Source organism: Copadichromis virginalis, linkage group LG22, assembly GCF_057382275.1.
Source record: "Copadichromis virginalis isolate Kocher_CV1m ecotype Utaka linkage group LG22, C_Virginalis_male_GT1.1, whole genome shotgun sequence".
Lineage (NCBI taxonomy): Eukaryota > Metazoa > Chordata > Actinopteri > Cichliformes > Cichlidae > Copadichromis > Copadichromis virginalis.
Genome location: NC_140638.1, coordinates 25,117,656 through 25,251,351, shown reverse-complemented (window position 1 = coordinate 25,251,351; position 133,696 = coordinate 25,117,656). Strand labels below are relative to the sequence as shown.

At 42.3% G+C, this 133,696-nt stretch overlaps 3 protein-coding genes across 9 annotated transcripts; 1 reads left to right on the top strand and 2 right to left on the bottom strand.

The window, feature by feature from the left end:
* The first annotated feature begins 18,117 nt into the window (after window positions 1-18,117).
* Window positions 18,118-56,989, top strand: fam49al (family with sequence similarity 49 member A, like). Of its 4 annotated transcripts, none has more exons than XM_085445177.1 (12): window positions 18,118-18,542; window positions 36,584-36,674; window positions 43,215-43,294; window positions 46,955-47,076; window positions 48,696-48,801; window positions 51,521-51,657; window positions 51,789-51,866; window positions 52,156-52,272; window positions 53,779-53,858; window positions 54,153-54,279; window positions 56,334-56,404; window positions 56,505-56,989. In XM_085445177.1, the coding sequence occupies exons 3-12, from the start codon at window positions 43,222-43,224 to the stop codon at window positions 56,566-56,568; spliced, it is 975 nt and encodes a 324-aa protein (XP_085301303.1). In that variant the 5' UTR covers window positions 18,118-18,542; window positions 36,584-36,674; window positions 43,215-43,221; the 3' UTR covers window positions 56,569-56,989. The 4 variants fall into 4 exon arrangements, with proteins under 4 accessions (XP_085301303.1, XP_085301307.1, XP_085301304.1 ...); XM_085445181.1 differs by lacking the exon at window positions 43,215-43,294 and adding an exon at window positions 41,162-41,241 and having other exon boundaries at window positions 18,124-18,542; XM_085445178.1 differs by lacking the exons at window positions 18,118-18,542; window positions 36,584-36,674 and adding an exon at window positions 37,254-38,025.
* Window positions 56,990-75,397: 18,408 nt separating this feature from the next.
* On the bottom strand, window positions 75,398-124,194 carry trit1 (tRNA isopentenyltransferase 1). Of its 3 annotated transcripts, none has more exons than XM_085446074.1 (11): window positions 123,713-124,194; window positions 100,276-100,416; window positions 94,518-94,616; window positions 93,974-94,128; window positions 93,316-93,458; window positions 93,084-93,195; window positions 87,315-87,427; window positions 87,074-87,151; window positions 77,408-77,517; window positions 76,404-76,521; window positions 75,398-76,062 (listed from the first exon to the last, which is right to left on the bottom strand). In XM_085446074.1, the coding sequence occupies exons 1-11, from the start codon at window positions 123,869-123,871 to the stop codon at window positions 75,857-75,859; spliced, it is 1,434 nt and encodes a 477-aa protein (XP_085302200.1). In that variant the 5' UTR covers window positions 123,872-124,194; the 3' UTR covers window positions 75,398-75,856. The 3 variants fall into 3 exon arrangements, with proteins under 3 accessions (XP_085302200.1, XP_085302199.1, XP_085302201.1); XM_085446073.1 differs by having other exon boundaries at window positions 93,974-94,131; window positions 123,713-124,193; XM_085446075.1 differs by lacking the exons at window positions 94,518-94,616; window positions 100,276-100,416 and having other exon boundaries at window positions 93,974-94,131; window positions 123,713-124,193.
* Window positions 124,195-126,951: 2,757 nt separating this feature from the next.
* Window positions 126,952-131,655, bottom strand: myclb (MYCL proto-oncogene, bHLH transcription factor b). 2 transcript variants are annotated; one of them, XM_085446449.1, is made up of 3 exons: window positions 131,413-131,655; window positions 129,828-130,512; window positions 126,952-128,016 (listed from the first exon to the last, which is right to left on the bottom strand). In XM_085446449.1, the coding sequence occupies exons 2-3, from the start codon at window positions 130,462-130,464 to the stop codon at window positions 127,235-127,237; spliced, it is 1,419 nt and encodes a 472-aa protein (XP_085302575.1). In that variant the 5' UTR covers window positions 130,465-130,512; window positions 131,413-131,655; the 3' UTR covers window positions 126,952-127,234. The 2 variants fall into 2 exon arrangements, with proteins under 2 accessions (XP_085302575.1, XP_085302574.1); XM_085446448.1 differs by having other exon boundaries at window positions 129,828-130,509.
* Window positions 131,656-133,696: the final 2,041 nt, after the last annotated feature.

Sequence of the window (133,696 nt, the reverse complement as noted above, 5' to 3'; positions counted from 1 at the left end):
GTTGAATATCTAACTATTTTAATTCAAACAATTAAAATATAAAGTGCAGATTTTCAATTTTAACACAGTGTTTGACAGATAAGCTGAGCTGAAGATCCAACCTATAGACCTAAAATACAATTCCCTGATGTCTCCACTAGATGGAGCCAGAGCTATTTGGAAGAAGACTGCATCGTTATAACGTTACAGGTTCCAGCCTTACTGCTGAACATTGGTCAAGTGTGCTGTCACAATGACCTAATTCCAATTGTCCCGGCACCCTCCCATTCAGTAACTAGTGTAACTCCGTGTGGATGCCCACTTGGAGCTGCAGTAGTGCCTCGTTTAAGGGATAAGGGTTTAAATGCAAGCTCTGGGACCGCTTTGTCCTCACACAGGAACAGGAGCTTCCACTCAGCACCTGCAGCTAATTCTACTGCTGTCAGATGGATGTGTTAACATAGTCCTTCATCTGCTGTGCTTCACTTTCATTCATCATTTACAAAAATCCGACTTGTCTTTAATCTTTCTTGTTATTAGTATTTATAACAACAATAAGGCAAATAAGAGATTAATTTTTTAGCACAATACAGAATTTCACTAAGTATTCCTCTTATTACTGAAATAGATCATTTGAAATAATCATAACTCAAACGAATGGGGCCAACATCCAGGCATACAAACTTAAATAAAAGATAAGACTTTTTGCTCACTTTCACAGTTTAAATGATTAAAATTTAACTACTTAACTAAAATATTACCAGACAGCAGCACGGCAAACAAGTGCTCCGTGTGTACACGTCACAAGGATAAAAACTAAATTATGCACATTTTACAAACACTAAACAGGATAAATCAAATTATCAAGCCACATGTAAAAATACATAAATAAAAAATAAACACTATTGCTTACACGAGCTAGAAAGATTACAATATACAGGAAATCGCTGTAGTTTCTGTCAGTTTGATCACATTTTTTCCATTTTGCTTCACATCTGTAGAAAAGTTGGTTTGATGTAATAAAAAAAACAAAGAGACGAAACTATAATAACCCTGGGACATGTTCACACACTGAACTGTTTATGAGTGTGATGTCCTGTGGGAAGAAGCATTTCTTGTGTCAGCCTGTTTCGGAGCTCTTTAGCGCTTGCCAGACGGGAGAAATTCACATAAGTTCTGGACAGAGTGTGAAGTGTCTGGGATGGAAAAATAACCCTCAGAGGAGTCCTGGTTACTGTTATATCTCTGCATTTACATTTTAAACCAAAGTATATACATTTTAACACAATTAAAGCTTAGATGGATAATACTTCTGTTAGAAAAACAACAACACTTATAGGTCTTCATAGTTGCAAACTCCCGAAACATCAAGGGTAAGAAAATGAAACCAGGGTTTGAATCTTCCACAGTCTTTGGTTTTAATCTCTATGCAGCATTTAAAGAAAAGGGGGGAAAGAGAGCGGTGAGGAGTTTGAGAATAAGAGAATCTCATTAGTATCCTTCAGCTGTCAGCTCCATGTTTTACAGCTCCTTCCGGTTGGACACCGCACACCAAACGGGAGTCCAATTTGCCGAGTGACAGACGAGGTGAAAGGAGACAAACTCCGTCTCTCTCCGTCTGTTTCGTTTTACGTGAGCGTGTTTGGACCGGAGACACAAAGAACAATCCAGAGAAAACAGCCTGACCTCTTCACCTTTAATCTCACAATCAGGGTGTGTGTTCGCTTCCAGTTCACTGCACTGTATATTTCTGCCCAGTGTGTTGGGCACAGAGAGTAGACAGCTGGCCACTGAAAGGAGATGAGTGAGGACCGAAAAGGGCCAATAACTGCTTTGGCTGCTGCCAAAACCAAACACTCTGACCACACTGACATAACATGTGAAATATCTGTTTTTCAGGAAACAGAAAAATGCAGTGTTTTTAAAGCTGCTGTTGATTTTTTAAGCTTAACATTATGAAAGCTAAAGCCAAGAAGTAACCTCACTGCCTTAATTTGTGTACAGTGGCAGGCCTGAGAATATTTGCAGTTCAAAATAAACTAATATCCTCATACTAGTCTGTGTTTATAGACCATGTTGGGAATCTATACACACACCCTTAAGGCCTTGCATGTTCTTTCCACTTAGATTAGCCTGGCATGGCTTTGTCTTTGTCTGGCCTGTCCCTGCAGGGCACGCACACCATTACTGTGCCACTGTCCTCATATGGAGCACGGGGCCAAAGGCCAACTCCATCGGTCCATTATAATTCACATTATCATGCGTTGTGTTGTTCCCTGTAACTGTTAATCAGCTCAGCCTCCGGGGAAAGTGGAGGGAAACTCCAGTCTAGACGCACACAGTGAAGAGCATGTAGTGGAGTCGTTGCTCTTATGCACTATACAGGGAACGTGCACGCACTAAAGCTGCATTAATCCAGGATCTGTTTTCAGCTGATAGTGTTTAAAGTGGATCTGCACAAAGAAGGGTGCAGCATGCAGACCACGAGGATCATCTGGGTGCCAAGGGGGAAGACACGCTGGCATCTCTCCATCCCTTTCTCTGCTCCCTTTCTCGTCTGACACTAACCATGTGGATGGAGAGGAGGGGGGCAATTGCCAATTTCTGGGACACCCCATCCCCCTAGCCCTGCAGCTTCCCCTGTTGGCACTGATTCAGATGCACACTCATACACAAATATTGTATTTACCCATTTCTCTTACCCGGTGACAGTTTGGTCACAGCCTAACCCAAATGTGTGCCACATGACGATCTGAGCCACTGCTCTCAAAGTTAGCATCAACTGTCATCCTGGGTAAAGCACTGCTGACCCCTAAAGCTAAACAAAGATCTTTTAACAATTTGGTCCACAGAATGAGTCAACATGGCCTTTTCAACCAGATTCAGACTCATTAGATTTTACAAGCCTAAATTAGATTCTTTCTCTATAAATTTAAAGTGAATTTTGTTTTACTTTAGAATTATCTGTTGTATTATGTCACGTTAGCTATGTTTGCTGTGCACACTTACAGTTATGGCAGTTTTGTTTTCACCATACAATAACTCAAAAAATTGTACATAACCTTAAAATCACTGAATTTCCCAGAGGAACCCAGCATAGGGATTAATAAAGTTTTATCTAATCTATCTAATGTAATCTAAAATCAAAATCAACACCTCTACTATGCTGCTAGGTAAAGAGCCAAGCTAGCTAATGAGACAGGCTAGCGGCAAACAGTTCAGAAGAATTTTAAACAGATGAGATTGGCAAATTACAAAAATTAGTTTTTGTTTTGTCCCCCACCCCCACCCCCACCCACAACAAACAAAAACAAATAAGAAAAGCTAAAATATGTTATCAACAAGCTAGCATTTTAGGTAATATCTTAGCTTAACTTTAGCTTAGCTTAAATAGAGTGTTATAAAATGCACACACTTATAAACCAGTAAAAGGTAGAAAATGGTAGAAGTATTATTTGATTTTCTACTTTCCACAAGGTTGTGAACCCCTTAATTTTTTTTATTAGCTTTAACTGGAATGATTTAATCAGGTCAAACAAGAAGGAAATACAATAAATCCAGATTGCATTTGAAAAGATGTGAATTTAATCCTATAGCTGTAACATTAAAACCATTGAATCTTAAAGTGGACATTGTAGACCCAGTATACTGGTTCCTGTTATTCATGTATGTGTTTTGACATATGCCACCAACCCAAATGTCGTTGCAGACCAAATCAATACATGTATGGAAAGTTAATTAGCCATACACTTTTTGTTTATGGTTATTAAGACACATGGAAGATATCCATCCATGGTATGTCAAATAAAGTTATTTAAAACTAATATATATATATACATATATATATATATTTTAGGGGTGCAACGATACACAAAATTCACGGTTCGGTTCGATACTTTGGTGTCACGGTTTGATATTTTTTCGATACAAAAAAATGTTCATGCCTTTTTAATTTGTCATTTATTAAAATTATAAATATATATTTTAACTCAAAAGTACAGTTTTTAAATTTAATGTTGCTGAAACAACAAAATTTTAAACAATTAAATAAATCTATCTGCTCAAGAAATCACTCATCTTTGGAAAAGAGAGTTTATTGCAGAGAAATGGCTCTTTCCAAAATAAAAGCTATACTATACGCTTCTTCTGGGCTATATTCTCAGCAGCATATTAAACATATCAGGTCCCCATAAGGAGAATCATGTGCTAACGGCTGTCTAAATGACTCGGGTAAAGTTTGTAGCATGCATGCTTGTTGTTTTTGTCTGCTTCCACTTGTCTTTGCACTAGGATGATGTTGGCGTAAATGTGCAGTCATATTCGTTGTGTTCCCACTAGTGCTGTCAGCGTTAATCTCGTTAAAATGACATTAACGCCATGACGCCGCAAATCTCTGTTAACGAGTTACCGCGGATCGCCCCGTGCGTGGGGCTGGGCGGCGTCAACACGTTAACAAGCTAACTGCGCTAACACACTAGTTCCCGCCAATGTAATTGAGCATTGCGTGGCACATCCAACATACTGTTTTACTTTTGTCCATGACGCGCTTACCTTCAGGGTCATACGTCACATGAAAACCAAAATAGTTCCAAAAGCCAGATCTGAATGAGGGTGGGGGAGGTTCAATTTGCCATGTTGCAACGAGCTTAACTTCTATCGCTCAGTGGATCTGCGCTTGACAGTGCAGCCTAGGCGGAGTAGTCGAACGCAGATCCACTGAGCGCTCAACACAGACAGTATCGTCAGAAGAAAAGTTGATAAAATAAATTAAAAATTTTGTATTGTTCGATACATATGCGTACCGAACCGAAAGCACTGTATCGAACGGTTCAATACCAATACGAGTATTGTTGCACCCCTAATATATATATATATATATATATATATATATATATATATATATAATGTACATATGAAACATATTAAATAAATAAATAGTATTTGTGGAACTTCACTTCTTTTTGGTCCATATTTAAAAAAAATTTCTTGCTTTTTGTTTGTCAGCTCTCCTATGAACTATGTTCTTAATTACAAATATTTTGTGACTGTGCTGCTGCTGCCACTCGCAGTCTGTGTTTATATATCTGTACATAATCATCCCGTCATCAAGCCTCCATCACTGCAAACCCGCGATCTCGTTCTTGCTTGTCCTTCAGTTCACTCTCTCCCCGATCTCCACCTCTCCTCTTGGGTTATATCACGGGCTCTTTTTACATAACTGACACAGCAGGGAGAGTTATCAAGTCTCATCTCCTCCTCGATAGCTTTAGTTCTCTAATTTCTTCAAGGGAAATATCAATTCAGAGACCTGATGGAGAGATAGGACTGTTAGATTTTCTGAGAGAAGAGATGATGAGCACTGGCTTATCTCCAAACTCTGAATCAAGATACTGTTTATTCATCTGATATTTTCTCCTCTTCTAAGATCGACTTATTTGTGTGGGCTTTAGGGTGGGTTTGAGTTTTGGCCCCATTGGGGAATTACTCAGAGTGAATGAACCATTGCCCACAGGTTGCAATAGATTAGCAAGCGGCGATCAGTCATACTGATTATAACCCTAAAGAAACACAAACCTTACGCCATCAGCCAGCTCCTCGCCCGCCTCAGTTCATAAACGCTGACACACTTAGCAGCTGACTGTTGTGTTGGTTTAATTCCTTCCCCCTCCTCTTGTCTGCCTTTTCCTCCACTTAGGGACCTGTGACTAAATGGATTTGCATCTCTTTTTCTGCATCATTCCCAAGGGGGTGCCATCCCTCCATGCGGGACGGTTTACTTAACTCAAGTGAAACAGATACCAGTGTGTACGGGAGAGGAGGTGTGTTTATGCAGTCTGTCGCAATGCTAACACACCTGATGTACTGTACACATGCTGAACCCCCCATCACCCCGGGCTTAATGCACTCACTCCATTCATGGCAGCCACTTCCATTCAGAAGCTTCAGAGCCAATTAGCACCTGCACAGTTCTCACAGGAAGACCAGGCCTCCTGCTACATGGGAAGTGTGATGTTGTGAAATGCCCCAGCTGAACCAACAAAACCAATGCACGTGCTGGTACTCGTGCACAAACGCCCCAACGCACTTGCACAAGTACAAGAGTGGAAAAACTCAATTTCCCCCCATTTTAAGAAGTGGCTCGTGGGTAATGTGTGCAGCAGGATTTGACAAGCAAGAAGCAATCCAGTGATTTTACACATTAAGCTGTGCTCAGGTGTCACTGCTCAGCCTGTAAAATGCTTGTGGCAGCAAGGGAGGAGCTTTGAGAGGTGTCAGGAATTAGTGATGTTGTAGGGGTTAATGTAGCTTTCTAATTTTTATTTATTTTTGTGAACATCTCAGGGTGGATTATGTGAAGAGAAATTTATTTTTCACTGTCCCATAAAAAGGATTACATAATTGTGGAGGAAATAAACGAAACTAAAATACACGTCTGAATATAATGTTTTACATACAAAATTACACTGTTCATAAGTGCTCAGTGTTCTCGCTTTGGACACACAGCATATGTCCCCATACTTTTATGAGCATGTCGGGAGTGACTGCAGTCATGGCTGCTGTTATGCTACCTACCAGCAAACACGTGAAACTCATGATTTCACTCTTTCTAACAGTACACGTTTGGACATCAGATGATTTCTTCTGATGCATGCTGTCCTAGAGGGTCCTAGAGTCCTAGAGGGAGCTACAGTCATGCATCCTTTCAGGCTTCAGAAAATCCATCCATCTTCTGCTTATCCAATTTAGGCTCGAAGGGTAAAATGTGCAGTACACCCTGGAGTATTTACCAGCCTTATATTCTAAGGTAGAAAGAGTTTGAACAAAGTACAACATGGTGTTACATGTGATCTGAATATAACATGCAATCAAGCTGTTAACATGACTGGGCCAAGCAGATAATTAGCACAGAACGAAATAGTGGACGAATTGTAGCCTGTGGTAGTAACATCATACTATCATACTTCACCACACAGTCTGTAAATTCTTTCTTACTATCTTCAAATTCCAGTGATTTTTATTCTAATGGTGAGATAAGTAAGATCTGAGTGGGTTACATATACGAGGACACATACACATGCACTCATAGCTGACGCCCAAGTGTTTTTATCAGCTACTTAGACACACAAGTATAACTTTTCCTCATTTACAAGAAATGAATAAAGTGATCAGACATAGTAAGAACGTGGGCGGAAAGGGATGTTGATTATTAAATGCTGATGACTTGTTAAAGTTCCTAAACAGTGGGTCTGATTACAAGCTCATAAAAGTTTCTGTTGTAGCCCTGTGGGGATAATAAATTACTTCCACTGAAAGGATGTTATCTTGTAGGGTACACATATTTCATGAGCTATGGTAAAATATGAAAGTTTGGAATTAAAGACTCGTATTCACACAATATGACTGTTTTGTCACGCACTCAGAAATAGGATTAAGTGTCCCTACAGGTACATGCTACACCTAGGGATAAATACAGAACTGGAAGGCAATTATGTGTACTCTTTCAAGTATAAACACTTAAATTCTAGGACCAAAAAACAATTTCTAGTTTAAAATTTCTTTTTGTATTTGGGTATCTCCTGGTAGGGTGGCTTGGTGGAACAGTGGTTTTCACCGTCGCCTCACAGCAAAAGGTCCTGCGATTCAATTCTTCCTGTGCCTGTGTGGGTTCTCTCTCAGTTCTCCACAGACATGCATGTTAGTTATTAGCTTTACAAATTTGCAAATCCAATTTACATCACTAGTGACAGAATTTGGCTAACTTAATACTCAGACAACAGCACTGGCCAGCTCATGATGATTACATCATCATCTTTAAATCTAATGGAAAAAATACAATTATATACATTCCACTCTTGCTGGGAAACATGTACCTTTTTTAAAAAAAAAAATTTCCTTTGAAAATCAGACTAGAAAAGCTCTGTACACTTGCCAGTCCATTTCTAAAGGAATAAATGAGTAAAAATATATAAAACAGATTCACAGACACCGCTTAATACTACTTTGTACCTTTTTTTTAAGCATCTGATTTTGGATATCAAGGTACAAAATTGTCACTACAATACACAAAACTGCAGTAACAGGGTACAATAAGATGAATAAAGAGTGGACAGTAATGTGTAGGGCCGCCTCCTGTAATAATTCACACATGTGAAGCAAATATTAGCATGCTGTAAATGTTCCACTGTTTTAGTACATTAGAAACACATTGATGCGTAGAGGTATTAAAGGAGTCTTTGGGTAAATGTTTGCATTGGCGGTTTTTCAGAAGCTGCTTTTAGAAATCTAAAGGCAGGCTAATATAGAAATATTTAATTCTCAGGAATTATTAGCTATTAGCCATCTTCAGTGAGTCTAAACTGTGATGTTTTTTCCTGTTGCGCAGTGGGACAAAGGCAGAAAAACCTGCACAAGCCTGAAAATTGATTGACAGCTATACCCTCCTTTTAAAAATGCTGCTGTTTGCTTTCAAAAGCTCTGAAAGCTTCGGGTTAAGCCCTGTTCTTATCAAACAATCGCCCGTCACCCTCGTTCTCTGGCCATTTTCATCACTCCTTCTCCTTGTTCACTGTTTCCTAATCTCTGCTTCTCTGCCTTTACATCATCTCTCTCTCTCTCTGCCTCTTTTTTTCTCTCTTTTCCTCCGTTTGAGCCGCTGTCCCCCTATCTGCCAGCCTGTGCTGGTACATCCCCTTCTCTCTGCCTTTGTCAATGTATTTTGCCCTTATAAGGAGAGAGCACAGGCAGACTGTACTAACCGCATGAGCTTAGCGGGGGTGTTGCAGGGGCAGGAGGACCACGGCAACTGTAACGGCAGGGTGAGATGGGAGGAGGATGGAGGAGAATGGATGGATAGCTGGGGACGGGGGGGTGAAGCCACCAAACTTCTATCAATGACCACCCCTTCACCCCCACCCACCCCCCAAGTGAGATGACAGAAATAGGCACAAGAGAGGAGGAGGAAGGATGAGAAAGAAGAGGATAGAGGCTGTAGAGAGATGATGGTGAGGAAAGGCAGGTGAACGAATGTGGGAGTCGGGAGGCTTGCACGTCAGGTCGAGGCTTTAAGAGGCAAAGAGCTTCACAACATCGTTTACCTCTCATTTTAAAAGCCAAAAGTTGGTCCACGCTGATTATATACGTTCACAAAGCTTCCATTTTCTGCTCTAAGCAGTATCTGCATGATGCCAGCTCACCAGCTGCCCACATACTCATCGATACAGAAGTCTAAAATTCAGCTGGTGAGAGTCATGGAGGGAGAGTGTGGGCTTCAGTGTGGTGCATGTCAGTATGGTGCAACGTGACTGGTCCAGGACTCAGATTTTGATGAGAGGAATAAGGCGCCCTTTGACTGGGTGAACCTGATCACACAACACAATTGAGTATGATTACATAACCTAATTATTCAATCTCACCCCAAATGAAGGCAATATATTACAGGCTGTCATATGTAAAATGTAAATGAACAGCATGTTAAACAACTTTCCTGTTACTGCTGTATTTAATTTTAGTTGGGGTTTTTTTGGGGGGGGTGGCTGTAGCTCAGGTGGCAGAGCAGGTCAGCCACTAATCAGAAGGTCGGTGGTTCGATCCCAGGCTGCTTCCTGGCTGCATGCCAAATATCCTTGGGCAAGATACTAACCCCGTGTTTGCCTACTGGTGGTGGTCAGAGGGCCCGGTGGCGCCTGTGTCCGGCAGCCTCGCCTCTGTCAGTGCGCCCCAGGGCAGCTGTGGCTACAATGTAGCTTGCCATTGCCAGTGTGTGAATGGGTGAATGACTGAATGTAGCGTAAAGCGCCTTGGGGTCCTATGGACTAGAAAAGCGCTATACAAATGCAGACCATTTACCATTTAAGCACGGATGTTTCTTCTTCCTCTTGCAAGTGATTAGAAATAAAGTAAACCCTTCCTTAATTCAGTAGACTTACAGTCTTTGTTGGTAAACCTGTCCTATTCTCATATGACCAGAAGTTTACGGTGGCTTAAATTAGTGTTGCTATTGCTGTGTCATTGATCTTGCTGAGGGACTTCTTTGGGGTTAACAACTCATTTTTTTTCTACTTAAAGTGGACATGAAACGCTACATGTACAAAAGCTAATTTACAGTACGGAGCCCTGCTCTCAAAAAACGTTTTTCCTGGTGTTGCCTCTCTACCATAGGGATGAGGAGGGATATGAATAATATGGTCATCTCAGCCATCTCAGGTCTGGCTACAAGCATAACAGCCTCTCCCACCTTGGTAAAAGGTAAAAACAGTACATTTCCCAACACTGCACAGCTATCACTTCTCATTGCACATGTAGCAAAGAGGCTACTCTTTGGAAGCATCAACCACTGCTTTTACCACCAAAGGGTTGTGCAGAATTCATCAGTCCATCAGTCTGTCTGTCCTCTTAACTACTTTTCTAGTTTGTTTGTTTGTTTGTTTGTTTGTTTGTTTGTTTGTTTGTTTGTTTGTTTTTTATTTAAAATTAACCTAAATAAAATAATAGTGTAGGGCAGCACGGTGGTGCAGTGATTAGCCTTCCGTGACCGCAAGAAGGTCCGGACTTTGACTCCACCATCTGGCCGGGGCTTTTCTGTGTGGAGTTTGCATGTTCTCCCCATGTTTGCATTGGTTCTCTCTGGGTTCTCTGGCTTCCTCCGTACCCTTTTTTGAGTTGGACAAGGCAATCAGCTATGTCCCTTGGATTGTCCTCTGGGGTTTGAATTGGGAGTATGGGGTGTCTGGTTCCTGTAAAACCATTCCAGGGGCTTTGTCCGCACAAAAAGTCGGACTTTTTTCCTGGTGGATATTGGACTCTGCCAGGGCTGCCCTTATACATCTATTCTGTTCATAGGGTCTATGGACCAGATTTCTAGGTGTAGCCAGGTGACGAAAGGCTTCCACTTTGGTGGTCTCAGAATCTCATCTCTGCTTTTTGCAGATGATATGGTGCTGTTGGCTTCATCAGGTGGTGGCCTCCAGCTGCCTCTGGGGTGGTTTGAAGCTGAGAATCAGGACCTCCAAATCTGGGGCCAAATCATGGTTCTTAGTGAAGTGGAGTCCCCACTCAGAGTCAGGTATGAGTTAATGCTCAAGTGGGGGTGTTTGAGTATCTCGTGGTATTGTTCACGACTGAAGGGAGAGAGGAGCTGGAAACGGACAGATGGATTGGGGTCACAGTTGCAGTGATGTGGATGTTGGATTGGTCTCAGAGCTGAGAATAAAAATTAAGCTCTTGATCTACATCCCTACCTTCACCTGAGGTCACGAGCTCTATGTAGTAACCAAAACAACGAGTCAACAATACAACTTGGAGAAATTAGCTTTTTCCGTAGGATGGCTGGTTTCTCCCTTTGAGATAAGATTAGGAGTTCAGACCTCTGAGAGAGGCTGAGAGTGGAGCTGCTGCTCCTCCACATCAAAAGGAGCCAGTTCAGGTAGTTCAGGCATCTGACTAGGATACCTCCTGGGTGTCTCCACGGTGAGGTGTTCCAGATGTAGGACAAATTAGAGCTAGATCCCTCCTCATAGGCTCCTTCATTTCATTTCAATTCAATTCAATTTTATTTATATAGTGCCAAGTCACAACAACAGTTGCCTCAAGGTGCTTAAAAAGAATCTAAACAACTCAACCTTTCTGGTGAAATGTGTGCATGTTGTGACATTTCTGTATTAAAGTCTCCTCAGCTCATATTTCCTCACCACAAGCATCACCCCACATTTTACACCTAATGTGAGTTGTGCACTTTACATCTCCTTATAATTCATGAAGCAAGCCTTTATGGACACTTAACTCAGACACCACAGGCAGTCTGTGTCATTCATGCAGTGGCAAGCAAGACAGGTCGACTGACCTAAAAAAAAAAAATCAGACACTGTATAAATAATCCAAGCTGTTCCACCTTGTGTCGGTTGGCAGTTATGCTACGGTATAAATATTTCACCTCCGTATCTCTCTCTGTGCATCGTGGACTGGTCTTCCCATATGGAAAAGATGTATATAAATATTATAAAGTTTGTATCTGTCTTGTGTGAAACTTGTTTGAAAACCAAACAAGAGTGAAAACAGATATAAGATCCCGAGAAAAATTATATAAATGAAACTTGTATGTTTTGGATACTTACAAAAACAATATATGAAAGTGGCCACTTTGATGAGTAAATCATATAAGTCTTAAATGATTCACTATATGAAGTAGGCCACATTTGATGCAAGTCTTTTATAAGTTTTTTCTATTTCTTTTCCATATGGGAAAGGCCCTTTTTTGCCTTCCAATCAATGTAGGAAAACAGACTGCGAAGGCTTTCGATTCCACGGATGAACTGAAAGGAGTTAAACATGGTGATTACCAGATGCAGAGCTTCAAATACCTCTGGGCAGCTTAGCAAACTAAGAGACTGTATACAGTAGGTATCTTTGGAAGCAAACTTTCCCCAGAAGCTTATGCAAATTGACTTACTCATCATCCTCCCTCGGTATCCTTGGATACGAGTTATTTATTCATTTTGGTCTCCTTCACTGCAGAGCCGCTGCCTCTTGGAGCAACGCATGCAGATCAGGTGATGATCATGTGTCTCAGCCGGGGTCTACACTCTCTGCTGTTCACACACACACACACACACACACACACACACACACACACACACACACACACACACACACACACACACACACACACACAGAAAGACACTGATCTGAGTGAGCCCTTTTTCACAGTGTGCTGAGATTTGAATTGATCTTTTAGCCGGTGAGTTCAGCTGGTTGTGAGGGATCAGTAGGAAGCCTCCCATCAAAGACAATGTTTATTAACAGACAACAGGCAAAACTGACTCTCCAATCCTCTCTGGTTTCAAAGAGAACATCTGCTCCTGTGCATATTTGAGTCATTAGGCCAGAGGGTGGTGGTGGTCGGGCTTGTTACAACTGTGAAACTGGAGTGTTTCACTGTTTGAAAGCCTTCCAGATCCTGTTAATGAATGATCAGAGTCTTTTCTGAGATGAGAAATTAAAAGCGGTGGTGCTGGTTGTAATAAGGGAAGAAGAAAATTCAGAAAAACCAGTGTCATCACGCTGACACTGCTACACACCGCCATCAACAGATGCTATTTTTGAAGCTTCATTTTCGAGTGTAATTCCCGAGGATACTTAGGTTTTTGCATTTGGGTCTTTTATTGCGACGCTGGATTGAATTTACTGCACAGCTCATTAACATTGGAGTAAATTTCATTTACCTGAGTAAGGAGGGGAACCAGACACTGTTACTAAATAAATCATAACTGACCAAGGTGCATCATCATAATAAGTCTCACACCAGGTTTATAATAACCTCCCACTCAATGAGCTCGAGTGACTCATGAAGACTCTCTGACGTTGATTCTTTTTTCTTAAGCCTCACAGGAGACAAACTCTCCTACCAGCATTGTGCTGTCAAGCTGAAGAACTTGCTCACTACTGATGAAAAAAATGGTGATGGAGATGGTTCTTCAGCTAACAGGAAGCACTGCAGCCCTACGTCCATGATGAGCTTTTTACTCTGTGGTGGACAACACGTGGCACAGGTGTATCCTGATATATGCACTTCTGCCATGACTTTCTTTGGGTGTCTGCCTGGAGACTTTAATGCTCATAGTCAATACGCTTTAGATTTTCACATAAACCGATGAGCAAAAACATGTTGAAAAGTCAACTAAATAAGTTTCACGATGATGTAAAAGATGTTTCACGTCTTTTCAGATCATTTAAGGGGCCAATACATCTAAACTGTCTAAAGTTTATGCAAATAAATGATCTTGCAACACATACTGAGACATATATAGATGATATAAATGTCTTTTTTACAGTATTGTCCAAAAATCCTGCAACACACCTCATTGCTTTATATTTTGCTTGGGAACAAAAAGGAGAAATGGGTGCAAACATACATGGAAATACAGTATACAAGACAAAAATGACAGCCACTCTTCCACTGAGACCTTTCTGGTGAGGCCTTGGTGAGCAGATGACAAACTGAAGGACCAGATACATCTCTCAGATCCTTTGTCAGGTCTTTGCTTTTTTTCCCTTCTTGTTTCTTACAGACACGACTTTCTGACACTGTTCATTGTTCTCATCCATTGAGTTATGACTCCTTTTTTTGCTTGAATGAAATAGGTCAGTGTTAAATGACCTATTTCCTCACCCCCCAACCCCCCCCCCCCCCCCCCCCCAAAAAAAAACCAAAAACATTTTTCTAAAATTGGTCAGATAGAAAGATGAAGCTAATTGCTAAAAACTGCTGCTCAAGCCCTGTTTAAAAAATATACTAGAAAGTCTGGCTAGTGTACTTCTGTTACTGGTCCCAAGCCCAGATCAATGGAACAGCTGCACCAGGAAAGGCAGCTGGGAATTGTAAAACCAGTATCAAACAGCAGATCTATTTAATTTGGCTGTCTCGTGGGAAATAATGAAGGGGCTGAAAGTGCCTCGTGTATACTGTTAAGATGTATTTTAGCTCTACAATAAAGAGAAAATTTACCAGAAATTATTTTATTTTTGAAATTAGGTTGAGCTCAAGCCAGCGTTAATGTGATTATGGTGTTAACATCATTGTAACGAGATTAACGCTGACAGCACTAATATGCACACACACACACACACACACACACACACACACACACACACACACACACACACACACACACACACACACACATATATAGATATAGATATATAGATATTTTAACCTTTCAACCAATTTCAGACATAAACTGACGACTTTTATACGTCATGACTGACCGAGCAGACGGAGCCCAGAAAACAACCTCTGTAGATGTCTAATGCTTGGTGGCAACATTTTTTGGGGCCTGCTAACCTTCATATCTGGTATGACTATGCAATACTATATATGATGTTATAAATGTGTGAATGTATTGTGAAAGAGAAGGTGTGCAAGCTGCCAGCTCTTGAGTGTGTTTAAGTAATGATGGAGAATATTTGCAAATGTGAAAGTAGAAGAAAGAAGAAGACCTTCTCAGGCAGAACCACACAACAGGAAGACCCCCTGTGTACTTGTTAGAGGTTCAACTCTGGTTTACATTTAGGCATGCAGAGGTGTGAGGAGTACAGCTTTGGTGTATCTTTACTGGACTGACTCACAAAGATCCTTTCCTATCAATAATGTACAAAACATTAAAGGTTTGAAAATGTGCAGAAAGACAGCACTGTTATTTGCTGCTCTCTTTGCTATGCTAGAAGATGGTATTATTAGCTACTACAATGCTAGCATGCTACTTAAGATGAAAGAAATGATCACACAGATAGCTGTGCTGCGTAGACCTCCACCAGAAATGAGTGAGGCAAGTTTTTTTTTTATAGTTACCTCAAATGTCAAATGCTATTTTGACATCTTCCATCTGATTGGCCAAGTCAAAGTTTGGCTCACATTTCTAGGGTTTCGCTTCAACGTTTGCTTTAACCTCTTCAATGCTTGGGGCACCTGTAACAGATACAATGCGTGCAGTCCCATTTTTTTAAGGTTGCCAATTCTGTCACATTGGTCACCTACAATACCAGTAAGGTAAGGTCTATTTTTAATACCGACACAACAACACATTGCAAAACTGTCATCAAGGTTCAAGTGGTCTACATAAGTTACACATCACAAAAACAAGTTAACAGCGTCAATATTATTAGCCCCCTGAAAAATGGATCTTTTTATTGAGCCATAGCACAAACCACTGCTGTGTAGTGATGTGCTTTAATTTTGTGATGCTCAAAACTTTTAAAAGTTAAAAGCAAGGGTTATCTTCCAATTTACACACAGTACAAAACTTCAGCACGGGTTTGAGCTGTCACTTGAGAAAGCATCATGTCAGAAACAAAATAAATCAGTTTAGACTTGAGAAAAAGAATAATTGATGCTTACAAAGCAGGATATGGATATAAGAAAGTTATCTAAGTATTTCCAAGTGTCAAGAACTGGAGTGAAAATATCATCAAGAAATCAAACAGAGCCACGCTGTGGAGAACGCGCCTGGCAGAGAAAGGAACTGGAAGGTTTAATAGACCCAGAAAAGAAAACTAGTTGGAGATGTGCCTAAAAACCTCAGAACAACTGCCAAGACAGTATAAAAACAACCTAACCAAGTCAGTTGTCTCAAAGAAGCGAATCACTGGAACTCTACACAAGAATGGACTGTGAGGTTGCAGAACAAGGAAAGCCCCACTTTTACAGAAGAGACACCTTCAAGTCAGACTGAAGTATGCTAAAGACAACCTGGGGAATGATTATGCAATACTGGAATACACTTGAAGTCCGTCGTTTGATCAGATGACTTCAGAGCCACAGAGTGCTGCTTATGTTTGGAGAAAGAAGCCGGGCAACCCAAAGAATACCATCCCCACAGTGAAACACGGTGGTGGGAGTATTATGTTGTGGGGACGCTTCAGAGTTTCTGAAAAGGGAATCTCGTGGAAAGAAGGATATGTGAAGATTTCCAAAGGAAACATCAAGCAATCCGCAGCAAAACTGGTTCAGGGTCATTACTTTGTCTTCCAACATGATGAACCATAATATACATCGCTTTTCCAACACCAAAGAGAAAATTATTGATGGGCCTGCACAAAGTCCATGACTTGAATCATTAAAAATCTGCAGGATGAACTGAAGACTAAGGTCAATTCCAGAAGACCATCTTATCTGGAGGAGCTTGAGATATTCACCAAAGACGAATGGGCTGGGATTTTGAGACTTGTTAAAAACTACAACAAACAACTGCAGGACGTTATCCAGCTAAAAGGATGCACAACTGACTGTTAGCATCAGGGCAGCTAATAATTCTGACCCCGGTAGTTTCAGTTTATTTGTGACATTATTTTCCTTCTGTGTGAAAAAACCCCAGGATGTTTGGAACAGGTGTGTTAAAAATTACTTGTTCTGTTTAACAGGTCTTGGAAAATCCATGGGGAGGCTAATAATTATGTCCTCATCTGTACATACTAGGACTTAAAATTGTTTCATGATTTTCAAAAGGGCTGCCAAATGTTCATGACCAGTCCAGGGTGTACTTCACCACTCGCTGGCATAGACTTCAGTTCCCCTGTGACCCTGAATTGGATAAGCAGAAGAAAATGGATGGATGGATGGATGGATGGATGGGTGGGCTTTCAAAAGGGGTGAATAAACTCATTATGAAGCACTTTTAAGTCTCTGTATGCGAGTGTAAGCTTCTCATTCTCAGAGAACAAGTGTCCTTATATGACCCATGAGGCTTTTAACTGCAGCCATGGTCAGAACATCAATAATGGCCACTGGTCAAGTCAGATTTCCTCACATAACCTGACTGTAAGAGGGCAGCAGGTCATTGTAGCCTCACTCTGCATCGCAGCATCACGCCTTTAAATTTTTGTACAGAAAAAACAGAATAAAACAAACAAAAAAAAGGGGGATGCCACAAGCACTGATCTGGGTACAAGACCACCAGATAATAGGCATTCTCTCCACTCTCACACACACACCCACAAGGACAAGCACACTGAGTGACAATTTAGCCACGGCTCATTTAACCTACAGGCTGTGACCCCGAAGTAAGGTTCCCTACTGGGAGTTTTCACCAGGCCAAATTCTTGCTGAAGGACGAGAGCACAGAGGAAAGTGACGACGCACACAGTCAACCACATACTTCGTAGGCGTTCTAGCGAAAGAGGTGCCCATGATGCTCAAAGTTTCATAAATAGGAGCTCATTTTGTTCACACTTATGTACACTTCGGCCTAGCTGTAAATAAATACACCCTCGTGCTCCCGCTACCCATAACCACAAATAATGCGAATTTCCTTCCCTTTCTGCAACGTGGCAGCGAGTGATGCTCAGCAGTCACCCACACAGTTTGCAAAAAATACCCCCGATGCACATCCCTGCTCATCGCGGTGCATTTTCTCACCGTGCGGACAGAATAAGTCACTCTGCCACTAGAACAATGTCAAACACAATGCAACTCTGCACTCTCTGTGTCTCACACACACTCACACAGCAGTGCCCCCTCCTCTTGTTGCCAGCAGGCTAGTGGGAGATGTTAGTCAAAGGGGGAGGGGGTGTTGTGAGGATATGCTGAGTGTGAGTGTGGTGGGGGTCTTTGTGAGCGACAGAGGTAGGAGGAGAAGGACAGAGGGAGGGGGACATAGCGTTCTATTTCTCATAGACCAGCAGCTGCTGTCTATAGTGGAGAGAGAGAGAGAGAGAGAGAGAGGAAGAGGGAGGGCTGTGTGGCGTGAGGCAGTGCGTGTGCTCAGTGTTTAGGTGAATCCACAACCCTCTGGCTCACGAGGATAAAGGATCCACACAGAAAACAAGAGAGAGAGAGAGAGAGGGAGAGAAAAGCAGCGCGGGGACTTTGTCTTCTTCTTCCTCTTCTGGCATCCTCTGCGCTCTTTCTCCTCGCTTCATTTTCCCGCAAGCCGACAGCGGCTGTTTTTGCTTCTTTTTTCCCTCCCATCCTTCCCTTTTGTTCTCTGCATCCATCTCCGTTTCACCTCGGTCCAGCAGAGGAGGCAGGAAGAGCATAGTCAGAGGCATCATCCTCCCTCCTGCACGCCGAGCCGGTAAGCTGAGCTCTTTTTTTTTTTCCCCTCTCCCTTCGTTTCACCTCTCACCAACGTTCTGTCCACTCAGCACAGGAAGGGGATCGGATAGTCCCACCCTTCACCTTAAAGAGAGGCTGGAGAAGGAGGATGGAGGAGGCATGTGGGTCAGGTTTTGGAGTGAGGCTGGTGGGTGACTTGGGTGGTTAGTTTTAGCAGGGTAGATGGACCGGATGGGAAAGACTAGCCTGGGTCAGAACCCCCCTGTGGAGTAAGGCGGGACTGGGACTTGTCCTCTTTCACTGCAGTGCTTAGCCAGAGCGCCACAGTCACTGCCACAGTCATATACACATCTCTACACACACACACACACACACACACCATCAGGGATCTGCTCTGCATGTTGGAAACCATCAGGAGAGCTCATGTGTGCAAATTTCCTGTGAAGGTTGGTGGCTCGGTCATAGGACATATGTGACCTAGAACCATTGCAGCACATGCATTGTATATTACACTGAAACTGTGGGAACAATGTGGATAAATTGCATGCCAGGCATGGCCTCTCGCACATTGAGATCCATTCACCGCACACGCGTTATATCATCTAATTGTCGACGCGTACAAAAGGCGCCTGGCTTTATGCAGCGAGATGAGGTGTTTGAGGTTCAAGCTCAGGCCGGTCATTTCTGCAAACAGACCTGCTAAAAACAATAGCCTCAGAATTGCAACGCTGATCAGAAGGGGTGGGTGCATGCGACTGGAGTGGATAACAGGGAGGAGGGAAGGAAAGGATGGATGGAGGGGAAAAAAACTGAATGGAAAGATGAATGAATGAGGGCTAAGGATGTTTGGACTTTTCAAATGTAGGAAAACAACTGGTGAATGAGAAAGGTGTGCATTTGGAGCAGAAAGAGTGAAGCTACCATGTGACTCTGCAGGTCTTCTTTTTGTGTGTGTGTGTGTGTGTGTGTGGGAGGGAGGGGTGATGTGTGGATGGACAGATGCATTTGAAGCAAGGTAGAAAGAGAAAGCATGTGTGTAAGAGTGGACTGAGATGAAAGGTGTGTAATTCCAAGTATGAGGCTGAATCCATGCCTGCTGCAGCCGCTAGGAATGTGGTTATGATTATGATAATGAATGACTCACTGTAATTTAAGTTTGCATGCATAAATTGGTTTGCATACCAATGTATGTATACCAATCATACAAATGACACACATGAATGCGTATGTGTGCGTGGCCAGTGTTCTATAATATATCTATATGTAGGACTTTATTATACTGTACAGGTGCATGCATACATATTTGAAAGTATGACATGTACAATATGTGATGTATTTATTAACAATTATTATATTTATCACTGTAGCACATGTAGTGACTGAGGTAAAACTGTATAAACAAATATATTTAACTAAAACATGTCTTTAACATTAGACAAAAACTGCTCAATGCGAATCAGTTTATTTATATCTATATATAAAGCATACCAATGTGTTAATCAAATTGTGTGTGTGTGTGTGTGTGTTTGCGTGCATGCAGGATTTTTCAGTCTGAGGTGGAATGGTGGCTGCTATGGTATTTACTCCGCTGTTGCTAGGACACTCCCTTTGAACATTTTAACGGAGCCTTTTCATTGGCTCGCCACGATGATGCAAGAATCCCTCACCCCAAATCTTTCCTGAGCGCCCATAGAAACATGCCCGTTTGCATTTCCCCCTGCTCTCCTCTCGCTCCTTCTCTGTCACTCTTTTGTCTCCCCCCCCCACTTTCCCCCATATCTCTCCCCCATTCTCTCCCATATCTTTTTCTCTTTGTCTTCTTCTCTCTTCTTCATTATTGCTTAATTTATTAATTCCTTGCTCTCAGTAAGTCACTCCTCCCATCAGTCTTCATCAGCTTGCCACTTTCTGACACTTCCTTCTCTCTCATCCAGTCAAAATGCTCGCTGCAAAATGGTGTTGACAGTGTGCGGTGGTGGCTTCCAGCGCTGCACGATCACTCTCTCCTGCTGTCTTGCGGAGGATTAGCACTGTGTGTGTGTGTGTGTGTGTGTGTGTGTGTGTGTCTCACACTGTCCTGTTTCGTCTGTCCATGCGAGGTGAGGCATCATCAGGCTGTTTTCCATGTGTCAGGATTATTAGCCTCGACAAGGCAGAAGACAGGAATAGGGGCTTGGGTGTCACGGCGGAGGAGGTTCTCGTAATAGACATCACCTTATCTATTTTTGTCCTTTCTCCTCCACAATATGTGCAGTTATTGGTGTTCACCTTATCACTGCAATAACCTCAGGTTCACAGCCATACATTATTTCCTGTCATGTATTTCACTGTGGAGTCATGCAACCTTAACAGCTCCAGTCTGTTTGTTAGCACATGTTAAGGGAGTGGGGGTAGAAGATTAGGTTATTTAAGGTTAGGAGGAAGGAAAAAGGGGAAAGTACGAGTAATTGTAGTCTTGTTTTCTGATCTTCTCACTTTTGTAAAGTGTGAACAGAGTTTCTGCCTGAAAGAGTGTTTCGTCAAAACATTTTTGCACAGAATAGTGGCTAGTTAGCTAGTAGTAGCCTAGCCTAAAACAAGTGAAAGTCAGGGAAGTTAGTGATTACATCTCAAACATGCACTCTCTTATTTTGTAAGGTGTCTTCACACAAACATTTGTTTTATTTGTAGCTGTAAACTCAATGCTAGTACTAGCTAGTTAGCTAGCAAGCTTCCCAGAGACCAAGAAGCTCTCATAATAAATCGTCTAAGGGAGCAGTATTAAAAAGGCTTTATGCAGTGTTGATAGTTTTTTACTTCATAACAACTGTACTGGCTGAAACTGGAGGCTCACCACTCTGATTGACAGGTTTATGACATAGGCTACTATAGCATATAATTAAAATAGCTTAACTGGACCTTGCTGCTGTCTATGTGTGTTGGAGCCTTTTTAATGAAATTATCCAACAAATGATAAGGTCTGCAATGAAGTACACATTCATACCCAAATTTCGCACTAAAATCCCTAGTTTAGTCACCGTGTTTGTCAGAATATACTTCTGCTTTGGAAAAGCTAACATGGTGGCAGTCAAAATGCTAATGTTGGGGCTTATAAATGCCATTGACATCTGGCTGCGTCTATCTTCTGGCTGACATCTTCTGTATGTTTGTGGCATTGTTGGAGTTTGTGCATATTAGTGTTGTCTTCAGTGTAGTATTAGTTGTGGCTGCAAAATGCAGCAGCTAGCATTTCAGTGACAGTCAAACTCTGAAACTGTCACTTCCAATAAGTGGACCAGTTGACATATTCAGTTTGACTACAGGACTCTGTTGAACTTCATGCAGTATGAAAGGAAGTACATGATATACATATTGTACTACATGTAAGTTTATTAAGAGAGCTATCCAAATCAAGTCACTGTGAATTTTCTGCTCATCCTCTCATGATGCTTTGAAATGGTTCTTGTCGAAGCCCAAATTGAAGCCCAGAATTAAACACGTGCCCCACCAGTGCCTTTGGAAAGCAAAACAGTGTTTTAAAAGTATATTTTGGCTTTTTGTTTTAAAGCATAGCCTTCTACGATGTCAAACAAACACGTGAAAGTACAACCATTCTCAGTCAATCCTTTTACTAAAGTACACCATCATCCATATGTTTGCCCATGTGGCCACACAAGCTTTCTCAAAATGTGTGACAGCCCACACTTTATCTCACCACTTCTAATCTATTTGACTTCCCTGCCCATCTGTCCAACAGCAACATCTGTCACTTCAACATCTGTCACTTGAGCTCTCATGCTTGCGTTTGAGGTCTTCTTTTGTTATCATTTGAGTTCAGAGGTCAGATTGGTGTCATAGACAGAGCTGAAATAATTGAGGAATTTGAGATTTGAGCTGTCTCTAGCCGCTAATCTTGTAGTATTTAATCCAGTATTGTCAGGAATTATGGATTACTTCCTGCGAGCAGAGATGATCCTGTTAAAGGGGCATTGGGTGGAGGAACAGAGGGTGTGGGACGAGAGGTGTAGGCGTAGGATGCTGGAGGGCAGTATGAAAGAAGAGCGTTTACTAAATCCAGTATTAGTCAGAAAACTCTTGTGAGATAAAAGACAAAATGTAAATACCACCATTATTAATTCAGTCTTAAAGTCTTAGGACTCTTAAGTAGCTTGACAAACTGGAACATATGCATAGTTTCCTTTCTTGCTGAGAGTAATTTGTAAAGATAGACAACACTTTTATGTTTGTAGAGTAAAGTCAGATTCAGGGTCTTGGTCTGGATTCACGCCTAAGACAGGGATTATGTGAATTTAAACAATACAGAGGCTGCACTTTGACACCGTCCTACAAAAAAGTCAGCATAGATTATGCTTAGGTTGAATTCGTCCAAAAGTGCGCACGAACAGGAAAGAGAGCCACAGCAAACATCACCACAAAGAGAAACAAGTGAAAAAAACAAACCAACCCCAAAGCCCATCAAAGATTTAAAAAAGCACAGACGAGAAATACAAACAGTGGCTGCTGTGGGCAGTTATAAATGTTTTCAACACTCTACTGCAAAGAAGTTTTTTGTCTATCATGATTTCTAGATTCTCTGTGGCTAAGCTAGTAGACCACCAACAGCACAAACATCAACACAAGCAGCCGTTGGGCCTGCAAAGGTCCATGTAGCACCTACAGACTATCAAGACACAATAGCTTTGTATTAACAATGAAAACTAGTGGAAACACTAACATGTGTGCCCACATATAACAAAAACTCCTTACCACTCTCTCTTAAGGTTTCGAATGAATACGCCAACAAATTAGTTGATTTCATTCGTATTGGTAGTTCTCAGTCATATTCTGCAAAGTCATTTCCAGAACAGGAAAAAAGATACAGTTTGGGTTTTGAAATCAAAATCAACTCCAAAGCATCAGCAAACTATTGCTTATTTTTCCGATAACGTTCATATTCAATAAACCTAGTCTCGCTCCATATATTGCTCATGGTCGTCCATGTAAACCAACAAGACTAAAAAAAACGTGTCCTCAAAGGACTTGCTAAAGACTTGCTAACAAGATAAGAAATTTTGTTAGTTAAATGAAATCAACGCGTTCAACTTGTTTTAGAGTAATTCAGGTGTTCTTCAGGAATTTTCTCACGACATTTTGAAACGAACAGGAGAAATTATAAGAACTTTAAGGCCCATTAGAGGGTAAAAAATCTCGACTAACAAGTTATCAAAAGGGCTAATGTAACACGTCCTGAATTCATCCACTAAATCAGTAAAAAACTAGATTCAGGAGCCAGTGAGATTTAATTCTTTGTGACTAGGGAGCCGGGATCTGATAGGTCATCGATATTGCTTTATTCTCAATGCTTGATTGCACTTCTGAAAACTGCTGCGAAGTCTTATTAAACTCTGTTATCATCCTTGTTATGGGTGTTCTGCTGAAACTCTTTGAAATTTGTGCTGTTAAATCCGGGAAGACACAGAGACGAGCCACAGTGAATCCTCTCCAGCTTCTAACTTCGACATGACTTGGCTTGTCAAACTCGTTTTCTTCTGTGGTAGCGAAAGATGATGTAATCAGATTACTTTAGTTACGCTCACCTTGGGTTTACAATAACACCGTGGTCTGTTGTCTGTTGATGAGAACAATGAGCCTCCACTAACACCAACGAAAAGTCCAATTGCTCACCCTCTGGTCATATTTAAGGTCAATAAATGAAAGGTGAAATCAATTTATGCTGGTGGGAGGCTAAAGAGAGCAGAGCGAGGGGAGAGGAAGCAATACTGTGTTGCAATTAGTGTGTAAAAAGTGAAAGACAAGTTATCTACTCTGCAATGGCTCTAACTTCCTTTATAAGGTCTGCTATAAGGCTATATCCTAATGTTTGGTTCGAGGCTAAAGGTAAATATACTTACTGTGGAGTGGAACACTTTCCCTGTGAGAGAAGAATGACTCAGTGATTGTGTATTTACTTTAGCAGCCATTATGCGCAGCGTAATCGAGCATGTCTTTGATCGTTGCTTAAACCTCATCCCTTCGTTTACTCTTTCTTAATTGTTAGCATGTAGCCTACAGCTAGAAAGCAAATGGTTCTACTTCCAAAACCAAAAGACCTTTTCAGTACCAAACTACATTGTTGTGTAAGGGTACACGTTATGGTAAAAAGCATTTACTTACAGTTTGGAAATCCTTAGTGAAACTACATTGGAATTTAGGCTAACTTTAGGAGCTCTTTCCTGGGAAGGTTTACACTTCAGCAATGAGACAAGACACCATTACATTGCCACATCCGGCAATTACTTTTGTCAAAGACTTACAGTTTATAGCATAAACATAAAAATAATATAATTTAAAAAAACACAACAACATTAAAACTTGCCCAATATTGCACCAGTTTACCTTGTACTGCCAAAACAACTTTAGATCCATCTAGGCATGGATGTGGGGCCTCGGGGATGTACTAGGATGTAGGCAGCTGGACCTGAAGGTGGTACTGGAATTTGGAGGTCCGGTGAGTGTCCTGGATTCTCTATTGTGTTCCTCAGGCCATAGGACAGTGTTTGCATTGTGGTGTAGAGCATTCGAAAGGCTGTGCCATGACAGGGTTAATGGGTGGAGTTTGACCTAGTCCCAACAAAGCTTTTAATTCAGCTGCACTCAAGGTTCAAACCCCGATGGGAGAGTTAAGGACTTCGTTAGTTTTTTCCAGAAAAAAGAAAGCATTTCCAAACCATGATTAACATTCTGAAAACTTTAACCCAACACATGACCTATCCCTAAACCGAGTACTACTGTTTCATAAAACCAGTAAAAACTGAAGATGAAGAAGAAAAAAAAATCCAGCTAAGCCTGGAAATTCACTTCCAAGGCATGATAAAATTTTGATTAGCAGGCAGCATGAACTAAGCTGGCTGTGACTACTTTTGGTTATGTACAGCATATTTCTGTTTCTTTTAATGCAGTCTTCACTCAGTTGATGATACTGTGTAGCCTCTGTTATCACTGTAAAGCTGGACAGGTGGGCAACAGTAACTATGGCAGATCTTAGTAAATGTCACTGCTGCTTGTGTGTGTGTGTGTGTGTGTCCTTCCATGGGCAAACTAAGATGCTGGCAGCCACACTTTTATACTGTGTTTGATCAGGCTTGCCAGATTGTACACAGAAACTCCCCCCCCCCCCCCCCCCCCGCCCCTCCGCCAATATGCACATAGACACTGAGATATCCTCACTAATTAGTTTAGCAAGGATTTGTACGACTGTATATATCACTCTTTTTTAATACATCAAACAGCACTGAAAGAAGCTTTTAAGTCCAAAATAAATCACCGGACAGAAATAAACCAGGAAAACAGCCAAGAGCTCAAACTTTCACACCAGGGATCCACCAACATGTCCCAAATGTGCTCTCTTTTTTGTCTGTTCTTATCCTCTTCCATCAGTTTCTCTTTTTTTCCATTCTTTGTGTCAGCTTGAGCCCATACCTCAGACTGCAGCCAGTCTCCTACATTTAAGAGCCTCTGCCCCTCCCAGTGGGACGGGGAACGGTGAAACACCCACCGCATCCTCTGCCATGTGAGACACACTGCAGCACGGTGTGCACAGCAGAGGTGTCAAGGTCTGCTGGCAGACTTTGATGCTAAATATAGATTGGCTCTGTGTACATAAAGGTCAAATTGGGGTTAGAGGTCACCTTGTTCATTTATTCTCTGTGGCCATGTTCCAATGGAGTGAGACACATAATATCTCCCAATTCCAAGCATCACTATTACTGTCAGTTTACCATCAGCACGAGCTCTGGCCTCTTCTCACTCTCCTTCTTGGTCTCTGCATTATGCAGTCTGACATCAAGGTGCATTCATGTTAGCTGATTTTTTAGCAATAAGTGATGCATTTGCTACACTAATGTCATTTTCAGTTAACAGAGAATTTATATTTATAGAGAATTTATATCCAGATTTAAAGCCTGCTTAGGGGCTCTGTGTCATTTAGGTTGGAGTTTAAGGAGCTTTTATTTGTAAAGTTTCACTTTCAGGTATGTGCACTGCTCCTTCCATCCGCTTCATGTTGCCTTCATTTGCCATTTGGAGCAATTTTTCTTTCACTATTTTTATGCACTTGCACAGGAGGATGACGTTTCCATTTTTAGGCACCTCTAATGGGCTCAGTCGCTTTTGCAAACGCAGCACAACTGCCAGTAGACACCAGATCTGCTGGAATCTGCTTTGCTGTTTTGTGCTAAGGAAAAATTGGGCAAGATGTGCATCCGTGGAAATCACTTACCCGGAACTCAACATCAAAAATGGCGCTGAACTCTTCTCTAATTTCCTCTACTTAAGCAAACAGCAAAAATTGTGCAATCAGAAGCATTTTTATCAAGCATGCAGACTTCATGAAATTTACTGTACTGTCAATTTCTCAGTATTTATTTGTCAATAGGGCATCCTTCTGCCCATGCCATAGCTTCTGTTTGATGAAGGTGAATAAGACAATAGATACTGCTTATATACTGGAGCTGGATCACAACTAGAGAGTTTGGAGTTTGAGGCTCAAGATAAGGAAGAGTTTTGGTGCTCGAGTGCTACTTGAAAACAATTATTGTTAAAGAACAGAACAGTGGCTAGTGGGTGCAGGCAAAGAGGGAAGTGGACTAAAATATACAGCCAGACGTGGAATGAGTGGAATGAAAGAGTGAAGGAGAGTTGAAGGGGAGGGGAGTATCACAAGACAGCGAGACTCCAGGGACTTGACTTCAAACTGCCTTTACGTACCGTTTTATAGTAGTCCTCGTCCTTGTGACATTCACTCTCTGTGTTTTACACACACTGTGTCTCTCGCTGCCTCTCTCACTTAAATCCCCTGACTTGACTACACAAGTCAACAATGATAAAGAAATTATACAAAAACCAAATAAATATTTAAAAAGAGATTAAGTTATTTAAGGTATTAAGTGGAGAAGATAGTGACAGAATTTTTTTGTGTTAAAAAAGGAAGCTCTGTTAAAAGCTTTGACCAAATCACATTTACGCCCATAAGCAAAGACAGTTTTTGTTTGGCAGGATTTTTGTCTATAGCCAGTCTTGAGCATCAGTATTATGGGATATTTCATTTTAATATTAAACACAAAATCTCTGTGTGTTTGTTTCTTTGTCTACAAACTCCTGCTTGACCACCAGGAGTCCAGTAAACAAACTTTGCACACAGATAGAGCTTAGGCCCCTGAAGGTTCTCATCTACATCACGCATTAGGATGTCAATATGCTGCCTAGCAACCACCTAGTAACAGGCTAAAATAACCCATTTTTAGCATATAAAGAACATCTACTGCTTGTAGTTTTTTATTTTTGTCAGTGAGGCTTAGTATTGTCAGTTTGCCAACTGCACAAACAGGCCTAACAATGGTTGGGTACATTTTTAGAGTCATATTAGAATATTGTATTGATGACTTACAAAAACAGGTTGAAGCATGTGATGATCTCCTTTTTAACTACATTTTAAAACCATGCTCATCTTCTACCCATGCTTCCTTACTGGTCAAAACAATTTTCAAATACAGTCATATTTTAGCACCTGTGAAGCTGAAATTTTTAATCTAGTTATAACAATGCAATTACGATAAAGCACGCCTCATTTGGTCCAGATAGGGTGGACAGAGGTCAGCTGAACAGGTAAAACAAAGCATTCGACTGGTTCTTACAACCAAAATTTTAGGTCCATAAGATACATTATTACTCAGTGTAATTAAAGTCCATCCTGACTGATGTAGATGATGTTGATTCAGCCAAATGCACGCTCACTGCATGTGGAGAAATCTGCTCTAATGCTCACGCTGTTCACGTCTATCCTTGCAGTTATCGTCACATGTAAAAACACAAACATACACACTCTCCTCTGACCTATATAAAACACAGTGCAAGCAGTCCATCAAGAACAAAGAGCGCCAGCATGCACGCACGCATACTCTGTCTGTCTTTGTTTACAGGTAGTGGGTGGTGGGGAGTTCTAGAAAAGGGGGTTCAATGGGAAGGGGGACCACAATAACTAACTACCACACACACACACACACACACACACACACACACACACACACACACACACACACACACACACACGAGCCCCCCTGCGAGTGCATGTAGAACCCTAAAAGCCTATCCTGTTCTCTTTGATGGCAGCTAATTGGCATCCCGCAACACAAATACAGATAACAAGAGCTCGCAGATACATTCCTTTATGTCCTCTGACAGCCGAAGCACAGAGACAAAACCGCTATTAAAACTGATATATAAAGCTGTAATTTTTCCAGATCTGCTTTGCCAAGTTTGAAAATGCCCCGGAGCCAAGTCATGGTATTCAAATATTAATGACCACATTAAATATAAGGCATATATTAATCTGTGCTGAGAAAGAAAAGAGAAAGAAACTACAGAGGAGAACTCAATTTAATTCCCAAGATTTTCCCATGTTCAACGCTTCAGCAAAACGAGCTGCCGCAGCAAAGGCAAATACACATCAGGTGGTTTTTTTATCCACCTCTGAACAAATAAGCTATGAAATCCCCCAGTCGCTGCCCCACTTCTTTATTTCACTTGAGAAAAGATCACACTGAAGGATGTTCCACTGTAGAAACGGATTCAAGTGCAACTTAAACGAGCCGCACATCTGCCTGCCTGCCATTTTTTTCTGCCTCTCATTATATCCTCTTTTCTTTGTCAGCAGCGCAGACTCACAATGCTCATTTGCAATCGGCCTTTCACGAGGCACCGTGCTCTCCTCCGGACTGGTGTGTGTGAAAGAGAGCGAGAGAAGGGGGAGGGGTAGTGGTGGAGAATCGTAACCTCCTCCTTTGATTTCCATCCCTCCTTTGCACTCCATCTTTTGCTCTCACACTCAGCCTCTCTCTTCTTTTCATTCTCCATCCCACCTCACTTCAAGGAGGGGCAGCGGTATCTATTATTGTATATGAATGTGGATGGGGAGGGCCTGAGGCAAATTGGCTGTAACATTCCTTCAGTGGTCAATCTTTGGTGATGGTCTGGCCTTGTCTGACGCTGCTACCTCCCATTCTGCTCCTGGAAAAGTCTCTTTGTCTCCTCTCGTGTCCTCACACACTGCTTGGGCTCTCAGCAGGGTTCAGCGGCCATAGCCAGAGCTGTACCTGTTTCTCTCCAAACCTTAACTTTGAAGCGTTAATAGATCTTTAAAGCTTCATCTAAACACGCTGCCTGACTGTTAAACACACACCTCACTTGTGCACTTGAATGCAAAGTGTTTCCTTACTGAGGCGTGTAAGTTATTTTGAAAGAATTCACACACACAACATCAACTATTCAGCCATTTTTGCCCTTCCTTCCTGCTTGTAGGTGCATGACGGGTTTCTGTGGGCTGTATGAGAAGTTGACATGCCACGCAGTGGTCAAAGTTCAACCAATCTGACAGTGTGAGGAGCTCCCAGAGCACTTCAACATACAAGAGCTCCACGAGGATGATGCAAGCCCAGCATCACTCTGGTTGTCTCAGTAAAATAGCCAGCGGTATTTTTTTGACAGGCTTTTTGGAATCTTGGAGAAAACAGGCGTTTTACTGAGAAAGATAATCTCCATGAAGTGACGCCACTTTTGATCTTCAAAGCTTGAATGCAATCAGCACTGAGACTAACGAACTACTTGAGCGTCATCGTCGCTAAGCTGCTGTGCTCACTGTCACGGTGTTTAATATCGCTTGCGGTCATGTTTAGCCACTTATTAGCAAACTCCTTTCTGGGACACATAACACCTTTGAAATTTACAGGTCAATTATTTACCTACATATTTAATGTTGGAGACGGCAGAGTAGTCTGATATTTGATTAACATGACACTGATTCACGATGAGGCTCATGAAGGGCAAAAAGACGAGTATTCATTGATTTGTTTTGACCGTTTCCAAATGAGGACGGAATGATTAGCACTTCATAAAAATTTGTTCCCAAATTGTGTTAAACAGAAACACAAATTTTTCAAATAGCTTTTCCTAACCTCATTTTTTGGGGGATGCTTACATTATTTTACTTTGAACATAGAAACGAAATTATTTCACAAAAACCAAAATCTACCAGGGTCAAAATTATTAGCTTATTGCTAATATACAGTTGTGTATCCTTTTTGCTGGATAACATCCTGCAGTTGTTTGTTGTAGTTTTTATTTGTAGTCTCACAAATGTTTCCTGAGCAATCCCAGCCCAGTCTTCTTTGGTGAATCTCTCAGGCTCCTCCAGATGTGCTGGTCTTCTGGCATGACCTTGGTCTTCAGTTCACCCCACAGATTTTTAATGATTCAAGTCAGGGACTTTGTGCAGGCCAGTCCAGAACTTTTACTTTAATCTTCTGCAGGTAGCGCTTCACCAATAGCATGTTTTGGGTCATTATCGTGCTGGAAGGCAAAGTGACGACCCAGAACCAGTTTTCCTGCTGACAGCTTGAGGATTTCTTTTAAAATCTTCACGTCCTTTTTTCTTTATGATTCCTTCCACTTTGTCGAGATTTCCAGTTACAGAAATCCTAAAGCGTTTCATTGTAGGGATGCTGCTCTTTAGCTTGTACACCTCTCCCTTCTTTCTCTAAACTTAAGCAGCACCTCCCTGGCAAAAAAAAAAAAAAGCTTTATGAGCATCAACAGTTCTCAATTTTAAACTAATTTATGTTGTTTTTGCCGTGATGCTTTCTCAAGCTTCAGCCCAAACCCTTGCTGAAGTTTTTATACTGTGTGTAAATAGTAGATAACGCTCAGTTTGACCTTGATTTCACGAGCTTTGAGCATTACAAAGTTAAAGCACATCATTGCACAGTGCTGGTTCATGCTATTGCTCAATAAAAAGGTCTGTTTTTTCAGGTGGCTAATTATAATGACCCTGGTAGTTTTTGTTTCTGTGTCCAAATATAAACAAGTTATGCTTTCTAAAGAAAACTAGTACGATTAGAAAACAAATGTGGCCAATAATTTTGTCCTCTGTATATATATTAACACTGTAATAACACAGATCAGATTTGTGTAAGTAAATTCATCCATAAAGTTAATCATATGAATTATTTGCTCAAATCTTGAAACAGTTTTACGAAATTTTGTGCGTGACATGCTAGATAGCATCCTCATCTTACTGAGTCCCTGAGACCATTTTTCCTTCATTTTTACTCATCTGTATAAAAAAATAAACTAAATGTATTTACTTAAATGTTAATCAAGCACATTAGTCATGAGGACCATTTTTACGCCTCCTGTAACACTGCAGTATTACTCACTTAGTGGTGATTGGATTTTGAAATGAAAAGTTGTGCACTATAAAGGTGGATGCATCTTAAACCCTCGAGCTGTAAATATAAACATGTATGCTGGAAGTAGAGATGAAAACTGAAGTTTGTGCATGGTGAGAAAGCAAACAAGTGGCATGTAGCTTTAATGGAAAAGTGGACCATTTGATTAGCAATTAGCAGATTTAAAAAAATAGTTCTCCATCAAAGTGTGTACTTGAGGCCCTCAAACAGGGGTAAAATTAGATATCTATTCTTGTCTGGTAAAGGCTCAAATAGTTACAGCTGCAACAAAAAGGGCTCATGTGAGAGCTCCACAGTTAGGAGCAAGAATAAAGTTCACAATAAGTCTGCAAACTTAAACTGCGCTTGTTAAGTGGATAAATGTGTAAAGGCTACTCACTGAGTTTTCTGTCTGCACCGAGCTGCAAACTCACCAGATGTGACTTTGCATATTAAATTCTTCTACAGTAAAGACGACAGTTTAACACAGATGAACACTAAACACTGCCACAACACATTTAATCTGTGGTTTTTACATATAGCGCCTGTGGATTGGGCTTTAGTCTCTTGGGTTTAGTCTCCTTTGAAAGGCTTGACCTTTGCCCTTTCACTGACAGAATAAACATTAGACTCCTGAATTAGTCCATGACTCCCCGATAAGGTAGAAGACGCGATTCCATGATTGCACAGCACTTTAACACTGCTACAGGAAAGTAAATGCTTTGGTGTCCCCTCGTGCTCCAGATATTGAGCGAAGTCCATCTATCCATCCCACCTCATTGATAACACCAAACTGTGCGTTGCCATGAGAATAAGAGGCTGTGTTTCCCTGGCAACTATTCTGCAAATATCCTGCCTTCCTCCTGTCTGCACTCTCCCCTGATTCAATTCAATTCAATTTTATTTATATAGCTCCAAATCACAATGACAGTCACCTCAAGGCGCTTTATATTGTACAGTAGATTGTACAATAATAGATACAGAGGAAAACCCAACAACCATGTGACCCCCTATGAGCAAGCACTTTGGTGACAGTGGGAAGGAAAAACTCCCTTTTAACAGGAAGAAACCTCCGGCAGAACCAGGGTCAGGAAGGGGCGGGGCCATCTGCTGCGACCGGTTGGGGTGAGAGAAGGAAGACAGGATAAAAGACATGCTGTGGAAGAGAGACAGAGGTTAATAACAGATATGATTCAATGCAGAGAGGTCTATTAACACATAGTGAGTGAGAAAGGTGACTGGAAAGGAAAAACTCAATGCATCATGGGAATCCCCCGGCAGCCTACATCTATTGCAGCATAACTAAGGGAGGATTCAGGGTCACCTGGTCCAGCCCTAACTATATGCTTTAGCAAAAAGGAAAGTTTTAGCCTAATCTTGAAAGTAGAGATAGTGTCTGTCTCCTGAATCCAAACTGGAAGCTGGTTCCACAGAAGAGGGGCCTGAAAACTGAAGGCTCTCCCTCCCATTCTACTTTTAAATACTCTAGGAACAACAAGTAGGCCTGCAGAGCGAGAGCGAAGTGCTCTAATAGGGTGATATGGTACTACAAGGTCAATAAGATAAGATGGGGCCTGATTATTTAAGACCTTGTATGTGAGGAGCAGGATTTTGAATTCAATTCTGGATTTAACAGGAAGCCAATGAAGGGAAGCCAAAACAGGAGAAATATGCTCTCTCTTTCTAGTCCCTGTCAGTACTCTTGCTGCAGCATTTTGGATTAGCTGAAGGCTTTTCATGGAGTTTTTTGGACATCCTGATAATAATGAATTATAGTAGTCCAGCCTGGAAGTAATAAATGCATGAACTAGTTTTTCAGCGTCACTCTGAGACAGGATATTTCTAACTTTAGAGATGTTGCGCAAATGGAAGAACGCATTCTTACATATTTGTTTAATATGTGCGTTGAAGGACATGTCTTGGTCAAAAATGACTCCAAGGTTCCTCACAGCGTTACTGGAGGCCAAGGTAATGCCATCCAGAGTAAGAATCTGGTTAGATACCATATTTCTAGGCTTTTCAGGGCCGAGTACAATAACCTCAGTTTTATCTGAATTAAGAAGCAGAAAGTTAGCGGCCATCCAGGTCTTTATGTCTTTAAGACATTCCTGCAGTTTAACTAATTGGTGTGTGTTATCTGGCTTCATGGACAGATAGAGCTGGGTGTCATCTGCATAGCAGTGAAAATGTATGCTATGTCTTCTAATGATGCTGCCTAGGGGAAGCATGTATAATGTAAACAGAATTGGTCCTAGCACCGAACCCTGTAGAACTCCATAATTAACCTCAGTGTGTGAAGAGGACTCTCCATTTACATGCACAAACTGGAGTCTGTTAGATAGAGATGATACAAACCACGGCAGCGCAGTACCTGTAATACCTGCAGCATGTTCTAATCGCTCTAATAGAATATCATAGTCAACAGTATCGAACGCTGCACTGAGGTCTAGCAGGACAAGCACAGAGACGAGTCCACTGTCAGAGGCCATAAGAAGATCATTTGTAACCTTCACTAAAGCTGTTTCTGTGCTGTGATGAGCTCTGAAACCTGACTGAAACTCTTCAAATAAGCTATTCCTCTGCAGATGATCTGTTAGCTGTTTGACAACTACTCTTTCAAGGATTTTTGATATGAAAGGAAGGTTGGAGATTGGCCTATAATTAGCTAAGACTGCTGGGTCTAGAGATGGCTTTTTAAGTAAAGGTTTAACTACAGCCAGCTTGAAGGCCTGTGGTACAAATCTCTGATGAGATTCGATGATGCAATGGCAGCAGCAGCAGTGTTAATAGTTACACCAGTCAGCGGGTAAGAGTGCTGGAGGTGTGCAAGACGCTCAGTCAGTAAGATGAGCTTAACAAGCTTAAATGAAGACATAAAAATGGAAAGAAGAAAGCAAGAAGCACCATTCACGGGCTCCCAGACTGAACAGATTGTTAAGCGTCTGTATTTTAAATGGTATTACTCCATCAAAACCACCCTGGGACATAGAAAACGTCTATAATCCACAACTGTGGATTACACTGCTTTTAGTGTATGGTCTAAATATGTGAATCAAATATATATAATGCTGTGCAGTTGCTTATGGTAAAAAGAATTGTTACCCGACTCTGCAGATGCTCATTAAGGCAGCTGGAGTAGATTGTCTACCAGTCAGAAGGCTGGTGGTTTGACTCCTCCATGTCTGAATATCCTGAACCCCAAGTTGCCCCTGATGCATCTATTGGAGTGTGAATGTTAGATTAGGTGCTTATGTAACAGAGGTGAAGGTAATTTTTGCACAAGTGTTACTAAAGGAGGGAAACCCTCCTCAAAAACGGACGGTGCAGTGGAGCAGCCAAGGGAATGCACTGAATTAAAGACTGTATAATTAAAATATAATTTATTATATTTAAACAGTTAAAAATGTAAAATGAATTAAAACAACCCTGGCCAGGGAACAACACAATAAACATTAATAAAACACAACCTTAAAAACCCAGTGGCGTCTGCCACGGTATAAAAGTCACTCAAAATTAAAATTCCAGGCAAGCAGTGTGCAAGGGGGAAACCCGGCGGCGTCCTCGCCTTCCTGTCCGTGTTCTCCACTCGGGCCGAGCTCTTAACTCTGCCCGCCGCTTCCTTGTAACACGCCAATCGGCACCGGCCTGTCTCGCCGCGGAAGGTAGAGCATTGTCTCACCGCCTATAGTTCCCCGCAACAGCGTGATCTGGCCTCCAGTTACTCCAGCAGCTGGAGCGCTCTCTCCGATCCCTGCTCGCTGGCGTCGTCTCCTCGTTCACAGCCCACGCCAACCTTTACCAGCCCTCTGGGCTTGCAGGTGCCACCGCCTGACACCATTCACTCCGCCACTGTTGCCTGTCTCTCAAGCCTCCCCTCAAGCCTCCTTCTCTGTGGTCTGCCAGGCCCTCTTATTGACCTCTGGGACCTCCCAGGTGTGATCAGGTTCATAATCAGGTAGGGGCGGAGTCTTTCCAGGACAAGTCACCAATAAATACCATAAAAACATGCAATAAAACTCATAAAAATAAACCAGTGTACAATATTAAAACATTAAAAAGGTAAAACACAGCAAAACATGCATAGTAAAAAACCCTAGATAACTTGTCCCTTTTCCACCCCGTGACACAAAAAGCACTTGTATGAATATGTGTTTGGGTAAAAATCTAGTAAAAAGTGCTGTGAGTGCTCAGTTAATGTAGAAAAGAAATATACAAGGCCAGCTATTTATTCTGCCTTAGCCTGCCAACAGCGGTATGCTCTGCAAGCCATTTTGCAACCCACCCCTAACCGAGCTCCATGTTAATGCTTTATCTGACTCACTCAGGCAGTTTAAATAAATACAGATTAAATTAACAATCTTCTTTGACTGTCGTGGTCTTGACTGACCTGTTTTCAGTTTCTGGTCAAACCAAGGTAGCCTTCATCAGTTAAAAACAACTAGATACAAAGTTACTGGCTATCTAAAGAAACAAGCATGGTTAAGATAAAGAACAGAGCTGAAGGAGAGTGAGTGTGTGGCGAAAAATCTTTTATTTGTAGGTTTAAACAAAGGCTTGAACATTTTTTGGATGACGCCACATGTTCAGTCTGGCCAATTATAATCATATCACAGTCATATTTGTTCCTAATTTGTTGCCGTTACCAACTCTTAACATCTTGATATCCAAATAAACAACACACTACATTCCTGTTTTTCCCCACATTGTCTCCACATGTAGTTGAAATTTACGCCGACTCCCCTCCCTCTGCTTTTTTCTTCTTCTTGTTACCCTCCTTAATCTGTTTCTCTGTCTTTGTCAGGTTGTGGGTGCTGATGCTGTAACCACTGTTTGGAGCTGACAAGCCCTGGTTGATGCAGTGAAGTGTTCCAGTGGGATAAACACAAGCAAAGGTAGGAATGCAAGCAGATAACTCGGAGAAAGAAAAACAGAAGCATACAAAACACCATTCGGGGAAAGAGGAGAGGCAGATTTTCTGAATAAAGATTGGTGAAGATGAGAGCTGAACGAGTGCAGTCGCTGCATCCGTTGCATACAGTACAGCTGCTAAAGGGTTTGATTCACAGACCACTGAATACTCAGTTAGTGACAGAAAGATTGTGGTTAGAGACAGAGAGGGAGAAAGACAGAATAGAAAGGGAATGCGGATGGTATTATTGGTGAGTTAATAGAGGTTAGGCTTGGCAGTGCCATTCCTGTGCTCACTAAATCCACACTGATGAAGCTCCTGGGCTGTAGCAGGAGGAATCTTTCAGTGAGAGCTGAAAGGAGGCTGGGAGGCTTAGCGCTGACGCTTGGCTTCCAGTCTGGACCAGATTTGCTTTCCAGGCCCATGTGGGAGCCGGGCTGCGTCTTTATTAAGGCTCGAGGAGCCCCTTGCTTTGGTGTCTCTTGCCGGACTACAGATGAGAGCTGTGTGTGCTGTGCGGTTGCATAAGAGAGGCACTTTCATCCACTCAAACGCCGGCAGACTGCAAACACTGTGCGTGTGAGAGGAGCTGCAACCGGTGGCCACCAAAGACACACTTCCTAATTCCACAGAGTGCTGCGTCTCAGCGCCCAGAGAGTCCATCTGTGATGCATCCAGTGGCTTCGTGGAAAGTTTTAATAGCAAACGTGTGTTTGCGCTACCCTATCACCATTTCCATTCTGCCACTTGGATTTGTTTGCGCCCGAGGGCCACCAGTGAGGCTGAATGGCACCTTGACAGAGATGTGCTGCGACAAGACAAGGCCAAAGAAGCCGGGAGAGTGCTGCTGAGTGATGAAATAGGGAAGTGAAGCAGAAAGGAGAGCTGAAGGGGATATTTTTGAGGAACCCATTCTGACGTCAGAAACAAAAAAAGAGAGAAGAGACTTTTCTCTATTTGAGTAGAAATGATATAAACGCACACACAAAAAAAGAGAGAGAGAGACATCTTATGTTCTGTAGACTCACAAGCTTACAACAGCAAAAACAAAACAAAAAAAAAGCCCATAGAGCAAATAGAAAAGGAAAAAAACCCACAGGCCTTTAAATAGATGTCTAAAAAAAAGAGAAGTGTGAAGTGGACAGACTGAGGGAGAAAGAGCGAGAGCAGAAGTTTACATCAGTCTCTAAGACAAGCCGAGAGTGGAAACTGGTGGAAACCATCGTGGGACTCCCGTTGTCACTCTGGGATTTACATACAGGAGGCGAGGACGTGCGAGAAGAAGCTGAGGACCAAAGACAAACGAAAAGGCCACACACTCATAGGAAAGCAGGGTAAGAGGAGAGAGGCTGGCTTTAAAGCTTAATGAATCGCGTTTACCATCCGTGCCACAAAATAAAGACCAATCTCATGAGTAGTAACAAGTGAAGCATCGGATCGCTGTTGTGAGCGATTGACCCGGTGTGCGAGTGAGCTGGATGCTGTTTTTTTTTTTTTTTCCTTTTTTCTTCTTCATCTTCAGCTGAGAAGATATTACCAGGCCAACAGTATCCTGGCAACCATCAGCCCAGCTCTGCTCTCGGCACGGACCACATGCTGCTCCAGACTCAGTGTGTGTTAATGTGTGCGTGTGTGGCTGTTGTGAGGCTGACACGCACCAACACTTCAGAGAAATCTTTCTTTGCTTTATGCGAGGTTGTGACGTGGATCTCAGCTTGACTTCGCCTTTGTAGTCACCTTGTCAGGCCGAAGATGAGGATCGGTTATTCATATATTCACGGTGTCGGCTCGGTTTGCATCTCTCGGAGCAGGTGGTGGAAAAGTCAGGTCGGAGACGAGGTGCGTTTTGGGCCAACACTCACAGGTTACAGCCGTGACTCAGCACACAGCCGCGTTTAAGCAATTTACCTGCAGATGGAGCAGACACAGAGTACGGCAGGTAACTCCAGTCCTCGTGTGAAACTGTCTCAGCGACCGGACAGTGTAACCCCATCCCTTCCTCCGTGCTGCAGTGCAACACCCGTTCTTGCTGAGTAACAGGGAAAAGACTGTTGATACATTTAATTTATTTTCTGCAAGATGGCATCTAGAGAACATGCAAATGCCGGCTGTAGCTTATTCTTGAAGCCGGAAACTGATAGACCTCAGCTGTGAGCTAACACAGCACATGCACAAACACAAAGGGCACGGCAGAGGAAGTGAAACTTGGCAGCCGCTTACCTTCTGCTACCAAAGCGAGCAAGAAGCAGGAAGACGATTAAAGGCGACCTGTTATGCTCATTTCCAGCTCCGTGCTTTTACTGTAAGAGCAGATGCATGAGTTAAAAATAATCGTTATTTAACTTATATTGGTTATGAGGACAGATGTCTTGTGATTGGATGCCCCTCCCAGTTAAGGTTTGAACTGGGAGGGGCATCCAATGCTGACATATAAAGGATATCTACTCTCACTCTCAAAGTACTCTCTCGTGCGTTTGGCTAAGTCATGTTTCTTATCAACATTTATGATTTTTAAACTACTCAAAAAATTAAAGGAACACTTTCATTGAAGTGTTGGAATTAAACTTGTGGGATATTGATCTGCTCGGTTTAGTAGCAGAGGGGTTTTAATCAGTTTCAGCTGCTTTGGTGTTGATGAATTTAACAACAGGTGCACTCGAGGGGCAATCATGAGACAACCCCCAAAACCATTCCTGTTTTGGGGGTTGTTCGTAGCTACTTGTAGCATGAGGCATGGTTGGCATCAACATAATACTCCAACTCCTCCAGGATGGCACATCAATACGTGCCATTGCCAAAAGGTTTGTGGTTCCTCCCAGCACAGTCTCAATCAGACCTGATCTGACCAAACAATCATGAGGGTGGCTCCTGAAGCCAGGTTTGCATTTGCCATAGAATACCAGGATTAGCAGGTCCATCACTGGCGCTCTGTGATTTTCACAGATGAGTGCAGGTTCACCCTGAGCACATGAAATAGACATGAAAGGAAGTGGAGAAGCTGTGGAGAACATAATGCTGCCTTTAACATCATTCAGCATGACCGATTAAGTGGTGGGTCAGTGATGGTCTGGGAAAGCATATCCATGGAGGAACACACAGACCTCTACAGGTTAGGCACTCCCATTAGGTATCAGGATGAAACCCTTACTTCCATTCCCAGACTTTATGCTGGTGCAATGGGTGGTGAATGACAATCTCCAACTTCATGTGGCACGAGTATGGAGGCAGTTCTTGGAGAATGAAGGACCTGACACCACTGACTGCCCCCCTTGCTGTTATAGGCAAAATGGAGTAATCTGCTCTATAATTTACTTGGATAATTTACTTTGATTTTCAGGGTGTCTTTGAATTCAGCTCTCTGTAAGATGATCATTTTCATTTCCATCAAACAATGTGGGATGCTTTCATGCCTAACACACTACAGAGTCAACATCAGCATAGAAACATCTGATGTGTTTTTTAAGTGTTCACTTAATTTTCTTGAGCGGTGTATATACAAAAATAAGGAGCTTCCTTAACGGCATAACAGGTCCCCTTTAAGGAGGATGACTTTTTTTGGTGTTTTTTGCTCTAAACTTCCTGTTTAAGCAGTTTTAACATTTTAAAAATCTTCTTGTTCCACAGTATGAAATGTTTTGTGCACGTGTTACTGAAGCTGTGTGTGATTCAGTCAGAGGTAAATCATCAGCATCATTTCAGACACAGAAATAAAATTCAGCTGGCACATCTGATATTTTCATTGAGATGTGGACAACTTAATGCATATGTACTTACTAGTAGTTTGGAGCATAGACGCTCCTGTCAGTGTGATAAGTGGCAGAAAAAGAGCCTCACCAGTTGCCAAATTGATCTTAAATGGGCCAGACCAGTAAAGCCGTTAAACACCTTGAAATTATTATTTTTTAATTCTATGAAATCATTCTGAAAACCTCTGTATTTCATGGAGAAATAAGCTGAAAAGCCCGAGACTTTATAACGTACCTGTCTGACCACAAATTTTATCTCTTGAGCTTGGATCCTTGGGTTCACGCTCTGGCATCTGGCCCTGTGGTCTGAAGAAGTATCTATAGACTGCTGTATATAAAGAGCATTAGAGGGGAGCAGTCTGCACATGGCAGGCTTTTAGTGGGTTACTATAGTAATGTAAATGGATTAAAACCACCGCTCAGCTCGAGCGACTCCCAATGAGTGAGCTAAATGATTCATGGCTGGATTTGGGCCGTGCTGTAATTGAATACAGCATATGCGTATCGGACACAAACTGCGATCGGTGTCATCTGTGACTGGACGTCCGGCTTCGCTCTGCACATATTGCTTAGACAGAAGGATGCAGAGGGGAAAATTAGACAAGTGCAGATGGGTAAGAAACTAAAGTGCGTCTGCTGCGTCCTCCATGTGCCGGTTGTGTATTTTGATGCAGGTTGCCAGATCCAGGGTACTGTATGCATTTTGTTGTTTCCTCCCGTCCAGGTCGCCAGCCATGGGGAACCTCATTAAGGTCCTTGGCAAGGATTTAGAGAACTGTCCACATTTTTTCCTGGACTTTGAAAGTAAGTGGGCGCCAGGGTTGCGTGCGTGTGTCCGTGTGGTTGAATTGTGAGTGTGTGGAGTGGAAGTGTGTGGCGGGGAGGGGGTGGGGCCAGCTGGTGGTGATTTGATGGAGTGTTGTTGAGGGTGTGGTTTGTCATTAACAGACACTCTTTAGTCCCACTCTCCACACGAGGAAACCTTTGTTTCATGAACTTGTCAGCCGTCCACAGAAATCAGATATGATAAGAAGCCAATAAACAGAAACAAACCAAACCAACAACCTCAGAGACTTGACCGTAAAATAGAGAACAGTGACCACAGGTAATTGAAAGTAGCACATGGGGTTTTTGTCTCATAGAAACTCACCTTTTAAAAATAAATCTGTTTCACTGCTCCAGTTTTGAGTCACATACATGACGCGCAGCTTTCATAAAGCGGATGCAAACACTCCGAGCTGCACCAGTGCTACGCAACCAGCTGTACTTTGCATCAAATTATACCAAACTAGAAACAATCTGTTTTTATTACACAGTAAACAAACACAGTCATATCCTAATTACACTGCAGTTATGGGCTAATTAGAACCTGTGCATAATGTTTCTGGATCCAAAAGTATTAAACCTAATTACATCAGGTTTGGCCTTTATTACAATGGGATGAAACACAGAGCAAGACTTTATTCTTTCACTTCATTTTACCGCACGGTTCTCTTGTAATGTGTTTCATTCACACTCTGGATGGGTCCAGTGTTCAGACAACAGAATTATGATAGTTTGGCATTTAAAAAACTGTTGTTTCATTCTCAATTTTCTTTGTATCAGTTTAGTTTTAGTTAGTTTCCAGAGTGGGCAGGGTGAACATTTGTTTTAACACTTTACAAAGGCCCTCGCAGTACTGCAGACATCACAGGCTCAACAAAGCCTCATCAGGCAAGCTGTTAGTGGTTTATCAATGAGTGTATTCCTGTTTTACAGTTTATTTGTATTTTAAAATAACTGATTTTTTTAATCACCTAGTTTTAGCTTTTAGTTTAGTTTTAGTTAACTATAATAACATTGCCTGACTAGTTTTAGGCCAGTGTTAGGCTGTTGGAGGTAATCCTATAACACCAAGGGCAGCATATTTTATACACGAATGTTTGAGATCAATAAATTGCATGTGGAGGCAGAATGCAGGAAAACTGATACGAGCTCACTAACTCAACAGGACTTGAACGCATCAAGATGCATGTGAAGCAGTTATAATGAGCAACAAATGGCCTTGTAATAAAGTAAAAACATGGTCAACAAAGGCCCAGTAAATGTCCTCTGAGTGCAGTGTTTTCAGTGTCAACCAGTAGAACTGGATACTCTGGATCTGACAGTATATGGAGTTTCTAACTAGATCATAATTAAGGTATTGTGTCTAATCAGAACATATTATTCCTAGTGTTTGTCTAATTTGATAAAAGGAAGCACAGCTGATTAAGTGTTATTAATGCAACAAAAATAAAGTGCGCCCCTGAAGTATTTTTTAAGTTGTTATCTTTATATTTCATGACTTTATTGCAACTTTTGATTTAAATTTTCTGCACCAGACTCAGGTAGTTTCTTGTATTTGAGTCTTAATGAGTTTCCTGTCTTCCAAAATAAATAAATTCAAACTGTTCTTGTGACAAACTGTCTTGAGTTTGAGGCTAGTAGCGCATTCCTGCGACCTTTGATCTTTAAGTTTGATTGCTTTTGGAGTCGGCACCTCCTCATGAAGGACTATTTTATCTCAGAGGAAACAGTGAGAGTGGGATTAAAGACGTTCTGCGTCCACGTTGTCACGCTCCACCCAGGACATACTCCCATCATGCCATTCCAACAACGTCCTCTCATCCACCTCGACACCCTCACCTCTCGCACAACGCACACCCACCTACACCTCACAGGCACGCACACGCGCGCACAACCCCTCCCAACACCCATCCCCTCATCACCCACAGACTTCTCCCCTCTCTCTGTTCCAGGGGGCTCATGGGAAACCTCCTGAAAGTGCTGGCTTGCGCCGAACTTGAGCATGGCCCAATAGTTTTCCTTGACTTTGAACGTGAGACCATCCGCTTCTTATTTTTTTGAGTTATCCCTTTCTCTCTGTTGCTTCCCCCCTCCTCCCTTTTATTTTTTGGTCATATCATCCATCTTAGCTGACCATTGTGTCATCTTTAGGTCCTTAGTTATATTTTATTTCCTCCTCAGCTCTCCCCCTCCTCACCCCTCCTCCTTTTCTTTATCTTTTTGATTTCTGCTCTGGGGACCGGCATTTGAAAGGCATCTGGCTTTTTTCTGAAGGGTCTTACTCACGCACGCTGCATCCTATTAGACGCAGACAGATGCACAATAGCAGGGTGGCACTGCAGCAAAAAGAAAATAAATTCATTAATGTTAAAAACTGACAACAATAACACTTTGCTCTCCAAAGCTACAAAGAGCTGAGGAGAAACAAACAGAGAATGCCAGTCCTGTGTGGGTTTCTGTTGCTCGGGGATGACGATGGCTAACAAAAAGTCTATCGTCATCCCTCCACCTCCTCATCTCCTCATCCCCTATTGTACGTCTAATCTATTTGTGAGTGTGAGTGTGCGTTAGGAGAGTGAGACTGATAAAGAGAAGCTGAAGTATGACTGCGAAGAAAGGCTAATGATTTCACCTCTGTCCCCTCTTTTCTAATTTACCCAGTCAGTGAAGTATGAACTTTGCAAAGCATCCATCCTAACAAATCTTTTTTTTTACTTCATTACTCAGTGTTAAAATCTTTTTGTAGTTCATGTCAATTTATAATTTACTTTGTTAGCAGGCTCGGCATTTAACACGAAGTTCAGTAAGCGAGCTGACATGTTTAGAGGTTTTCTTGAATTGTTGGGTATCTTTGAGATTCAGATTTTTTTGTTCCTCTTTTGATGAGTTTAAAAAGCTGTGAAAAAACATCTCCAGTGAAGATCTTAACACTGATTATGAATTTTTAAGATGTAGATGTTTTGCACTGTATCCCCAACATGCTCTGCACCTCCTCAAACATCCCCTTCTCCCTTTTAACAGCTGCCTTCCTCCCCCCTCTTTCTTTACCCGCTGTTACAGTGGGAGTGGGAGAGCTCACTGCTGGCGAGAGACGTCAGCCGTCAAATAGGTTGAATTTCCCCTTCGTGTGTCGGGCCTGTGATTCACTTTACTTCAAAAGCGAGTTGGGATGAGTCAGACTCGGGAATGGCAGCTTTGGGAGCGTCCCTCCCCCTCCTCATCCACCCCCCTGTGCCATCTGTGAGCTCTCCTTCTCCACCTGGAGACACACACTCACCTCTGTCACACAGCTTCAAGTTTGGTTTCTCGTTAAACTATTTATAGCTCGGCGCTGATCGCACCTCCCTAACACCCTTTGAAGGATAAGATGCAATTCTGACCACTGACAAAAAGATTATCAGGATGGATGTCTGGACTGAGCTGCTGTCTGTGAAAATCATCAGTCAGCTTGAAGTCATCCTCAGACTGAATTATAGCAACCTCTGTGTCTTAAAACATCTGAGTGAAATGGTTTGAGAATCAGGGAAGATACTGCTCTCACCGTGAAGCTGTAATCAGCCAACCTCGGAGAGAGAAACAAACTTGCACACATTGTAAAAATCCCCCTGGGAGCACGACTAAATACAAAAATCAACAAGTGAAGCTTGAGGTTTATCAGAGTTGTGTAATACTGTGATAGTTATGGCCAGATTTCCCATATCCATAATGAGACTTCTGTCACAAACAGTGTGTGCGAATCACTCACTGCACTGTGTATTATAGTTAGGGTCGTCCATTTTATTCAATTATCTAAATTTTGTGTCATTAAATTTATATCGACGACTCCCCGCAGTAATTCCATCCACTGCATGAGCTTTATATATGCAAAGTAATAAAATTAAGTAATTTAGCTCAATTCATTTTAATTTTTATGTTGCTAAATTACAACAACGAATGAACCATAAAAGTGAAGTCGAAACCTTAGACCCTATCCCTGGCTTTTTTCGTTATACTAGCGCATGCTAACACATTCTCTGCTCCGGGTTCATATCATTAACTGTATATTAAAAATGGACATCACAACTGTAATGCAACCAATTGTTTTCTGGAAAATAATTTTTTTAACGCCTCTAATTTGGCATTTTGACTGTCAACCTTCTCTGCTGATCAGCTAATACTGACTGCTAGCTAGCTAGCTTAGCTAATGAGGTGCATCTGTTATTTACTTAGCCGTACTTGGGATGCTAATTTGGCTAATTTGGCTAGCAAAAGACAGGGTTAAAACGAAATAAAGAAAACTACACAGCAACGCCTTTTAGTAGAACCAAAAGTGTGGGCTGGATATGAATGAGAAAACTATATGATCACAATGTAGCCTTGCCTGAAGTATACTATGCTGTATTGTTTGAACTACAGCTTACAAAATGAAATCATTCTGTATTAAGGAAGACTTTAAATTTGCAACTCAGACCATAAATAGTTCTTTAGCTAATAAATCAAATTAGCAGCAGGATAATTGTCTGTAAAGATCTATAATTGATTAATTTTTTCCAACCAAAGGCGTCCCCCCTGCTGGCCAGTATAAAGAATGCAGGTTTAAGGCAGTTCAAGACTGATACCTGAATATGTCCATCTTTTATATAGAACTAATTTAGCTTACAAATATGAGGGCGTTATCAATCACAAGATCTTGGCATAATAACTGTATTTAATACAAAGCAATTATGCTATACTTAATTAATACCAAGTAAACATAATGTGTTTTTTACCAGAATAATGAAGGGGGGCATTAGAGAGAATTCACTAATGTTGCACTGCTTGCTGTGCTTATAATGGCAGCTGGTGTGCACGCAGGACAGCAAATATACCTTGATTACTATTTCTCCGCAGGGAAGCAGCGCCTCGGGGTGCAAAAATAATCAGCAGAGCTACCACATGTAGCGAGCTGCCTGGGCACACTCCCACTCTTTATACCTGAGTCAGAGGCAAGAAAAACCAAACACATCGCTGACTCAAGAGAACCCCTCCTAATTGTGTCCCTGTAAGCACTTCATCTGTCCTGCGTGCATACATGAACGAAGCAAAAACTATGACTGGAAAAAAACTGAGATAAAGACTGAGCATGCCCAGAGGTTTCCCTCTCTGCTGCTTATTTTTTCTCACAATTAAACTTAACAGTCATTAAAAAAATCATTTCACAGACGTGTAAAGGGAAAAGCAGAGTGAGAAAAATCTATAAGACTATTACATCAGTCTGATTCTGCTGTTACACCTACCCAGGCTTTGGTACATTTATGCTGAATGGGCAGTGGACATGAATGGTTGCTTTTACAGCGACTGCAGCCCATCAAAATGCAAAACTCTGTTCCCTGACACGAAGCCGACTTGTTATATGAGTAACCACAAACCTCGCTGTGTGACAGAGCGCTCTATGAGTGTCCTGTTATTGTTCTACCTGTAGGTTGTTTATTGGCCAGATTTTAACCTTAGATATTTACACATGCAATGATTACTCGTTGTCTTTCTAATTCTTTGCTAATCTCAGGTTTCTATCTGGCCTTCTAGGACATCATCATCTAAGCTCCTCACTAATACTCGCTCTCCCTTTCCTCCCTCCTCTCTGTATCCCATCACCTCTGCTCTTGATATTTTCATCCCGTCATGACACTTTCACTTCCCACTCCCCGTCCTTCTTCCCTCCCTGCCCTCACAGATGCCCAGCCCACAGAGGCTGAGACGGCCGTGTGGAACCAGGTCAGCGCCGTGCTGGAGGAGGCTCACGGGATCTTGGCCGAGCTGCAGTCCTACAACGGAGCGGGCCAGGAGATACGAGAAGTGAGCATGAATCAGTCGAGCCCCCACTGCAGCATGGGGAAACTAGCGCTCATGTGTGATGCCAGGGTTGGAATTCTGCCGTGCAGCAGGCACCGAATCTAAATCCAAGCAGAAACACCAGAAACATTTCATGCAATATGTCGTTTCCATAAATATAATCAGCTACAAAGCTGGTACACTGGTCCTGATGATCACATGGCACACAATTAACTGTCTTCAGAAACATTAATGAGAACCACTGCTGATAGCTTAGCTGTCAGGATAACTACATTTATAAGTGCTGAATCATTTCCTTTCCTTGCATCCTAACTCTGAGGACACAGATACTGTATGCCGGGGGCTATAGAGAAGATAATGTATTATTAATTCCACAGCAGAGAGAAACTGAGGAGAGTATTATTACCAAACCTGAGTAAAGATAACTAGAAATATATCTTTAGTGATAACATGCAACCAACAGATATCCTGCTCTGCATTTTTTTTACACTGAGGCATTTGTGAAATATTAATCTTGACTAAATATGTGTCAGTTTGCACACTTTTCCAGGACAGAAATGGGAACATTTAGATGATCCGGGTTCAAAAAGTCTTCTTTCATATTGTTGGCAAATTGGAATAAAAGGGTTTTTTTTGCAGGAGGGATTTTGGAAATCTGTGTTTATCACTCCATAACAGCCATTAAAAAGTCAATTTTCACTGTGTTTTAGCAATGAAAGGGGCCATAAATCAGGCTTTGAAGGGCTATATGAACAGCTGATTGTGTAAAAACCATCAGGATAGAGACAGAACAGTAAAGCTGTTCGAGTGGCGCTTTTTGGCTCAGAGAATTAGAAAAACTCATAGTTCTTTCTTTTTTAAAAAAATTGGGGATATCTGCTGGCAAAAGAAAGTGCCGTCACAACAGGATTATATGTCTTATATATTCAATAGAATAATTTACAGGAAAACAAATAATGACAGTCATAAGGGCTTATTATGGAGCTGATATGTATTGATTTGCTGCTGAAAATAGCTCTGAGCAAATGCACCAATTTCCTCTTGTTTAAACAGCTTTAAGCACTGAGTTAGCCTCTGCAAAATGTTTTTGTGCCCTATTTAAAGATTTACACCAAAAGTAGGCGCAAAACGAATATATATATCCACACAATGCTGACTTTGACAAATTTGATTACATGTAAATTTTACCTCTAATTTTTTTTATAGGAGTACAACATAGAAGGCACATTGGCTTTAATGAAACTCGAGGAATGACTAATTAAAAATGAATAATAATTTGAAGAAATAAATGCTTGATTTTATACATTTCAGTTACATTTTACCCAAAATAATTATTTAATGTTTATGAGGGCAAATAATTGTTGTTGTTTTCTTTCAGTGTAAAGAAATTGAGAGTTGGGATTAACATGTTTTGATTTGATTTATTTATTGATTGTTATTTGTTGATGCAAAGAAATATAAACCATTTATACTTTTTCTTATCATATTGATCAGGTGAGATTATTTGAGGCCAATTTGAGTGTGTGATACTGTGTGTGAGATCACTGGTCAGAGGAAAGGACAGGGAACAAAAAAGATGGCAAGGTTTTTAAAAGTAACATCTGTCTGTTACTGGGCTGCAGGCCATCCAGAACCCGGGCGACCTCGCTCTTCAGGAGAAGGCCTGGAACGCAGTGTGCCCTCTGGTGGCCAAGCTGAAGCGGTTCTACGAGTTCTCCCTCCGACTGGGTGAGTGTGGCCGTTGCAGTCTATGAAAGCATTTCAGAGAGTGATGTAACCCCATCTCTGGTGGCCATGTTGGAGCTGAAAGCATCTGTAACATGAACCTAAAATCTAAAGAGACGGCATTTGCTGTCAACTGCTCATTTATGAGCGAAGCAGGGTTGTCAGCTGGGTGGATGTGCTGCAGAGCCAGAAGAAGGCAGGAAAATGAGTGGAGATGAGGTGATGGGTGCACCCCTCAGATTAAAGTCTCTGTCCTCTGTTTATCTCAGTTTGAAACAGCTGTTTTGGTATTTAGCATCTGTGCTTCATTGCACAGGCTAGAGCTGATCGTACTACAGCACTAGCTATTATACTGCTTTTTCTTTTGTTGTTTTTTTAAAATTGGCATCTTTTCAGCAATTTCAGGATGTGATAAATCCTGTTAAGACTGACTGATGAATGCAGTCAAAAGTGTCCACGCCGCATATGTTACCTTAAACAGGAAGGAGGTCCGTTTAAAGTGATAAAAACGGGCCTTGGCATTGCTGAGAGCTCCATCAGCATTGTGCCTTTCCAGGCTTGACAGCATTCCTCAACAAACACACACACACTCACATTCATACTCCATGATGTCCTCTCAGCCATCTCTGCAGCATCCTGACCCAGCAGCAGCCAGGCAGCCGTTGCTACGGAAACAGTGGTCCACAGTGGTCCAGCGCGGAGAGAAAGAGAGAGAGTAGAGAGAGGAGTATGAGCAGAGAAATAGAGTTCAGCTGCCGCCTCTGCGCTGCCTTCCAATAATACTTTCAGTCTCAGGGACATTGTGTTCTCAGATTACCATACAATGGGAGCTGGCCAATAATTGATGATAATGTCTGGCGGCTAATGTAGCTATGAGATTCAGTACAATAGAGATCACATACTTCCATCATGCTGAAGAGAAAGGGTGGCAGTATGTCCCAGCACCACCTTTTGCTTTATAGTTATTTGATCAAAGGGGGAAGTAAGGGGTGGAGAGGTCCAGTTTAACATTAACAGCTGCTGCATCTCTATAAGCTGTCAGAGGATGGAGATCGTGCACTCTGTGCTCTCGGCAGGAGCGAGACTGGGGTATCAGCCCAGGGCCTCAGATGAAACAATTCCATGTTGTATTTATAGAAGGCACTCGTGCATTTTTAATGCAGAGGAAGGGATGGAGCCCCAGGAGCTTTTGCTTCTGAGGCATCAACACCACTGTACGTACAGCCTCTGGAGTCCGGCTATGGAGTGTGATTTGTTGCAGACTTAGTTTAACATCATGGATGACACGGGTGGGATAACCATGGCCACTGCCTCTGCAGTCACAGCCACACTCAGGCTGTGTGAGCAGCTGTAGCTTGATCTGTGAACATGCAACATGCAGTCTTTGTTTTAGCAAGGAGCGCTCTGTTAAGCCTGTGGTCACTGAGGGCAAATAAAATCCTGCTGAGAGCCTTAATGAAAGTGAAACTAGCAAGACAATAGCAAGGAGAGCATGCAAGTGGGTATTTTGGATTTCATGCTAAGCAGAAAAACATTCATCATGTTCACCATCACGACCGATGTCTGTTTACCAGTTCAGGGAGGTACTACTGCATTTGCTTCCAAAAAAATAAATACATAAAATGCTGGACTGATCTGCCTCTAATCATCTCACTCACGACCTACAAACTGAAACTGCTCCCTGAGAGCTCTGCCTCGAAGTGTAGCTAAATATGCAACATTAAAAATGCAACAGACATGCTGTTTCAAATCCCGTGGCTCCACTGACTGTATATAAAAGATGGAAATTGCCACTGTGACGAAATCTGTTGGTTTGTTGAATTCAATTTTGGAACTTTATGCAAAGAGTAAAAGTATGGAACATAAAACTTCTTGCATGTCCTCTTAGGTCACGAGACTGCAAATAGTATAGATCTGTCAAATTGTGTATAGCATATAGTGTTTGTGGGAGCTGCCAGCCACAAGTGGCCTGTCTGCTGAACCGCAGTCTTCAAACGTTCTTTCTGCTGTGATAAAGCCATTTTGGTGTTTATACCGTGATAAACTTGACCCCTTGTCCCAGGTGCCCACGCTGAGCTGTTGCATAAAGAAATAAATAAAGAAATTCTTTCCTTTGCTGTCAAAAATGATTTCAGTGTAGAGGCAGCAGTCCTTTACTAAATTTACACCTTTGTGCATCCTAACGGGACACACATCAGAGAAAGACTTTTAAGGCTCATGCAAAATGTAGAAGACACGCTGGTAATGATTTCCTTTTAGGAAAGCAGCTTTTCCGTTCGCATACTTTCACTTCCTCTCAAGCTTTATTTCTCAGACCAACTGTTTGGCTCCAATTCTAAATTTTTGGACACCTGAATAATACAATAATACAGAGAAAACATCCAACAATCAAACAACCCCCCTTTGAGCAAGCACTTGGCGAAAGTGGGAAGGAAAAACTCCCTTTTAACAGGAAGAAACCTCTAGAAAAACGAGGCTCAGGGAGGGGCGGCCATGTGGTGTGACTGGTTGGGGTTGAGGGGAGGTAGATAAGACAAAAGACACGTTGTGGAAGAGATTGATGACAACGATGATTAATTGTATGTATTTTAGAGAAAGAAAAAAGAAGAAACACTCAGATCCTGGCTAGATTAGAGAGGATTACATAAATCTGACCAAACTAAGATAAAACAGCCAGGTCCTAGCTGGACTGGATGAATTTCTGACTTGGATCCATTTGCAGAGAACGCCTTGCGCAGCCTGCTGGAGGCGCTGACGAGCCCGCCGTATGCTCCCATGCAGCACCTGGAGAGAGAGCAGGCCTTGGCCAAGCAGTTTGCCGAGATCCTCCATTTCACCCTCAGCTTCGATGAACTAAAGGTGAAGGAAATCTTTGTTGTTGTTGTTCTAATTACAGCCCTCAGATGCTGACCTTTACTGTACTGAAACATCAATACGGTCGTTGAGCAGCCTTTGTGAAACTAAATGCCACCTTCTCTCTCGCCGTGCAGATGACAAATCCAGCCATTCAGAATGACTTCAGCTACTACAGGAGGACCATAAGCAGGAACAGGCTGAACAACCAGCAGGTGAGGCAGGCCTGGCTCCGGCTGTTTGCACTGCATACATGATCAAATGGTTCAGCGCGGCTTCAGTTCCCCTCTTTAATCATTAATGAAGTGGGGGTGTCCGTTTCCTTCCAACGACGCAAAGACATGTACAATCAATATTTCATCTAACTTTCGAGTTATACAAATTAACACCAGGGTTGCCTCCATCATTACGCTCTCCTTTCACCAGCTGTGTGACATGATTATCGGATCGTCTGAAAACAAACGTTTGTTTTAAGTGTGACATCTGTTTTGTTTCGGCGCGCAGCTGGAAGCGGAGAACGAGGTTAACAACGAGATGGCAAACAGGATGTCGCTGTTCTACGCCGAAGCAACACCAATGCTGAAGACTCTGAGTAACGCCACCACCAAGTTTGTCTCAGAGGTACACGTCATCCACTCACTGCTTACATGTGTTTATGGCTTAGTCCACATTTCCAAGAACAACATTCCAATCAATAATATTGAATAAAGTAGTGGTGACACAATTCATCCTCAACAATGAGTAAAAGACCGAAAGTATTCAATGCAGACAAGGTTTCTGGTAGTATTACCCCATTTTTTGGATAAAAGTCAAATGTAGCTCTTTGGAGGATAATTCTACCAGCTGTAATTCAGTGAGTGAATCTGATCAGCATCATCCCTTTAAATTTAACTCGATGTCTTTAGTGTAACCTAACACTGACCAGGAACACCACAGTTGCTCTGCACCAGTCAGCCATGTCAACACAGCACTGTAGACCAGGGGTAGGCAACTCCAGGCCTCGAGTGCCGGTGTCCTGCAGATTTTAGATGACTCCTTGATCCAACACAGCTGATTTAAATGGCTAAATTACTTCCTCGACATGTCTTGAAGTTCTCCAGAGGCCTGGTAATCAACTAATCATTTGATTCAGGTGTGTTGACCCAGGGTGAGATCTAAAACCTGCAGGACACCGGCCCTTGAGGCCTGGAGTTGCCCACCCCTGCTGTAGACTAACCACTTTAGCAAGTTTCTTGAATTCTACTGTATTAATTTGCAGTGAAACTTTCATATATGACAGTAAGCAGGCCCCAGCTGATGGGGGATAGAGCTGCTCCAAGTGTGGGGCGACCAAGCAAAAAACAAAAAAATAAAATAATGATTTTTATTTAGAGAAATTAAAGAAACAAGAGTACTAGATGTCTCCTGCTAACCTGAGAGCAAATGAAAGGACTGGGTTGTTAACTGCTTTTGGGTTCTAAAGAGGGGCTAACCCAAGTTACAATGACCAGTATAAAAGGGAGTCCTGTTTCCCTCACTGTGGGGGTCTTAGTCGTAGACGTGGTCATTGTCAAGACATCTGGGTGTAACTAAAGTAGAGTCAGTAGAGTAAAGTAGAGTCTGTCAGCACAGAAGTGAAGCTCAATAAAGCGAATAGAAGAACAGAGCCCTCTATATAGATTAGATCCGAATTACTGTGTGTCTCTATGTACAGTCTGTTTTTGCTGTGCTTGTAAGAAAAAAAACAAAACCATATACTTCCATGGTACACTCGAGTCTTCACCTCAGGCGGCCATGTTGAACTGCTGTGTGAAACATCCGCCTTCTCCTGTCAAAACACAGTTTTACGGGCGAGGCAGCAGCCTTTTGCTAACTTTACACCTCAATGCATCCTGATGGGCCGCACGCCACACGGAGAAAGACTTCAGAGGTTCGTGCCATATGTAGAGGGCGTGCTGGGGATGAACGCCTTCCAGCATAGCAGCTGCACAGTCCTCATGCTTTTTGCCCTGCTTTGTCGCCACCTTGTGGCAGAACATTTTGGCGCAGGCAGTGCAGTAAAGTGTAGAGGACTTTCTCACATTGTCCGCTCATCCAAATGGAAGCCATTTTTACATCTTCTTTCATTTCCCTTTTGTCTTTCATCAGAATAAGACCTTGCCCATAGAGGACACCACAGACTGCCTGAGCACCATGGCCTGCGTGTGTCGCGTCATGCTGGAGACTCCGTAAGTGCTTCTTGTCTCCCCATCTTCTTTCGCTCAGTCCATCTCCTTGAATGTCAGAATCCTAAATTCGAATTAACAGGCTCTTTCACTGTGCCGTATAATATGTCAGTAATTCAATAGATCGACGCTCAGAGTCCTTCATGCTAAATGTGAAATGTTTAATCTTTATTCTGTGTGTCTTTGTGTGAAGAAACTCTCATCTATAACTTGTTCACTGGTATTTGGTGGACACCCCCAACCCCCGCCGTGCCCTCTGTTAAACAGAGCAAATATTAACTCCCGTTTTTGTCCCAGGGAGTACCGCTGTCGGTTCACCAACACAGACACTATGCTGTTCTGCATGAGGGTGATGGTGGGCGTCATCATCCTGTATGACCACGTTCACCCCGTCGGGGCTTTCGCCAAGACCTCCAAAATTGATGTGAGTACAGCAAATACTTGCATACTTTGAAAATAATGGCCCTCTGTTGCATGTGTAAAGCAAAGGAGGTTAATCTAGTGTACCTGAGGGGTCCTGCTAAGCCAACAGTTTGGTTAGGCTGGTCATCAATCACAAAGCTTTAGTTGACCAGTTGCATTCATTTCAATCTCCATATTTTTATTACTGAGCTCCACCAGAGAAGATCTGCACGACTCAAAGCTCAGAATAATCTTTTTATGTCATAACAGCTCAGATTATCTGCTCTCTGGAGCATGTTTGTAAAGAAGTGTGATGAGTGTTGAGTAACAGACCTAGAAAAAAATGAAAATATTTAAATTTTGCATAAGATGGATGGAGTTGTTAATAGCTGGGTATTGTGAGCATGAATGTAATGTGGGCTTTGTTATGATTGATGCAAATCCATTAGCTTCAAATCCCCAAGTTTCATACCAAGATCTCTTAAATGTTTTTGTCTTTTTCTATCCATTTATTACCAGGACAAACTGATAATAAGGAATTACAAATAGACGAGCACAGAACTGATACACGCTGTCCTTTATCAGTGACCCACATCTTCAGCTTCAGTTAATTGACGTTGGTGGGCATTTGTTCATGCACAGCTCTCTTTAACTCCTGTTGCACTTTGATTGCAGCACATTTTCTTTTTCAGACCTTTTGTTGTAGAGTTGCTGCTGTGCTTGGGAACCAGCTGTTTTGACAGATGGCCTCACATTTGACTGTAGAGTACTTCAATATACAGAGGAGCTCATGGTTGACTTAATGACAGCAAGGTGTCATTAAGGGCTGCAAAACAAGCCCAAGTCATCACCCCTCCACCACTGTTCTTGACAGTTGGTTATGGGGTGTTTGTAGTGATATGCAACGTTTGGTTTTCTCCTTTCTGCGCATTACGTAGTGCTCTCCACCAAAGTAGAGATATCAAACATCTCCACTTTGGCCCTGTCTGTCCAAAGGGCATTGTTCCAGAAGTCTTGTGGTTTATTTGGATGCAACTTTGCAAACACAAGACATGCTGAGAGCAGAAGCTTTCTCATGGCAAACCTTCCAGTCAAGCCGTACATGTTTAATCTTTTTCTAACTGTACTGAATTTTAATGAATGCTAAAATTTAACATTCTAGCCGAGGCCTGTAGAGTCTGAGTTGTCAGTCTCAGTTTCATTTATTTGCTGCATTTCATTATAGTTCATCTGAGTGTGTTTACAGTAGATAAAAAAAAACACCAAATCCTGTGTAGGTTTAAGATGAAAATAAAAGCTAACACACACACACTCGTAACTGCAAGCCTGCGAGAACTTAGTCTGTTTTTAAATGCATGCAAGGATTTGACTGACCTCACATCAGCAGGACAAGATGTTCTGGGGAGCTAAAAGGTTCATGAGAAGGAATTCAAAGGTAATTCTGTAGTCAACTGGGAACCCGTGAAGTCACTTCAATAATGGGATAACATGTTCACATTTCTATGTACATGTTAGGAGTCCAGACAAGTTAAAGTTGTCCTACTGATGATTCGGATAATCCCGGTAGTCGAACCTGCTCGTGCTCGATATGAAAGCTTGGATCAGTTTCCCAGAGTTGGTTTGAGAATTTTTAACTTGCGGGATATTAAGTTCCTGAATATGATACAAAAAGCTGTGATCACTGTCCGAAAACGACGCCATGGTTCATGGTTCCTGACCTGCTCACCGAGTTTCAGAGAAAAGGATGATGCATTTAAGACGTAGCTCTTGGGTTTCTGTGCAGTTTCTCTGGGCACAGGATGGTCTGATCTGGGGTGAATTTAGCTTTTATAGAGGTGTTCACACTTCCTGTTGATCAGTTAGTCAAGTGCATTTGATTGGCGGCGCCTGGCTGCTACTTGCCCTCGTAACTCCTAAGAAAGCAGTGAGGGTGTACTGAGACAGGAGGCTCTTGACAACATTTCATAAATGTGTGCACGTGAGTTTGGGTTTTTTGCAGCAGCAGTACCAGGACATGATGTGATGTGAGCCCGCTGACCTTTCTCTAATGCCCTGTGTTGTCTTTGTGGTGGGCAGATGAAGGGCTGCATCAAGGTGCTGAAAGAGCAACCGTCTAACAGTGTGGAGGGACTCCTGAACGCCCTGAGGTGAGTATGAATGTAGAAGAGTAGAAAGGTACAAATCTCCTCCTCCTTCCTCGCTCTGAATAAATGTGAATGTGACATGAATGTGCTTCTGCTTCTTCAGATACACGACACGGCATCTACACGATGACAGCACCTCCAAACAAATCAGGGCCCTCCTGCAATGAAACAAAGAAGAAAAAGAAGCGACCAGGAGGGGAGGAGGAGGGGAAACGAAGGAGCGCACTTGAAGGAGGAGGAAACAAACGCTGATAAACCTGTTTGTTTACAACGAACAAAGAGAAAAATCATCTCCGGGGTTAAGTGCGACCTGATGACAATAAGAAGAGGAAAATAATTATATATATTGTCAGCTGTCCATCATTCTGTCTCTCATTTTGTAAAGTAAGAAAAGAAGAAAAAAAAAGAAGCCAGAAAAGAAGATATAGATATATATTAAGAAAAGTGAAACACTGAGCAGCAGGTGAAGAATAGGTAGGATTAAAGAGGAAGCTATATTGGAAGATTTAAGGTCAGAACCAACTGAAAGTGTACGAAACAAAAAAGGAAGAAAAAAAAAAAAAGAGGGTTAATGTTCCAGAAGTAGTCTGACGAGTATTTTTGCACACACTTTGAAAACATCTCCTTCCCCAATGAAATCTGATCCCAAACTGGTTCCCATTGCTTGAACTGGAGGGGCTCTCCTTCAGCTGCACTGGTCTCCACCGACGGGTGAATCATAAAGCAATGTGATGGATACACTCCGGAGATTTGCTTTTACCCGTTTCACTTTCTTTCTGGTGCAGCTGGAGGAAAGCAGGCAGGCGGAGACGGGACGCCTCTGTTTTTGCCCCGATTTCTTCCTCATCATCCATCTATCAAGTATATGCTTTTTTTCCCTTTAAATTTCTCCTCATCACCAACAAAAATGTAAAAAATAAATAAATAAATAAAGAGCCGCCCGTGTCGTGTGCCCCAATGCCGTTTATGTTCCTGCACACAAAAACCATCTTGCCAGCTGTCTGGCTTTACTTGAACTACGTCCTTCACTCTCTCCATGGTGCTAATGTGGTTTATCGCAGCTTCTTATCTGATATCGTTTGGCTGTGATGTGGGACATACAGTGATTTTGTCATCCTCTTCTTTTGTGCACAAGTTAGCCACGATGGCGAGTGAGCCTTCAGCATCTCAGTGCGTAAAAAAAGGGGGTCAAATCTGAGAGGGCGTTTTTAGGGAAACCGCAGCACACTTTTAGTTCTTCACCCAGTGCCAAAGCTTATTCTGTTATTACATCGCACATGAGTCAGGCTTGAGGGTTTGATGGTATTATTATATCACTCATCTTTCTTTTCTTTTTGTAAAAGAGGATTAAAAAGCCGAGACACACGTGAAAAACAAGTGGGAAGGTGGTCCGCTTTACATACATTTTAAGGGCGATCTGAGTGTTCCGGTGTAAATACGTGAAGCTTTTCACAGCGGGCATCCACATGTTCCCCGTCGGGGAATATGAAAAAACCACCATCACAAACTCACACATAAAAACTCGAGTGCTTTCTTTTAGAGTGAGGTTTAAAAAGTCCATCAATAAGTGGGAAATAAAAATGAAACTAAAAATGATCCAAAAGGAGATTCAAAAGAAGTGCTGTAATGTCTAGAGCCCTTAGTTACTTATTTAATTTGACCTTATAATATATTTTCTATACAGGGGTATGTGCGCGAGCATATTCTGTATAAATACATAGATGGCATGTTGCAAAAGTTCTGACAGAAATGTGTAAATAAGGTGTTTTTATTCATTTTTAATCGTTCAGTGATGCTGAAATTGGGTATGTGTTGTCTCTCAGAATTACCATGCGTTTGGCTTGGACCATCGGACTTGCCGTAGTCATAGGTTTCAGAAATTCAGCTTCATTAATGGCGAATGAACCGGAGGGAGGGGAGGGACGCCAAGTGGGGAGGGGGCCGGGGCTGTCCATTTGCTTGTTATTTTGTATATTTTGTGCAACAATAAACTTGTCATTTATTACATTCAACAACAGCCGTCCTGTGTCTGTTCAGTCATGTGTAGGAGTAATGGTGCTGGGGGTGTGATGTCAAAAACTGCAAGTGAAAATCACATTTTTCTATAACAGGGCTGTCAAACATAAGGCCCGCGGGCCAGAATCAGTCCGGCAAAAGCTCCAATCTGACCCATTAAACAGAAGATTGGAAAATGTAAAGAAGGATGTAAATTCGAAAATTTTTACTATGTTTTTAAGTTTTACGTATTTTCCACTTCCCCCTTGGCTAGTCGTACTGCATCACACCAAACTAAATAAGTAAAAGATAAACAATGAAATGACAGAAAGTTCCTGTTTTTTCACCACTATAGAAATTTAGGATTTTTATCACGAGCTTGCTGTAAAAACAAACAAAAGAATAAGAGGACATCATGTCAATTAACAAAACAAATGTTCAATTTATAATTTAGGTACATCCTGTATGATGAATTAACAGAACTTTTTCTTACAATTTAATCCCAAAGCAGCATGTCTTTCGCATGTAGAAAAACTGAGATATGTTGCTGAAATTGCACTTCTTCTTTTTTTTATATTAAAAATGTGTAGTTAGATTTCTTCACACTGACAGGAAGAGAAGCTTCACTGCTCCAGCCCACTTAAGATCATAGCAGCCTGTACTCTGCACACAATGTAAAATAAACGTGACGTCCCCGCTCTAAGGTAAACTCTCAGTAACAGTGGTGTAGTCTGCGGCTTTAAATTACAGGAAATATTTGACTGGAAAGCAATTAAATGATTATATTCAAAGTCATTACAAATTTGGAATAAATCATAAAGTGTTAGTTACTTTTCAGTGTTTCCTTTGGTTTAACTCAGTCCAATGAAGACACCTAGTTACATGTGTGAGTGTTTAATGTAAAGAAACAGTTTCACAGTGTGTAATATTGCGTAGGTCACAGTGGTTTTGCAATAGTACCCACAGTGGGAGGGCAGGTGACTTTAATGGTGCAGGAATTGGTCTGTAACTGCAGGATGTAAACTCCAAATTTTGCACAAGAATGTAAAACTTTTTTTTTTTTTTTTTAACTAGAATTATTTGCCATCAATCCCCATAAAGTGTGTGAATGTGTGTGTGAATGGGTGGATGACAGGTTGTGTAAAGCGCTTTGGGGTCCTTAGGGACTAGAAAAGCGCTATACAAATACAGGCCATTTACCATTTAAAGCTGTTAAAAAACTCTCAGAGTCAAGCTACTGCTCCTCCCAGTTGAAAGGAGTTGGGTGAGGCGTTTCAGGCATGTCCTACACCGAGGAGGCCCTGCGCCAGACCCAGGACACGCTGGAGGTTACATCTCTTGGTTGGCTTGGAAAAGCCTCGATGTCTCCCTGGAAGAGCAGAAACTGGATGGACTGATAAAGAACACAATCCACTGCATAAAAAATATAAAAATGTTAAAATTGGATTTAAACATTTTAAATAAACCAATAAAAATTTTATTTTCATGACTAAAACAATCCACTGTTGCAGGCTGCAAGAATACAAATGGAAAAATCTAAAGTTTTAAACTTTAATGAACTTCAAATAAAAATAAAATATAATTTACTCGATATGCTGACCAAACCACGGTGCATCCTGAATTTGAAAAAAACAAAAAAACAAACAAGGCAAAGTAATGGAGGCTGAAATGTAACATTTAGACTCAATTCATACACTTAGCCCAACATAACTCAATGCCAAGCAAGAAGGTATCTGATGTAATGTTGCAAATGCAAAATCTTCAATCGGCACATGAATTTTTAGTTTTGCTTTAGCCACGGTCAGCTTGTCAGAAGGAGACACACCTGAGTCCTGAATTAATGATTTGTATTAAGTATTCATTAATGAACATTACTGTGTTGTAGCATATCAGTCTCCCCACCGAGAGCTACTGCAGGATGTATTCCAGTCACTCACCACAAGGGGGCAGCAAACGTCTTTATGAAAGACTACAAACCAACTCAAACTGCGCCTTCTCTGCTTGTTCCCATCAAAACGGCAGAAATGTAATTCACCTCAGCACAAGAGCCCTACCAACACTCACTTTGGCAACGTGATGAACATCAAACAGTTCACGAGGTAATTCATGCGGTGCTCCAAATAAGCAGTGCTGTTGAGCAATTAAACTTCAGGTATGGTGCGGCACCTGTTATGATGAATAAGCTGCAGGAACATTCAGCTGAGAGGTCAGTCTGACTGAGCTGTGCTGTAAGGTGTGATTGTTGGAGGGTGTAAAGTAGGGCAGGAGATAGGAGAGCTTGTCAGAAGTTATATGGAAATGAGAGCAGCGGGCTGCAGACACTGAACCATGTTATGGGATCAAATTCAACAACAGCTTGAACAGAAAAGAAAGCGGCTCTAAGAAAATATTATAGGCTGTAAATATCAAAGTGGGCTTATCAGCTCATCCTACTGTTTTCTAGATCGCACCTTTTGAAGCCTCGGCGTGAGTCGACTGAGTTATAAGAAAAACTCCACAAAGACCAAAACCCACTTTGTGTACTGAACTGTAAACGTGATTATTTCATGGCTGAAGTTGAGCACTTTATCACAGGAGTCTGCAAAGATTTACTCAGTCGTGGAGCATACTTGCCAACCTTGAGACCTCAGAATTACAGAGACATTCAAAAGGGCTGTGGGGGAGGGGTTGTATACATATACATATACATATATATACAAAAAACTTGAATTTTACAATGTTGTTTTTATCGGCTAAAATAAGTTAAATGTCGCAGTTATTATTGTCTGGCCGGAAACAGCGGGGGTGTCCACATTCAGAAGCTGTGTCCACCTGAGGACCTTGCCTTTAAGTGACTTATATATATCATGTTTAACCTGAGTAGCGAAAGACCGTGGGGGTTTGAAAACGATGTGCCAGGAGTTTGCTGTTCCGTCGGCTCAGATATTTGAAGTTTACGCAGCTACATTCTCGCCTGAAAATACACTCAACAAAAATATAAACGCAACACCTTTGTTACTGCTCCCATTCCCCATGGGATGGACGTAGAGACCTAAAATTCATTCCAGATACACAATATAACCATCCCTCCCAAACAGTGGTCACAAATCAGTCCAAATGTGTGGTAGTGGGCACATCTGCCATATTGAGATAATCCATCCCACCTCACAGGTGTGCCACATCAGGATGCTGATCTGACATCATGAGTAGTGCACAGGTGTACCTCAGACTGCCCACAACAAAAGGCCACCCTGGAATGTGCAGTTTTTTGCGCTATTGGGGGTCTGGGGACCCAGAACCGGTCAGTATCTGGTGTGACCACCATTTGCCTCATGCAGTGCAACACATCGTCGCATGGAGTCTATCAGATTGTCAATTGTGGCCTGTGGAATGTTGGTCCACTCCACTTCAATGGCTGTGCGAGGTTGTTGGATATTCGTGGGAACTGGTACACGCTGTCGTATACGCCGGTCAAGCACATCCCGAACATGCTCAATGGGTGACATGTCCGGTGAGTATGCTGGCCATGCAAGAACTGGGACATTCTCAGCTGCCATCTGCCCTGAACAATGTGAACCATGATTCATCCGTGAAGCGCACACCTCTCCAACGTGCCAGACGCCATCGAATGTGAGCATTTGCCCACACAAGTCTGTTACGGCGACGAGCTGGAGTCAGGTCAAGACCCCGATGAGGACGACGGGCATGCAGTTGAGCATCCCTGAGAAGGTTTCTGACAGTTTGTGCAGAAATTGTTTGGTTGTGCAAACCAATTGTTCCAGCAGCTGTCTGGGTGGCTGGTCTCAGACGATCTTGGAGGTGAACCTGCTGGATGTGGAGGTCCTGGGCTGGTGTGGTTACACGAGGTCTGCGGTTGTGAGGCCGGTTGGATGTGCTGCCATATTCTCTGAAACGCCTGTGGAGACGGCTTATGGTTGAGAAATGAACATTCAATGCACGGGCGACAGATCTGGTTGACATTCCTGCTGTCAGCATGCCAATTGCACGCTCCCTCGTTGCTTGTGGCATCTGTGGCATTTTGCTGTGAGACAAAACTGCACATTCCAGGGTGGCCTTTTGTTGTGGGCAGTCTGAGGTACACCTGTGCACTACTCATGATGTCAGATCAGCATCCTGATGTGGCACACCTGTGAGGTGGGATGGATTATCTCAATATAGCAGATGTGCCCACTACCACACATTTGGACTGATTTGTGACCACTGTTTGGGAGGGATGGATATATTGTGTATCTGGAATGAATTTTAGGTCTCTACGTCCATCCCATGGGGAATGGGAGCAGTAACAAAGGTGTTGCGTTTATATTTTTGTTGAGTGTATGTTAAAAGTTTATTTTGCAACCCAGAAAGAGTAATAAGAGTAATATTAAAACTAAGTAGCTGCAGTAGTAGTAGCCATTGTTGGAAACTGGAATTGGATGGGCCAATCTGGGATATGGTTTTTCAATTTTGTTATCCGGGTGGAAAATCGGGAGAAATTCGAGAGAAATCCGGGAGAATGGTGGCTCCGGGAGATTTTCGGGAGGGGCATGGAAAAATTGGGAGGGTTGGCATTTATGCTCGTGGAGTCAGCCTCAAGTGGACATTTCAGGAACTGCAGAATTACAGTTTGTTTAATTTTTCAGCTCTGGCAGCTGCTGCTTAAGAAATACAGACAAAATGATGGAAATGTGTCTCATGCATAGCCATGCATTTCCCTGAGTAAATTCGGCAAATTCTAGGAAGAAATTATTAAACGTCAGATACAAAGTTTTCTTTATTTCTGGTAAATGTACTTTTCTGCTATACGATGGAAATATCAAAACACAAAAACCAGGAACCAAATATACTGGTAGTTCCCAAAAAGTTAAACCCTTTGCTTCTTTCATAGTAGGGGAAATACATTTCTGATCCCCTCCTGAATTCACAAGTTTGCTCACTTACTAAGAAATTGAACAGTCTCTCATTTTTTTGGATGTCAATGGAGAGCAACAGAATATCAACCAAAAATCTAGAAAAAAAACCCCAAAACACAGTACTGGGAAAAACATTGCTCTTCTTCTACCCTGAAATCGATAGCATTTCTCTTCAAACCACACAGTTTGAAGAGAAATGCTGTGTGTGTGTGTGTGTGTGTGTGTGTGTGTGTGTACGTACTTCTATCCATGGGTCTGGCTTTGGCTTCGTGCCCTAACTGCCATGTAATAAATAAAGAACCAGTGTCTCATTTTACTTCCCTAATGTCAAATGTATTCAAATTTAGAGGTTAATGAATCCTTCGCAGCTACTTACTGTCTTTCAACAGACCATGCAAATAACAACAATTTAAGAGAAAGTCACATCAGATACTTGAGTGAGCACCAAACTGTAGTTGTATGTTAATTAATTGCTGTTAGTAGTCTGGGATACACTGGATTCATCCATAAAGACATCTTTGATAACACAATTTATAATAACACAAATTATTAAAACATGTAAATAAATACTTTTCTGGGTTTTTTGCTTATTTATTTAAACGATGTCTCCGTTTGACATAAACCAGCAGAGCTTACAGAGTCATCTCAGATATGGAAATGTCCTTTTCTGTTAGATTCTTTAAACAAAGTTATCTCAGATAACTCAAAAAGTTCCCCTGAAATGTTTTGCAAATTCCCCTATTACTTTGTTGTTTTGCTCTCTTCCCTTCCGCACGACGGCCCGGCCCCCGACAGATCAAGTACTAACCGTTAACTGTCCTCAAGGCGAGAGCACCTTATCAGCATAAATGAGCGCGATACACGTTCAACAGTGGTTTCCCTCCTCTGGGTTCACACGCGGCCTTTCACTGAACTTGGACTCACACACGCACACACACACACACCAGTAAGCATTTTTCCCGCCCACTCTGTCGTTCCCTCTCTAACTAGTCCTGGCATGGCTTACTTCATATCAGCAGACAGTCATTGTCCTCGCGGGCCACAATGTAAATCAGCCTGAGCGGCGTCGGAGTGGTTAGCAACTGCTCTGTTGTACAAATGTGCTGACCAACTGTGCTGAGCAACAGTTCTCTCTGCTCTTTAACAAGCCCGTACATGCCTGAATGTGCAAGCGCGACATGAGGACAACCGTTCTGTGGCAACTTAACATAAAAGATTCAGCGATAATTTAATGCATTCATACTTCAAATTTGCAGCTTTTAGTAAAGCAGGACAAATACATTTAACACAATGTTTGCCCTGCACATGGCAGCCTATAGTCACACAATATCCTTTTGAAGAGGAAGTTAAAACTCCTTTCAAACTTCACTGTACATGTTTAAGCTTGTGATCTTAGCGCAATCTGTAAGAGTAGCTTTGCGTTATTCAAAATTACTACTACTACTTGTACTACTAATGAATCTAATACGTGGCCTTCTGTCTGAAACAACCCATTTAAGCGCTCTTCCATCTCTCCTCAAGCCAGCTTTGTAAAAAACGCTCAGTAAAAGTAAAAAAGCATTACTTGACACCACTTTACTTTGTTCTGATTGGCTGTCCCTTATAAATACAAAGTGGGAGGGGCTATGTACCTAAAATGACTATATTTGGGATATCCACTCTCACTGATGTCATATGGAACCAACACTTGAAAAAAAACTAAATGAAGTGATTAAAGCGGTCTGCTTTTTTGTAGATTACTTTTACATTCACTGACATCATTATTTGCACTGAACAATTGCACCAGTGTACCAAATATAAGATCTAAATAAGGAAAAGTTTAATAGCCTTTTTAAAGAAAACAGCTGTGACAGAGCTCACTGCTGTGCATGTGTGGAGCTGAGCTGCAGTATCGCCATCATCTGGTCTGTATCGACACAAATGCGTGTCTATAGCTAACAATGCTCACGTTATTAAAAGACATTTGAGCACAGAGTATGAAACCACGTGAAAATCTTATACTGCAGAAGAAACAACCCAACAGTGTTCCAAATTGACCGAGATGTCATTTCGATCCAGCGACAGGGTAACGGGCTGTCGAGGATCCCTGATGCACAAGGGGAGCAAAGGCTGGCAGCGGTGGTCCAATCCAACATTTTCAACTGTAGCTGAAATTTTAAAAAAAGACATTTATGCTGGTTCTGATAGAAAGATGTCAGAATACACAGAGCATCACAGTTAGTTGCAAATGGGCCTGCATGTCAGGGTGCCCATTCTGATCCCTGCTGAAACGGTTAAAAGCACCAACAATGGGCACGTGAGCATCAGAACTGGACCTTGGAGCAAAGGAAGAAGGTGGCCTGCTTTGATGAATCAGTGTTTTCTTTTACATTGTTTTTATGGCCATCAGAGGCAGCGTGATGGTTTGGACAATATTCTGCTAGGATCTTGGGTTCTGCCATCCATGTGGATGTTACTTTGACATGTACCACCTACCCTAAACAGTATTGCAGACCAAGTACACCTTTTCATGGAAACAGTATTGCCTGAATGCTTGGGCCTCTTTCAGCAGGATAGCACGTCCTCCTACAAAGTAAACATGATTTAGGGAAGGTTTGAGGAGCACCACAACGTGTTTGAAGTGTTGACTTGGCCTCAACACCTCAAACTCACCTGATTGTTGTAAAACAGAAACATGCATTCAAAATTTATACACCTGGCACATAGAAAACGTTGTAACTGAATCCGTGAGGTACAAAAACTAATGCACAACTGTACTTGTTTATAATCAGCAGGGCACACTGCACAACTTATCTTCCTTGGATCAAATATCACACATTACTGTGTCTACTGTCCTCCGAGTACACAAATATTTCTCAAGCAACAGGCTGACAAATTGCACAACACCAATATCAAAGTCTAATGGGAAGAACAAAACAAAAAACAAAAATCTAAATATTTGTGCCTTGGTATGTCCACTGGAGGAAAAGGTCACTAGAAACCAATACAGAGGTGCTTCAAGTCATCACCTTTATCCTTTAATGAAGGACTCATCTCCTGAGGGGACTGATGTCTGTCAGGATAACACTGTCCCCATCTAAATGTAGAGTGTGCAAACTTTGACCCAGATAGGAGATTTTGGACCAATGTGTAAGTCAGTGCTCTCCACCACTGTCATCAAAAACCTAGAATCAGAGAAAATCTTTAGGAGACTGACCTCTGGAAAACATGCACGTCTTTGTGCTGAATCGCACCAAGAGCAACTCAGAAGCAGTATGCTGAATCTGCACAGGGTCTTTTATTTTGAAAATGCTGCCCTCGTGTCTGATTTTCCACCCTTCCCGCCTGCTCTGTGCAAAGCACACCTTCCAGGGATGCTTATAAAAAATGCGCCGTGGTGCATTTGGTGGAACCAAAAGCAGCTGCAGTGACTGCATCAGGACCAGAATGCAATGCAGCTACGTTCATTGTATTCCTAGACGGATGTTTCATCCTGCCAAGAGACATCCTGAAACTCGGACAATCAATGCCAGGAGACATTTTTAAGCTGCGCTGGCCATGCACAGTCAGGGCGATTGTGCATGGCCAGTGCCTGTAGTCCTAGTAAGGTCCGACTACAGGCTGTATATACGAGTTACACATGGTGGTAGGGCTGCCACAAACGATTATTTTGATAGTCGACTAGTCACCGATTATTTTTGCGATTAGTCGACTAATCAGATCATCATCCATTGGACGTACAGCGTACAGCTTATTGCACCAGCAGCATCTGGTCTTATATAACTATCATTAGCTTACAGCTTGAAGTGTTTGTGCTAAATAAAAATAAAGACAAGATGGTAGTTTATTAATTTTTAATGAAATTTGCAGATTGTTTCGGTGAAGTTTAATAAACTCCTTGCTTTCTAAAATATAACAGGACACCGGAGTATATTATCCAGCGTCTCAAACTTCTGATGATCAGCTGTCTGCTTGAAGTTTATTTAGCTGTGCAAAAACTATAACTTTAATCTTAGCCAAACCGATTTACTCAGGAACAAATAAAATACTAAAGAAAGCCAAACAATAACATTTTAAGTTATCTAAGTGACTTATATATCATGTTTAACCTGAGTAGCGAAAGACAGTGGTGGGTTTGAAAACGATTTGCGGGGAGTCCGGTGTTCTCACGGCTCTAGTTAGCCTTGCCCCCGCCTAGCTAACGAGCTAGTGGGTAACAGACGTCTCCGAAAACGTCGGAGAGCTTTTGAAAATATGTGGTGTCTTGATAAACTGAGCAGAAATTTGAGGTTTACACAGCTACATTCTCGCCTGAAAATATGTTAAACGTTTATTTTGTGACCCAGAAAGAATAATAAGAGTAAAGTTAAAACTAACTAGCTGCCGCCATTGTTGACAACTGCGCTGGGCCGCGCTATGAATTCTGGGACACAGCTTCTTCTTCTTCGGGGTTTAACGGCAGCTGGCATCCTTGTACATGCAGTGCTGCCATCTTCTGTTTCAGTCCGTTATTACACCCTTAAATCCTACTACTCATTCCTGCGTCTTTTGTGATCTTACAAAGCTTCAAACGATGCGTCGACTATTAAATTTGTCGTCGACGATTTTAATAGTCGACATAATCGTGACTAGTCGACTAATTGTGGCAGCCCTACATGGTGGGATGTAAAAGAAGTCAATGTTGAGTTGCATTAATGCTCAACTCTGTCTAACAGGCAGTAGGGGGAATCTAGAGAACTCTATGGGTACAAGACCCCTCTGCTTCGTGCCCCCTGTAAACACTGACTCGATGACTTTATGATGTTAAAAAAAAAAAAAAAAAAAAACTAGATTCAAGTCCCAGTGATTTGTATCGTGCTAAGAAGATCATTTTGCAAATTATGGCTCTCATTAAAGTTAGTAGAGGTATTAGAATATCTGCTTATTGATACAGGTTGTAATGCAGAAACTTATATTTCAATGTACTGAAACAAAATATTTTGGAGTTGTGAAGTATGTGTGTGTTGTGCTTAATATGCTTAATGTCTTCATATAATAGGAACTGCATGAAGTGGCGTGTGAAGGAGCGCACGTTTGTGTGTGTACACGTGTACAACAGCTGTTATTGGCATACACGCCATCTAATGTTACACTGGGTTTTATAACACACTTACATAAAAGAGCCATGTGCTGTTACACACACACGCACACACAGACATACAATAGCACAGTTTTACAACATTTGTAAATTAATACTAGAGTTCCAACTCTTTAACTTATAAATAGCGCAGGTTTAAAAGTTTATATATTATTATTTGTATTTTAAATTTGCACCAATTTCAGATCAACAGCTACATGTTTATCTTTGTGGCCATGAGTGAATATGATCTCACCACTCTGACCACTTCACTGGTAAATCCGAAAGCGTGGCGATGTCAGTAAAATCAAAATAAAAAAGGATTCACACAGGAGTAAGTTGAGTAAATTAAATCATATTTACAAATGAACACAGAACACAAATCTTTAAATAAAGTTGCAAAATCAGAGATTAGACTTTCCAAACTCTAAGATCAACAAGCTTTAGCTGATGCTCCTCTTTGGAAGAGAGAACAATTGGCCTTGAATCCCCAAAAGCTTCGACTACACTGCTTGTCTGCTCATTGATGGTCAAGCTGTGCATGGTTGCAGTTGTACAATTAATGCTGTGTTTATGTCCTCCTAATGAACAACCAGGAAAGTCCACAAGTCCAATAAAGGGGAAAGTTGAGTGTATATAAAGCCAGACAATATTCCAGCACAGAGACCTTTGATCACAATGGGTTAAATAACTTGTTGCATAGTATTCAGACTAAAAGTAAAGACTGTTCATTTAAGATAGTAGGTGCAGCCCTATGCTGTCACAGAGTCCTGGTGAGCAGAATAAGGACGATTTAATACAATGCACCGACTGACCTTCACCCTGGCAGTGAAAGCGTTAAGCTCTGCATTAGGGGAGGCTCCCAGCTCCGCCCACCTCACATCTATTTGCATATCAGGCGGGAAGCGGACGCTCTTTGTTGCTGCTGAGCGCAGCCAAAACCCCTCCCACAAAACACCGCACTGGCGGGAAAAAGCCGGCTACAGCGCTTAACTCACTGACAATGGCAATGTGCGCACACACACACCCTTTGTCTCACACTCTGTACACTGCAGAGAGTACATTGCTCCCAGTGCACAGATACGTCCAATGAAAATAAGCACACAAACACGCATGCTTACACATAACTGAGAATTAGGCTGCTTTGATAGTCCTTTATGAGCCAGCACACCCATTTCCTGCCTAAGAGCAAAGGTGAAAAGTAAGTGGACAGACACACAAAAGAGAGGAAAGATGGACAGCAGTGTGGAGAAGAGTGAGAGAGACACACACACAGACCCAAGAAGTGTGAGGACGGAGACATTTATGAGTCCAGCCAGACACAATACATCAAGTGCAAACAGCTTTATCTAAAAATAAGAGCACCATGCATACAATACGTAACAATAGAAAATGGGCAAGCACTGCCCTGGGAAAAAAAGAAAAGAGTTCACTGGGTTGCTGGAAAAACAGGAAGGCATGTCATGCTCTGCACTGGGGAGGGTAGAAGAAAAAGGAGAAGGAAAAAAGTACAGAGCGGCCCCCGCATTACATAACCAAGGCAGGAAATATGCAGCAGAGAGCGAGAGAGGACAGACAGAGAGACTATAGGGAGCCATGCATAAGCTGCACCTATGACACTTTCCTTAAAGGCTTTTCACCTCTTATCACATCTCCTCCTCTCCCTTTCCTTCTGTCTCTCTTTCGTGTACTGCGACCACTACAGGAACCAGACAGTGTGACACAGAGACGGAGAGAGAGGAGAGAGAGAGAGCTGCATGAACTCAGTGAACCTAGTTCCTCCCTATAGAGACACACACACACACACACACACACACACACACATATAAATAAATGATGTCTGCACTTGGCTCTGGATGCATACATCACATTGAAATGTTATAAAACAGCATCTCAGGATTAGGCTGCAACAACACTCATCCCTCACTGAGTAGCTCTGGCCATGTGTGTGCAATTCATAATGCATACAGGTGCAAACACGCAATTATTACACCTATACTGCAGGAGCTACAAACACATGCAGTAGCCACAGAGGTAAGAAGCGACCGCCTTGCATTTTGTTGTGGTACTTGTAATAGAAAACAAGACTAACACATTCGTGCACGCACGCACACACACAGAACAACACAATACGCTTTTATCTTATCGAGTCACACCTTGCAGTGTTGTGTTTCTCACAGGTTTGTGAAACTCCCTTTGTCCTCATCCTTATATGCATGGAAACAGTGTGGCCCCAGCTCGCAAGCAGGGATTCACAAACACACACATACTGATCTTTATTGAGAAAAAAGATGTCAAAGGCTACAAATGTGAGCTCCTAGCATCTTCTCTGCTCGCACACTGAGCGGCTCACCGCCTGATAGTTGACCTTTTGCTGGTTTTAACCGTCTGCGCTTATAGTGTCAACAAAAGAGATACACATTCTCAGACAAGTCCTTCACACGCCACAAAACGAGATTAAAAAGGCTGTGTGGTATCTATTATTTTGCCCCCCCGGCAAAGACTCGGCCTTCTCTGGTATCTCCAAGAATTCTCCGCACAAGCAGAACTGATATTTCTCTTCATTTCAACAGTGACTTTGGCTACCACCTATCTGATTAGATGCTTGCATGTCTGCCTGTGTAGATACGTGCAAGCATTTTTTTTCGTCTCGCCAGAGCCAGATGGCAGAGAATGTTTAGTCAAATGGGATTAGAGATTAGGATTAGGTGGACTTCAAATTACCTAGATGCACAGTCACTGGGTGACACACTACTACAAGCAGAGCTCTGAGAAGCCCACAAAGCTCAAATACAGACGTCCATTGAGCTCAATTAGAGGACAAACTAGAGAAATTAATGAGGAGAATGATTAAAAATAAAGGTCTGACTGGTTAAAAAGACAGTATCACAGTTACTTTACAAGAAATCATCAAAGGAAAGTTTACTCAATTTCTTTTATTAGGAAGTTCCTTGAGAATAGTCACATAGCTATCTCTATGCTATGCTAATTAAACAGCTACTGCCTCAGCTAATCTTAGCATAAAGACTGAAAACAGGCCGCTTCTATTTATAGGTGAAAAGCACCAACAGAAAGTGCTGCAGGAATGAGCTGGGAAACCAATCTAACTCCAGTTGACCCACTGTTGGTCCTAAGCACTGGGCATTAGGCTAATTAGGTACCTTAGATAAAAGCCTTTACCTCTAAAAGCTTTTAGCTAAGGTACCTAATTAGCCTAATGCCCAATTTCGCCTAGCAACAACCAGCGACCACTCTTAAACCAGTTGGAGAATACTCATTTTTACCTTGTGACTGGAGGTTGCCAGGGGGTCGTGACTAGTCTCAAGGCTTGCGCAAGTGAGGCCTTGATGTTAGCAGTTCATCTACCACCATGTTGGTTTTGTAGAGCTATATTTTGACGTGAGGACCAGTGCTAAATTATCGGCTAATGCTAGCAAACTTGATTAACATCTGCATCCAGAAAGTACTGCAAAACACAGACACCTACTCATAGGGCTGCTCAATTAATTGAATTTTAATCTAAATTACGATCTGGGCTTTCAACGATCATTAAAAATGACTGAGCCGATTATTAGCACCTCCCTCGTGCTTTACTCTCGCACTGCTCCTGTAGCAAATCGAGCGCACCTCTCTGCGTTTCGAACACATGTCACAACAATTAAGAGGACCCGAGGGAAGCTCGGAAAGCTAAGCAGAAGTTATTTGGAGATGAGAGAGTGACTGTCGTTGGTTGAAAAGAGAGGTTAAAAAAAAAAAAACCTTCAGTGGTGTGGAAACATTATGGGTTCGCGGAGTCAGACGTGGATCAAGTACCGTAGACATAGTGTGTAAACGTTGCTACGGTGTCGTAGCTGCACCACAGAGCTACACTGAAAAGTTCACTAAACATAGATGTTTACATTTTTCATTTATTTTTTATATTGCAAACATTTGCACTGTTATCAGTATTTGCACACTATTTTATATTATTTTTGACAATCTTTAAAGCCATTATTCAATACATTGTTATTGTTAAATAAATATTGTCAAATAATCGAGATTTCAATTTCAGTGAAAATAATCGTGATTATCATTTTTGCCATAATCGAGCAGCCCTACCTGCTCATTACTGCTAACAGCCTAATGAAGTACAACATTTTCAGTCATCAAATCTGAAGCAGAATCCTTCTGCCTGTAGCGCTGATAAAGCCGGGTTATTTGTCAGATAATTCCAGTAATAATGCTCTAAAAGGCACTAGCAGCAAAAACACGGTTGAGAAGTCCAGTTCAATGACTTAAATGACTCCAATTAGTGGAGAGAGGCCTTGAAGAAACCCAAACATTGTATTTAAAGTTTCCTAGCCTTGTCTTTCCCTCCTTTAAATGGTCAGCAGCCTCCTTTCAGTGTCTTAACAGTACAGATGGAGTGCACCTTAATCGAAGAGTTTGGTTGGTCTAGAAACTGAAATTAACAGTACCTCAGCGGTAAAAATGCACTTACTGCTTGAAAGAAAAGTAGACCAATCAAAATGTTTTCATGGGTATTATTCGAGGTGGCCAATTGCAGGTGCTTATGAACAACTAGCATGGAAACATACTTAGCCTCCACCTTTGGTAAACTGTTTAGAATCTCTTTCTGTTGAGCTGTCAGGCAGGCTAATATCAGCTCTGCTCTGGAGAGTCAGGCTACCAATGCGTGAGGTTGTGTGAAGTCTGGTTTATACTGTTGATTTACAGCCCACGCAGGAGGCAGTATATGGAGTACTAAAGGCCAAGGCCCCAAGGTGAACAGGCCAGACCAATGGACATCTTTAGGCTACCGCATGTACAGTTCCCCTATACTGGGCCTCATGTATGGGGCGGTATGTGCTCAGAGCATTTAAAAATACTGACTGGCTATGGTGAGGACTGGACAGAGAGAGGGAGAAGCAGAAAAGTGCTGAAACTGGGAGAATCATTGTATGGCTCACTAACTGATGCAGCTATGCATGCAAACACATGCACATGCACATACATAGGGTAGATTTAGAAGAAGGGTGGCAGCTGCAGCTGCAGTACACCACCCCAGCCTGTTTCAAAGCTTTATTCATTCAGTGCGTGCATCGATGACACGTTGCTTCACAGTGTGCACATCGCTAATTAGCCTTGTGACTGTGGATACTGGCATTCCAGTCAAGGTGCTTTATGTCACCGAATTGCGCAAGCTTGGCTCTTAAATGTGAGGTGATTCAGTGGTGCTTGGAGGTGCCAAGCCAGACTCGCTGAGCCACTCAAGATAACTACACACCATGTGTAAAATTACTAAAGAAAATGCGAGGCATTCAACAGCACGTTGGATGCCTGACAGTAACGCTTTTTCCTCATTCAAAGATCCCTCTCGTTGGTTTTTTGTCATTACAGAGATCACCAAGATGAAAAAAGTACTGCAGTGGAAAAAAATAGAGCCGTAGCTGATTCGAAATGGACAACAGAAGGAAAGAAAAACAAACCATCCAAACAGAGGAGTGGTTATAAAAACCAGACACGAGCCGTACAGTGACCTTTGCTATCACTGTGACTCCCGTACTGTATGGTAATACCCCAGTAAGCTGGAGGCCTGACCCAGTTTGGAAAGAGAGAGAATGTGGAACACAACTCACGCAGACAAATGCACACTTCCAGCTATTATGCTGCTGGAAATATTTTTAGCCATGTGGATGAGGTCAACTTCTGGGAGCCTGTGAACTAAACTCTGTAATTCCTCAGACTGTAAGACCGCAACTGAAAACTTAAAGACAGAGAGCGTTAACGCAGGAGCAAGGTGAGGAGACGGAAAAGCACCGAGAAGAAAGCCTCTGGAGCGATGCCAGGTATTGTGGCTTTACAGCGGGGGGAAGACACGCCTCGGGTTGAAAGCGGTACGGCACGCTGCCGGATAAACAAAGACCTGCAATCACCGCTGTGAAAACACACTCCTCTCACAGCCTGACCTGCTGGTGGTTTACACCGTCGTCAGGGCTGAAATGAGCTCGGCTGGGCTCCACTCAGGAGATAAACCACGCCAATCAGGTGACTAGTGAACAAAAGACCAGAAACAACATATTTCATGAGTGTAAAATGAGGTGGCAGCCGGCAAACAAAGGACCAAGCTCAGTGCTGTGTCAGCAGGCCAATGAGAGCTCAATGAGACCAAGGTTAAACTGCTGCTGTCACATCGAGAGACCCCTGAAATCCAATTTTGTGCTTTCTACTTCTCGTTTGAGTGGCATAAAAGCACCGTCACTTGGATAAATACAATTTAGACTTCCTAGGATTATGAAAACAACATAATTGGGATCCAAATGCTTCTTTCCCAAAAGTCCAAACTCGAGCCAAGATGAGAGAAGGAGAGCGTCCGATCACCTAAAGAAGTTATCGTCAGGTAAACCTGGGGAAGGACTCGTTATGTCATCGAGGGTCTCTCACCTGACCACATGGGGTGACGTGTGAGTTGGTTGGCAGTCCATCAGGGTCTCTGCATGGCTGCAGTCTCCTAAAAGACCCGAGTCTGCTGCAGCTTGGCTCTGTCTTCCACAGTGGGTGGAGGCTGGAGGTCCACAGCTGTCTTTACTGTCAATGCTATAGCGTTAAGTCCGTGTCCCCCCGATTTCGCCCCCTAAACGTGTATGTAATTAGTTCTGTTTGTCTGTAACGGTGTAGCATCCACAGTTTTCAAGATATCATCTTCAAGTTTTGCGTGATGGTAGACCCCAAAACCAGCACGAGCTGTTCAGTAAATCAGCAAAAACTTCATATTACCCACAATCTTTTTTATGGATCATTTACCAACTTCACAACAATACACTAGGCCTCAGCAGACAACAGTATCTATGTTGGCTAAGCATTTGACCTTGACCTTCATTGTTAGTGCGCGCTCTGAGTGCTCATTTCATTTGAATTCTCTATAAAGTTTTGGGAAATTCCAAAAAGAGACTTTTTTTTTCCAGTTTAATAAAAATATGTTTAATAATAAAATATTTTATGTCACAAGATTACAGGTTCGGAGCATGAGCTGAGAAAACTTTGGGAGTTTATTTGAAATAAAGGTGACCGGGCCTAATACTAACAATCTGTCCTGAAGCCTGAAATGCTGACAAACTAGAGAGTCCATAGCAGTGGTATATACAGCACAGTCTTAAAAAATAGAAAAATAAACCTCTCTTAAAATTTACATTAGATTTTCAGGCAGTGTTAAAAAATAAATTATGATTTGTTTTTTTTATTCTTTGCCTGCACACGCCATAAATCATGTACTTCATTCACTTCGGTCTGTGTTGCTACTGGAAAGAAAAAGAAAAAAAAATGCTGCAAGAACCTGAAGCTCGAGGGCTTCAGCATCTATGAAGGAGGGATTTTTTGTTGGAATTCAGGAATTAATAAATAAATTCGATCCTATGGAAACCAGGAATTAATCATATAAGTACTGGATGGAGACCTGAGTGAAGATGGTTGTGGATCAGAGTCAGTGCAGGCTTTTTAAAGAGTCACTGGTACTTCCTCATGTGTCGTCCCAGAAGAGTCCTGATCACCGCTGCCCGGAGCAACAGTATCACAAGAGTCTTTTAAAAGAGTCTCTGCTGCAGAGTCGGAAGGTGCGCTGGTCCTCTGCGACTGGTCACAGGATGGATCGCACTTCCTCTTCTTCCTCACATGATAGTGATGCTTCTTGGATTTCAGGTGAGCTGCGGGTACAGAGGATAAACGACACGCCTTGGATATATTTAGCAAGACAGACAGAGAAACAGACCAAGTCACCAAGAGGCCAAGTCACAAGACTTGGTGCAACAGGGCCCAGAGGTGATCAGGTGAGCATGTAGAGAAAAGAAATCTGTTTTTGGCACTGGGCATGAATCTCCACAGAATCTTAAGGCAGCGCTAAACAGTCAAATACATAACATGGTACGACTTCTTTAGTACTTCTCAGTTTGCTTGTCCTCGGTGCTTTGATGAACATGTTAGTATCGTTAGCAAACGTCTATATTCACATTCAGCTTTTTCCCCCCCCCACATGCTTATGCCTCACCTGTCCACTCCAGGTCACCGATGATCACTTTGTCACACAGGTCGCACGTGTGGTGGCTCCGCTTGTTTCTCTGCTCCGCCCCCTGCGCTCTGACTGGTGCAATAGCTGGCTCCTCATGCTGAGAAGTGGAGCGAAAAAAGTCTGGTTTTTTTAAGGTTTTAAATCTGAAAAAAATATTTATGATGTGCTAAAACAAACTTTTAGGGAACAAAAAAGGGAACGGAAGCAGAACATCGGATAGGCAGCAGAGTAAAGCATGATTTATGGTCCCATAAATGTGCCCGATTGTGTGATCCTCCAAGATCTTGTAATGGAGAGACGTATGAGTCTACGGAATGCTGAATGGTTGACAAGTGGAGTTCACTGGGATGGGTGAACCGTGGAAAAACAAGCAGTTTGGTAATGCTAAATATCACAAGCAAACAAGTAACCTAAATTCGGCTAACAGCAAACGTGTTGCAGAAGACAATTTTATACAAACAAAGGCCTTTTTTCCTTTTTCAACCAAAGAACAAACTAGACTTTGACATCGAGGTCACTGAGATTCAAACATTTTTAATAGTTTCATCCGTGATGTCAATTTTAAAATTCTACGTTGCCTCGTTCTCAAATTATATTATTCACAAACTCGGGTGTCCACACCACCCGCCTGGCGGTGTGGCAACAACACGCCATCGCCCTTTGACAACTGAAGGACAAAAAAGAATTAGGAAATCGCAGAAAGGAAAAATTAATAAAAATGGGACAAAAAAAGCCCAAATAAGGCAAATCCAAGGAAGAAGGGCATATGCTCAAAAGGAGGAATAAATAAGAGCAAACAAGGAGAGGAACACACTAATGGCAAAAGGATGAAAGGAAGGAAATGTAAAACCACAAAGTACGCAATGAAAAGATAAAGAATGATAAAGAGTAGCGAAAGGAACTGAAGTAAAAGAGAAAGATTCCACAGCACCAGATGAAAGCAGCCAACAGGAAGCTGCCACTTTAGACTGCTGAGGCCCCACCTTACTGAGGCTGTCCAGTATCTGCAGTGCAGGGTCCAGCACCGTCTCCTCCCACCGTGACACGTCCGTCACATCCAGGCCATACACTGCAGGGATGTTGTCCCCTGGTCCTGTACACACATACACACAGAAAGGTCAAAAACACACACTTATACATTTGACAAGGACAACGAGGACTTGATTTGATATTGGATTCAGTGTTTCCAACGATTTATTTTTAATAAACAGGTGGAGGGGAAAAAAGCCTTGACAAAAAAACTTTCAGACCTCTGACAGTGACAGTGCTCATTGTACACAAATAAATAAATAAATAAATATATAAATAAAACAATGAAGCTCCGGAGGGTCTGTCTGCAAACTACAACGGCTGAGACAGGCCAGTTCAAACTGGGTAACGCACAGGAGCGGCGATGTGCTGGAGCCGCACCCTGAAGCTCCATCAACCTGCTGACTCACACTGGCTCGATAATGTCTCCCCCCTCCTTCCTCCCACCCTCGTGTCTTGTGCGCCGTCTCTCTTTCTCTCCCGCCATCAGTCTCGCTTCAGCTTTCACTCACTGTCTCACCCTCAAACTCTTCCACCCCCGTGTTTCTATTTTGCATCAGTCAGCAGTCTCCGGGCCAGGCCTCGGGAACGCAACGGCAGCACCAGACCTTGCCCCGCTCCTGTCTCTGTCTATCCCAGCGCTCGCCTGCATCCAGAGCCGCTGCCCTTCAAGGCGTACCGTGGAAATTTAGATCGGTGCAACTTGCAGAGAGTGACTTCTAACAGATGCAACTTTTTAATGATTAAATAAATGAGCAGGAAAACAGAAAAAAAGAAAAAGAGTCTGAGCTCCATTTTTTGACTCTTTCAGTGCACACTACGACACATTGTCACACAAGTTGTCTTCACTTTTTCCTTTTATTGTACTAAAGAGTTTTTCCTCCAGATGGTTAGAAAATACAAACAGACAGGGTTTTAAATGACATTCAAAGCTAGCTAGATGGTTATCTTTTCAAGGAATCAAGGTTACGACTGCGGTCTGAATGCACGAGAGAAGCGCAAACTCTGAGGCTGTACTCAGACACGACGCAGCGAAAAGAAACCAACCTGACTCCAGATGAGACAGCAGCAACCATGACTGAACAAACGTGCAGGTGCAGCAGAACCTTATTTCAAACCTTCTTCATGCTAAAAACTGGAGCCTACATTACCCAGAATACAACTCGACAGCTTACAGCTCGGGGATTTGGTTGTGCTTTTGCGCCTTCATGTTCGGTTCGGTTGGCTGAGAGGGAAAATTTGCGAAAATGCCCGGAACGACAAGTCGGAAAGCCGGAGAACATTTTTGTCTATAAGTTGCCAAGCTTACAGAAAAACATGGTGGATGGCGGTAAATGTTAATGAATGGGTCAAATGTACAGTACTGTGCAAAATCCTTCCATTAAAAATAAATAAATAAAAAAAATCTGCTTCCAAGGAGCCAGACATTCGTGTAATTGTTTAAAGTGGTTTCGAGGAAATGGTTCTCCAGGCTTTCTGGAGCTCTCTCTCAACACTTCTTTGGACAATGTTTGCTTTTCACCTCAACCACTAGCAACCTCTGATTTTGCCTCATATACTGCATTACCCTGCATGTTTGCAGGTCACAGTCACTGCAGCCGTTTCCCTTTTTTCCATCAAAACACAACAAAACCACATTGCATACTTCTGCATGCAATGCATATAATTTTTACATTGAATGCAATTTAAAAAAAATAAACGTTAGACTGTCGACACCTTAAACACAAAGGAATAATATATAACACATCATCTCTGTAGCCACTCCATTATGTCCCCAGTTAGTTAGAGGTTAGAAAAACTCATTCTAAATTAGGCAAACTGGACAATCTACAGAACGCGTGAATCTGGGGTTGTTCTGGTTTTCCAACTTTGGTAACTCAAAGTCTGATTAGAATATATGTGTGTTAAGCTCACACTCTCAGGTAAGCGAATCCCATTAACCTATAAAGCGCTGTTTGCCAACTCAATTATGTCTTAATCCTTTCTACACAAAGTCAACTGTGGATTTGAGGGCAGCAGACATCCTATAGACTGAACTCCACTGGGAGCCGTCTGGGCCTCCATTATCACAGAGAGACACAGAGTCCTGACTGTATGACTAACAGTGTTGACTTTGTCAGAGGACTGACTGTGGCGCTGTGTGTGTGTGTGTGTGTGTGTGTGTGTGTGGGAACAATGAGTCCCCATACAGCCACACCCGGCAGCTCTACACTTACAATTCACTCTTGGTACAAACTGCAGTTCAACTGCCACTGGGTGAAATTTGCATATTGTAGGCTTAATCTGCAGTCAGCGATTTAAACACGTGACATATTTTATTCTTTCATGCTGAGACCAGCTGTGCTTAAATTAATCTGACACAAGGTTCAAATGCAAAAACAAACAAAAGGCTCCTTAATAGCAGAATCTCACCCTGCACCTGCATCATTTGGCTTCACAGCATGTGTTTTTTCCCCTCCTCTTATCTGTGTGCACCACTTATCCTCAAAACTTTGTCCTCAACTCAGTCGGGCTTGTCTGTGTGTTGTCAAACAGCAGTTACTGTTAATCAAAGCCTCTGATTCTATTTGCATGGTTCCTGCATGTGAGTGTGGAGGTAAGTCTTTTGTGTTGGCGGCACAATACCAGGCAGGTGGCGGCGGCAGCAAGTGTCACCTGGCGTACCTGCACCAGATGCAGAGTTGGCGATCTCGCCTTCAGGTTCTCTAATATTTACTTCACCTCAGCAGTGGGCATTCTGCGCCCTCCTGTTGACGCTATCTGTTTCCTTACTTTGTGCTTTTATCTCTCTCAGCACCCTCCTACAATTCCCTTCTGCAGTCGCTAACCTCCCCCCTGGGCAGAGTGGAGCGGTGGTAAATAAAAGGGGAGATACTGTACGGTGGGCTGCCAGATGCTCCACAATGATTCTCGTTTGGGATCTGGTGAAATTTAACCCCGCTAATCCGCAACATCTCGAATGAGAGTTGATAAGAAATGCCGAAGGGACAAAGGGCGGGGTGGTCGGTGTGGGCGTGCGCACGCACACTTGGAGAAAACACAAAGCGTGAGCGCTGCCTTTCGAGTGCACAGGGGAGATGGCCTTGCCAACAATAAGGAGCAGAATCTGTCGCTGGGCAGCTGCCTGCCAGCGCCGGGTGTGTGCGCGCGTGTTGAAACAGTCGTCCACCTGTTGCAACAAGCGGGCGAGAAGTCATTTGCTGTGTTATCCTTGTGTTTGCTGAGTGAGGATGTGCGGCTGTGTGTGCTTTGCTATAAAAGCTCCGCTACCAGCCTCAGCGCGATGTCCCCTGGCCCAGCTGTGCTTCTTTGGCTGCCACCCACACTGGAACACCGCAGCTGCCGCTATTGACTCAACAGCCTCCTTCCCCTTTCCTAAAGTTCCTCTTCCACTTCTCGTCTCACTCAGCTCCGTCGTTTAACTGTTGTTTGTGATCGAATTTCTGAAGCAGGTTGAGTACGGCTGGTTCAAGTTTCCTTTGGGAGGTAGGGATCTGTAAAGAGTGGACTTTATTTCTGGGGATTTTTTGTGGAATGAGGGAATCTAAAATCTAAGCTCTTTATACATTAAGCTGCATCCTCACACAGGAAGCATTCACAGTAACCTCAGATCACAGAAAGTAGGAGCAGAACATAATCTATTAGTGATGAGAAGTAAGCAGATTTTGAGAAAAACTTTATCTCAGCCTCAAGGTGAGCAGTTGAAACCGCTACCAATGAGAGCGCAGTATACTGGTGATTAATGCAGCTTATTTGCACACTCTTAAAGAGATAAACATTCTCTAAAGAAGTATTAGGTCCCCACATTTCCGGCTACCACAGACTGACTACAATCATATCGATCAATCGGTTACAAATGATCATGAGAAACATGGTGGATCAGCCCAACACTACACGGGAGAACCTTGTTAATGATCTGCAGGCAGTTGGGACCACAGCACCAAAAACACCAAATACTGAGTCGTGTTTTGCTTGGGGTTTTTTTCCCACTCAGTGACACGCAAATTAATTTATAACTTTTACGTAATGTGTTTTTTTCCCCAGATTTCTGGTTGATATTCTGGCTGTAACTATCATAAGAATTAAAGCCTGCAGCAGGATGAACACGTCATGTAGATTCACAAAGCTGAAACTGATCATCAAACTACACCGAATCATTCAGGCCGTTCACCAACACTGGACACACCTCAGAGTCCAAGTGCAAAGTACAGTAGTGCGTTTCAAAGAGAAGAGAGGAGAAGCGTGGCAAGCAAATCTGTAAATGCAGTTGGATCTTCCTAAAAGTTCTTTGACACATCGCTCAACAGCAAACAGCAGCCTCACACTCCACAGAAATTAAAGTGTGCGAGAGAAGCTGCCGCATTAACCGAAAAGTGCAGCGGAAGTCGCTTTGCTTTAATTAGCTGTGAAGTGTGAAGATGAGCTAAGAGTGCAGGCTAGCAGTTCCTGGACTTTGCATAAACAAGAGATCAACTTCTCGTAAGTGGAAAAAAACAACAAGTGGCACCAATTGTTTATACGGAAGACTTTAGCATCCTTCACCTACTTTTTTTTTTTTTTTTTTAAATGGGCAAACTATTTTGGGTCAGCATTACTGCTCTCACAGTTCATAGACCAGGAGTGGGGAAGTCCAAGCCTCAAGGGCTGGTTACCTGCAGGTTTTCGATATCACCCTGGGTCAGCACACCTGAATCAAATGATCAGTTCATTACCAGGCCTCTGGAGAACTTCAGGACATGTTGAGGAGGTCATTTAGCCATTTAAACCAGCTGTGTTGGATCAAGGACACATCTAAAACCTGCAGGACACCAGCCCTCGAGGCCTGGAGCTGGACACCCCTGACATAGACAGTGAACTGCCCAGATAGTTTTGAGGCTCAGACAATGGGACTGTGAATACAAATGGATGGAATTCATAAACCATTAAACCCCATAAAGGAGGCAAAATTACAAAAAAAACCCCAAAAACCTGGCAATGTCCAAATACTTACAGACACAACTATAAGTCACTCTATGTTTTTCACAATGGCAGATGTGTTTTGTAATGAATGACTGTCTCTCCTGATTGCCCGTCTGCTGAGCGGAGGTCACAGAGAGGTCTCTTTGGCAACAACAACACAGTCTTGTTTTTATCCATGGTATGAGATTGCATTTATTTATTTGTGTGTGTGTGTGTGTGCGCGTGTGTGTGAGAGAGAGAGAGAAAGAGTTCATGAAGGTTTCACACTTGCTAGTGGACAAGGGTGTAAACTCACCCCACACCTGTTGCCTCAGCTGGATCAAATTACTCTCCCTTCTTTAACCAACCCAGCCGTCCATGTGCCATTCCTCTCAGTCGCCCTCCATCCATCCTTCACTCACTCATTTACTCCTGGGACTGAAAGACACCTATCCCCCTGTTACTTAACGCTCACGAGGCCTTGGTCAAACTACACCTGCGTAACCTGGTTACAAGGTGCTGTTTGCACTTGTATGCCTGCCTTGTGGGAGTTTTACTAAACAGAGGGAGCTGCCTCATCTGCATTAGATTCAGCACCTGATAAAAGGAATATAACCTCAGATTACTATGTAGTTTAAGGGTAATTAAATCAACTAATTAACTCCACCCCCCTCGCCACGCACACACTATAGGTGTACACCCACACACAGCCCCAAATAAAGGCAAGTCAAATTAAGCTTGATTTCGTCTAAGCTGGCTGACCTGGTGCTTAAATCCTCACAGCAAGCAACCAGAGCTGAGTCCATCAACAACCACGTATCCTGCTGAGAAGTATTTAAAGCACTGAACGCCCACCAACTCTCGCTCTGACATTTGCTACTAAACGTGAACCGTAAAACTGGGTTAAACTTGTGCCTTCGAGGCATGTGATTCAGCCTACATATAAAGTCAGCATTCAGATTATGTTCTAGCTTCTTTAATCTACTTCATTGTTAGCCTGACTGAGGCTCTGTCGTTTTCAATTTGTCTTTCCCTTTGACCCACTAGTTTCTGCATGCCTGGGTTGGTCTGCGCAGACCCCAGCGACCCTGTTGCCCGTGTTTGTGTGGTCGGGGCACATTCCCAGCAGCTCTGTAACGCTTCAAGAGATTAGCCTGCTCAGCTGAGGCCTGCCGGCATCTGTGCGGGCATGTGTGGGACTCGGGCGAAACAGAAAAGGAGGTCAGCAGTCAGAGCAATACAGAGAGGTCAACGGAGATGATGCAGAACAGAAAGGTGGATGAGAGCAAAACTTTGGTTAGGGGCATCCCCCAACCAGGGGTAGCATTACAGGGCTGTCCTTGGGCAAATCTTTAATTAATCTAATATGTGTGTTTTTACTATCTGAGCAGATGTGACTAACTCAGACCTTCCCCAACTCTCTTGGTTGGCTCCAACAGCCTGTAGATTGATTTATTTTCAAAGGAACTGGGTCAGATTTTACAATAAACGCCCCGCTGCCCTACAGCCAACAGTATTCTGCTAGTTACTGACACTGAGAATTGACTGGATCCCAATGATACAAAAACTCCAGCTGTAAACAAAAGCTGATGCGCGTTACCTTTGTAATGCTCAAAGTGTGTAAAATCAAGTTAAAACTAAGAGTTATTTTACAATTTAAACAGTCTAAAAACTTCAGCATGTCTTTGAACTGTCACTTGGGAAAGCATCGTGCCAAAAATAGAAGTAGGACATATACAAAACATTATTACAGCGTTTCCACGTGTCAGGAACAGGAGTCAAAGTATCATCAAGAAATTCAAAGTGAGCCACACAGGACAGAACAAGCCTAGGAGAGGCAGGAAGTGAAAGATTTCAAAGAATCTGGAAAGGAAACTAGTGAGAGATATGCCTAAAGACTCCAGAACCAATGCCAAACACAAGTGAATGACTTAATCTAGCTGGGAATTGTAGTCTCAAAAAAGACAGTCACTAGAAGCCAGCACAGGAATGGACTGTGAGGCTACAGAAGAAGAAAAACTTCCCTTCTCAGAAGCGACACCTTCAAGCCAGACTGAAATAGCTAAGGCAGCCTGGAGAAAGATTATGCAATACTGGAATATTGCACATCCTTTGGTCAGATGAGACGAAACTAGAACTAGACGCTGCTTATGTTTACAGAAAGAAGGCAATCAACCCAAAGAACACCACCCCCCTTAGTGAAACACGGTGCTGGAAGTATTATGCAGTGAGGACGCTTCAGTGCGTGTGGAACTGTAAATCTCGCCAAATAATTCTGTCCTGATCTGTAACAATGAAACACTTTACCATCTCTGCACAGACACCGACAAAAACAACGTCAATGGAGTCAACAGCAAGAACAACATGTTTCCAGAACCACACAAACAGAGAAGGTCATCCGGCAACACAGTCCCTCATGACTCAGCTTTTGCAGCAAAGCCACCCTACAAGGCTGGTGCATTGGGTAATTAAATATGAGCTTGTACATTCTTATCTAGTAACACGAAGGCCTTCTTCAAGCCATTTATCTGGTGCCTGTCAAAAAGGCTGTCCTTCAAATTCTTCCTTGTGATAACTTAACTGTGCAGTGTTTTGGTATTCGCAGCAAAAATCCTTCAAATGACTGATGTGTTTCTTCAAATGGACTTCCTGGTAAATTTGTGTGTATTACCAGAAGAAACACGACGCCAGGGATGGTTTATCTTCACAACAAAGATACTTTCTTAGTATATCCGTTTGTCTAGTCACCCTTAAAATTGAGACCAATATCTTTATACTTTAAAAACTTTAGAAAGTTCTTGTTATCTGCTGTAACTTGTACACTCAACTCTTTGAAACAAAAAGAATAAATAAATAAAGCAAGCAAAAATGCAGTCCTCAGTAAATGCTACAGTAGACTACTGCTGCACATATTTCCAAGGGACTACTTTTTATAGCTACTCTTGGTCTGACTCAAAGAGATGTTTGCCTGATTGACGCTGTTCTTGCTCTGGTTTATATTTCTCTAATCCAGTGAATAAAAACGATCATGGTCCATAAATTTAAAAAAAAAAAAAATACCAACAAAGTTCTGATCATAACATCCACAAATTTAACAAAGCAAAAGTATTTCCTCTGAGACTTCATTGGATGGGAGGTTGAGGTCTTTGAGGAGAGCTAATCTCCTCTGCTGCCACCTGCATTTTCAGGCCTGATGCAGCAGACAGAGCACAGTCTAAGCAGGGTCTGTGTGTGTGTGTGTGTGTGTGTGTGTGTGTGTGTGTGTGTGTGTGTGTGTGTGTGTGTGTGTGTGTGTGTGTAAGAGGGGGGCAGTGTTATATGGATTGTCTAAAGGCAGGACACACTTAAAAGCACACACGTGAACACAAGTAGACAATCTTAGACAGATTACTGCATGTTTCTATGATTATAGCTGCAACACAGACAGACGCGTGCACACATGTGATGTAGTCCATATGGCGTGTGCAGCGGGTAGGCAGGCGGTCAGAAAGAGGGGTATTGAGGTTTAGGGCCTGGCGTGGCCTTAAGCCACTTGGGCCTAACAGGATTAGGAGGCAGGGTTACTGCAGGGCATGCTGCCGGTGGGACCAGGTTTCCTTTTCAAGGGAAGAGAGACGCACTACACACTCTGCTCTTACGCACTCTCTACACTTTAAACTGACTCACGGTGGCAAATCACCACTTTCCAATCTCAGGTTGATTTTGGCTGCGGTGGGCAGTCTTGTCCGTTCTGCAGTGGCAGCTGCTCTGGCAGGTAACCAAACACTGAAGTTCATTTCTATGCATTTGGAAGCACAGGGGGTTGAAGCTTTCACAGGTCTTATCTGCAGGTGTGCGCTGGGGATGGATCTTGAAACATTATCCAATCACTACGTCACAGTAGTGCGCACATGCTGCATAAAATCAAATCTAACTTTGTCCCAGTGATTAAATGAATGCTGTGGTTTTCCCTGCTGAGCTACACGGGATGTTTTCAAACCGTAAAATCATTTTGCAAAAATAAAACTTGGATTTAGATGTTCACCAAATAAGGAAACTGAAGCCACAGTTTATGGTTTCCATCGAGGCTTTTGTTTTTTAAAACAGAAATCAATGAGTTGATTGTGCTTACATGTGATTTATTTGTGAAAGACGTCAGAGTGGTGTCAGCCTTTCTACAGCTGTTTGAAAGGAACCACAAAACAGCTCCTTGGGGAGGGAAGACTGTGATGAACTGTGATGAACATTAACATTAATTTTGCCTTTTTGCATTAAAATTGTTATGAATATACCAGCATATCAGTCGAATATCCCGATCAGGCAACAATGGCAACTGAGGTGGAATTAATTAACGTTCACTCAGGTTTCTCTGCTGTGTCGCATAAATTTTCAGCTTACTAAACGTTCAAAAACTGTATGATGAGGAGCCGAAAGACTTTAAAACAGGTCGCAAACATGTCTCTGTTTGCCTGGAAGGGGCAATAACAATAACTGAAACAAAAGCTTTAAAAAGGTGGCGCACGCACACGCCATCTCTGTACCCAGGAACACAGTACAGTGGGCTGAGAGGCTTATTGTGTCTCTAATAGAGTGCACGAATCTCATCTTGTTACAGAGTGCTGATTGCTAAGGATCTGTCTGCAGCACCAATACACCCCCCACACCCGACTCACACACTCACTGCATGGGTGAATGGTACTCACGTCTGAGGAAGCGGTTGCGGACCCATTTATTCTGTTTGCGGGCGTAACGCCTTGTAGCTATCTTCAAAGCTTCTATACCTGAGTGAGTGAAAAACAAGCTGGTCGTTAGATGAAGCACAAAATGAAGGGAGGACAAAAAAAACAAACAAAAAACAAAACCTGATTGTTGTGGTTGATCAGCAGTCCACCAGCCAGTGCATCCAACTCCATCTGAGTGACTTTGATCAGGTGTTTCTCTAACCTTTGTCTCGTAGAGAGTCTTTCTCCTGCTGGGTGCTGCTTTCCGGAGCCGTCAGGTAGTCGTGAAACTCCTTAAAACCGATCGACTGGAAAATCCCATGTTGATAGTCTTGACTGAGAGGAGAGGAGAGGAGAGGAGGAAACATTATCCATCAACATAAAAGCTTTCGGCCTTCAACTTGACATTTATACACTCGCTGGTGACTCATTTCATCCTTTCCTCCTCCATCTCTCTGTTGCTTCCTAAACTCTTAGCGAACAGATGTGAAGCCCTTCAAGAGAGAAAGTGACAGAATGACACGAGCAGACGGAGGGACCCATGGCTACTAAAAATCCAGTATGGTGACCAGGGCTGACACAAGGCTGGGGCAGAATCCTCTGGTGAACTTGCCAGACGGAGCATTTTAGTAAATGTCAGAGCACACCACCCCAATTTGAGCACTGCAGCCAGTTCAAGGCTAAATCAGGCTTTTCCAGGTGCTAGCAGTAGCAGAATAACTGCTGTGACAATATCTGTAAAATACATTCTCATCTGATTATTTTCCAGTTTTCCTTTATTTAGACAAGGCAGCCTGAAACTGACCGGAAATACTTTAGCTTTTGTAAAGCAGTACAAAATAGGCCGCCGATTGTAGCGTTTGTAACGCTACAATCTTACTTCTTGTGACTGCAGTCAGCACTAAAAATCGTTCCTCTGTGAGACCGATTCCTGTTAAAAGGGCGTTCTTCATTCCCACCATCGCCAAGTGTGAGGGGATGAATTTGTGCCTGTCTGAACAAAACAGTGACGTGTCAAACTTTTATGACCTTGTTTTTGTGATAATCAGAAATAGGGCTGCTCGATTATGGCAAAAATGATAATCACGATTATTTTCACTGAAATTGAGATCACGATTATTTGACGATATTTATTTAACCCTTTAAGACCTACCATAGAACCAAGTCCACCAGAGCTTATATTATTTTTTTTACATGCTGTAGTGCCATTTGTGGGAGCATTTCAAGTTGCTATACATCAATACAACTGTTATAGCCCATATTTTAATAATATGTATGCATTAAGTCCATAGTAATTACATAAATTGCAAAAAAGTGCAATAAACTACAAAAAAAATTGAAAATCGCTTTTGTTTTGTTTACATATATTTCTACTTGGAGAAATTTAAGAGGCTTATCCCTCAAAACTTTAAATACAATAAAGTTGCAAAAATAGTTTACAACAACAGGAAATTTATTTTGAGTGTCTTCATAGTTTTATTTTGGAGATACAGCAATTTTTATATACTGCAGGAAAAACAAAAAACAATCCTATGATGCAGATTTGCAAAGAAAACAGCAGGTGCATCATTTCACTGTGGGAAGTGTTACGAACAGCTGATAGGAACGGCAAAGCGTGTTTCTGGAATATTATGTTTTTGTTCCTGCAAGCGCTTTTTATGCAATTTTTGCAAAGCTATATGTGGAACGAAACCGTGACCGAGGACAAGCTGATGGCATCAGATGTAAGTACAACTCCTCCGGTTTCATATGCAAAACAAATTATTGCGCTAGCTTACACGGTTCAGGTTCTACATGGATTTAACAATAGTTACTCAAAACGGAGCATGCAGCTCTGACCGGCTTTAAAGGGTTAACAATGACTTTAAAAAAATAATATAAAATAGTGTGCAACACCACTGAAGTTTTTTTTTTTTAAACTCTCTTTTCAACCAACGGCAGTCACTCTCCAAATAACTTCTGCTTAGCTTTCCGAGCTTCCCTCGGGTCCTCTTAATCAGCGGTCTCCAACCTTTTTTGCGCCACGGACCGGTTTATGCCCGACAATATTTTCACGGACCGGCCTTTAAGGTGTCGCGGATAAATGAGGGAGGGGCTAATAATCGGCTCAGTCATTTTTAATGATCGTTGAAAGCCCAGATCGTAATCGTGATTAAAATTCGATTAATTGAGCAGCCCTAATCAGAAATCCTATAGAAAATAGAAAACATTCCCTGAGACATCCCTCCAGCTTCAATACATAATCAAGAAGTGCAAACAAGTGGAGTGGAGCTTTATGCTTCACTGCAGGACAAATTCTTGATACGAAGTGATGACAGAGTTGCCAAGTATGAAACAAATGTCTGATTATTGCTTAGAAATGCTCCATATGTGCAGTCTGGGCTTAGATTCTAGCAAATCCACATAGCGAAAGAGCATCCTACTTTGGCGACTACCTGTTATGGGAATTTTCACCTTCACTAGCTGATGTCTGAAGATGTAAGAAGTGCTTAACTGAGTATCCACCCATATTTGTACCAGATATCAGAACTAATAACTGAATAATAACATTTTGCACTTTGTGTCCTTTTACTTGTTATTTGCAGGTAAGGTTTCTACATTGAAATGCAAATAAGATATCTTTATAATAAAACACACACACACACACACACACACACACACACACACACACACACACAAAATTGCTTTTATCTAATTCTCTTCCTCAAATACACTGCACAGCAAATATTAGAATAAAAAGGATTATTTCAGGTCCCTAATTTCTAGGCTTGTAAGAGAAACAACAAGAGGAAATAACAAAAATAAATCTGGCTAGACAGGCAGAGACAGAAATTTGAGAATAGCGTCTGAGCACAGGAAATGTAGAGTCAATGGAGGGAGGAAAAGAAAGACAGAGGAAGAGAGGGAGGCAGGGAAGGGGGTGGAGATCTGACCTTGATGTCTGGCCACAGCAGCCAGCTGGGGATGGAGACATGAGGGCAAAGCAGAGAAAGACAGACAGAAAGAGAGAGAGAGGGGGGGGGGGGGGGGGGGGTAAAGTGCATGGATGATCAGATTGCTCAGAGGGCAATAGAGGCAGAGATGGAGGGACAGGGAGGAGGACGAGGGAGGTGAGATAGGGTGATGAAATAAACGAAAGGGAGGGGAACCGGAAGGTTCCTGGGCAACGTTCCACCAGTGCATCAACTCCCTGCAGCCACACCCCATCATACACTATCAATATCGACTGCCAACAGAGACACACAGCAGTGTTCACATCTCTCTTTCTTTTTGGTCTTCACATTTCATGTCACACACAGGACATGGAAAGACAAAGTTAACAAAAATGTAATGTAGTGATGTAGATACTAGAGCTGGGCGATATATCAAGTTTTTAAAACATATCGATATTTTTTTTATACGAGATATAAGATGTGACAATATCCTTTATATCGATATAGTCTATGTTACGTTATAATTATAGTTGTGGAGCCGCAAGTTTGCCTCTCTTTCGTCCACTTTTGTCTCTACGCAACGTTACTCCGCCTCGCCTTCACTGAAGACAACTCCCCCTCCTACCCCATCGCTTCACGTGCAGGCAGCGACAAGACGGACACGGCAAATCTCCGTTAACGAGTTACTGCGCATCGCCCCATGCGTGGGGCTGGACGGCGTCAACGTGCTAACGAGCTAAACATGCTAACGAGCTAACCGCGCTAACCCTAAAATCCTTTCATTCTCTCAAAAGTTGACAGTGCGCCTTATGTATGAATTCTGGTTGTGCTTGATGGCCGCGAACCGATTTTATGTGGAACACGGCGCTCAGCAATCTGTCAAAATGTTTGAGTACGACTTTGGTAAGCTACGGAGCTGCACCGCTTGATAGATTGTCGGCGCATTACGGCTACCGAGGAGCCTCGCGGAGTGATACGTACTGTCCATCAACGTAATATTACCGTACTGTGTATAAGGACCATAAATGGCACCTGTAAGAGACGTGGTTGCGAAGCGGATTTCAAACTCCAGGCTGTCAGTCACACAGTACAAGTTGGGAACAGAGCAGCTGTGAAATCTGTCTGTCTTTGTTAATACGCTCAGCGTCTTTTAGTTTACATTTTGACTGCACAATTGTGAGCTCTTTGTTTAGCACAAAAACAACCTTGTTTTCTTTTATTTATGGAGCATTATTATTTAATGAATGCTCATAATTTAATTTTGAGTAATTTTTCATGTACATCTGTGCTGTATGTTAATAAAAGTGCCTGTGTGACATCTGGGACACAGCTTTGACTAAGAACTCTCTTTTTGTTCTTACTTTATGGCTTAAAAAAAAATATATCGAGATATATATCTTATATCTCCATCCAGCTAAAAAATATCGAGATATGAATTTTGGGTCATATCGCCCAGCCCTAGTAGATACAAAATAAAGACAACGAATGTTAAATCTCAGAATAGCATGAATCGTTTTTTACCTGCCTACTTGGAAACAATATATAAAAAATCCGAATACCATATGGAAACTGAATACAATAAATAAAATGCAGGTTATCTTGTGTATTGCAGCATATGGTGAGTAGGTAGCTGCTAGAGCTAAATCTAAAAATGTCCTGGTAGAGATAGTGGGGAATAGTTGCTGCCAAAGAAAGTGTTGCTGAACATAAAAATAAACCCTGAAGAATCTGTCTTGTCAATTAAGCAAGGTTAGTGCTTTTACCTGAGAACACTGCAAGGCAATCCCCCCCAAAAAAGAAACAAACAAAAAAAACAGAAGCACAACTCCAAAGAAAAAAATAAAGCCAAATGTCAAAAACTGCTGTCCTTAGAATCTGATGTTTTTATAACTTGGCCAACTAGTATGCTAATTTTCTATCAGCTCTGACTTATAGCCCGGAGCTAGCCTGGAGCAAGCCATGAGCTACCTAGCTAATACTAGTGTTAGCTAATGATGCACAAGCTGTACTAAACAAAATGGTGAAAACTATGAAAGGCTTAAAAAAATGACAACTCTTAATTTTCAGTTTCATAATTTAATTTCCTTTTTCCCCTCCCAAAATTAACATCTCAATTGATTTAACAGTGCTAGCTGCAAGCTAACTTTTAATTTACAGTATACTGTAAACTAGCAACCCCTTGTAGTGTTGACTCCCATGCGCTACCATTTTACCATCTTTTCCAAATATGGTAACATATTTTGTTTTCTACCTCTTAACAAGCCTCAGCTAAAGTTAGCATCAAATGAGCTTACACTGAAACCTAGCTAACCTGCGCTAATATTAACAGATCGCTCGAGAATTCTACACTCTACTCCACATTAATTTTTGTTTATCAGATGGAAATTATCTTCAGGGTTAATTCGGCATTGTTTCTGACAGAGAATGTTGTTTTAACCTAATTTCAAGAAAACATATTTTTGTATAGGGACGGTTGAGTTTAACTTATTGAAGATGGTTATTGAATTATGATGTCAATGAGAGCACATATCATTAATATAGTCATCTCAGGATTATGGACATCTGTAGCACTAGCTGTGGGAACAGAAGCCCCACCAATCTATAACTTTCTGTTTGTGAGAGGTAGCCAATCACAAAAGGGGAAAAGGGGGCAAGTGAGAAAGGAACCAATCCAAAGCTTGTATAAAAAAAGGATTATTTTGAGCTGTTAATCATAAAAATTCTTCTAGTACAATCCAAGAATACAATTATAGAGTTATCTTCAGCATGGAATTAAAATTCTTGGAGGCACTAAAGTAATTAGCAGAAAATACTAGACTCCCCTGGTAGCGTCAGACATAAATAGGCTTATCCCTTATTATTAATAATTACTGGACATTCTAGAATAATATTAGTCCCACAAGAACAGAAGTCTAAACACTGTGGGCTTTATCTAGAACAGCATATTTCTTTGACAGGAGAAAAAAAACAAACAAATAACCTAAAAAACCATCAGGATGAACAGGATCTGGTTGGTTGCGTTCATTCAGGTGAGCGGACACCTCACCTTATTTCCTTACCTGTTGTCCTGGATTTTCTGTCGATTGTATCGGATGTGGAAGTCTCTAAGCTCCTGTATCACTCCTGCAGACAACATATCTTCTACACGAGCATCCAGCCGCTTGTCTAGAGCTGAAGGACAGAAAGAAGTAGATATGACAAATGTAGCATGGAAATAAAGACACTTTCCACATTTCAAAGCTTGTTTTATTCCCCCACACAAAGAGCACATCTACAAGTCTCCCTCCTTACCCTCCATGTCAGCATGCAGCCAGAAGATGCAGGGGTCTTTGTACCTTAGCGGCCCCCCAAGACCATCACCGCCTTCCTGCCCCCTCTGCTCCTCCAGCAAGCGGCTATGTGGAATCCCCGTCTCTTTGTGGATTTGCAGACTCCTGTGTAAGTTTTAAGTTCAAATCAAACACTTGAAATCCACATGTACTATGAAGTTTTATTGAACTCCTTGTTTATAAGGCCTGGGAGGGTAAACTGAAATTACATAACAATCCGGTCAAATGAAGAATACAATTTAAAAGTGGTGAGAATGTTCATTATTGCTGCACCAGGGGCATATCCTTCAGAAAAATGAAGACATAAAACAAGAAAAAATACAAATAATTATGAAGAACAAACAATCTCTCAATCCTTTTCTCACCAGGATACTTTCAAAGTGAGCTTCAAAAACCAACACACCAAAACTCTCGACCTGTTGAGATTTAAATCGAAACCAAACTTGTGGCTGTGTGCTCAGGTTAAGAGGAAAAGATCATCCTTACCAGCTCATATTAAAGAACTGGGTAACTTAACCTGAGGCCAGAGTGCATGCTACACATCATGGAGCACAACACATGCCCCAACACAACATCCACATCACTAAAACTGACAGATTACCCTTCACCAGCTGTATCACCTGGCTATCTTGCGCTTGTCATTTGGGTGCAACATGGCAGCCATATCGGGGTCCACCTCGGCCAGTCGTTTATGCAACTCAGCTCCTCCCAGTTTCTCGAGCTCGAGCTTCCTGTTCGGAGACCCATCCCCTCCGTCCCCCGGCTCCTCGTTCTCCTGCTGCGAGACAAGTTGTATTTGCAAAACCTGCCCTCGAACACTGCCATTAAGCTCCTGCTTCCAAATCTTTAACACATTACAAGGTCCGTTTAGAGCGGTGCCTAGAGTCAGAAGTAATGTGCAATGAAAACAGAGATTAAGATGAGAAAAAGCACCCGTGGCAGTTTTATTAACAGTAAATGACTATGCAGCATGAAGAAATGAAACTAAAGTGAAATATTACATTATCTTCAAGCTGCGAAAGCTTAAGCACTCTGGCTTAATGTTGTTATCAAAAGTAAAATGGGTAAAGATAATAAGACATTTATACATTTAAGAGATTAACAGTACAAAAGACAGAAAGGACAGAGAGCGGTGTATTCAAGTTGAGCATCTATGACACTTACGCCAGTGTCCAACAGGACTTTCCACAGCAGAGACTCAATGTAATAGTTTGTTCCTCCAACAATGATTGGCAGTTTGTTCCTCTTGTGCATGTCATCTATGTTGGAATGTGTCAAGGAAGAAGTTTATCCCAGCGTATTTTGCATGGCTTAACAATTCCAGGACATTGTTGTGCATTCATGTACAATCTAAAGTAATTAAAAATATCATTATTGTTTAATTGAGGTAGAAAGAGTGAATACATCATATTCCTAATGAAAACTTTATGAACCAGTATTTCAGGAATTCTGGGTTTTCCCTTTATGCTACTGTTGAAGTTAACAGCATCAGTAGTATTTCAAAACACTCAAATATTATTGGACTTAATGGATGGATACATGAAATTTGTTTGTATTTTTATTTGTGCTGCCAAATATTAACGCGTTATCACAGATTACGCCATCATCACGATTAACGTGATTTAAAAAAATAATAATAATAACACAATTAACGCATCTGGAGTGCAGAATGGCTCAAAATCCCTGAAATGTTTCCGTCAACGCATTTCGGGCAGTTTGTCCAAGTAGAGTTACCTTCGAACATGCGCAAATGAGCAGTTGATCTGGTAGTGACGGGCAGCTGAACCAGTCAGCTCAATAGTAGACGTAATTACATATTAAAAGATTTCCAAAGGGAAGAAATTGAAAAAATAAGAACTGATTATATCACCTTCCCTATCCCTTCTAAAGGGAAAGAAGTCCAATTTAAAATTTTGAATAAAATTTACCCGACAAATAGACTCCTTGGTGATAGATTCAAAATAGAAACTGGTAATTGTGTATTTTGTGAAACAGAAGAGGAGGATTTGGACAATCTATTCTTTTTGTGCAATTTCATACAAATATTTTGGTTGGATTTTCATACCTGGCTTTATTCCAGTGGGATTCAAATTACCCCATTTACCTTAAATATGATAATGTTTGGAGTGTTTTTGAAAGAAAAGAAAGCTAATTATGGTGTTAATGTGTTATTAATCTTGTGCAAGCAATTTATAAATAAATGTCATTTTTTTTAAGACCAAACCAACGCTAGCGTACTGGAAAAACGACTTAAACCTGTTGGTTAAATCTTTGACTTTAGTTAAAAAGAAAAAGGCTGCTTTTTTTGTTTTCTTTGTGGAAGATTTTGATTTAGTGAGTTAATATTCTGTTAAATTAAGTGACCCCATCTTTATATTTTCTTTTTCCTATGTATGAAAGTTGCTAATATGTAAGGAATGTTTATTCTCTAAATGTGTAATATATGGTGCATTTTGTCTGTATGTTAATTTTACTAATAAAAAAAAAAAAAGTCAGCTCAATAGACTATGTGCACGTTAGCATATGCTACTTCCGGTGCGGAAACTCCTGTGGGGAGCTTTGTTTCCGGTGTCCTATTCGCGCCTGGTTTACGGTCCAAAACAAGTTTAGCAAATGAATGAATCAAGTGGCGATTTACATTTCTATAGATGTCTTGGGCATTTACCCAATATATCTGTAAATGATGTTCATCGACTTGTCGATATTTTTTCCCCCGCACCTCCGAGCAAAAGAGAAAAGGGATTCAAATGTTATATTTCTCAGTATCTGTAAACAGCTGTCCCTCGTTTATCGCGGGTGTTATGTTCTAAAAATAACCAGCGATAGGTGAAATCAAGTAGCCAATTTTATTTTTTGACGGTGCAAAACGTTTCGTGGACATCGTGGACATACAGCACTGCACTTCAGAGTCACACTGCTAGTGATCGATGCAGCGATTCTGTACTGTACAGGAGAGACGTCACGGAGGAGATCGTCTGCAGCGATCAGGACACAGGACACAGGACACCATGTGACATAAAAAAAAATAAGCATGCAAACTTGCACTAAAAAAAAACCCGCGAAACAGCGAGGTGAAAGGTGAACCGCATTATAGCGAGGGACCACTGTAATTTGGAAGGTAAGTCACAACATACCCTTCGTAAATACTAATGTATAGAAACCCTTACCAGCAATGATTCATTTTTTGTGTGGCTTTTTTTCACGGTTTGTTAACATGTTGTGTAGGTGTGTACTTGACTAGCTGATATCGACTTAACGGGAAACATCTGGTTTGACTATTCTTCACCTGTAGTTTGAATGCTGAACATTTGCCTGTTTAAATCATAAGACCAGTCACTATACAGAGATGTGCTTCTGAATGTGGACGATGTGTCTTCTGCATGCAGTGATGCAGTTCTGCTTGTGTTGAGTGACGTAAACAACTGATCGATCTAAACTCTTTAAACGTCAAAATTGATCATTAGATTTTTTTCATGACACAACAGCAGTGAGTGTTCCCACCTTCTGCTCTTTGTAACTTAACGCGATCTTTCTGTTTTTGAGTTTTGGACATGATTTTGGAGTAAATCTTCGCAGTAGCGATTGACTGCAAAGTAAAGCTACCGGAAATGCACAACCCCACATCCGGTCTCAAACCAGGAAATTAGCATTTTCTCGTGCACAGGGTCTGGTAGATGATAAACGCACACTGGCCCCCTCGATGGGAAATTTGAGTATTAACAGACTAACAAGACGGAACAGTCGACCGACATAAAGTATTATGCACATTGTGCAAGAAGGAATTTTCTTTTTACCGAACACTTCCAGCTTAAAATATCACATTAACGCGAAGCACACGTTAGTCGGGGATGCTGCTAGCACTTTGGCTAACGTGTCACCCAGCTTGCGACAAACCACTCACGGAGCTTCGGGGGCTCATTAGTCTACCTCGGACATATTGACTGACACAGTTACCAAGTGGATTGCACCAAACTGCAGACCTGTTAATGTAGTTAAGAACACGAGCTTTACATAGATTTGGTTCCTTGTTTCAAGGACATGAAGTGCCTCTCCAAGAGTGACGGAGAGAGAGGATAAATGTCTACAGAGTTTTTTGTTAACATGTTTATTGAAAATCTTGAACATTCATGTTAAGTGCGTATATTTTCCCTTTTTTCTCCAGTCTGTTTGCTCATGCAAAATGATTAATGTAGAATAAAAATGAATGATATTTAATCGTGATTAATCAAAATTAATCCACAGTAACCCTGTGATGAATTTGATTAAACATTTTAATTGTTTGAGAGCACTAATATATATTATATATTAGTGAATACTTAAACTTTCTAAAAAGTTGTATTTCAGAGGAGAGAACCTGTGCTAAAAGACTGAAGAAAACTATTGAAATTCTCTTTGAATTTAAGCATACATCCTCTGTGTTGTTTCTGCATTTACTTCATTATATTGCATAAATGTCAGTTACAAGCTTAAATATAAAGTTGAAAAAATGTAATTGCAGTCAGGCTATTGATCAAATAATTGCGATTAATTACAGAAAATTGTGCGATAGTAGTTCATTTTTTTTAATCTATTGACAGCACTGATTTTTATGGTTAATATTGACAACAAATCTGAATAAAAACCTGACTTGTATCTATGTTGCTATTTTGACTCTGAACATTTGTAGCCATTATTCAGAGGAGGTTTATGTGAGAATCAAACAATCTGGTGTCTTAGCTCAACACAAAATACTCTTAAATCAGCCAGCTCCTGAGTACAAAGGTCGTGCCCAATTTGATGTCCAATTGCCCCCATGAAGGAACAGTGCAGGTAATAGTCCAGTAAATTCAGAGAAAGCAACTGGGCTCAGGTTTCCTGTCTCCTGCACGCTCCAGGCCTGGACGATTCTCCTGACATCTGGAGTGTGAAATCTGGCTATGTCAGCTTTAAACTTCTTGTACTGTGTCATTTGAATAAATGTCCTCAGCCTAAAGATGTGGAGCTTTCCAATAAGGAAAAAAAAAAAAAGCAAAAAATATGGTTATGTCTCGGAAAGAATTTAAAATCTGTGTTGCAGAACTTTGATTCTGGTCTTTCTTACCCCAGTAGGCCTCTCATGTCATGACCCATTACACCTCCTGACCCCCGGCTTAAGACTATTTATGGTCTGCCGAATGTATTTCAGACTGTTGTGGAGAAAATATAAGCAATAGAAATGCTTCCACCTGGGCAACCTGAAACTTTTGAAAGACCAAAAAGTAGACAGCTTTGAAACAAATGTCAGAGGTGTAAACTTAATATTAGCAATTTAGTTCAGCTTAATCAGAATTATAGTGTCTCCTTTAATTTCCACCACTTGGGCAACAAAAGGCTGGAGGAATACTTTGGAACGTAAGAGGTTAATTGGCAACAGGTCCGTAACATGATTGGGTGTAAAATGACTGTTTTAGAGAGGCAGAAGTAACAAGATTATTTACAAATTGTGGAATAATTTCAGAATAATAATCCTCAATGTAAAATTGTGACATTGTATATCTCATTTACCTTGCACAAAATCATCAAAACATTATGAGAATCTGGAGAAGTCTCTGTGAGCAAGGGTCAAGGCCAAACTAACTAAATAAATAAATACATTGGATGCCTGTGATCTGCAGGCCTTCAGGTGATGCTGCGTAAAAAAATCGGCATGAATCTGTCCTGGAAATCACTGCATAGGCTCAGTGACTCACTGTCACTGTGAACACAGCTCACTGTGCTATCCACAACTGCAGGTTAAAGCTCCATCGTGCAAAGAAGAAACCGCATGTGAACATGATCCTGCACCATCATCATCTTCTTTGGGGCAAAGCTTGTTTAAAATGGACTGAGGCGAAGAGGATCATTGCATTCTGTTTTTATTTAAATTCGTCCCACCTCTTTTGTAATTGTAATTGTAAAATAGAAAAGCATAACAGGTCCCCTTTCAAAAAAACCTGCAGGTCACACAGACAGAGCCTGTGTGCCACACCTTATTCCTTCTCCCTCTTTTTCTGTCGCATCTTCTCTCATCTTGCACCTTGCCTTCTCTCCCCTCCTCCCTCCCTCTGGTCGCCTACTTTCTCCACTCTGGGATGATTAAATAAATACCCGACCAAACAAGATAAAGGCCCATCAGCCATCGTCACTCATCACTTGCAGAGGAGTGAGGGCGACTGCCGGCAAACAGCGAGGAAAATTAAGGGAGGAGAAAACAGAAAGAGGGATGGAAAACTGAGCAAACAGAGCCACAGAGGAGGAGGTCCAGAAGGAGAGAGTTTATGTGAACGGCATGTAGAGAGAAGGCTTGATGGCTGATGAAGAGTCATTACACCCATTAGGCGTCTTAACCATCTTGCACACTCCTTCCTCTTTTTCCTGATTTTCAGTTAAAATCCTCCACCTCTACTAATCTGTATTCATCTCTTCCCGTTTCTCCCTCTTTCCCACCAGCAGGCTCGCGGTGCACTGAGCCTATTCTTGGAGCTACCGCATCCCCTCGCTGCGCTGGTGAGGGTGAGAGAGAGAAAAGCGAGTGTCTGTGTGTGTGCGTGCACCCCATCCTGATCTATTAATACCCTCTCTCTAGTTATCGCCTCCTCTCTCCACATCTGTGTGACGGCCAGTGTCTGCAGGAGGGTGTGACTGCCCAGACCGTGTGTAGATTTACCACAGAGACTCCTCTATAAATACAGTCTCTAGAGATCTCTCGCTTTTCATCTTCACTGCGACATCTGCAGCAAGACACAATGACAAAACAAGGATGCGTGCACACTTGCAAAAATCAATTACTAAGAGTGAAATCAGTTCTTTCTCTGCAGTTACTACCGGTACTTGATAATTGGGGTGGGGCATTGTTGTAACATGCGGTAAGAGGTGTTATGGAAAACACTGCTCCCATGCTTTCACATGGCTCCAAAAAGGATATCAGTGCCACCGCTTTGTTCCTGAAGTCTACCACCGTGTAGGTGCTCACTAATGGGTCCACAAAGCCGATCATGTGATGTGTGCATTGGTTGCGCTCCTCAGCTGTCACCTTATTAGTGACAATGTCCAGGCCCTGGTACACCTGAAGGCACACAAAGAAAGGAATCAACAGGCAGGAAAAACTACCACATAAAATAAAAATATAAATAATTAGCCATTACAAAAACCATTACAGGAGCTATTACAGGATAATTCAAAAGGGGAAGTTAAAGTTCCTGGGCTCAAACCAGCAACCTTCCGATTACAAGGCGAACTCCCAACTCTTGAGCCACGATTGCCCCTATGAATAAAGCTTCTTTTTTTGGGTACCGGTACTGGTTTTATTTTGTTGTATTTATCAGCGACACCCTAAAGGCCGGTCTGTGAAAATATTGTTGGACATAAACTGGTCCGTGGTGCAAAAAAAGGTTGGGGACCGCTGCTGTAAACCACTTTGCTACCAAGTTTGCTTTCATTGTTGGAGACAACGACTCTATAAAAAGACAAACTTTTCTACATTCATTAGATAGAAAACATACTTTTGTTCTTCATGAAGGTACCCATTTCAGATACTTGCTGTCTAGCTAAGTTACAGCTAGCCAGCTGACAGCATCCTTGTTGAGCAATAAATGTAACTCTGATTTTATATCTGACCTAGTGCAAAAAAGACATTTGAGGGTAGCTTGGGGTGAAAGACTATTTTTGAATATGGTCGAATAGTTTCACGTAATTACAGAGTAGTATTATGTTTAAAAACCCTAGGTAATAACTCCTAATGCTAAGAAATTGCTTGATAACCAATGCAGCAACTAGCTGGCTAACTTTAGCCTGCTTGCCCGCTAACATAATTAGCAAAATAGTACATGACGCATAAGTGTTTGGTGGGGGGGGGTCTTCTCCTAATTTGGAGTTTGTGTTATGGTCTGCATTGGGTACCAGTTGGTAATTAGTGGACTCCATTTCAAAGCTAACATTTGCTAGCATTGGTCACAGCTGACTTAAGGAGCAGGAGAAAGGCAATGAGGCAAAGCACTGAAAAGCACCACATCACCACAGCCAAAGTCTCTCCCACAGAAATTAGTCCACAGGGTGTCAGAAGTCACAGTGAGAGTCTGGAAAGGTTTCTCTTTTTTTTAAAGTTACTTTACAATCTAGTCAGACATTTACAATAAAAGGGTGTGTTATGTAAAAGTTACATAGAGCATGCTGAAAACAGTATTTCAGGCTATATTATGTGCTGTAAGACCGCATGTTTATTGAATGTTCTCAATCTGAGAAATTATAAAACCCAGGGCAACACAGCAAAAATAGCTTCTATAAAACAAATAGGGTCGGGGATTGAAATCTGGGCTAGTATGAGACTGTGCGTGTGTCTTTCAATGTCAGAAGCTGGTCACAGAGCTATTAAGGGAAAGGAAGGATGAGTGCTGTCCGTCTTCCATGTCAAATTGCTCTGGCCATCCCTGCAAATTATGACACGCATCTCCCGTCAGCTTTACATCACCCAGCGATGGAGCTCCCTCTTGGAATGTGACAGCTGGGTGTCACACAGTTGTCCGTTATGATTTTCACACTCGAACAGAGTTGAGAGTTTTAGAAAGGGATATCTTGGGATACAGAGCACATTTCTTGCTAGGCTTCTCTTGTTAGAAGCTGTGTTCAGCCTTTTAAACTTCAAAGTCGTTTTCTCCAGCATTAAAATGTCTGAGATGATCACACACATCAAAAGCTGATGCGCTCCCTTTCGGTGTTCATGTGCACTCCATCTGCAGTTACTTTTTACATGAACTGAGATGTTTTTAATTTGCACTGAATATGTTCACCTTCACATATGTTTGTACAAACCAATTATTTCCCCCCATTTGCAATTACAGTTCAGTTACAGAAGTCATTTGATGACATAATATCTAATATTTTCTGGATCACAGAATAAGGAAACAAAGAAACTTGAATTCATCCATTGCACAAGTGGGAGGGAAATTGGAGTGTATCATTAAGCTCGGTAATAATCAGACACAAAAAAGAGACAAAAGATCAAGAGATCATTACAACCGGATCAAGTCATAAAATGCCCTGAAAGAAAAGTAACTCATGATATTTATCGTTCAGCAGAGTTGGAGCTCCTGAATGATGCAGTTTGGTTTGCTGTTCGTTAGAGAGTTGTCAGGTCTAATAGTATTTAACATTTTAAAGTTTTCTTGGAGAATTACTTTAAGTGAAGAAAATTTGTCCTGTCCTGGCTGACTGTGCTGCAAGCCCAGACACGGTTAAAAATGTCATTTTAATGGGTTTTCAATTGAGCTAATGTCCATTTAGGTTCTCAGTCATCTAGGTCATGGTAGTCTGAGTCCTTGAAAAGAGCAACCTTCAGGTTAGAGAAGATGTTTAACCTCTTATTATCCAAAGAGTTTCTTGAGCTCCAAAACAACTGATGGAACCTGAAGTCCCAGGTACTTAACCCCTAGTGTGGTTGTCTCCTTGGAGGTCGTCCTGGGGGCCAAGGTGTTAAACGCTAACGCTGCCCAACCTCACCATCACACACCCCACCATTATCTTCATGCACCTGGAAAGGAATCTCAAGACTGCGCTATAGGTGGGTGATAGCTGGTGCTCGACAATCTCTGTTGAATGATGGTCATTCACAGTGGGCGTACATGACCTCCTTTACGCTTGAGTAGAATTACGGGGAAGGCATTCGGCATCTACCTGCAGCGAGTATTTGTTGTCAGATTGGGGCAGTGGCAAAAACATCTGACAACCGGTCTAGCTTACAAACAGCTAAAGTTAAACCGAATGTCAAAAACAATAAAGCGTCTACTGCGGCCACTGTTTTTGCTTTTCATTTTTGATATTTGATGATTTTTTTAATGCTTCTCTGGTCCCCGATGAATGCCGCTGGCGCGCCCCTTCTTTATTACGACCTACTTATCACACAACCAGCATTCAACCAATGCATAGGCCATCTGCATCCAACAACATGTGGTTGGAATTTTGGACGACTACACGGTAGCACGTTTGTGGAGGGTGAAAACCCCCTTTCTGCACGCTGTCCCAACAAAAACCTGAACGCAGATGGACCACAAATTGCATTCAGGAGTGCTTGGTGGGACAAAGAGTACTCCTTGACTGCCACTGGAAGGTAAACTTGGGGTGATCAGGGCAGATATTCCCTCTAAAGCAGAGGGGAAAGAGAAGAAAAAGGAATAAAGAATGCATAGGCTGGTGTATGGATGATTGATGAACTCTTGAAAGATACATTGACTTTTCACATAAGTTTCCTATACTTCTGAGCTGTCTCATCTTTTCTTCTCTTTTCTCTTTTTCTTACTACTCCGACTCGTTCAACAGCGAATCTTTGGTTTTGTAACGTTCATCATTTTTCACGGCAGGAAAAAACTGCTCCCAAGTGAACGTAAAGAGTGACTTTATCCATTTGTCCATTCATGCTAAACAAATAACACTTGTGTGTCCATTTGGGAGGGTGCTTTAGTCTTAATAGCTGGCTGTCTGCTTTGATTAAAGGCTGCATTTTCCTATGCTGAAATACTGAATAATAGTGTGTTTCACCAAGATTTTATTTATATATATATTTTTTGAACTCAGCCTTCTGGTTTTATGTGGACAGGATTTAGGTCCACTGGTAATTTTTGACTTGAAAGGGTTTCACAAAGTTTTCCTGGCATCTTCAGGGGGATTCACTTTCTGAGCTACAATCACATACTCTGAATGGATGACAGTAGACTACACACAGATGCTGTGCAGAACATGGCCTCAGGGCTGTATTTATATGATAAAGTGGTGATGGCGTGTGGGAGGAATGATATTAGCCACCACTGCCTCTGTCTTACGTGAAAGCTTGTTTGCCATATATGTACTGTTCATCATCAGCAGACATATACACCACTACTGGTATACCAACGTGTGGCAACGTAAAGGCAAAGCCAACTCTGAGTATCTGAACATCTCCAATGTGTGTTAGGCAACCACATCTTAAAGTCTTTGGAAATCTGCTATAGGGTCGGAATACCATTTTTCCCCAAAGCTATTCCTTCCTGATAACCACACCGATTTATTGGTGAGACAATATTATAATAATAATAATAATAATAATAATAATAATAATGGATTGGATTTATATAGCGCTTTTCAAGGCACCCAAAGCGCTTTACAATACCACTATTCATTCACTCTCACAATCACACACTGGTGGAGGCAGCTACAGTTGTAGCCACAGCTGCCCTGGGGCAGACTGACAGAAGCGAGGCTGCCATATCGCGCCATCGGCCCCTCTGGCCAACACCAGTACGACGACCAGGACAGAGAGCCCAGGGATCGAACCGGCGACCTTCCGGTTACAGATGCGATTCCCAACCCCCCTGAGCCACGGTCGCCCCAAATACATATTAGCCGTTTTCCGATGTATCAGTGTCTGGATTTATAACAACCGATAAACCAAAATTTAAAAAGTAAAGAAGAGATGGGAGAAACACCCCCAATCCAAGTTTTGAGTGTTGGCACGCCACAGTTTGCCCACCAGAGGGAACCAAGCAAGAATCAGGCAAAGTGTAAACAAGTTAAAAAAAACAAAAAACCCTACACATTACAAATGTTCTCGAGTTCTTGTAACTGGACACACTCATTAAATAAGGTAGAAATAAAGAAGTGAAACAACTACATTCTAACTTCCTTACCTTTGCAATTTTTAGAGTTTTGGGGCTGTTTCTGTTTCCATTTAACTGCATCTGTAAGCTGTATTCATGAGCGTGTCTCAATAACTAGCTTATTGCATGATGCTGCTTCCAATCGTTCTGCATTAATTTGGGGTAAAATATTCCAAATCTACTCGTCTTATATTGTGATTTTCACCCAGTCAGATTAAGCTCAGAATGATTAAGTCAGCACAAACCAAAGATTGCTGTTTTGTAATATCTCAAAGTTGTTTTTCTTTTTAGGAAGTATTTTGTGGTGCACGCCTTGCCCACATCCTCTTGAAACCTGCCTGACATTGCTACTAAGCATCTTTTTGTATTCCTGTAGCATTCAAAGTCAGCAACAAAATACAACTGTTTATAATTTGACATACACTACACGTGTTAATCAATAGAGCTGTGCAGGCTATTGATCAAATCCTCTGTCAGAGCCTGTGTGGATTGCGTGTTACTCTCAAAATGTTCTTCATCCAAAAGAGGGGAGCAGTGCAGGGCAGAACAACCAAGGCAGATAAATTATTTACGGCTTCTCTGCACGACACCACCCTCAGCCAAGCGAGAGTTGGATGCAAGAACGGATGGAAGGATGGATGGATAGATGGATGAAGGATATGAAGAGCAAATCAAGGAGGATGAAGATTTAAAGGGGTTTCTCTTTTTTTGGAAGGACAACAGCTTTAGAGAGATGAAAGGAGATGAACGGGCAGAAGAGGAGACAGAACAGCGCTGTGTACTTGTTACAGAGAACAGGATGCTCCCTCACAAATTTGCACACATTATCTACCAGCAGCCTTCCTGCTCTGTCTCTGACAGACACTCTCACACAGATTGTACCGAGAGGAGACAGGATGATGGTTAGAAGGATGGCAGCATGAATGGTGAAAGAAAGACCGATAGATGCTCAGAGAGACAGCTGGTATTTCTCTGTGTGTATAGTAGATAGAATTATAGAGAAAGACATACAGGGATGGCTGTGTGTCTCATTTTGAGCCACCCCACCTAGCATATTAACACAACTTTGTTAGTCACATGGTGAAAAAACCAAAGACAACTTTGAAACAGCTCTGTATGGTTAATTTAGCATCCCCCCCTGCTTTAACTAACATCACAATACAATACAAAGTTTAATTTATTTTATCAACTTTTATTCTGACGATGCTGTCTGTGTTGAGCGCTCAGTGGATCTGCGTTCGACTACTCCGCCTAGGCTGCACTGTGAGCGCAGATCCACTGAGCGCAGCACAAGCTAGCAAGACAGAAGTTAAGCTCGTTGCAACATGGCAAATTGAACCTCCCCCACCCTCATTCAGATCTGGCCTTTGGAACTATTTTGGTCTTCATGTGAAGTATGACCCTGAAGGTAAGCACGTCATGGACAAAGGTAAAACAGTATGTTGGATGTGCCACGCAATGCTCAATTACATGGGTGGGAACTACTGCGTTAGCGCAGTTAGCTCGTTAACGTGTTGGCCGTCCAGCCCCACGCATGGGGCGATCGGCGGTAGCTCGTTAACGGAGATTTGCCGTGTTGTGGCGTTAACGTCATTTCAGATTAACGCTGACAGCACTAGTGGGAACAAAATGAATATGACTGCACATTGCCAACATCATCCTAGTGCAAAGACAAGTGGAAGCAGACAAAAACAACAAGCATGCATGCTACAAACTTTACCCGAGTCATTTAGACAGCCGTTAGCACATGATTCTCCTTATGGGGACCTGATATGTTTAATATGCTGCTGAGAATATAGCCCAGAAGAAGCGTATAGTATAGCTTTTATTTTGGAAAGAGCCATTTCTCTGTAATAAACTCTCTTTTCCAAAGATGAGTGATTTCTCGATCAGATAGATTTATTTAATTGTTTAAAATTTTGTTGTTTCAGCAACATTAAATTTAAAAACTGTACTTTTGAGTTAAAATATATATTTATAATTTTAATAAATGACAAATTAAAAAAGCATGAACATTTTTGTATCGAAAAAATATCGAGCTGTGACACCAAAGTATCGAACCGAACCGTGAATTTTGTGTATCGTTGCACCCCTAATATATATATATATATATATATATATATATATATATATATATATATGAATGAATATATATGTATGTATGAAGTGAGTTTGTGCCATTCATTCATTCAAAAGCAGGTGATGATTCTAATTTCGCCTTAAAGAGGACAAAGACACCCAGAGAGCAAGAGCTGGCAGACGTGTAGAAGTGTAAACAAGAAAAAAGAGAAAAGAACTGCTTGAATGGAAGATATGAACAGAAGGAAAAACAATTTGAGGGGGAGCTGCAAATGAGAGGAAATAAAATCAGAAATAAATTAAGACTTCCAGTCGAGGCGGTGGAAATGAACTACAAATTGGAGCGATGCTCAAGCTCAGAGTCATAAAGGAATCAAAGATAAAAATCAACACGCTTAATCGTGTTTACCAGAGGTGGGACCAAGTCATTGTTTTGCAAGTCTCAAGTAAGTCTCAAGTCTTTATCCTCAAGTCTCAAGTAATGTCAGGCAAGTCAGAGTCGAGTCTCAAGTCACTGGTGTAAAAGTCCGAGTCAAGTCACAAGTCTGAAACTTTGAATTTCAAGTCCTTTCGAGTCTTTAAAAAAAACAACGAAAAAATAATGTTGCAGTTATGCTAAATGTAAATATTAGACCATGTAATTTTAAAATCTGTGTTTTTCTCAACACATACAAAATAGTGAACTTAGAAAATATACACAAATTGTGAAATTGCACCTCTTTAAAATGCAGCTCAATTAAACTTAGCTCCAAGAATAATTTTCACCAACAGTTCTGAGATACGCTGCATGTTATTCTTGGATGCGGTTGTAGGACCAGCTTTAAAATCGCATGACAAAAATATCATACACATTAAAAAAAACTGTATCACCAACGTAGCCTGGAAAACATTTGCTAGTTAGATGAAGTCAGCTATCTCATCTTAGCATATTTATATGCATATTTATAATTATACGGTTCTTGGAGTGAGTGCATACACTCATGAAGTTTAGTAACTTCCGGTCACTGCAACAAGCCCAGGTACAGTTTACCGACGGATGGGTGCAGGACCTTGAAATGCACCGTGTAGAACGAAAGACCATCGTACGTATCATAAGTTTACCAGTCTCACAAATCGTCTTCATAAATACACATTCGTTAACCGTTTATTAATATAACCTTTGAGCTCAACGGTAATTAATTAGTAGTGGAAATAATTTCTGGTAGCATCACAGAAATGTAGCAGTGACAATAATATTGTATGCTGTAATCGTACTGGGCAATTAGTGATACAAAAAACCTGTTTTATCCTGTGAATAAAAGTATATGTTTTTGTCAATGTACCATAATAACAGAGGCGAAACGCAATATTGTGTCAGGACAATTTACTATTTATGCACAATAAATAAAGGAGCATAGCGCGACAATTTCTGTTCAGCGCCAGACTTGCTTGTAACCTATATCACCAATTATGTTAAGAAAAATGACGCATTAACTACAACAGCAGACTGACCTTTGTGTAAATGCTTGGAGCAGACTAACCTGTGAGCTGGAGTGTTCTAGGACGTTATATTTGATCTTTGAATGGCTGCAATCCAGTCGCCTCTTTGTTACTTCGGAAACATGGCTCGAACAATTTCTCTTCAACGACGTAATCCGATAACAACCGATCTCTTTACCCGTCGGCTTCCCGTGGCTGTCATGCGACCGGCTATTGCAGTTAATAATACAACAGCTTCTTGACATTTTTGTGTTTCTTTTTATCGCTGTGTGACTGATTTTAATTGAAAGCCTGCGTGCGCTAGTACCGCTTGCCACGAGTTCCCAGAATCCTTTGCGGTTCTACCCGTGAATGACGTCACATTTTCAATCTCCATATAATATGCATGTTAAATTTTATATTTGGGGTAAAATATCAAGTCTTTTCAAGTAAACCGGTTCAAGTCCAATTCAAGTCCCAAGTCATTGGTGTAAAAGTCCAAGTCAAGTCACAAGTCTTAGAACATTTTTTCAAGTCAAGTCTAAAGTCATAAAATTAATGACTCGAGTCTGACTCGAGTCCAAGTCATGTGACTCGAGTCCACACCTCTGGTGTTTACACGTCTTCTGGAGGAAACTGGAAGAAGATGTCACAATAAAATTGAGATTGGGTGACTAGCACAATCGGGCGCCTTCTTTAAGAAAGCATCTGAAATGATGTGGGGAGAAAAAAAATTCCTTTCTCAGCTGGCTTGGAGAGAGAAAAGAAGAGGCCGCTGTTAGAGAAACAAAAGGCTGACAAAAGGTAAAGGATAGATTTGAGGTGAGCAAATTGTTTGCCTGCAGCTAATGCTGGTCACATCTCACACCAGCTGAAGACCACACCAGAAAATCCTCTTTGGAGTTTTAAACTGAAGTCCAGCATCTTCATAGAAACGACCACATGCACACTTTACAGCTACTTATAAAGAGATCACTGTGATTTTTACTCCAAACCATCCCAGTGTTAGATCACCCCGCACACACTGTAAAGGGCATTTTCTGAGAAGTTGCTGATGAAATGTTTCACATATTGCATTCCTCACTTTCAGCTTTTGCCAATTTCAGATGTCATAATTCACGCTGATGCACTTCAATGGAAACCCAGCTAATGTGGGTTCAGCTGCCTACTCCTTCCTGCCTCGCTTTTAAATGGATGTGAGCATGTGGCTTGTGTGTGAGTAGGACAGGGGAGTGTGTGTGCGAGCTTGTATGTGAGACAATGAGCTCAGTGTTCGAGCTCTGCGGAGCCTGCAGCCGGACTGCCTGGCCAACCTTATGCCCTGCACGAGACAGCTGTTCCTCTGCCACATAAAGGCAAAGGGGAGGCGCACGGGCAAATGAAAGAGGGCAAAAAGAAAACAGAGAAGGGTGAGGAAAGAATAAAGAAACACACACAATCACTCGGTGAGACACAAAATAAGACACACAAAGAGCAAGAAAAGGGTGAAGGGAAATGAAACAGACCTTTCAAACTACTGTTGGACCGATGTAATGACTGTAAAGTATTGGCATTTCAATAATGTGCTCTTAGAATTTCACTCTGTAATGATAGCTGCCGGAAAAATGAAAATACAGACATTTTCCAAATTTCCCGGGAACGCACAACTCGGATCCACTGAATTTGTTTCTGTGGCAGGAATTAATCTAAATTAGATGAGTCCATTTAGGAGCAAATGATGGATAAAGCTCATCTTGGTAGTTAAAAGTCTAATTTTCACTGTGCAGCATGGCCCGACTCCGCTCACTCTTTTTCTCTTTTTTTTGGAAGCACCTCACTTAAAGTTTGAGGCAAGCATAAAACAATACTAAAAAAGCTTACATGAAAACACTCCAGACTGCTGACTGGCGAGTGAGAGCAATCAAAAAGCAATGTGCCGCACTGGACATCAAACCCTGCTTCTGTAATTACTCATAAATATAAAGAATTGATCCATTTAAATACTCAGGATTGAGCCCCAGTTTGTGGAAGCTGTCATGTTGCCTGCTGTATTGAATACAGTGGCCGAGATGAACATCACTGTTCCACCAATCATGTTTTATGTAGAGAGTGGCCACATACAAAGTATGTCACAAAGGCATGACATACTATGTATGACACACTATGTACCACCATAGTACAAATTTGTATCTGCAGCTTCACATTCTGGATATGAAAGATAATAGCTATGTTTTATCATCTTTCACCAAAGAAGTGAAAACCTGAGAGAGCACAACCAGCATCTGGATAAAACGTCATCCTCTTCCTCCTCATCTCAAACCTCATCTCCTGAAATGAAGTTAAGGCTCTAACAAATGGGCATGAACATCAAGATAATGTTGCACTTACATATTGTCAGCACATTAAACATGTGACCCTCCCGTCTCCTAACAACAGACAAGCGCTGAATAAACAACAAGAGCAGAGGATCATAAGCTAACATTATGCCAGTTAATGTTAGGCTTGACCTGTGGCATTCCATCAGGAGAAGCTAAATACAGACATAAGTTAATGTACCAAAGTAAATCGGTCTCTCTCCTTTCCTTCTTGTGGCCACAATCTGATTTGTTGCTGAAAGCTACGCTTACTTTTTGCTTATAGGATGCTGTAGCTGTCTCTGTTATAAAGGCATGTCCATCTCCCACTAACAATGACTGGAGCTGCGCAAGTTGAGAGGCCCGCAGCTTTTATCTGGTGAATGCGAGCCACAGATACAGAAACTGTATACTCCACAAAGCAAAAGCATATGAATCGCACCTTAAATTACTATCTGATGATGTGCCAATCACAGCTGTTCCATACAACGCGCTGCTTAAAATTTCCCGGATGTAGTCTCAATGTAAAAAAATCCTTTAAAAGCCAGACATACCAGAGATAACAGACCATAAAATTCAAAAGCCTGACGCAGTAGAGGGCAAAGAGCTCGTCACTCAAATCATCATCATCCCCTGTATGGATGTGCTTTGGATTTATGGTAAATGCTGTTAATTGACAGCGCCATATGTGTGTGTCACAACTAAACTACCAAACTGCCTGAAAGACACCAATAATGCAATTTGTATGTTTTCATATCCAATCCTAGTTGTGAGATGACACAAGCAGTTTTTAACCATTGCACTGTTTCTGCAACAATTTGCTGCCCGGTTCCAAATTTTCTGAACTATGTTGCTACCACTGAATTCAAAGCAAGCACATATTTTTCAAACAGCAGTCAAACTTCTCAGTTTAAACTTTTAATCTGTTATTTTCATCCCGTTTTCAATTAAACAGAAGTTTTAAGTAATAGAAGATGTATTTTATTCTGCACCTGGCTCCAAAACAAAGTAAAGTCCAGTCAAAAAAAAACATGTCCAAGAACGGCTGAAAGAATATGACCAACATGCCCCACCCCACAACCCACAGGGTACTACCATGAGTCCAGATCTCTTCTAGGCACATTAAGGGGACCTGCACTACTGTGCAAGGTAGGCGTGGATTTTAATGTTGTGGCTGATTGGTGTAATCTCATAATCCTTAGGCTATAATTAAAGTTCGCAAAAGTCTAAATGACATTTAAGTGATGCACGTTCATGCTCATAGTCCCAGTGAGAGGCTTATAAATGTTACATTTTACAAAAAAAGAAAATGATAACTCGTCACATCAATACCATATGTTGCTTAAAAAAAAACAAAAAAACTATTGGACACTAGGGCTGGGCCATATTATACCGTTCACGGTAATACCGGTATAATGTTAGGCAACGATAGGAAAATGAAATATCGCGATAGAATGGGAGTAAAACGCGCATGCGCAGTGCCTTTGTTTTCATACGCACATGGCCGATTGTTGGTTTGTAAAAATGGTGCAACTTCCGTGATGTGGAACTGGTTTGGTGTTTGTCTGTCAGATACACAACAAAGCACATTTTTTTGCAGAACATGCAAGCGGCCGTTGTTATTGTCGTGTTTGTCGGACTAAGATGCTCTTAAATCTGGGAGTAATCTGGGTCCCAAACTCCGTATATTTGACTTCAGGTCAAACAACACTGCAGCATCACTGAGAGTTGAAAACTGTCTAAATTCTTTGATCTTTAATAAAACGATCAGCATTGCTGCTTTACCAGGTGTAACTATAAAGTTTAACTTCCAGGCATCCATGAAAACAAAAGTTATTACATTTAACGGAGTTAGAAGTTAGCAGGAAGCTAGCGGAAGTTAGCTCGCTAGTTTCGCTAGTTACCTAAGCATGATATAGCATGTTCTGACTGAGAGATTTCTGAAAAAATTCAAACGTACAGCTCTGCTATCACTTCCAACATAAATGAAGACAGGAAACTAAACAGCAGTGACGTTTGTAGGGTTACTGAAGTTGGGCTAGCTGGTATATAATGATGTGCTACGTGATCGCTAGCGACACAGCTATGTTAGCATAACATAAACAGTGAAGCTGGAGGACGAACACTAACACTTTTCCACTTATAAAAGTTAACGTGAAGGTTCCTCATGGTTAGAGACAAATGCAATCGCATGGCAGGATGCTGTAAACTTCAGTCAGGAGAACAACTGAGATAATCCATCCACAATACGAGGTTAGTCATTAATATACTGCAACAACATGGGAATAGCTCAGCTGCCAGAGAATTCAACATTAATGAATCAATGGTACAGAAGTGGAGGAAGCAAGAAGAATGAGTTTAATAAAGTTTGATTTATCTGACTGCTTTGTTTCGCTTAATGTGCCTTATAATCCCGTGTACCTTATGGTCCGAAAAATGCGTACTGCACACTGCAGTTTAATGTTGCAAAGCACCTCTTTTTAACTTCAGTGGATATTATACATGGTTATGCTCAGGATATGTCAGCCCATTTCTACTGGAAATGCCTTTGGGTTAAACTTTCAGCAAGGAATTTGCATTTGCACTGTTACATTTTTATAAAGCTTTAATGTACATAAAAACCAGCTTCTTGTTTACGTGAAAATAAATGGAAGGTTGTCTTTTTGCGCTAGTAATGTTGTGGAGTTGTATTTTGTCTCGCATCAATTATATCGTCAGTTATATCGTTATCGCAAATTTTCAAATATATATCGTGATAAATATTTTTGGCCATATCGCCCTGCTCTATTGGACACCGTCTGATCAACACATGTTATTTAGTAACACACGAGTGTTTTTGCAAATCAAACGCAGATCTAATCTGTGTTTGTGCTGCAGTTTGTATTTCATGAGCTCCGATTTCAGCGAGCCCACGATGATGATTTAAATCACACCGCAGCGCTCAAACAGCAAAGCGACAGCGTGCTAAACATTTAATACTAAAATACTGAAAGCTTTGATCAAAAACCAACAGCGTGGTCAGAGGGAAGCTGTCGATAATGGCACGGTTCAGCCTCCCCGAGGCCGCGGCACATGCTCCGGCACATAGACTGTAAGCTCTGTCTCCAGGAATCCTTTCCTCGGTTACGCTCACAAATGAATACTGCCCATTCTCTTTCTACCCCTTCTTTCCTTCCTTCCCCTCAAGGCACCATCCTTCAACAATTTATCCCTCCATCTTCCTCTCCTCTGTCTCTCTGTGGGGAATGGCCCAGTAATGCCAGACTAATAAATCATTCATGGCGTAGCCCCACCGCCCCCTCTCTTCCTCTTCCTCCATCCTGCTATCCTCCTCTCCCATGCTGCCTGACTGTGCCTGACCGCATCACCACACCCGCAGACTGCAATTCACTTACACACACACAGAGACACACAAAATAGGAGTTTGTCAGTTTTGTGTTGTTTTTCTAGAGCTCTGCTACACTGGCTTAGATTACTTCTAAAGGTACATAATAAACTGGATGTGGGAGGAAGCATTGCCTAAGTTCCAATGCACACCGATCTGTCAAAGCCCAGACAGGTCACAGGCTCGGCAGACACACAGAGAGAGACACGCACAATGAGAGCGAAGGAGGGGGAGGAAGGGATGACTGCTTGAGAATTAGAGGGATATAAGAGTGTAGGATGTGTCTGATGTGTAGACAAGCACCATGCCTCTGTGCGTAGCATGCATGTGTAGCGTGTGTGTGAGTGTAACAAGCTCTGGCCGGTAATAAGCATAGCCTGTGAACGAGCAAGCTGCCTCACAGGAGTGAAATCACAGCGACACAACCATCACGTTCTAAATTTACAACTTAAAAAGGCAAATAAGCCCTTTGGTGTTTTTCACTACAAAAGACCCCCCCCCCCCCTCCTCCTCCACTTTCATAGGAGTATAAGAGCCACGATGACACAAGGCAGCTTTCCCGCTGCTCGGGCCCATTTTTCGCATTCGGCAGCAGATGAGTAAGCCTGACAAATCATCCACCCATTCGCCGCTCATGCAGTCCTTAAGAGAAACACAGCGGCACCTTCTTTCAGACGCGAATAAAGCGAAGGGTCACAAGATATACGGCGCGCATGTGCACGACCTGTTGTAAATCGACCCCATCCCCACCCCTGCGAGGCACGCCTTTCACACAGTCCAGCGCTGTGCTTTTACGCTGTTCCTGGAGATGAATATGTTGTTAGTAAATCCATTCAACGTGCGACTGTGAGTAAGCGAGAAAAATCTGTTCACACAAACAAAAAACAATCTGATCTAATCTGAGCGGATGCAACCGCTGCTGACTGATCTTCATATTTACCCGTGTGCAGGGCTTGGCATTTAACTATTGCGTCATCTGTTCCATTTTGCTAGCGTGTGACGAAGAGCCGAAAGCCTTTCAAACAGGTCGGTCATTATAACTTTTGTTTCGTTTTTTTTTTTTTTTTTAATTGAGTGGAGTTCTTGGTCTCCTTGGCACAAAAAAGTGGGAAATAAACAAAAGCATGAGAAAATATCGCAAGATGTGCACAAACTTTGAATTTGAAGTATTAACAAAACTGTATTGCTGGTTTTGCATGTTTGTACTTAGGTGGTCTTCTTCTACTACTACCAATACTTCTGTCAGCTACTAGCTTCAGGGGCTGCTACAGCAGATCATCTGCCTCCATCGCGCCCTAACCCTACCATCTTCTTTTGGAACAACAACCATCCGCATGCCCTCATTCACTGCATCCATCCGGACTTCTGCTTCCTGAGTGGACAACTCTTAATACCCAACAAAGACAGCACTTAACTACAGCTTTATGACAACAACGAGCTGCTCTACCTGCCACCAGTCTTTTGAAACTGTCTTGACCTGTTTCCCTACTATCTGCATGTGTCTGCAAAAACAACACAACAGGCTCATACGTTTCTTAGTTTGGATCCTTGTTGGGTCTTTACAGACACGCTCATCCACAATTTTCCACTTATGTCTCAGATGTCTCTTAAAATTTGCTGATGTCCTGAAATTTTCTTGGGAAAACAAAATATCCCATGTGTTTGTTGTACAAGAAGCCCAAACTATCAGATATCACAAACCTGAATCACAACTGAAAATATGGGCAGTGGCAAATAAAGTGAGGGATCCACAGAGTACCTTTCAACAGTTTGTTATTAACAATAATGTCTTGCAAAGCACTGTCAGTAAGTAAGCGATGCCCTGACAAATCATCCTCTCTCTCAAGGTGATGCTTGATTAACAAATGTCCGTCTGTCGCAGCTCATCAAAAGCTCGTCTGAGCCAACCAAATTCTGCATCATGTCCAATCAGCGCGGCGGCAGTGCGTGAACACATCTCTCCTCTCTAGAGGGAAACGTCTGCACAGTCTGCCTTTTCACAATCTCATTCATACACCGAAGACTAGAGCAACATTATTACCTAAACTCTTACTCGGAGCACGACGCTGCCTGGATGTGTATTCGAAGGAATCAAGGGCAGTTGGCGACAATCTGCTACTCAACCATCTGTGGACGCCACTATTTACAAGGAGGCTGCTGTTAAGTTGGAACCAGTCAACCCCACAAAGGAACAAAGGCCTTCGGTTCAATCCCCTTAAACAGCTGTACACACAAACATCCACAAATCACAGAACAATGAGAACACACAAAACAATGAGATTCGAAAAACCTTGACAAAACATCAAACTGCAGGCTGCCTTTTTCAACTCAAACTGATGCCAGCTGAGTCCAAAAATTCTCAATGAAATCTGAGTTCAGGACTTAAATCTGGTCAAACGGTGCTTCGGATTTATTTGGGAGTCATCCCTCCCTCAAAGAGAATCTTTGTGTGACAGTTTTCCCCCATGACCACCTCCATTAAGTCGCATCCTTCAGCAGCCTCCCGAGAATGTACAACTGATCAAAGATTTGCCGTTTGCGTCACCAGTAACAGCAGCCTGAGTGGATCTGTCACTCTGGCTGCTCATTTATGCATTTTTATTTTCCATTTTCCCCCAGTCAGAGAGAAGGACGCCATTCGTGACAAATTTACTAGTGAACAATCCGCTGTATTGAGAGTGTATCGTCTCAATGTGGGACGAGCTCCAGCTCCACTGCTTTGTACTGCAGCTACTGACGACTTCAGTTCTGGAGACTTGCTCCAACTGGAGGACATGCAAGTGGAACCAGACATAACATCAGCTGGGGAACTGGTTCATGTGTGGCTGAACAAAAGCTCACCTGGCACTGCAGAGAAGAATAAAGACTACCAGCCAGCACTGCATCACCATTTATTTATCACAAATTACCTGATAAATAAAGAATTTGCAGATAAAGGTTCTGTTATAAAGAGCTTTTTTTTTTTTTTCAAATTTAATTTAGGAAACCATGTGTGCACACATACACATCCCCTTGCCACAGTGGATCAATGATCAAATTAAAACAGCCAAACTTAAGTCCCCCCCAAAGACCTTTTTAATTGAACCTTTACTTGAATCAAAGGTCAATGAAACCTGTAAATTGGAGAGAAAAGGAAAAGGAGAAAAATGGTACAATCTAATCTCTGCAACCAGTACAAGAAAAGGAATTACAGAAAATTAAACGCAAAAGGGCATCAAGTCCAGTTAAATTTAGCTAAAGATATGCTGTAATGCAACTACTAACCCAGTTCCGGAATAATCTAATAGTGAACATGTGCACCTGAGGTTCTCTCTCTGTGCACCATCAGGAGCTTTAAATAACTGCCTATTTAACACAGCTCAGACTTGCAGACACCCGGTGCGATGACAGGAACAATGAAGGCTGTGAAACTTAAAATCAGTTGTTCCAATTCCAAATGCTCTTACTGAAGGACCTCTGCTGGTCCCTGGACCCCACTTTGGGAACCGAGGGTTTACGCTGCTCGTCAGAGCCTCATTCAGTGACAGTACAGCGAGCCACTTGTGCGTTTGCCATGGATAGCATGTTCGTTTAATGAGTGAATAATATCCCCCTGCATGTCCAATGAACTGTGGGCTGGGGGCCGGGGCTGTGGTCGGGAGGGAAGGAGAGGGGGGGTGAAGGAACACAATAGGAGTGTTAGGGAGTGTGGGAACCGATTCTCCACGGGACAATAGGCACTTCCCAGTGGCCACAGCGTGCCCATTCACTCTCAGCTGCCGGGCCCGGCGTAGCACGGCGCTGAATATGCACCAGCTCAGCACAATGCTGCTTTCTCCCAAACAAGCCCAGACTGTTTCCTATCCCAAAGACAACACAGGCCAGCTCTAGCCTATACACAGCCCCATTCTCACATAAGCAGCCACTTTCTCACTCGCTCCGTGTCTGCGTGTCTCTCCGGCTTTCTCTCGCTGTCACACACACTGACAGGAGGCAACAAGGCCAGATACTGTAAGGAGGCTGCGGACGGGGCTGCTGTGCTGTAACTAGGCCACAATTTCTCTCCAACCAGGGCCGCTGGTTGCCGAGATATTCTGGGCTGAAATGTTATTAGTGTAACCCAGTTTGCCCAATACCAGGTGACTGCTGGAAGAGGCAACTCCCCACAGGGACAGACGCTCTCAAGGACAATGCACATCAAGAAGCAGGTAGACGGGGGTTGGGGAAGGAAGGTGATGGAAGATGTGATTAGTTACCAAATAAGAGAAAGCCCCGCAGGACACCGGCATCTGTGGATAGCTGGATTTTTTTTTCCCCCCTCTGTGCATTTCTGTTCTATAACATGAACCAGACTCAAACCAGCACCCAGCTTTCTCTGTGAGAAGTGAATGTGCCTTTCTGGTTGCTGTGGTAACAGAGCCTGGGAACCAAACGGCAGGGTGGGGCTGAGAGAGAGGTGAGGGGATGACACAAGTGTGAGAGATTTTAAATGTCACTGCTTTGACACAGAGACACGCACAAAGAGGCGTGCCTCCATCGCTGCAGAGAACATTGCACTCATTTACATTCATTTCCCTAAAACTGACACAGCCTGTAACCTCTACCTGACCCCTACCTCCACCAAACCTTTACTCTGCTTGAAGTTTAACAACTCGAGTGAACAGGTATATCTGTGTAGTATACAATGCTGTGATACTGACTGTATTAACCATGAAAGACACCAACAGAACAACAGTCTTAAAGCCACGTTGGAGAAAGGCTGGCAAACTCATGAGACTCACACCAGCACTGCAACAGACTGGTGACCTTTCCAGGGAGTGCCTCGCCTCTCGCCCTATGACAGCTGGGATAGGGTCCAGTCCCCTCCTTCCCTACGACCCTGATAAGCAATTAAGAAAATGGATGGATGACTAACTGAATCAGAGGTTGGCATAAAACAACTTTCTGACACGCTTCAATTTTCCTGAAAATGCAAATCCGGCTCAGTCTACTCACGTACAATGCAGTCCACATAAAGGTTAAAGCAGTCAGCAAAAACAGCTGCTTTTCCACGACGCCACCAAGTCAATAAAATGCATGCAATGCGATTACAGTTCTGCAAGTAGGCTGCCACCTGGACATATAAGCCTGAACACGACAGCCACTCATAGTGTGTGTGGAGCATTTCCTGATGTAAAAGAATAACAGTCACTCTTTAATTGTGTCCTTGCACTCATTTCTACAAATCTCCATTCAACCTTAAGATTAAACAAACTTCAAAATCACTAGAAAATAATAAACTTGCAATATCACCCTTTAATTTTCTCAAAAATCAACAGTGCGCCTTATAATCTGGTGCACTAGATTATAAGGCAAATTCGCATTCTGGTTGTACTTACTGACCTCAAACCGATTTTATGTGGTACACGGCGCTCAAAAATCTGTCAAAAAATGTTTTAGTAGAACTTGGGTAAGCTAGGAAGCTGTACCGTGACGGTTCCCGAGGGTTATGGACAAATGCAATCGCATGGCAGGATGCTGTAAATGGCCCAAACTTCAGTCAGGAGAACAACTGAGATACAGTAATCCATCCACATTACAAGGTTAGTTATTAACATACTGCAACCACACGGGAATAGAGCAGCTGCGAGAGAATTCAACATTAATGAATCAATGGTACGGAAGTGGAGGAAGCAAGAAGAATGAGCTGAGTAAATTTTGACTTATCTGACTGTTATGTAGGGCTGGGTATCGTTTAGAGATGGACCGATCCAATATTACGTATCGGTATCGGTCCGATACTGACCTAAATTACTGGATCGGATATCGGAGAAAAATAAAAAAAATGTAATCCGATCCATTAAATATAACGAAAGCACCTCACAAAACTTGCAACACGCCGTAACTCACCTCAGAACGTTAGCACGTCGGAGCAGTATGCATCACGTGATAGAGCAGCTGTGGCATGCCGGACCTGTCGGTGGTCTGGATAGCATGTGGAGCTTCGCTAGCAACCCGGCATTTCATCTCCGACAAAGTTATCCCGAGAGAAGTAAAGCAAGTGTGTAAGTCCATCTCTGAATGTTTGTAAAGCATTCCTGCGTTAAGCTTAACAAGCGACTGCCTCTCGCTCTCCTGCTGCTACTTCAATGGTGAAACTGCTTAACGATCAGCTGATCGGCTTTTCTGTCGCGAGTCCGTGTCTCTAGTTTGCTTTTGGCCCACTTTGCACCAGAAAGAGGAAACCAGCGGCTGAACAACAGCAGCACATTTAAGCTTGATAAGCTGTTGTTAGAATTTATTTATTATTACTTTCTACTCGAGGATCTTTTTCTACGTAGCTGACGCTGGTAACTGTGCAGGGGCGGATCTAGCAAAGTTTAGCCAGGGGGGCCGATAGGGCATTAACAGGGAAAAGGGGGCACAAAGACATACTTTTCTTTCTTATTCTCATTTAAAATGTCTAGCTTTTAATAAATAATTATCTGACACCCAAAGTTTTAATTTGATGTAAAATGAATAGAAGTCAATTACTGTATATAGTAACTATTAAGTCTAATATATATACCCTAGTAAGCTATAGTACTTTTTCCCTTTGGGAAGGTACCATCTGTGCAGTCTGCAATTTTGTTGAAGAAAGATGTTGAATCTATTTAATATTTCTTGAAAAATAATTGATTTCTGTGCATTTTTTTTTCACACTGCATCAAATTAAGGTTGATTACGTCGATTAAGCATCATGAGGTGGAGCGTGAGGGGTGGTTCCCTATTTTTTATTTATTTATTTTTGTTGTTGCTGGGAGTTGGAACCCTATTAGTTAGGTTGCTTAATATTTACGCTAAGTACTCTTTAAAATACCAGAATAGGGAGGATGGTGTAGGTTTAAGTTTATTAGATTGATCAGTATTGCTGAACTATGAAAAATTTTTTTTTTTTGCATACAGGTATAACAGAATAGCTTTAGTGTAGTTGTTTTAAACTTCAGTATGAACTTATACAAAATGCAGCAAGATATTTAAAAAACAGTTTTGTTGATTAAAAAACACTATATCGGATTCATATCGGTATCGGCAGATATCCAAATTTATGATATCGGTATCGGTATCGGACATAAAAAAGTGGTATCGTGCCATCTCTAGTATCGTTTAGGTTTTATCTGATACCGGTGCCAAACCGGTACTTTTGAAACGGTGCCGGTGCTTAAACGGTGCTCAAACCGGTGCTTAAAGAATGGAGAACACAAAATTGGTCCAAAAACCTCTCATGTTCAGCTGTTTTTTGTAAAAAGATAACAATGTTAGCCTTTTCTGCAGCTATGGGGCATATATGGCATCACTCTTGGCTGGAAGCAGTGCTTAAACAATGGAAAAAACACAAACTTTGTCCAAAAACCTCTCATGTTTAACTGTTTTCCACTTTTTCTTTGGTCATTTTAGCCTTTTTGGCCAGGGTGAAGGGAGTATCTGCCATCAAACAAGAAGACAGCCGCATGTAACTACGACGGTGTTTGCTAGTTCACCTTACATGCGTTAATGTAATAACGTGGTTAGCCTACTCAACGTAAATTACACACGAACAACATTAAGCTACTCACGCAGAGAAGAACGGCTGCTGCTGCCATCATCATCCGTCATCATTTCTGCTACACTGGCAGGACTAGGGGCCAGGACTGTACTCTTCGGGTTCTTGGGGGATGTTGCTAACTCTGGGTCCGATAACAGGGACCACACCTGCAGTAGATGTGCTTGGTGTGAGGTCTCACAGCAAGCTATCAAATATGGTGCATTTCTCGGCTTTTAAAAAAAACGCTATGCGTAGCCAGGTGTCTCATCAGATTTGAGGTGTTACCTCCTTTGACAGTATCACAGTATCAGCTTAAAGCACTTGTTGCAGGCTGCTGAGTTTGCATATTTTGCTGTGAAGTACAGCCAGACTTTTGACCGCTTCGCCTTGGACATTTTTAATCTGTAGCTCTGCTCTTATAAATAATATTTGTTTTTACTTTTTTTAGTTATAATGACGTAACATTGATTAGTCTATATTGAGGTCACATCAGATTAAAATGAATTCAGTAAATAACCAGATGATATTTAAGTGTTACCTTAACCTATCGTCTCCACTTCAAATGACACACTTTGTACAAGTTCCGCTTTAAACTCCTCACTCCTTAGCTACACCAATAACTTTTTATGGGTGCTGGTGTGTATTCCAAATGATGAAACAAACTACTCTGTCTCCCAACTCTCTTAAGGTTGACTGCCTCCATTAGCATTTTTCATTTTTGATGTTATCCTCTGATAGCTAGCTTGTTAGCTTGAAGGTGCAGTAAAGTTGCTGCTGCAGCAAGGAGGGACAAAACTTTCTGGTGCCTGGTCAGAAATTTGGCCAGATTTGGCTTGCAGGTGTGACTCATCTATATTCATGCTTACGCTGTGCAACACTGCACAGGTTCCAACCAAAGATATCACTCTGACAAGTCTTTCTCTACCATAGTCTTCACTGCTACACAAGTATGATTTTTATTTTTACTTATTTATTGCAAATAAATGAGTAAAAATGAACACCTCACTAAAAATGGTGATAGTTGAGTGAAGTCCTGACATCTATTAAGCACTTCCTATATGTATTTTTCATGCTTGATAATACAGAGATCCATATGTATATGTATTTTATGTTACTGAATAATACCATCCAACAACCAAGAGCTAACCTCAGAAAACTACAGCTCCTCTAATGATCTAAAGTTGGCTCCAAAACCAACTCATTCTCAAATTCAGCTACAAAATTGTGACAGTGGCTATGAAGAAACTTTTGGTTTCTCTGTAGACAATCTCAACTTTCAGAGCAACTTCAGAGGAGGTATGTGAGGCAGAAAAGAACTGACAGATTTGCACCTAGCTTTGGTGAAATGCTACTACCTGCTAATAAGCTTGAATTAGCAGGTTTTTGTGTTTGCACCTGCACAGTTTATGCTAACTACGCTTGCTAGCTTTAGCTGATGACAGTGCACTTCAGCCATAGAAGAATAAATACGGTCAAGTTTGCCTCCAAAAAGGGCCAAAGTACCAACACTGATGTTTTAAAATGCAACCAGAAACCAACATCAAGGTGGTTGCGTCCATCTTTTATATACAGTCTGTGGGTGCTACAAACCAAAGCTAAAGCAGATCAGACAAATTTTGAAACACTTACCCCTCCGCTGCTCGAAGACCTCTAAGGTAAGCGTTACATCTGTTAAACTATGCTATAATGACCGTCTGACGAAGTTTCATATTTTACGTCTTGACGTTTTATTTTCCTATTGTCTGCTATCTCGCGCACTGATCTGGCCTTCTACGTCTTCTCTATTAGTCAGCACCACCTTACATGACGTGCTGCTTCTCTGAATTCGGATCTACCTTATTTATTTATTTATTTTCACGTTTTGCTCTCCCTTTCTCCAAATATTTCAACAACCGGAGGGTCATGTAAAGCATAATGGCTGCCATGTCAAGGACTCCCTGCGCATTCCCTCGTGTTCCTACCTGCATGGAGTCGGCGCTGATTATTTCCCCCTGAAGCCGTTTTCCGATCTCGATCGCTAGCTTAGACTTGCCGGTGCCGGTAGCTCCCAAAATCACTACTAAAGACGGGACCATTGCTCTCCGCAGAGCACCCTGCACGCTCAGAGTGGAAGCCGCCATGATGCTGCGTCATCGGCGCCCAGCTGACGACCGCGCGCATGCGCTGTGAGCACAGGAGACAGGAGGAGGGTTCTGTTGCCGAGCAACGGGGAGCCGTTACTGCTGTAACATTATTATTATTATTATTATCATTACTACTACTATACTGGTTCAGTCTTGTCGCTGGTATAAATTAAATTGACTGGATTAAACGGTTTTACTGGCAGTAACCGGTTCCGTCCAGTTCCGAATTAACCAGCAACCAAGTTATCATAACGGTAGATGGCTTTGATGCTGTATTTTTGCACCAATCAGATCGCTCGTTGCTACATTCAGGGTACCCGTGCGATGCTTTTTGCAGATACATTTAACCGCATAGTTGGCACTGTTTCTATGGAAACTGCCAGCGCTCTGCAGTAGTGAGCAAAGATGTTTATTGCCATGGTGAAGATGCTACCAAGAGTTACCCTGGAGACCGCATAGAAGAAACACTGGATGAGGAGTGGGGGGATTGTGTTCACTCATTCACAGTGTCTGTGTGTAATAGAATTGGATGCTGCACATGTCGAGCTCATATTGTGGGTTCACAAATTACCCTAGGATCTTTTATCTCTGCTTAAGTGCAAATCTGCACTTTAATTGAATCCTTGTTTCATTTTAAGCCTGTTGTGGTGGTGTAGAAGTCCAAAATTATGAAAACTGCAATGCTGTTTGTACCTCACAAAAGGAAAAGCTTTTCAAAAATCTTACAGCTTTACCCCCAGAATAAAACTTTAAAGAAAGGGTGTCAAATACAAGGCCTGAGGGCCAGAATTGGCCCACTAGACAGCTTTGGAAAATGTGAAGGATGTCATAAATTTTGGACTTTTAATTCTATTTTTCTCAAATTTTGCAGCTTTTCCTGCTGATAAGACCTCCCCATGGCCATTCAGGTTTTTTTTTTTCCCAGCTGACTATGTTGTGAAGCGCTACTGCGTGCGCATACGTCAGTGCAACAACACTGACTGGCAAATAGGTTTCCCGTTTCTGCTGTTGATTGTCTGATTTCTGTGATATACTCAAGAAAGAGAGACAAATGATTGATTTATGAAGTCAAACCATGGAATTTATTTACTTTTCTGACTTACTCTTCATACACTGAGGCTTATGAGGTACAGGAAAAAGAAAAGTGCTGAGACAAGGTCCCAAAAAAAAACAAACAAAAAAAAACAAAACAAAAAAAAAACGAATTCACTGCTACTATGACTGTGCTACAGCAGAAACCAGTGACCATCACACATGGGGGGGGGGGGAGAGAGACAAGCAAACAAACAAACGAAACAAAAACAACAACAACAACAACAACTACTACTATGTAAACCACTGTCATGGGTGTACCCTGCTGGGGGAAAAACCTGACTGGGTTTACTGGTGGTTTGTGCTGAATTAATGAGCATTAAGGAGGAAGCGGGGGGGGAAAGCACACAATTCTTCAACCAAATCCATTCATCTCCTGCTCTTAAAGCTCACTTTCTCCCATCTGTGGTGGCTCCTGAGGTTGTTACAAACAGCATAATAACAGGTTACCCCCCCTTCCAAAAGCACAGTCTACAGCCATGATACGAAAGCTGCAGTCTACATGGATTTTCCTGAGAGCGAGTGAAGCTGGAAATAAAACTCATCGTTTACAGTACTCGATCCGGGGCTACAGTGTCCTATTGCATGGCTTACAGGACAACAGGCACCACCAGGCTTGCACAAAAAAGAAAAAGAAAAAGCAGAAAGCATCGACATCAAGGCTACACACAGCCGAAAGTTTCATCAGTAGATCCTCTTAAGTCCACACACCATCCATAACACCTGCACTAGATCTAAGAGCGTTACAGCTATAGTGATTGAATTGTTTGTGGTGGGGTATCCAATCAAGATACACAACTTTCAGCACATAAACCACCAATAAAGCCCAGTCCACTGCGATTAACCAAAAAACAGTCATTAGCTCACACTGAAACACAACTTGGTAGGAAAATATAGTATAAAAACTTCTGACTGGTCTGATTTATTATTTAAACAAATGAAGAAACCCCAGAAACACACAAGTATGAAAACAAGGAGGCTCTGAAAACAGTAACAAATGAAAAACATTGTGACAAAGTGACTAGTGTGATCAACGTTCAAAGTGTTTTATTTTTACTTTTTTTTCCTTTTAATAATCATTTTATTAACAAAAATAGAAGCTTTGAGTTGTCTCTGAAAAGCCAGCAAGCTTGAGCCAAAAAACAAAAAACCAACTAGGGCGAGTATAGTAGACAGCTCTGGTTTTGGTTTGGAAGGGACTGTACAGGAAGTGTACTATATACATAACATCCAACTGGACAGTCTACATACACTGAAAGGCTTCTAAAGGCATTACATCAATGCAAAAAACAGGAAAAAAAAAAAAAAAGACTTCATGAGACAGCAAGATGAAAAAACATACAGCTGAACCTCAGTGGGCTTCATCTACAGGCATTTTTTGAGGGGGGGGGGGACAAAGATTTCAAATCAGGTCCTAAAAGATTCTCTTAGTTAACTAAGGGATGCTGACATTCATCTTCTGGCTGGTCTCCATGGCACAATACGAAAAGACAGGCGGGAACATTCTTGGGATTTTTGCTAAATTTGTATCTTCTCCAAATAACGCAACGAAACAGAAGGGCAAAGCCGATGCTTTTGAAACGTCTGACGATTGAGGGGGTAAGACACCGAAAGCTGCAATCTGGAACCTGCAGGCAGAGGAGTCGGGACTTCATCTGCTCGAGACGGACATGATAACACTGCTCCGCGTCTCTGGCTGGCCAGAGGTTAGAAGTAGTGTGAAGAAAACAAGAAAGGGAAAGAGATTTGAGGACAATGACAGATAAAAAGAAAAACAAAGGGTCAACATGTTGGATATCAAGAACTTGGAGGCCATGTGATGGAAAGTACACAAAGACATTTCAGGGGGGGGACGTCGCAGCTGTGCAAGCGCAACAAGAGTCTGTCATAATCGAGGAGGTGGTGCAGCAGTTAACGACACAGTCGCGGCAGTTTCGTCAAACAAACGCGGCAGGCCGTAACAAGCGACAGTGTGGGCTTGGGGGGGGGGGGGGGGGGGGGGCTGGACAAACCTAAAACTGAAAGCCCACGCATACACCAATCCACAGATACCCCCGTGTGATCACCAGTCCCTAAGCTTGCTGTCATGACTGCTTGTGGCCTCGTCAGTCACTCAGAAGCTAATGTGCAAACCACAAAACAAACAAAAGAAAAGGAAAAAAAAAAATGAAATCCACCCGCACTATTCCAAGTGAACATTAGTGTTTTTTCATCCTCACAGAGTCCCGTTCAGTCCTGTGAGTGTACGTGTGAGGTGCCGGGTCAGATTCAGGAGCGCTTAAGCTGCGCCAGCCTCTGCAGCAGCTGCAGCTGCCGGGCTTTCAGCTGCTTCCTCTCCTGAGCCTTCTGCCGGTCGCTGGCGTGCAGCTGCTGCAGGTACTCAGTGGCTCGGGTCAGGATGGCCACCTTGGGAGTCTTGGGGCAGTCCGCCAAGCCCGGGATCTCGTCCCGCAACGACAGAAAACGTGAGCGCAGGTCGTTCCGCCGCTTGCGCTCGAGAAAGTTGTGCGCCTTGCGCTTGTCGGTGTCCTCGCAGTCGGACGACTGCGGGCTGGAGAGGTGCAAGAAGGAGGGGGGCTTTGAAGGGGATCTCTGGGGGTGAGATGAGGAGGATGAAGGAGATGACGGCGAGGCGGAGGAGGTAGGAGAGGAGGCACTGAGGTTAGGTGACTCCGACCTGGCCACGGTCATGTGAGGGTTTCTGCTGTCCAAATTCACTGGTGCGTGGCCGGGCCGGGGCTGGTGGGAACTAGAGTTCTGGGGAGGCGGCGGCGTCACCTGAGCCGATGCGTTCTCCTGCCGAACCCTCTTCCGCGGCGGCTCGGGTGCTGTCGGCAGAGTGTCCGGGGAGGGAGCGGCGTAGTTGTGCTGCTGTTGGTGGATTGAGATGTGGAAACGCTTCATGCCGGGGTCGAAGGGGTCAGCTCGTACTGTGATGGTCACTGGCTTGCGGGTGTTGACCAGTCGGCGAGGTTTACGCTGCTGCTTGTGCTCCACCGTGACCACATCAATCTCCTCTTCATCCTCATCTTTGTCATCATCATCATCATCTGAAGGGGAAAATAAAAAGGTAAGAAACTGGATAAATGTGTGTCCAAAGAGAAGAAAGACACAGAGTGAAGCGTTTAAGACTTAAAATGCCAGCTGAGGTGAGCAGCCTGACTGACACGCTCGCTCTAGCCTCCCGCCTCCTCAGGCCAATTAAATGCTTCTGCGAAAAAGATATTCACAGAGCCTCGCGAAACCTGCATGATCTCCCTCACTCACACACTCTCACCAAGGCTCTGAATCATCACTGCATTAGTTCAGCTCCCTGAGTGGAAATTCCCCCTCTTCATTCATGTGCACAGAGTGAGCATGAGAGGGAGAGACAGGTTAGGCTGTGAAGCACTCAGGTGCTTCTTCAACTTGTTAAAATGAGCCGACTAATATCCAGCGCTGCGAAACCCATTTGTTCCTCTATTTACTAGAGTGGAAACAGGGTTTAAAAGAAATAAATAAATAAAATAAAATAAAAATTTTGACTCCATTCCCGCAAATCGAGTAGACTCCCAGGAGACTTTCAGCACTCTTATAGATTAAAACACACTCTTAAGTAACTAAGATCACAGCAAGAAGAGGGGACAGACACAAAGCTGGGAGTAAGGCGACCCCAGCTATTATCCTCAGCAGCACTCATGTGAAAAGCAAGTCTCAAGTCTCATATTACAAAAGTATACAGGACGGACTCTCCAGAGTAACCCTATAATAGCTCTTTACTGAAGCTTAAACACACATCTGTTTCCCGGGCTGGCTCATTCTCCTCCTCTCAGAGCCCCTGTCTCTCCATGAAATGCTCAACACTGTCCAAAAAAAAAAAAAAAAAAAAAAAAAAAAAAAAGGACTGTGCAGGCCCAGCCTGAACCCTCCTGAACGGGCTAATCCCCCACTGCTCCTATTCACAGCCCGGGCTGGCTCGGCCCAAATACACCCCCCAACACAATTGGCGCCGGAGCCTGTTGAGCGGAGGAATGCAGCAACAAGTTCCCTTTGTGGCATTCCACACACGCTCCGAGCTCGACATCACATGGCAGCCCACATACCAGACTCGATCACATGGGTTCGGGGGAGTGGGGAAAAAAAAAAAATACAAAATTGGGAAAAAGTAGGTCTTGTCTCAGGGAAAATTTAGGCGAGACAGAATAACTAAGGTGTGTGTGTGTGTGTGTGTGGGGGGGGGGGGGGGGGGCTTCTCAATCCCTCCCAGTTACATAAAGTTCCAATAATAAGTGTTCTTTATTGAATTCATGTCAAATTTGAGGTCAGGGAGAGCCGGCAGAGAGAATATTGTTATCATAAGTCAGACTGGAGGAGAGGAGCAGGGAGAAGTAGCAGCTGGTCTGCTGGATCCCTGCCAAGCAGCAGATGTTTGGATGGGTGTGTCGCTCTCTGGGCTTCAAGCATGTGTTGCATGCACCAAAGGTAACGCAATGCAGTCACCATCATGTGCCATGCCAGCCATTACTGCCAAGATGGCTGACCAAAGCAATAAAAATGTAATAAAAATGACTAAGTTCAAAAACAAAATACCTAAAAGTCACTGATCCAAGCAAACAAATGAAGGAGACTTAAATAAAACATGACTGGGCGGGTCTGGAAGTTCCAGTGTGTTAAGTACTGTGTGTGTGTGTGTGTGTGTGTGTGTGTGTGTGTGTGTGTGTGTGTGTGTGTGTGTGTGAGAGAGAGAGACAGGGATGTGGTGGAAACAGAACAAGTAACTATGGCCACTGAACTACCTGTTCAACGTCACTGTGACACACAACTGCACAGAGAAAGAGCTACCATTCACGCTGTACATCAGTGCGCTTCACCTGTTACTGACCTGAAGAGTCGCTCTGTGATTCGGAACCAGAAGACACTTGTTTCTTGCATCCGCCTGTTATCGGGAACGTGAGAACCGCGGTGGGGTCCACGCAGTCCGCAGCCAAGCCGCCGAGGGCAACAGTGTCACCGGGGCCACTCTGCACCCTCCCGGGGGAGGTGACAGCGGACCCGGCTGCGACTTTAGCGGCCACTCCGGTCCCGGGACAGGCAGAGTACCGCTCCCCTACAACTCTCTCCAGCTGCTGTCCGGCCGAGAAGCCGCTCCACATGCAGTCCTGGATTATGATAGAGCTTAGGTTCCCGAACGAGTCGCCGGTCGTAGCCAGCTTGCACGGCACATCCTGCTGATGCTGCTGCTCATCCTCCTGCCCCAAGAACTGGGACACCCACTCCAGCTTGTCTCCGAGAGACGGGTAGAGCAGTCCGACCCTGCCCGACCCTTCCACCGCCCGGATAGGGGACATGGGCGGGGTCGGCACAAGCTCGAATTTCTTCCATATGTCCTCGCTGGGCGCAGTGGACTTGAAGAAATCCTCGTCCGGGTCGTGGTCGTCGTAGAAATAATGTTGGTAGTGGTCGAGGTGGTCCATGTCCCAGTTTTCATAACGAGGCGCGGTGGAGCTAATGCCCGGCATGGGTGGCTGGAGGCAGCGGGGTGAATCACTCCCTGTTCCCGCTGTCTGCTGAGACACACACACAGAGCCGACAGCTGGATCAGAACTGAGCCTCATTCGCATCAGAAATAATAACACCGCTGTGCGTATTTTGTTTTTAATCATTTGTTTATTTATTGGGGGGGCGGGGGGTCCGACCCTGTGGTAAATGCATAATGCATCTATTTTCATGCATCGCTGCCTGTTAGATAATGATGCAGTTTATCCTCGTAAACAGCGACCTGCCTTTGAGGAAATAAACCTCCACCTTAAAAAAAGAAGGTGTAACAGATGACTTAAATCACTAGAACCTTGTTTGCAAATCGGTAAAGACTTCATAAGACAGTATTTGGAGAGAGTGGTAGTGGAGGTGAAGACACTGACTTTCAGGCATAAAGATTCTCCGCTCACATGCCGCAAGGTTTAAACAACAAAAACAAACCAAAACCAGAACACCAGTCTTGCTGCAGCTGTTGAGAAGTTCAAAGTTTCGCAACTGTCTCATTACATAACACTGTTTTAGTAGTAGGATACTGAAGGGAGGGGCGGGGGTGTTCCGCTGACTGCTCAGCAGAAAACAAGGCGATTAAAATGGGACTGAAAATAGATTAATTGGACAGACAGGCAGCAGGTAGCAGCCCCGGTACTCCCGGTGAGGCTGCTCAGACCGGAGAGCCGCGCGTAAAGCACTTTATTTGGCTCCTCCTCGGCTCGACTCCTTATCAAGCTCAAGGAATTCAGCTGCGTCTAAAAAGCCGATCAGTTAATTAAGCAGCGGGCGCGCTGGAGATGCGGCTTTTCCATTCGTCAAACCCCCAGTACACACCCCTCTCCGAATAAAATTAAAATAAAAACTTTGAGCGGTTCACTTATTATCTAAACCATCCACGTGTGCGTTTGGGTGTCAGCTGTGAGGAGTTTTTTTTTTACCTGGTGCCCAAAGTGAAAAACCTGTCTGCGTCTTCATGGATCCGCTGTGCGTAATTACACCACTAAGAAAAAAAAAAAACACAGAAAAAGCAGCAACAGTGATTCCTTTACAAGCAATCTGCTCCCAAATTGAGCGTCCCTCCCTCCCTCTGCTGCTGCGCTCGGTGTCTCTCTCAGGTGGTAAACAGTCACCGAGGGTGAACGAGTCCGTTTGGTCGCGGTCCCACCGCTCAGAGGGCTGGATAGGCTTCGGCTGTGGTCACTTTCTTTGCAGACTGCTGCACTATATGATCCGGGGGAAGGACTCTTGGCTATTCTGCATAAGAGGCGGGTCGTAGTAGGAGAGCCACGCCCGCCGTTTAAAGGTGCAGCACACTGAAAAATAACAGCCCGGAGCGCAAAAGCGAGAGTGCGAGCTGAGTGTTATGACACAGATTTCGTAAGGTGACAGCGCGCTGCTTTTGCAATAATTACGCACACGTAATAAGAGCGTGTTTATTTGTGTCCGTGCACATGCACAAGCATTTGCATGTGCGTGGGAAGGAGAGCTTTAAGGGTTGATTTTCTGCATCATGTGTAAAAGAAAACAGAGAAAACACCATATGCTGGAGTGTAGTGCAGTGAGGCTCTCAGGCATTTTGCATAGCTTTAGAATTTTTAAATGCTATTGCCTGCTGAGTGAACACACACACGTAAACACACACAAGCACGATTTAGGCTGCTGTTTCCTCCTCTTTTGTTTGTTTGCTTGGCTCATGGAAGTTGGAGTCGAACAGGTTGACGGTCCTTTGCTAAGGTGTCTGTTTCTCTTTGGAAGTAACAGGTGGCAGCTGATCGTGTGGTTTATTGCAGTTAATAAACAGCTGTGTAATTGTTTGTTTGGCCAGGGTGTTCCCCACCTTTTGCCCTATATGGCAGCTGGGATAGGCTCCAGCTGTTGGATGGGGGGTGGATTTGTAACCCCCCAGCTCTTAGTGTTTCACTGAGCTTATGTTCAAAGCTTTCTGCACGTTGAAATCTGTGATGATTTCAAGGACTCATGTATATTTCAGTGTTCTTTTCATGTCTGACTGAAAACCTGACGGTCAGTAACACTTCCTATGACTGACAACAAATTAGCAACAACACTGCTTGAAAGATTTGGCTCACAAGGCACTTTGTGATAACCCTTTTCCATCTCTTCTCTTCTCCATGGTTATAGAACTGAGGGGTGAAGGAGATACTGTGCGTGTTTACTTTCGTGAACCACAAATCATTCAGTGGTGTATCAACTCATAATTCATCATCATATTTTGGGAGTCACTGTCTGTGGTTTTGTTGCCTCACTGAATAATGTCACAGCAGCTTTGGGTTGTTTTTTTTACCCCCCTAACTAATACCTCTGGTTCTAACTGTTTTTTGTTGTTGTGTATTTATGCATTTGTTCTAAATTCTGGGGGTCAGATTTAAACCAAGTAAACACATCCATCCATCCATCCATCCATCCATCCATCCATCCATCCATCCATCCATCCATCCAATTCAGTCTTGCTAATAAATGAAAATGTAAATAGTACAGAAGAGAGAAAGGAAACACCCTTCAGTGTTATGAGTGTTGAAGCTGCATAGTTTGTGCACCAGAGGGCACTCTGCAACTTCCTGTTGGTCGCACAACCAGCTGCTCTGAATTTAACTTTAAATTAAGTATTTTCATTACTTTGGTACTGTGGAAAAACAAAAAAGCTAGCATAATTTTGCTCTCCAATTTTGATGTTACTGTTTTCGAGGCAAAAGCTGTTTGTCCAATTTTACAGTATGGTTAAAGTAACAGAACACTTTTAAAGTCACAGCTTCCTTGGCTTTCAGACTTTTTGAGAAAAACTCTCCTTCTCCTTTTTTACTTCTGGCTTTGACTTGGTTACCAACCGGCCTGTCAGCGCACTGTGCCAGAGCAGATGCTGTACAGCTGCTTTGTGAGATCACAACACCGTGTGAATCACAACGTAAGATCGTATGGCTGTATGAAATCTTGATTCATGTGTTGGGATGTAAAAAAGATCCACTGGTTAAAAAAATAAAGGGCTATAATATGGATGGGCAAGTTCAGCAACAGTGAAGGGCAAGCAGTTATTGATGTGTGTGTGTGTGTGTGTGTGTGTGTGTGTGTGTGTGTGTGTGTGTGTGTGTGTGTGCGTCTGAGTGTGCACTTCCTTCATGTGGACATATGGCTGCAGTATCTGGTGTCGACCATGCATCTGACAGTCTGTGTAATCAATATCAAGCTTATGATGTAAAGCCCCCCCTC

Bases quoted from the DNA above. Each gene is read 5' to 3' on its own strand.
- fam49al (XM_085445177.1), top strand. From the start codon at position 43,222: ATGGGAAACCTCCTGAAAGTGCTGGCTTGCGCCGAACTTGAGCATGGC. The intron at 48,802-51,520 runs GTGAGTGTGGCC...ATCCATTTGCAG, and splicing joins CGAGTTCTCCCTCCGACTGG to AGAACGCCTTGCGCAGCCTG. The intron at 56,405-56,504 runs GTGAGTATGAAT...CTGCTTCTTCAG, and splicing joins GGACTCCTGAACGCCCTGAG to ATACACGACACGGCATCTAC.
- trit1 (XM_085446073.1), bottom strand. From the start codon at position 123,871: ATGGCGGCTTCCACTCTGAGCGTGCAGGGTGCTCTGCGGAGAGCAATG. The intron at 94,617-100,275 runs ATATCCTTTTTG...ACACATTCCAAC, and splicing joins GGAACAAAGCGGTGGCACTG to ATAGATGACATGCACAAGAG. The intron at 93,196-93,315 runs GTAAGGAGGGAG...TCTGTCCTTCAG, and splicing joins GCTGCATGCTGACATGGAGG to CTCTAGACAAGCGGCTGGAT.
- myclb (XM_085446449.1), bottom strand. From the start codon at position 130,464: ATGCCGGGCATTAGCTCCACCGCGCCTCGTTATGAAAACTGGGACATG. The intron at 128,017-129,827 runs GTCAGTAACAGG...TTTCCCCTTCAG, and splicing joins ATCACAGAGCGACTCTTCAG to ATGATGATGATGATGACAAA.